The sequence below is a fragment of the Mangifera indica genome, unplaced genomic scaffold (assembly GCF_011075055.1).
Source record: "Mangifera indica cultivar Alphonso unplaced genomic scaffold, CATAS_Mindica_2.1 Un_0073, whole genome shotgun sequence".
Taxonomy (NCBI): Eukaryota; Viridiplantae; Streptophyta; class Magnoliopsida; order Sapindales; family Anacardiaceae; genus Mangifera; species Mangifera indica.
The window spans coordinates 1-137,290 of NW_025401165.1; the positions used below are offsets into that span (position 1 = coordinate 1).

General features: G+C 32.6%; 13 protein-coding genes, 2 long non-coding RNA genes and 1 pseudogene across 27 annotated transcripts; 4 read left to right on the forward strand and 12 right to left on the reverse strand.

Annotated features, from left to right (window-relative positions):
• Window positions 1-7,987: 7,987 nt before the first annotated feature.
• On the forward strand, window positions 7,988-10,625 carry LOC123207353 (tubby-like F-box protein 2). The gene is made up of 5 exons (XM_044624734.1): window positions 7,988-8,174; window positions 8,502-8,892; window positions 8,993-9,080; window positions 9,523-9,652; window positions 9,741-10,625. Exons 2-5 carry the CDS (start codon window positions 8,539-8,541, stop codon window positions 10,411-10,413), a joined length of 1,245 nt encoding a protein of 414 aa, XP_044480669.1. The 5' UTR covers window positions 7,988-8,174; window positions 8,502-8,538; the 3' UTR covers window positions 10,414-10,625.
• Window positions 10,626-15,756: 5,131 nt separating this feature from the next.
• Window positions 15,757-17,486, reverse strand: LOC123207347. Its single transcript, XM_044624729.1, has 6 exons — window positions 17,006-17,486; window positions 16,824-16,922; window positions 16,592-16,729; window positions 16,434-16,496; window positions 16,132-16,347; window positions 15,757-16,034 (listed from the first exon to the last, which is right to left on the reverse strand). Exons 1-6 carry the CDS (start codon window positions 17,393-17,395, stop codon window positions 15,969-15,971), a joined length of 972 nt encoding a protein of 323 aa, XP_044480664.1. The 5' UTR covers window positions 17,396-17,486; the 3' UTR covers window positions 15,757-15,968.
• A 6,505-nt stretch (window positions 17,487-23,991) lies between these two features.
• LOC123207358 (U-box domain-containing protein 5-like) lies at window positions 23,992-29,638 on the reverse strand. 4 transcript variants are annotated; one of them, XM_044624740.1, is made up of 6 exons: window positions 29,608-29,638; window positions 28,520-28,592; window positions 28,120-28,305; window positions 27,482-27,589; window positions 25,605-26,752; window positions 23,992-25,014 (listed from the first exon to the last, which is right to left on the reverse strand). In XM_044624740.1, exons 2-6 carry the CDS (start codon window positions 28,574-28,576, stop codon window positions 24,231-24,233), a joined length of 2,283 nt encoding a protein of 760 aa, XP_044480675.1. In that variant the 5' UTR covers window positions 28,577-28,592; window positions 29,608-29,638; the 3' UTR covers window positions 23,992-24,230. The 4 variants fall into 4 exon arrangements, with proteins under 4 accessions (XP_044480675.1, XP_044480674.1, XP_044480676.1 ...); XM_044624739.1 differs by lacking the exon at window positions 29,608-29,638 and adding an exon at window positions 28,917-29,555; XM_044624741.1 differs by lacking the exon at window positions 29,608-29,638 and adding an exon at window positions 28,917-29,554 and having other exon boundaries at window positions 25,620-26,752.
• Window positions 29,639-41,277: 11,639 nt separating this feature from the next.
• Window positions 41,278-43,397, reverse strand: LOC123207350 (zinc-finger homeodomain protein 6-like). Its single transcript, XM_044624731.1, has one exon. It carries the CDS (start codon window positions 42,523-42,525, stop codon window positions 41,488-41,490), a length of 1,038 nt encoding a protein of 345 aa, XP_044480666.1. The 5' UTR covers window positions 42,526-43,397; the 3' UTR covers window positions 41,278-41,487.
• A 10,116-nt stretch (window positions 43,398-53,513) lies between these two features.
• Window positions 53,514-56,636, reverse strand: LOC123207346 (DNA-3-methyladenine glycosylase 1-like). 4 transcript variants are annotated; one of them, XM_044624726.1, is made up of 3 exons: window positions 55,685-56,636; window positions 54,225-54,265; window positions 53,514-53,817 (listed from the first exon to the last, which is right to left on the reverse strand). In XM_044624726.1, the coding sequence occupies exons 1-3, from the start codon at window positions 56,490-56,492 to the stop codon at window positions 53,782-53,784; spliced, it is 885 nt and encodes a 294-aa protein (XP_044480661.1). In that variant the 5' UTR covers window positions 56,493-56,636; the 3' UTR covers window positions 53,514-53,781. The 4 variants fall into 4 exon arrangements, with proteins under 4 accessions (XP_044480661.1, XP_044480660.1, XP_044480663.1 ...); XM_044624725.1 differs by having other exon boundaries at window positions 53,514-53,820; XM_044624728.1 differs by lacking the exon at window positions 54,225-54,265 and having other exon boundaries at window positions 53,515-53,817; window positions 55,685-56,635.
• Window positions 56,637-57,758: 1,122 nt separating this feature from the next.
• LOC123207356 lies at window positions 57,759-58,757 on the forward strand. The gene is made up of 3 exons (XR_006500315.1): window positions 57,759-58,202; window positions 58,305-58,419; window positions 58,649-58,757. It is a non-coding gene; the product is annotated as an uncharacterized LOC123207356 (long non-coding RNA).
• LOC123207355 (monoacylglycerol lipase ABHD6-like) lies at window positions 58,558-61,026 on the reverse strand. 2 transcript variants are annotated; one of them, XM_044624737.1, is made up of 5 exons: window positions 60,176-61,026; window positions 59,553-59,606; window positions 59,372-59,461; window positions 59,214-59,281; window positions 58,558-58,890 (listed from the first exon to the last, which is right to left on the reverse strand). In XM_044624737.1, exons 1-5 carry the CDS (start codon window positions 60,827-60,829, stop codon window positions 58,755-58,757), a joined length of 1,002 nt encoding a protein of 333 aa, XP_044480672.1. In that variant the 5' UTR covers window positions 60,830-61,026; the 3' UTR covers window positions 58,558-58,754. The 2 variants fall into 2 exon arrangements, with proteins under 2 accessions (XP_044480672.1, XP_044480673.1); XM_044624738.1 differs by lacking the exon at window positions 59,553-59,606 and having other exon boundaries at window positions 60,176-61,019.
• Window positions 61,027-67,229: 6,203 nt separating this feature from the next.
• On the reverse strand, window positions 67,230-68,690 carry LOC123207360 (GATA transcription factor 18-like). The gene is made up of 2 exons (XM_044624743.1): window positions 67,973-68,690; window positions 67,230-67,886 (listed from the first exon to the last, which is right to left on the reverse strand). The coding sequence occupies exons 1-2, from the start codon at window positions 68,420-68,422 to the stop codon at window positions 67,581-67,583; spliced, it is 756 nt and encodes a 251-aa protein (XP_044480678.1). The 5' UTR covers window positions 68,423-68,690; the 3' UTR covers window positions 67,230-67,580.
• A 6,337-nt stretch (window positions 68,691-75,027) lies between these two features.
• Window positions 75,028-77,163, reverse strand: LOC123207354 (60S ribosomal protein L6, mitochondrial-like). Of its 2 annotated transcripts, none has more exons than XR_006500314.1 (2): window positions 76,933-77,163; window positions 75,028-75,659 (listed from the first exon to the last, which is right to left on the reverse strand). XR_006500314.1 is itself a non-coding variant. In XM_044624736.1 (2 exons), the coding sequence occupies exon 2, from the start codon at window positions 75,638-75,640 to the stop codon at window positions 75,332-75,334; it is 309 nt and encodes a 102-aa protein (XP_044480671.1). In that variant the 5' UTR covers window positions 75,641-75,680; window positions 76,933-77,086; the 3' UTR covers window positions 75,028-75,331. The 2 variants fall into 2 exon arrangements, 1 of the variants encoding a protein (XP_044480671.1); XM_044624736.1 differs by having other exon boundaries at window positions 75,028-75,680; window positions 76,933-77,086.
• Window positions 77,164-81,331: 4,168 nt separating this feature from the next.
• LOC123207361 (protein RADIALIS-like 3) lies at window positions 81,332-82,260 on the reverse strand. The gene is made up of 2 exons (XM_044624744.1): window positions 81,808-82,260; window positions 81,332-81,662 (listed from the first exon to the last, which is right to left on the reverse strand). The coding sequence occupies exons 1-2, from the start codon at window positions 82,092-82,094 to the stop codon at window positions 81,641-81,643; spliced, it is 309 nt and encodes a 102-aa protein (XP_044480679.1). The 5' UTR covers window positions 82,095-82,260; the 3' UTR covers window positions 81,332-81,640.
• A 6,161-nt stretch (window positions 82,261-88,421) lies between these two features.
• Window positions 88,422-96,875, forward strand: LOC123207345 (vacuolar sorting protein 39-like). Its single transcript, XM_044624723.1, has 12 exons — window positions 88,422-88,950; window positions 89,205-89,416; window positions 89,833-89,964; window positions 90,066-90,209; window positions 90,750-90,862; window positions 91,583-92,018; window positions 92,704-93,033; window positions 94,020-94,241; window positions 94,390-94,632; window positions 94,960-95,421; window positions 95,723-95,821; window positions 96,422-96,875. The coding sequence occupies exons 1-12, from the start codon at window positions 88,521-88,523 to the stop codon at window positions 96,614-96,616; spliced, it is 3,018 nt and encodes a 1,005-aa protein (XP_044480658.1). The 5' UTR covers window positions 88,422-88,520; the 3' UTR covers window positions 96,617-96,875.
• Window positions 96,876-97,496: 621 nt separating this feature from the next.
• On the forward strand, window positions 97,497-99,976 carry LOC123207352 (AP-3 complex subunit sigma-like). Of its 2 annotated transcripts, XM_044624733.1 has the most exons (8): window positions 97,497-97,656; window positions 97,739-97,781; window positions 97,866-97,927; window positions 98,031-98,127; window positions 98,509-98,579; window positions 99,274-99,365; window positions 99,452-99,524; window positions 99,607-99,976. In XM_044624733.1, exons 1-7 carry the CDS (start codon window positions 97,588-97,590, stop codon window positions 99,516-99,518), a joined length of 501 nt encoding a protein of 166 aa, XP_044480668.1. In that variant the 5' UTR covers window positions 97,497-97,587; the 3' UTR covers window positions 99,519-99,524; window positions 99,607-99,976. The 2 variants fall into 2 exon arrangements, with proteins under 2 accessions (XP_044480668.1, XP_044480667.1); XM_044624732.1 differs by having other exon boundaries at window positions 99,452-99,976.
• Window positions 99,977-101,417: 1,441 nt separating this feature from the next.
• On the reverse strand, window positions 101,418-108,744 carry LOC123207357. Of its 4 annotated transcripts, none has more exons than XR_006500317.1 (4): window positions 108,567-108,744; window positions 108,408-108,465; window positions 106,986-108,243; window positions 101,418-101,642 (listed from the first exon to the last, which is right to left on the reverse strand). It is a non-coding gene; the product is annotated as an uncharacterized LOC123207357 (long non-coding RNA). The 4 variants fall into 4 exon arrangements; XR_006500319.1 differs by lacking the exon at window positions 101,418-101,642 and having other exon boundaries at window positions 106,879-107,316; window positions 107,659-108,243; window positions 108,567-108,741; XR_006500318.1 differs by lacking the exon at window positions 101,418-101,642 and having other exon boundaries at window positions 106,879-107,718; window positions 107,872-108,243; window positions 108,567-108,739.
• A 3,586-nt stretch (window positions 108,745-112,330) lies between these two features.
• On the reverse strand, window positions 112,331-113,213 carry LOC123207344. Its single transcript, XM_044624722.1, has 3 exons — window positions 112,978-113,213; window positions 112,756-112,889; window positions 112,331-112,667 (listed from the first exon to the last, which is right to left on the reverse strand). Exons 1-3 carry the CDS (start codon window positions 113,169-113,171, stop codon window positions 112,594-112,596), a joined length of 402 nt encoding a protein of 133 aa, XP_044480657.1. The 5' UTR covers window positions 113,172-113,213; the 3' UTR covers window positions 112,331-112,593.
• Window positions 113,214-118,888: 5,675 nt separating this feature from the next.
• LOC123207348 (SCARECROW-LIKE protein 7-like) lies at window positions 118,889-121,484 on the reverse strand. The gene is made up of 2 exons (XM_044624730.1): window positions 121,334-121,484; window positions 118,889-121,209 (listed from the first exon to the last, which is right to left on the reverse strand). Exon 2 carries the CDS (start codon window positions 121,169-121,171, stop codon window positions 119,348-119,350), a length of 1,824 nt encoding a protein of 607 aa, XP_044480665.1. The 5' UTR covers window positions 121,172-121,209; window positions 121,334-121,484; the 3' UTR covers window positions 118,889-119,347.
• A 9,694-nt stretch (window positions 121,485-131,178) lies between these two features.
• Window positions 131,179-136,676, reverse strand: LOC123207349 (annotated as a pseudogene).
• Window positions 136,677-137,290: the final 614 nt, after the last annotated feature.

Sequence of the window (137,290 nt, forward strand, 5' to 3'; positions counted from 1 at the left end):
TATTTATACACATAATTTTATTGATTATGTTATTTGAACCCCTACTCAAGGCCTCTTGGATCCGCAAAAATGTCCACTTGGGTAAACAAAATCATCAGATGATCAACCTGGGAATCACCAAACTTCCAGCTGCAGTTCAATCAGTCTAAGTGGTAATTCCCAAGAATATTTTACGGGGATAGGTCCCATCCACATATTGGTGAGATTAACCACACCTGGGACCAAATAGCGGAGAGATTGAAACATGAAGGTTATAAGCCATCAACAAGAAGTTTGCTGTTAGATCTTGAGGACAAGGAGAAAGATACAGCAATCCAAATGCATATTAAGAAATTTGTAATTGCATTTGGTCTGATCAAAACTCAACTAGGGGAAACAATTCAAATCGTTAAAAAACTATGGGTTTTTGAGAAATATCACTAGTTTAATAGCTTGACTTATTATTAAGATATTATTTACTTCAGTTTATTGTCAAAATATTGTCTACTTTGGTTTACTGTCAAGATATTGTTTATTTTAAACACATAGTCTATCATAATTTTGGTTTCGCAAGCCAAAGCTTGTCTTGACATTTTGGTTTTGTAAGCTAAAATATGTCTTGACAGTTTAAAGAGTTTACGACATATGTCCGACATCTTTTATGTGCTTTGACAATATGTATAAGGGTGGGGACGCCTCTTAGCTGACCAAGATTGTCCAGATTCTAGCTGGACAATTCCAATCTGGAGTAGCAACAGAACATAAAATAAGCAACTTTTTGAAAAATTAACAGTGAAAAGAATTTCTATAAACAGTTGCTCAGGCCCTTAACATCATGAAAAACCTCAAAAACTGTTCATTTAGCATTTGATGCCTTCACTAAATTTTAAAGCTAAAGAGACCATCTAGAATCATTTTAAACTGAACTGATAAAGGGAAGCCCAGCTTCCTTTAAATTCAGCTAGTCGCCTGAGGAAGAAAATTGACATTTAATACCTTTAGCAATTCCAACAAACAAAATATTTTAGCATGCTTCCATTTGCAGATACAAGGTTAGGGAACAGAAATGTAAAGCAGCTGAATTTGGGGAGTCCTTGCCAGATCAAATACTAGAAAGAGGTTCCAAATCATGTACTTGGTATTGTGGATAGATATTGTGTCACCCAAGCCACTATCAAGCTGTACTTCATTAGGAGCATCAATGTGAATGCCCCCAATACAAACATTATGTTAATGCCAAGAGTTGGATCTTGATGTAAGAATTACAGTAGACCTACGTGAATGTAAGCTTTCACGGGCTTTGTAGATGAAAAAGGTCTAAGCACAATTTAACTTACACTTCAGTATGTATGGAAAGCAATACTAAATGAAAATGGCATATTGCCTGTATTTTTAATAGTCAGCTAATTGGAAATACTCTTGGTATTCAGAAAGGCCTGAAAACAATTACACAGACTATGAGTTTTAACCAATAAGAAAACATAGAGATACAACGGTTGGAAACTGAAATCCCACATGGTACAATTGTAAGGGCCATCCTTTAACTCAGAGTTATAACAGGATTTCCTTCATCATTTTCACAATCAACAATGGCAAATCCATGCTGTCAATTGCACGATTATCCCAGGATTTTAAATCAATTATCAGAAGCTAAAATATATAATAAACCGAGCACATACTAGTGATTATCAAACAATTTGTCTCACACTTCCTCAGGCATTTTACCATGGCCAAAGGATTTATTCTCACCCAAATATCATCTAATCTCAAGTTTCCACCTATAGGGTGATGGAGACCAAGGTGCTGATCAAGTGCAACAAAGCAAGTATTCCCAAGATCCTTTACAAGGAATTGGTGGTCCAATGACTAGAGCAAGGACAAAGAAGATGAAAGAGGTTTTACAAGGCTTAATCATGAAGATGCATGACAAATAGGCTGTTCTAGAAGTTTTCAATGCTACACCGAGGATAATCACCGATCTTTATGTGCAAGACAATGGACAAGGCTTAGAACTTGAAGAATAAAACTTGGAGTCCATGATATAATTCCGGGCCGCATAGCTCAAGCTAAAGAAAGGCTTAAATAAAATGATTAGGTATTTTGGATTATTAGAATTTAAGTTAAGGCTAAATATACATATAAAAGACTTAACTTCTTGGATTTATTTGGGCTTGTAGGTTAGCCCATGTCTTAATATATTAGCTAAGGTTTTTTTTACTTTGACTTTTATGTCTAGGATTATGATGATTACATGCCTATATAAAGGTTACAACTATGAAAAACGAAAACAAACAAATTATTAATAATTTTAAGGTATTTTTAGCAAACTTTGCTTTGTTCCCTTATGTTCTTGGAAGAATACATTATCTTGACTTATCAAAGGAGTGATCAACCTTTGTAGTATCTTAAGATTGGGGTTTTAAGGACTTAGTTTCCTTAAGGTTCTAATCTGATTGATCTAACTTGTTTTCTAGTTTTTTTGAGATGTGCATAATGGATTGATTTAAGGATTCCTAGGGCAGGTCGCCTAGTGGGTTCTTTATCATAGGGGGTTAGATCTATTAGTTTCAAAGACAAAATTATCATTTCATTTATAATATTAAAAATAAATTGAAATTTAATCTCCTTCCCCCCCCCCCCCCCGAAAACCCTAAAAATTAAAAGTTTGCTCCATAGGTCAAGTTTTAAAAAATGATGTTCTCTCCCCCCCCCCCCCCCAAGGGTTTAGTTTTCAATACCTGGCGCCATCACCGATGACGAAGATTCCTTGATGCATCACCACGCTCTAACGGTCTCTCTCTCATCCTCTAGAACATCGACTGACGCAGATCTGGTCTAGAAAGACCAAAAGCGTCATCAAGAGATGAAGTCTTCATCTTCCTATACGAAGATAAAGATCTCGTCTTTGTTTGAGAAGATGATCGTCTTTCCAAACGTCTTCTTCTAGGAATATGACTGTCTTTCCAGATGAAGACGAGATCTTCATCTTCGTTTGGGAAGACAAAGAGTTTTGTCTCCTGACGAAGCTCTTCATCTTTCTAGACTAAATCTGCATTGATTAGTGTTTCAGAAGAGGCAAGAGAGACCATCGGAGCATGGTGATGCATCAGAAAATCTTTGTTGTTGGCAATGGCACCAGATTTGGTATCGAGGATTGAAAACTAAACCCTAGGGGGGGAAATGTCAATTTTTAAAACTTGACCTATAAGAAATTATTAGTTTTTAGGGTTTAGGGGAAAGGATAAGATAAAATTTTAAGGGATTAGAGTTCTGTTAATTTTAACTATCTATAGACAAGTAAATGAGATTTTCAAAATTAAAAGATGAGAACTTGAGATTAAATGATACTTTGGGTGGGAACTAGTCCTTTGGCCTTTTACCATATGCAAGACTAGCTAATAGAAGAGTGTCAGAATGGTAGGACTTACACGTGGCACTAAGTCTCCATTAGCATATTATTCTAAGGTTGTGTTTGGATAATAAGATTAAAATATTACTCTAGTATTTTATTTTTTATTATTTATAGTTTAATTAATGATATAACATGTAATATAAAAAGAAATTTGTTTGCTATTTCTACTTTAAGTATTAAAAAATTATCAAAGTATTAAAAGTATTAATGACGGTAATACTTTAATATTTTTAACTAGAAAATATAACGACAGATGATAATAAAAATTTTTTTGTTATTAAAACTTTTTAACGGCAAAAACAACCATTTTTTCTTATTAAAGTAATAAATTTATTTAATTTTAATGAAAATATATATAATTAATTGTTAAAATTATAAAAATAATACTTATATCAATTTATCTTGTTAATATCAATATTTTTTTAGTGCTATCATCTCTTGTCACAATTAGGTAATTTACAAATGAGAAAATCTGGTGCCTGGTGATGGAGCATTTATTCTAAGATGAATATTAATTGTCAAGAGGCAAAAGCAGAAAATATCAAATTAATGACAATCCAAAACTTTCAGAGAGGAGGGAGAAGAATGAGTCACCTAATTACCAAATCCAAAACAAAAATTAAGGGGACAAGAAAATCTTTGAAGGAAGACATGGATTCCACAATAAGGGAAGGTAGTTGGGAGAATTATGACTTTTGATCCCTTCGCTTGACTTCAACGTGCACACCATCTGATTGATTCCATTATACTCATATTTTCCCATCTAATCATAAATTATTCTTTGCTTTTTTCACACAATTTTTATTGTGAAAGAATATGCCATCATTACTATCAACCCAACATACATCTTATCAACTTTTATTTATATACCAATAAATTTATTTATATTTATTTTAAATATATAAATAAATATATATTATTATATGATAAAATAATATTTATTTATATATTTAAAATAGATATATATAATATCCAAGGTGGGATTTGCAGGTATCTAGATCGGAGAAGCTTGTATGAAGAGAATGTTGCAAAGTGTGCTAGTTTAGTCCACTTAACAAATAGTTTAATTCATGTGGATATGGGCCACGTCCAGCTGTGGCTGTTGGCTCTTGTTTCCCACTCCCACATCGGAATCCTCCACCCGCTACTCTCTATTTCATAACGTGGCTCCCTTTTATCCTAGCGCCTGGATCTTCGCCTGCTCTCTCACCCTCACCTAACTTTCTATTGCTTTGTTATACTAAAACATATTTAATGTGTATACCAATACATTACTTAGTAAATTCTAATGTACTTAATTAATTTGTGCAGTTTAAATACGATATTCTAATTAGAGATGATAATTTTAGACTAAATTTAGGGATTTTAACCTTAATGAAAAAGAGATTATCTGATCTAATGAGAATAGGGATGAAAAAATTTCTGCAATCAAGAGCGAGAATACATATGTTCTCTTTTTATTCTGTCTTTATCTTTGTTCACTTATATTAATATATTTATTTAAAATACTAATGTATATTTATAATTTTAGATTATTTATATTTTTTAAATTTATTTATATTTTTATTGTACATATTAAAATAGTTAATAAATAATACTTATAATATTTGAAATAGTAAGTTGATTTCAATTTTATTTAGTTTTGTTCTTTAATATAGGGAGAAAGACTATTTCCCACCTAACTTTTGATGCGTTTTCAAAATGCCACCCACGGCAGATGAAAATCCACTTTTCTCACCCATGAACAAACTGTCGTCTAATTTTTCAGTTAGGGACAGGGGCAAAATCGTCATTTGCTATTTAAAACCTTAAAACTTTAAAATTTTACTGTTTCCCCCCTCCAGGTTTTAAAAACTAATAACTAACCCATCCTCAAAGTTTGAAAAGTTTAGATTTCACCCATGGGGTTTGCTTCCTTCTCTGGCCACCACCGAGGACCGACGCATTCGATCGAACTCTCATCTCCGACTACAAAGGACGACGAAGGATAACTCTTCGTCGCCCAGATCTGGACGATGAAGCGTCGTCTAGATCTGGAAGAATAGACAAAGGACGATGCTTCGTCGTCCTTCATTGTCACGTCGTCCAGACGCGATGAGCGATGAAGAGAGAAGAAGAGAGACCTTCGTAGAGCGATCTCCCAGATCTGGACGACGAGAGAAGTTTGAAACCGATCTCCCAGATCTAGACGACAAGTGACGAAGAGAGGTCTCTTCGTCCCATCGTGCGACGAAGAGATCTCTGTCTCTTTGTCGCACCGTGCGACGAGGAGATGAAGATCTCTTCGTCGAACCACCGCCGTTGCACCAAGAGAAGGAGGAGGCCGGTGACAACGTCGGAGATGATGTCGGGAGATGAAGTTGAAGAATGGGGGTGAAATGCTAGTTTTGAAAGTTATGGGGGGCGGTTGTATTTTGAAAAATATGGAAACCCTAGGTTTAGGGGTGAAAATGTTAGTTTTTAAAGTTTAAAAACTTTAGGTAAGGTGAAAATGTTAGTTTCTAAAACCTAAAGGGGGTGAAGGTAAAACCCTCACATCAATTTTGAGAGATTAAATTGAGGGGTATTTTTGTCATTTCATCTAACAAGGGTAAAATGGATATTTTATCCTTATGCAAACGGATATCATTCATATTAACAGCTCATGGGTAGGAAAAGTGGATTTTCATCTGTCGTGTGTGACATTTTGAAAACGCATCAAAAGTTAGATGGGAAATAATCCTTCTCCCTTTAATATATTTATGTTATGTTTAAAGGGTATGGGGATGAGATCTTTCCCCATGGGTACAATGAGGGATAGGAAAAGATCTTTCTTTGCAGGGAAGGGACAATAAATCTTTGTCACCTTCATAAGAGGGATAGAGACAGGGATTGAGATACCCTTACTAATCCTCCTTGTTGTTATCCCTAATTTGATCCAAATATTATAACATATTTACTTACTAGTAATTCATTAATTAATGACAGTCATCTTCACACACACACACACATGTTATTTATATGATTTAAATTTTCAGAATTATCCTTCTTATATTTATTCAATATAGGATGAAAAATATTTGGTATTATGTGATCAAACTCACAAATTCAAGATTCAATGAGTGATAAGTTGTCAACCAATGACAAGTTATTCAATCAACTGATAGGTGCATCTCTACCACTAACTGTAAAATAAAAAAGACATATCTTAAGATTGATGCTTAATGACACCAAACAATAATTATGATATCTTGATTGTTGAAAGGCCCCTGCAAATAGGTTAGGGTTTCTTAGAGAGACCAAAAGACATCGAAGGCAAAAGATGATCTACGAATGGGCCATGAGTTTTTTTTTTTTTTTTTTAGATTTTAGGATAGAGTAGGAAACAATCCTTGTTGTTTGAGAAAGTTTAACATATGTGTCTTCAATCCAACAACTTATAAAAAATGTAATTGATGACACATTTAAGATATCTGAATTAACTTGACAAATATACGAATTGCACATGTGGCATGTTAAATGCTCAAATGGAGACATTATATTTGTGACATACCACAAGCAACAATCATGGCTCTCTATATGTTGTGCATTTGTGTAGACTAGTTAAGAGTTTTTGAAGCCTCACTTGCACTCTAAATCCAAGAGGCTGGGGGATAATTATGTTATCAAAACTTTTCATTTGTTGAATTCATGGATTTGACCCACAAGAACCAACTAGTTATCAGATAGTGACAAGTTGTTCAATCAGCAAATTCAAGGTGCAACTAAGAAACATTCCATCCAGAATTAGCAAGGAGAACAAAAGTTGACAATTATCATAAGTTTTGCAAACTCATACATAAAAAATAGCATTTTCTTATTATCATGACATCACTTCAATGAATTCTATAGTTATAATTGAAAAGCAATTATTCTCCTACCATATCGAAGCACACATTCATCTCATAACCATAAAAAATCGTGATATCACGATTTACATATTTTTTGCACATGTACCCCAAACTTCTCTTCGACAAATAAGCTATTATGGTTTTTAGTATTCTCACTATAAATTTGCTTTTATTCTTACTAAGTATATTTAATAATATAACTATGAACATAAATTTAATAACATAACTGTAAACATAAGTTATCGATTCACCCACCAAACTAGGTTAAAAATCTTATCTGGTCTATGCTCTCATCCACTGAATTTAGTCATTGTTTGACATTCTTTGGTTGGCACTAATCTAATCTGACACTTGCTACATAAAAACATTTTTAGGTCTTTAAACGTTGTGAATAAACATAAATGTGAAAAAAAACTATTTTAATACAAACAAGATTTGGTCAAAATCATAAATACAAGTGGGCAACATCACTGTCATTGCAGCAGTAAATTACAAAAAATGTCAGTCTTACATGAACAGAAATCAAGATAAAATTTTTATAAAAAATTGCCACGCGTATATACAGTACGAGCAAAGCAGGCTTAGTGTGAGTTAAAATCCATAGTATTTTGATTACATTACAACTTTTTCGACGGATCAATACTATTAGAATAATGGAATATGTTAGATAATTTTAAGGATAAAAAAGCGTAAAGTGGGTTTGGATCCGTTTTAAGGGAGAGGGAGAGAGCTGATAGGTGGAGGGTGTGTGGGTTAAGGAGGAGGTGGTGGTGGTGGTGGTGGTGACGGTGGCGGTACAGAGAGGAACGAGAAGGGCATGTTGGGAATATGATAACAAACAAGGCATGTTCTTAGTTTCTTCCATTTCCATCTGTTCGCTTGCATCGTCTTCCGTTTCATTGCAGGCGTTTCAGGTCGGTTTCATTTCTTTTATACATTGTGTATTATTTTTTGGCTTTTGTGTTTGATAAATGAATCATTCAATGTTCCTTTTGATGTGTTTTTTTTTCTTGGAAATTTGATGGTATTTTCAAGAATTTCTTTTGAGGTGTTCTTAAATGTTCAAGATATCATTTTAGGTATAGAATGAATTGAAGTTGTACGTTTTTGCGTGGCTTTCTCATTATTAAAATGGTAGATCATAGTTTCTATTTGATATCTTGAATATATCTACAAATGCCCCTTACCCGAAAAAATCATGTTAATTTCTGTGTTCATATGTTCTTTATATGTGTATGCAGCTTGTGTGTTAAAGGGATTTGGTATGTTGGTGTAAAGATGTCGTTTAAAAGCATTGTTCGTGAGCTTAAGGAGATGAAAGATGGGATTGGCAGTATACCAAGGAGAGGAGTGGAAGCCAAGCATCAGCTCAGCCGTAAAAAAAATCATATAGCTCCCGATCAAGCTCTGCTCCCATCTGACTCAGATCAACAGAGTAAGTGGGCAAATCTACCACCTGAATTGCTTTTAAACATTGTCAGGAGGGTAGAGGAGAGTGAGACCTCGTGGCCAGCTCGTGCGGTGGTTGTTTTTTGTGCTTCAGTTTGTAGGTCATGGAGGGAAGTTACCAAGGAAATTGTTAGAACCCCTGAGCAGTGTGGAAGGCTTACATTTCCAATCTCACTTAAGCAGGTACTTCTTATGTTTCTCTCATTATTAATGTGTCTTTACTTATCCATGTTCCCAGTTTATTTGACTAGGTTTTACTGCTTGTCTTTATGCTTATAAACAGCCCGGTTCCCGTGACTTTCCCATACAATGCTTTATTAGAAGGGATAGAGCAACTGCTACATATCTTTTGTTCTTCGGTCTGATGCCTTGTAAGTTCTCTTATCCTCTTAATTTTCATTTGTGTGGAATATAGATTTGTATGCCTGTATATATTACTTTACTGATTAAGATTTTCTGTCTTCGAATTCATATCCTTGCATTTGTACTCTTTTAGATTTTGTTGTCGAGTGTATGAGTGATTATCCACCACTCCTGTTTTAGCCCTGTTCCTGTATTGAATTGATTTCAAGAACCTTTCTATTGAAATATAGTTTTTTTTTCTGTATTTCACTGTCCAGAAACTTAATATGACATTACCTTTACATAAATTTACAACATTATCAAGGATTACATAGAGCTAGGATAAAGTTATCCTTTTTTTCAAACCTCTGAAAGTTTGGCTCATTTAGTAGCTCAAATTTATACATTTTTGAGATGGGATTTACATTAGCTGGTAAGAGGTGTGCATTGGTGATGGTGTTGAATTGACAGCTGAGGATGGCAGCGATAAGTTGTTGTTAGCAGCCAGAAAGCTTAGAAGAGCAACATGCACAGACTTTCTGATATCTTTGGTTGCTGATGATTTTTCTCGGCCCAGTAGTACATATGTTGGTAAACTGAGGCAAGTGTTTGTTCAATACACTTGTTACTAAAGTTTCTGAGCTTTTCTTCACTTTGCATTAAAAAACTTATTGCCACAATTTCTACAGGTCTAACTTTTTGGGTACTAAGTTCACCATACATGACGGCCAACCTCCATGTGGTATGGCCATTCAGCCAACTAATCGTATGAGTCGCAGGTTTCATTCTAAGCAGGTCTCTCCAAGAGTACCGGCATATAACTACAGAATAGGCACCATCTCCTATGAGTTCAATGTTCTGCGCACGAGAGGACCAAGGAGAATGAATTGCATCATGAACTCTATTCCTTTCTCTTCCATTGAGGAAGGAGGAGCTGCACCAACGCCATCATCGTTCCCACAGTCTTTTGAGGAGCACTTGTCTTCCGTCCCAGGTTTCAAGGAAAAGGGACCAGTGACATGTAGTGGGGTCCCAGGTTTGTCAGTTTCACCAGGATTGACAATGGGCTCTCCTGAGCCGCTGGTTTTAAAAAATAAGGCTCCTAGATGGCATGAGCAGCTACAATGCTGGTGCCTAAATTTTAAAGGGCGTGTCACAGTTGCTTCTGTTAAGAATTTCCAGCTTGTGGCAGCTATTGACCCAACCCACAATGAGCCAACTGCAGAGCAGGAAAAGGTAATTCTGCAATTTGGAAAAATTGGAAAAGATATCTTCACCATGGATTATCACTACCCACTCTCTGCCTTCCTAGCCTTTGCAATCTGCCTCAGCAGCTTTGACACGAAACCAGCTTGTGAATGACATCAATGCTGTGCCAGATATGGATGCATTGTCCCTGTAATTGCATCCTTAAAATTTATGTCAAAGCTGATCATGCATGATCATTTGCAACTCAATTTTAGCAATGTGGTCGAGAATTTTCCAGTCATGTAATTTGACTTGTATTTTCTTTCAATCATCCTGTCGCTACTGAAATTAAAATTAAGGAAGTTAAATGTATTATATTTGTATGATATTGCAGTGTGTCCTAGTTATTGATCTAACAAAATTGTAAAAGCTTCTGAGATACCATGCTTGCTTTTATCTTTAAGGTGACATTACTATGCCCTTAGTTTAAGCTAAGCTTTGTAAAGAGGATAGATAAATAAGATGCGGATATTGGTTGTAACTTAATTTCTTGGATTGAACCTTGATTTGCCTGTAAAGTCTCAACCGTTATTGACCTTCCCCAATTGTCCAATATTAAATTTACCACAAAGTTCTCGTCATATTGGTAACCTCTTTGCTACTGCAGATACCAAGTTTCTCTGGGTATCTTGTAAATATTATTCATAACCAAAAATTCCATTTAAAGCTTGAGCCCAACATATTTTTCTCTTCTCAGCTTGACTTTGCATAGTTCCATTTCTTTCTCACAACTTTTTAACAATGGGAGGTTAAAGAATGGTTACTATTGAATGATTGTATTGCAGAAGCTGTTATTTCACCTGTGTAATTACCTGAGCTTTACAAGTGACTTTAAAAGGAGAAAACGTTTTGTGCTGAGAAATGATGTTGGTTCTTGGTCATTGGCATCTGGATCCATTTCTGTGTTGAAGTTTGGTTCTCACTGGATGATCTGGAACGTGGGAAGAATAAAGGGGATGGAAATAGAAATGGCAAAGGAATTAGAAGCAATATATGTCTGTAATTTCTTATTTTAAATTAAAAGTGGAACTGATTTGCTCTCTGGTCAAAATCAATTAAGGTGTAACATCTTTGATTCAATAGTCTAGTTAGGCACACTATTCATCATGATTTTGTTTCTAAATTTTGTAACCCAAAACATGTTTTGATAGTTTGAAGAGCTCACAGACTATTTAACTAGTTAAATTTTCTCATCACTAATTGATGTAAAATACACAGATAAACCCAATGTTTTTCCTGTATTTTACTGATGTGAAATTTATCTAAAGGTGTCACATAGACCCCTTTACGAGATTTAGCATTCTCACTGAGGTTTGCCGAGAACGTTGAGATTTGCTCCATCATCGCTCAATCCTTGGTTCAATAGCCCCCTTCACTATCAAGATATTGTCTACTCTAGACAAATAGTCTATTATGGTTTTATTTCTGAATTTTGTAACAAAAAATACGTTTTGACAGTTTTAGAAGCTAACAGACTATTTACTCAATCAAATCTTCTTATCTTTAACTGATGTAGGATGCACAAACAGGTCCAACATTTTTTCCGTATTTGTCGATATGGGATTTGTCTAAAAGTGTCACATAAAGGTTGTCAGCAAATCCATGACTAGTTCGAGTAGTATAAGCACGTTTGAGTCTCAAATCAACCGCTCTCACTCCACCATCTACTGCCACTTCTATAAATTCATGTATCTATTTGCTGAGCACCATCACATGATTTTGCTGGATCCTTCCTTCCAACAGCAGTTTCTCTCTACTACTACATTGATATGACACAAGAAATGATCAAAGTGATATGACCTACAATTCAAGTTGTTTTCTAGATATTCTAAGCAAAAGAAGCAAAATGTCAGAGGAATGAGTACAGCACACAATTTCAGCCCTTCTTGAACATCTTAATGCTGTAGATTCTACATGAATTGGAGGGAAGCGCATGATATCTATATAACTTCAAGCTTCAACGTTCCACATTTTCTTATAACAAAGTGAGGAATTCCTCCAAAGTAAATTGAGGAGGGTTCCTACACAAAACATTAAATAGATTGAAATTAGGGTATTAATGATTGAAAACTAAGAAGGAAGAATAAAATTTAGGAAAACAAAAGATGTAGAAGAAGACGCACATAAGTATCCCTCCCATTAAGGTGGTCTGACAACGCAGCAATTTGCAAACAAAGTTTTCCCTGCATTGCTGGTGAAAATTAGCGGAAGAAACATACAAGATCAGAGAAGAATGTTGAGCATGAAATCTCATGCCTCAATCACAACACAATCTACTCAGTTCTCATATATCAACTAATCAGCAAGCATTATGGTAAAACTTATTTTAAGGATTTCCATTTCCAAACAACTTTTGGCTCCATGCTATGTACTTGACATTCTCCTGTATGCTTAAAATAATAATGATCAGGCATCACAGATTTCATTTATTTCAGCAACTATAACAAATCATACAACAGACAGGATCTTAGTAGTCAAAATGTGTTGAAATATACGTGGTTGCATGCTTTCTTACCAGATTTTGATATACAAAGTTTAAGAATTCTCACTGTTGCTTGCGCACACTTCCAATACTTGGTAATAGCTACATGCTAAAGGTAACCAACTATCGGTAAATGGAGGTGGAAGTACTCAAAATAAAATCAATTACACTTTCATATGATGCAAGATGGAAACTAAACTTTGATCATGAGATATCTAATGTGAAATGGTTTAAAGTGCATTTGGTTCGGATAACACTTTATTATAAAAAATAAAATACTGGCTATAAATTATTATTATAATTAATAAAAATTGATAAATTTAAATAATTATTATGTTTGGTTGAGTAAAATAAAAGAATACTAACATATATTTTACTTAAATATCTTAAAAATTATTGAATATAATTATTCTAAAATATTTTTCAACATAGTTATATTAAATAAAAAAAATATTTTTGTCTTAAAAAATTAGTAAATAAATGTAATAACCAAAAGTCATATTAAAAATAAAAGAGAGAGACCTAATGCATACTTGCACATTTTTTTTGGTTAACCGGGACCTCATTCATATTTGTTGGATAGGTAAACTTAAGGGACAATGACCAAATCCACTACCACTACATTAGATAAGTTAAGGTTTTACAAGTGTGGCAGAGACTCAAACCCATATTTTTACTTTGAAAGTTTTGATGTTCTTCCGCTTTTGCTAACTCTTGAGGTCGCATACTTGTAACTTTACCTTCTTTTAGAACTAAATGTTAACCAAATGTATATAAAAGAGCAAAGGAGCAAAGGGGATGATTTTTATTATGCTATAAATTTGTGGGAACACCATAGACGTATACATTCCAAGTAAGTCAAAGTTTCATAAACATGATAAAGGTTTAAACCTAGATTTTTATATTGAAAATTTTAATATTCTGCCAGTTTTACTAACTTTTAAGAATACATACTTGCAACTTTACCTTCTTCTAGAACCAAATATTAACCAAATGTAAATAAAAGAAAAAAGGAGAAGAGGGGATGATTTTGATTACGCTATAAGTTTGTGGGAACCCCATAGATGTATGCATTCTGACATACATTAAAATTTTGGTTACTTGACTTTCACACACTTATTTCTCCAAGATCTTCAAATATCCATACCAGACTTATTCGAGCCTTCTTATGGTTCTATTGACATTCTTCTTTCCAAAACCCTCAATTATGTACTAACCAGTTATCACTCACGGCTGACTGGACTTCAAATCACACGAGGATTTTTGGATAAGGAAGACAAAGAGTTATGGAAGAAATAGACGGACCTACAGAATATCTTAAAATAAATTTTTGGAAAAGCAAGGATGATTTTTGAATATAGAACAATATTATAAAATATAAATATAATATTCGTTATCTAAATAAACCAGTGAATACAAAATGAAATAAAAAATTTGTCAGCCAGAGGTGAATTTTAATTTTTGTTTAATTTCATTCCAAACCTCCACAGCAAGAGTATTAATTGAAAAAAATTATATAAACCTTGTAAATGAGACATCATAAACATTTTTTTCGTAATCTATCTTCCATTAAAAATATAATAACATTCAGACATTATTTCTTTTTTTCTCTTTTCTTTTAACGAGTAACTTTATCCAAGTTAAAACTCTATATCTAGTGACAGATCTTACAATCGGGCATAAATAACTGTTATAGCTATGAGTTGTTTTTTCTTTTTGTATGGTTTGAAGAGACTGTAAAAACCCTCAAATCACTGAATTGAGTCATCTTATCTATCCTTTCTTTAAGGCAAATGCACTTATGCTCACATCTATTTCGGTGAGGAGAAAATGCTGAGTTTAACGAGGATAAGTATGTAATGATGTACATACTTGGGCAGACATTTGAGCTTTAGCATTGTTTATTAAGCAGATGATTTTGATGGAAGCTCGTGATAACATATGGCTACGAATAAAAATTATGAGAATTGTAAGGTCATATGTATGGTTATGCAAATTGTTCCGGCGAGAAATTAATCTGCTGAAAAGCTAAAAAATTGAAGATGTTTCCAGGGTTAATGTCCAATTCGGCAGCCTAATTAGTAAATAAAGGAAAAAGAAAAAAATGATACACGAATTATACATGTATAATATGATAAATAATAAAATATACATTTATAAAAAAACACCTCTAAAATTTACATATGAAACATATATATAGGATTTAATACGATAAATAATCAATAATACGTTTATAAAGATACGATAATATCATAATAATTTTAATACTTTTTAAAAATCTTCTATTAAAAATCAATATAATAATTTAAATATAAAATATTTAATTAACTATTAAATTTAATATAACATAATATATAACCAAATTTTTTATTCAATAAATAACATATATCGAAAAAAACAAACAAATAATGAATTTTTATATATGACACAAGGGAAAAAATATTTATGAGGGGAAAATAAGAAATAAATGCTATTAGGTTTTTTTAATGTGGTAATAACATTTTTATAAACAATTAAAAATAAAAAAAACAATCGTATAATTTAAATTTAGCTAAAAATTTAAAAATATAATATATGATTCTCATTTAATATGAAAATATATGTTTTAAATTCAAAAATTATTTTTAATATATTTAATAGACCAATAATACAAATTATACTTACAAACTAGGTTCGGCAGTCAAGAAATTTGCTCCACATGCCTACTAGTTTAATCTTGAGCCTTGATATACCTTTTAAAGATGAGAAATATTACAGTATCAGCAACATGCCTCGGAAACTTGAACAAAAGGATCTTTCATTACTCGATAAACGAATAAAGATTGTACGGAAACTAAGATGAATCTCAGTTCAATTGTATATCAAAATTCGTTTGGTTGTCATCTGTAAAATGAAGGTCTACTTTCTGACGAAACCAAAAAATTTGTAACTCGGGGAATTATTGCCCCCACATTCGATTTTTATGTGTTCTACATTCACTTAGCCCGTCAAAAGAATAACAAAATATTGTTATCACAAACTAAACTAGTTATTGTTAAACATCAAGTCATTACAGGCCAAGAATGGCGGTAATACAAATAAAACATTGGATCTAGTAGATGATCTTGGAGAAGGAAATTCGGACCATTCGGATTCATTCCCTGGACTTCTCTAAAAAGTTGGAGATTGATGTAGCAGCTGATCATCCTCAACGGAAAAACTGATTGACAAGCTTTTGTAATTCATCCTCCCATGAAGAAAGAGGTTGAACTTGCTGCAACAAAAATTTGATTCAAGAATAAGTTGAAGGAACTTAACAACCCATAAAGAGTTATGGCAGAAATGTTTACATATATGATGAGCTAACATACTTGTTCGAAATCAGGTGGAGTTTCGAGATCAGGCAAAGGCATAACATCAGGCAGAGGGGGCAAAGACATTGAAGTCTCCGGAGAAAACCGACACAAACATCCCTGTCTTTCAGGTTGACGGCTCATCAGTATTTGGTGGTGTGGAGCCGGCAATATAAAGGGATAGTTACTTCTGGATTTTGAATTAACTGGTTTAAAGGTGGGAAATTTACCATTCTGCTTCATTTTCATAAGCATTTAAGAACAAGTCAGTTGCATTCAACCGGCGAAACATTGAGAAGATTGAGGGACTGAATTCTTACCCAGTTTAGGCGCAATTCCTCACTCTCCATGAAAGTTTGCGGGTCTACTTGCTGCTTGAGAACCTGCAATATAATTAAACTCCGACGTATTAATTTTTTAATAATATATTTGCTTTTTGAACAAGACTACATGACGAGTCTAGAGATAAATATGTTACCTCGCGTTTCCTTTGAAGACTCCTAACATACTTTGCTGCGTCTTCAAGAATAGTAACTGTATCTGAACCTTTGGAGGAACAAGCAGGGAGTAAATTCTTTAACCATTTCAACTTTTCGCTAAAAGTCAGTTTCTTTTCCTGTAAACAAGAGACAGGACATAACAAAGATCTTAGTGAAAATTACAGTTCTTATGTAACATTAAAATTTATCTCTTAATTCTGGAAATTTTACTTCTTCAGCTGTATCATTATCCTCAGCGGCCTCCTCACTTGCGGAAGAACTTAACCTTCTCCTTTTAACTTTGTCCCGTGGTTGAGTTTCCGGTAGCTCCTGAAATACCGAGAATATAAGTTAGAAATTAGCGAACAGGAAAATGAAAAAATATATATATATAAAATGGAAAAAAAACATACCTCTTCATTTGTAAATGTGGCTGTATAATTTTCACCTAGGACTACACCATCATCACAATCTTTAGCTACAACTCCATCTAAATTGATGGGAGAATTCTCGAAGGTCTTCCGAGAAGCCCTGGTCAAGAATTCGTCGATTTCCGTTCCCAAAAATGAAATATCGCCACCGTCTGTGGATTGGCGTGCACCCAAATAAGTTTCGGACGTTAAATTCGGCAAATTAGATATCTTTGCTCGGCATATTGAACTACTATCCGTCTTACCATACAAGTTAAACCCAGGAACTGAACTTAACTCAGTTGAGTTATAATCAATCCCATTAACCCTGGAAGGTAAGTTTTCCGTGGGGTTCGCAAAGCGTAACAAGTCTGATAAAAAACTGTTTCTCATCTTCCTTTTGAAAAAAAAAAAAAAACTAGAAAAGAAGTTAAGTAAGAGATGAAGTTTGAGGCTGAAGAGACGAAAGGGGAGTTAGAGAGAGTCACAAAGTTAGAGGCAGAGGTGAGTCGTTCCGTTAGAAATGCATGCGTATATAAAGAAAAAGGACGTTAATGCAGAGAGAATAAGACTGAATGTAAGCCATTAACGAAGCTGTGGCAATAAATGGCCCCCACAGTTGCGTTCATCAGTGAGTCAGTGAAATGACCATTCTATGCTCTATGCCGATTGCCTTTAAACGGGTTTTGCTTTTGTTGGGTTCTGGGCCTTCCAGCTTTGGCAGGTGTAGGGGGTTTGGGCTTCCTTTTTTTTTTTTTTTGAGTTCGTTCTTTGAACTGACGTTAAACAGAGAAATTAATTATTTTAACACTTTTTTTTAATGTTTATATTTTATTTTGTTAACTCTAATTTTTTATTATATATTATTAGTAAGGACTCTAACTATACAACTGTTTGTCCTCTTCCCCAACTTTAAAATTTCAGTCGTTTAAATTTATTTTTATTTATATTTTTATCTATAAATCAATTCAAAAAAAAAACCTTATATATCAAAATTATTTTAATTCAAATAAATAACATTTCATTATATAATTTAATATATTATTTTAAAGTTTGAAATTGAAAAATTGAGATTTCTTTATGTAAAGATGAATCTTTGTTAATTTATAAGTTCATGTGATTATTGTTGTTATTTTGTAATTAATTTAGTTATAGCATTTTTTTACTTTTAACATAAATTTGATATAAATAAACTTTTTATATAACTTTATTTGAGTTTTATTTAAATTCATATCCAAAATTTATAACTGTTCATGTCATTTATCGTGTTCTATAAATAGAGAACAATTTTCACAGTTTTAAAACTTTTGCTCAATTTCATTGATGAACACCCATTCCTCTGAGTATCCTCCTTGTTCACAAAGCTCTAGCAGCCTCACACGATCAGTTTTAGCCTCCATTTCATCTATGTTTTGCATGGATACCAAGACATTGTCTCATAGTGGGTTGGATAACGGTTTCACAATCATGTAAAGACCTAAGAAGCCTTCAAATGCAAGTATTGTGTTTCTTAGAACACCTATGGATTGATATGCCATGGTTTATGAAAATCTCATCCTAAATTGTGATCCATGAGAGTTTTTGGGTTTTTGTATGAATTTTTATTATATCTCGTTGTTTTGTCAGACTCCAGTAACCCAAAAATTCCTTTTAGTTCATTGCATGGTAGTATTTTTTTTTTTAAGGTTTACTAGCCTTTAAATGACTAAGTGTGGCCTCCATATGACTCATCCTAGTCTACAAATGGTCCAAGATAAGATTCCCCCATTAAGCTAAGGTAACATCAAAGTAATGCATGCAAGACTCATGTGTATTGATGTAAGGCTTGGTTGAAGTGGGCTTGATGGTAGGGGGCACAACGGGGGCCTTGGTTAAAATGGGCTTGATGGCAAGGGGCTCGATAGGGGCCTTGACATGAGTGAGAGCAATAATTAGAGAAGCAACATCAGGAGAAACAGATGTCACTTCTAGCGAGGAGGATATTGAGAAAGAAAATTAGGTATCTTACATTCTTGTATATGCAACAATGTCTTCAACCTTCTCGATTGAAGATAATATTAACGAGAAATTAATATCATCCTCCTCATTAAATTATAATAATTAAATTTATGTCTAAGTAAACTATGTTATTTATATTTTTAATCAATAACAACTAGTGATTAAGAATTGCTTATCGCATCTCTATTAAAGATAAGCTAATATCATCACATCCCATGAAGTCTCTCGTACATAACCTCAACATATGTAGACATACTAAAAGTGACATGCAATCTGCCTAGCTCTCTAATGTGCCAAATACGACAATATCAACTTCAATTTGTTTTTTTTCACAAATTATAATAAAAAAAACTCTTACACTTGGAAAGCTAGCAGGAACTTTATGATACTATACTATCTCATAGGGGTAACTTTGTTCTTGCTAAGGTCAGACTCTATACATAGTTGATCAATGCAACTGCATATCCAACGATAAGTCATATGCACACCTATACTTCTCATGGGTATGAATTGAATCCATCACACATAATTTGCTAGTTTGAGTACTTTTTCAAAGACCAATTTTTTGTTGTTACTTCCTAATAACTCCAAATGAAGATAATAGAGTAAGGCCAACTTGACTGCATCACAATTGTCCTCCGCCCATGCCCTACACTCAAATATGTAGATCAAATCACCGTATGTCACAGATTGCTTATCATTGAAATATGTATCTCGAAGCCTATGTCCAACAAGAGGTAAAAGATACAAGTCAATATCCATTAGTCAGTTGAAACAAAGCCCGATAATAATGGCAAATTTGTTGGGGTCAAACCTGATGTCAACCCCTATTAATCTTAAACCATAACTCATCTCTCGAGTTTACTCTAATTCTAAACCATAACTCATCTCTCGACTACGCCCTAATCACCTCTCTTCTTATGAAGAGTGTACCAACACTGCATTGAATTTGTTGTCCTTTAGGTGAAGAAATTATCCAAAACATGTCATTCAAAAAATTTTAATATGCTCCTCTGTCAATGAAGAGTTAATTTTGGAAATTGCATCTTTGTGTTTACGCATACTAACTTGAGCCTTAAAATGTTGCTTGACATGGAATCTCATTTCCCCTTTTGACTTCTCCCTCTTTCTTTTTGTGTTGGTTTACATTAGAAAAGATTAAAATTTGGCCAGTTTTTATAATAAATGTTTAATTCGGAAATGCTAACTAAAAATTTAAAATCTACATGTTAAAAACCTTTAAAATTGATAAATTTTAATTTGCTTGCTGAAAATGAAATGATCAAAATAGCCTTCTAAATGAAAATTTCCAAAAATACGTTGGAATGTTTAGTTGGACAAATGAGGCCAAAATTTTGAAAAGTACACATGAAAAAACCATCATATGGATATTATTCAAAAAGTTTAATTTATGTCAAATTTCATAATAAATATTTTATTCGAAAAATAAACCAAAATTTTAAAAATTACGTACAAAAAAATTTAAAATGAAATGGGAAAATGTCCAAAAATATCAAAATTAGGTTAATTTTTATAATAACTAATTTATTCAAAAAAATCAAAAATTTTAAAATTACGTGAAAATGCTAAAAATAAAAAATTTCCAATTTACCACCTAAATGCCCATCATTAAAAATATTAAGAAGCCCCAGAATTGAAAAGTGTTCAATAGCCCTCACCCCCACCATGTGATCCACAAGGTGGGCACTGTTTAAAAACTACAATTTGCCCCCTATCACACTGGAACAAATGGCCCATATTGTTTGAAAACTCACAATTACCTCCTCATCTCTAACCTATCATGTGGTGGCCATACCACTTTCAAACTCAATTTTTCAAATCGAATTTAACAAAAAATTATATCTACATCCATTTCAACATAAAATTTTTGGCAAAACTCATTCAAAACACAAATGATTGTAGCAATTTAATCCTTCATTCAAAACCAAAACCCTAACCCCAAAAACATCAAAAATTTTATCCAACCACTTAAAATTTTACACTAAAATATATAAAACATGACATAGAATAATTGATTAACTTTTTGTACCATTTTTTTTTCCAGAAAACAGATGAAAATCGTTGGTGGAATTTTGAGGATTTTGGCTGCGCGATTTTGAGTATTTGAAGGGGTGAACATGCGATGTTTGCTAGGCTTTTAAATAGGCATTATGATCAACGCAAATTAATTTATTATATTAGTTTAATATTAATAAAATTGTTTAAGTGTATTTAGATTAGGTTAATCATGGGTAATGCAATTAATTTTCCATTAACAAATTTTACTACCAAGATGGATGATTGAAAGTAAGTGTCATTTCGACAATCCTCATTCAACCCAAAGAAGAAAAAACCCTCTATTCTGATGTGATCGATACCTAATATGTAGAATAAATAAAGCCGTTTTCTAAGGTAAAGAGGTATGGTTGTCTTGAAAAAGGTTGAAGTATAGGAGCTGCGAAAAGCCAAAGCTTGATGGATAAAGGAGTGACCCACGGACAATAAGTTAAAAAAATCGTTTAGTAGGGAACAAATCCAACCAAACCCCAATTCAGGGCTGCAACTCCAGATATTCCGGATGGTAATAAAGAAAGCTTAGAAAGAGAAAGAAGCAACGTAGAATAGTAGAAGGAGAGGGGGTCCGTTGCAGGGATCGATCAGAAAGAGCCACGCCTCTTACTTCATTCGCTACGGCCTACAGTGACCAATCAGATCACACCACTGCTCCCATTAGTATTTCTACTGTGTATGTCATCTTTGCTTGTTAGAGTGGTTTGATTTGATATGACCCTTTCTTTTCCAAGTCAATGTGCAAGTACATTAATCCAGAGACAAGACGCTCTTCAGTGTTTAATCTCTTTGCAGCCTCTTGCTTCTCCGCTGTGAATTCACTGTAGCCACTTATGCTGGTTGTTGCAATATGGAAAATTGTGCCCAGAGATAGATTGAATTAAAAAAGATGGAGTATTTTTGAAGTTTAAATTCTTTGATTTATCTAATTTCTCTTTGAAGGGACATCCCAATCCAAATAAGATCCCCAGTTAATGTGTATATGGAAAATTGTATGGCTAGAAGCAATGGTGATAAAGATCCCAAATGAATGATATAATTTAAATAAAATTTTTTATTAAAAATTACATAACCAAAAATAAGTACGATAAAAATATATAATAGAGAATAAAGGATAAATTTTTAATCTTAAATTAAGGGATAATTTAAGAGATAATAGAAAATTTTTATATATAAATTTAAATATCAAAATTAAATTATTAATTTATCTCATATAATAATTATAAAATTGGTGACTAAACTTATCACTAACTTGGAGGAAATTCTGAATCTCCCAACAAAATATTCCCGACCGGACCCATCTCACACTTGTGTTTCCTTGGCCTTAATGTTTAGCTCGTCATGATCAGCTTGCTCCATGCCTTGTGATCATCGGCACTTGGCATTGCAAACCGGTTCTTTTTACTTGTTCTTCAGGGTATGGTATGGTATGGTATGATATATATGTTATCATATATATGCATGTATATCTTCAAGTTCCAAAGTTTATGATGACAAAAGTTCCTCTCAGTTTTGTTATGATTGCTTTGCTTTAATGAATCCTAGATGCTATATGTTGTAACAATGAACAAGACTGCAACTGCCATTTCACACAATAATGGTCACATAAATCTAAGTTGAGCTGAAATAGGATCCATAAGTCAGGAGGCATTGGTCTCAGTATTGCATGCTTATGCACCATTTTCAGCTTCACCGCCAGTTGAGCTGATTTGGGGAATTTCCAGTGATGCTTCTTCTTTGCCACATTTTTATACTCAAATTCTCACTTACATCTAATTACAACACTTCTTTTTTTTTTTTTTAATTTAAGTTTGGTCCAAAAGTTTTCTTTCATCTATTCAATATATAAATCATATTTTTCATTCAAAATTAATTTAATTAGAAAAAAGTTTATAATAAATTGTAAAATCATCATTTTCATCTCCAACAATTAAAAAAATAAAAAAAATTTGATCTTTTTCCTTCCTTGCCGGTGTCATTCAAGCTTACATTCTCCACCTCTTTTCAGTTGCAACAAGTTTCTACCCATTGTAACAGTGACAATTTTCAGGATTCTGTCCACACTTAGTAACACGAGGATTGAAGTGACACGAAAATACGAGACTCAATCCACCATACATTCATGGCTTCAAAGAGATTTTCTGTAAAAAGACTAGATTGTAGATAAAAATAAAATATAAAGAAAGAAAGAAAGATTTATGCATTTCTAAAATCAAGAAGTGTTTTCAGGCTTTGGGTGGACCTCTAAAAGAAATTGTGATAAAACAGGTTCCAAGAAGGCATCATGGCGTTTACACAAAGAAATTCCAAAATCTATGAAAAGATTTGAAAATAATTATGCTAGGATTAGTAAGGATTGAGGGAGAACTGAAGAAGACATCGATGTTATAAACAGAAAAGACATTTAAGAATAGTTCAAGGAACATATGCGGAGGCTGAGGCTGACCAATTAACAAACCACCTGTGATTTGGAATTCAATTCATTTGTAAGAAACAGTCCATCATGACTAGACAATCCACGGCTACAACTGCAACCCCACAATAATCAGGCACATCTTTGCACCAACATTGAGGACAAGCACGAATCTAAGTATTCTGTATTGGGACTTTAACAACTCATTACCAGGACTCTGACAGCTCCTGCACACACACCAGTTTGTTAAGTCTCTTCAAACCTTTATCAGCAAGTTTCATGGATGCAGTCTACTCTTTCTCTTTGTAAAAACAATGCCAAGAATTTCCGATTTGATGTTATAACACATACTGAACCTGAAACCCAAACTAGTCCTTACTCTCAAACAGACAAAAACCTGCAGCTAGTTTGTTTCAATTTCCCCTTGTCTGTATCGATTATGTCAGTTTACACACACAATTTTTTTTTTTTTAAAAAAAGGTCTCATCAACATAAACAAGACATCAAATACAACTGGACATCAATATGTACCCAGTAAACAGCTAGATAGTGATACATATTCAGAATTATAATTACAAGTAAATGAAACAATTCAATACCTACACTACATTTGGTTATGATACGATATGCACAAATCCTAAATCCAGCCTTGGTCGAAGAAGATCATAAATTACAAGCTATGTTATTTGCCTGGTGTAATTGTGTATGTATTTGAGTCTACCCACAAAATCAAAACTGGAAAAAGAGCTAAACTCCTAGTTTCATTTCCCTTTTCTTGCTGCGAGCAAGATGAGTTTTTGAGAACATTGAAAATTTCCCCATAAAAAACCCATATGACTTTGAAGATGCTTTCTTTTCTTTAGTGTAGTTGCTAGAATCTCTGGAAGTGTCATGATCAGATTCAATACATTCTAGCTCATCACATTGTTGAACATCTCTTAAGAGACGAAGCAATTCCAATGCCATCACCTTTCCTTTGTCGTTCCCATTGATTGATATACTGACGAGGGAAGGGATAACACCTTCATTCATAACCAAATGACAATAGCGAACACGTTGCGAACATAAAGAAAGGAGAATGGAAACTGCTTGTTCCTGTTCCTCCAGCCTTCCCATTTCAAGTAGTTCCACCACAGAAGCCAGACATCCACTGGTTTCAGCAATAATAACTCTAGCCCCTTCAATATCACACATGTTTTTCAACACTTTTATACAATGTTCTGCAAGTGTAGTATCCTTTAAAAAGGGCACCAATTTTGGGATGCACTCTGAAGATGGAATCTGAGAACAACTTTCATTGTCCAATGACAAATTATGCAGAATTTTTATAGAATGCTCCTTGAGTTCTCTGTTCTCAGAATCTAGGATCTTAACGATGGAGGCAAGAACTCCAGATGATACAATATAAGATCTACAATATCGATACCTAGATAACTCTTCAAAGATGGCAAAAGCCTCATCACTTACTTCTGAATCAAGAAAAGATGCCAAAAAAAGAAACACATTTTCATCCAAGCATGGTATTCCACTTCTGCACGAAGGAGCAGAATTAATCAAATAAATAAGCTACTCATAAATGTTATAAATATAGATGAACAAAAGATAAGGATGATCAATCCGAAAGTTAAAACTACTGCTACAGTTGCAATTCAAAAGTTAAATATTTGTGTGATTGAAATAAGAGTCTAGTATATAGGCATTTAAGCAATAGATACAACAAGGATTAATGACTTAAACAACAGTTCAATCAAAAAGAAAACTTCTGAAAATTACTTCTAGTTACTCTAAACCACATAATTCTCAAGTCAGATGAACAATTTTTAAGTTAGAATGAATAATTTATATTATATTAAACAACAAAAATTACCATGAATCACAGGATTAATTGCATATTGTGTGGTTGAAACAAGGTTAAAACAAATTGATATAGGTACATGAGCAACGGTCCTAACCAAAGAATAATGCCTTAAACAATTTAATCAACATGAAACATTTGCAAAGTTTTACCTTTAGTCTAGTATTCTAAAGCAAACAACTCTTAAGTCAGAATGAATGAGCGAATTAATAAGACAACAACACAATTACCCTAAATTACAAGATTAGTCACATTTGAAGAAGTACCTGAGAACAACGTACCTGCTTTTGGTCATGCATGCCAATAACAATTGAAATCCAACTCTTTGGGCTCTAACATCATGTATGTCTCGTGCATTTCTAAGAAATCTCACAAGAGGTTCAATAAAATTCATAGATGACAGAGAATAACAAGCTTCACTGCTGTGCTTCAAAAGGCTTGTAATATTTTCGACCACCTTATATTGATCTTCCCAGTTAAGTTCACCAAGCCTAGATAAATCTGCCTCAATTATGTTAGAGGAAGCTTGAAATCTATGAAAATCATTATTGGTCTCCACCGATGTCAAACTTAACCCATCTGCAATCTTATTGTGTGCGGTGTCTGAATTGTAACTAGTATCTAAAGATCCAACTGATACATTGCTCACATCCAATGGAAGCCGTAAATCATTCATAGAACTGCCAAAGCTAGCAATGGACATAGAAGCATCCCAAGAGCACAGGCTTTCCATTCTCATGCTTGGGTCAGCAATGGTGATTCCATACGTAGCACACCACTTTGATATTAGATCCTTCATGACTGTGTTTGGAGTCAACGATTGACGGACCAGTTTTATTTCAGTTTTTGGACATGTATCATTACCATCATCCAACCACTTTTGTATCCATGTTCTCTCAAAGGTTTGCCCAGACTCAATGATAACGGGATCATACATTAATTTCGAAGATAAGGGGCATTTAAACTCCTCTGGGGGTATAGCTCTACTCAAGATTTCTGTTTGAGCTTCATACTTATTACATCCTGTACAAGAATCGACTTCAACAGATTGACTGCTAACTGAAAATGATCCCTTTTCTTGAGCACAGGCATTGTCTATCTGCTCCATAATTAAATTTCCATACTTCTTCAATAAATGCAAAAGGTACTTTAAGATCTTTTTCTTGGGTAGCTCATTGTCACCAACTTGATCCAGCAACTTCTTTACAGATCTTCTCTCAATTAAGAGGTCCTTTGGGGTAGTAATATGAAGTCTTTGAGCAGCAAGTTGTAACGCATTGGTTTCTGAGCACTCCAGTGACTCTGATGTAGAAGCCCCCAGCTGGAGCAGTTCTCGCACAACCTTCCCAGCCTCTTCTTCATTGGAGTCCAGGACAAAAGTTGCAACCTTAAGATCATCAATAATTCGAGAAATCTGCAAATGAAATTTTGGTATCAATTCTATGGAAAAACTAATGTGAAGGAAGATTAACAAAAGAAAATTTAGATGAAAATTCAAAATAACAGTGTGTTGGCCTAAGATAAATAGTGAAAAAATACACAGAATTTGACTGTTGTTATCTGAATCTAATAATTAAAAACTAATTTAAAGAAGGCAAATTGAATAATGTAATCATCCACTACTGGACTAAAGCAGATCAACAGGCAAAGAGGTCATGGTTTCCAGTTCTTTATTCAGGAATCACAATTTAGAGAAATTGCCAAGTTAAAAAAAGATCCCTATTTCAGCAAAATAACTCTCTCAAATATAGTTGATGTACCAACTTGCTAAGAGTTGCTCTAAATGGTCGAGCCAATACAAATGAAAACAAGCTATGAGCCTAATAAGTTTGTTTCAAGGACTGGTCTCATGATCAAGAATATCTTAGAAGTATAGATGAGGCATTGCTCCAGATTAACATATAATAGCAAGAAATTATATTATATTATATATTATGCATTTCTATAGAGACCATTGTCCTGGATATCGGTAATAAACAGTAGCTGCAACAAACAAACAAGCGATATATTTTCTTTGAGTCTCAGAGAGCAGCAATTTATGCAGAAATGGTATGATTAGGACCATTTCATATCAACCTTCCACTACCCATCTTTACAGTCAAAACAAAAAGTGATGTCCAAAAGCCAAAAAGGCAGAACAAACCTCAACAGCCAACATTACTGGAACCATGTTTTGGACTTGGCTCAAACTTTGTTCCAACAAGTTCCTCGACCTCTGGCATCTCAAGGCTATCACATCCCCAGTTAGTGCCTGAAAGTAAATAATAACATCTATCAACCAAAATTGAGAAGTAACCTAACAAGCAAAAGACAACCAGCATGTTGGATATTGAAAGAAGAAATTGAATTAGTTACAAAAGTTTCTTCACAACAAAATTATGTCATGAGGAGCAATCTCCATACCAACAAAAAGTTCTCATTACATATTGCACTGCAGGTAGTATTCCATCTTCAAACATAAAATAGGTTCAATTTTTCTTGGAGATAACTGTGTGAAAGGCTAGAACCAAACCACAGAAACCAGTCCATCTTAAAACATAAAATAGATTCAATTTTTCTTGGAGATAACTGTGTGAACGGCTAGAACCAAACCACAGAAGCCAATACATGCAAAATTCCCGATACTTGAAGAACCATTGGTTGCCTTTCAATGGAATAGACTTGCTAATATCTTTCTTTAAAATTTGCTTAGATGATTTCAATCACATTGATGATTTTCACAGAGACTGTTCTTATTCCATTAAAACATTCTTAGCCCCAAATCATCAACAAGATGCATACCAGATAGAGTTTACTAGACTCCCTGCAATACTGAAGAATTAACTTGGCCTTTTCAATCGCATTATTCAACAAGCATAGTGTTTGAATTCCAGACGAGCATCGAGGCCGAGCTGCTTCTATTTGTGGAAATATATTCATAGTTCTCTCTACCAATTTCATCAGTTCTGTGCACATGACACGATGCACCTGCAATAGTGAACTAAAATACATGAGAATTTCAAGTCTAACATGATGCAGTGCTTAATCACATGGTTAAACAACCACTGAGAAAGAATTAAATCTCTTTTCGCAGAAGCAAACAATCAGTTAAAATAAATTAGTAAAACCGTGCAGACAGGATTAAGGCCAAACATTGCAATTGGATCACAAACAGAGATCTCGCAGATAAAGAAATTTATACCTTGAAGGAATAAGGATATGGCAGAGTCCCTACTGCCTCAGTAACATCAGTCCCCATTCGAAAGGTTTATGTCCTGAATCCATACATACAATTAACATTAAAAGGGATTTTAAAAAAAAAAAGGAAAGAAAATCATCATATAAAAATTAAGAATAGAAAATAACTATGAATAGCTAAGGTAACAACTACTTAAGCAATTTAATAACAGCCAACTAAACTCTTCAAAACAACAAGATTGATCGAATACTATACACATATTCAGGGGTTAAAGAATAGAAAAAATTAACATCAGACAAACATATCAACCAATACTTAGTTATCATAAGGTTTCAGTTCACCATGAAGAACATGCTTAAACTTAATTACTACAACCAAAGTGGAAATAAAAGCAAGATACCTTATAAAACCTGCAATAATAAGAAGCTATCCCTCGAAACCCCAACTCTCAACACAGTGAATTCACGCGTTTTCCAGAAGATCTGTCTTTTGAACTATACGTATATTCAAACTGAAGTGACTGAACAAGGAATAAAGAGTAGCCGCTCACACGAACAACTCCCAGAATTCAAGTTCACAACTTTTTATAAATACATACGTGAAAGGTTGTGGATGAATGAGAAATCAACATCAAAACAAGCAGAACCCAAGAAGAACAATACACAAGAAGCAAAGACAAAAGCCTTAGATAGAAATTTCATGTGAAGAAACAAAGCATCTATGCGATGATAAAGAAGAAAAATGAAGTGACTGAACAAGGATTAAAGAGTAGCCGCTCACGTGAAAGACTCCCAGAATTCAAGTTCATAACTTTTTATAAGTATGAAAGTGAAAAGTTGTGGATGAATGAGAAATCAATATCAAAACAAGCAGAACCCAAGAAGAACAATACACAAGAAGCAAAGACAAAAGCCTAAAACAGAAATTTCATGCGAAGAAACAAAGCATCTATGCGATGATAAAGTAGAAAAATGAAGATGATTCTCTTCCCCCCACGCAGGATAACCCAGTCGCAGTCTTCGCACGAAATATTAAAAAAAAAGAAGATAAAAATGGCAAAAGAAATTAACGTGATTGGTGAGATTTCTAACCGGACAGGGACTCGTCAACCAGCGCATCTGTTTTGATTACTGTAAATTATCACTTTTTCAAGGGCTATGGCTTTATCTATCTATCTATCGCTGGCCGCCCCAACAGCAGCAAACTTCCTTACATTACTGTCAGCCGTTCAATATTAGAACAAGTGATATAGACCGTTGGATTTATATATGTGTATAGTTTGCCATTTCCACGTGAAAGCATGCAATGCAGTCTTTATTGAACCCAGTTTAAGTCGCCCACCACCACTAAATTTTATTGATTGCTTTTACTTTGAGAAATGTTGTCTGGGCAATTAATTGAAAAGTAAAGTCACCCACTTGATATTTTTTTGGGAAGTCCAATTTTTTGTTAATTTTTGGTCTGTTCAGACAAATTTACTAGCACGCTTAACATTTATATCACAAGATCTAAATACTACCTAAAATACATTTGAATTTATTAGAGCATAGAATAGAATCCATGCAAGGCTACTATTTAATCACATAAAAATTCTTATATTTCTATTATATTTTGTGAACAAATTTTTTTCGTCCATACAAATATAACAATAATGAATTCAAATTCTAAATTGTTGATTACCAATGATTATTTTTTAAGTTAGATATATATTTTAAAAAATTTTAGTTGAAAAAATAAAAAATAATTTTATATTTATGAAAGAATAAATTAACGAAATCATCAAAGGGTTGGCCACTTAACCAACCCAATCTTTACTCAAAATTGAAAATAAATGTAAATTTAAAATTATGTTATTTTGGTGATATAAATGTTTAATATTTAAAAAAAATGGTAAATTTGTATCCACAAACTCGTTGGGTGGTAAAAAAAACTTCAATTTTCTTTTTGTTTTGTTTTTTTAACTTATAATAAATATATTTATTTATTTATTCGTGGTTTATGGTTTGGAATGCGCCGGCCAGGCGTTGATGCATTTATTAGAGGGCCAAAGCACCTATTCCGACCCATAGTTTGATGTTTTTGCAAAATTCTACTAATAAGTTTGTAAAACTCAAAATCCCACCCTTTATACATTAAAATGAGCAACAATTGTTAGTAAGAAGGGCAATAAAGTAATTATGTTTCTTGCACAAAGCTTAAAATGAATAAAAAATTCGTTAAGCTTATCCAAAAAACAGAGTAAAAAATTCATTTATTTAAAACTGAAGCCGGCAATGACATAAGTGGGAGCAGTGGTTTTCAAAGAGTCTATTTAGGTAATTTTCTTGCTGCTCGATATGTGGAGTGGAGCGTTTGTTTGAAGAATCCCTTTTTTTGGCACTTTGTGATGAATGGGTCAACAGTGGATGGTAAAATCTTAGCGTGGCTGAACGTGTTTTGAACACGTGTATTGCAAAACTTTCACACGAATGTGTTTAAAAAAACATCGACAATGCCAAATTTCTTACCGAAGCAGTTCGTGTCAAGCGGCTTTAATGCGACATAACGATATGTGATCAACGGCTGGAAAATTTTAACAAAAATCAACGATTGTGGATCACTCATGAATGCTCTAACCAATACACTTGTGACACCTGAAGCGTTCTTTTGTCATTTAACGCTCAAATTTGAAAAATCTGAATAAATTTTTAATTGGTTATTCATTTGATTACGAATAAGAACATGCCACGTGTTCTGAAAATTTAAGCGAAGGACGAATCAATAAGAAAGTAAGTCTTTTTGGGCCTTCATTATCATTTCAATAGCCTTGTGAGAGAGTTTTCTCTGTAATTTTTCCCTCGTAAAGTTATGCAAAAATCGGTGAATCGTCTGTGGCAACAATGATGACTACGAAGACAACAGTATTAACAATATAACAGAGTTTTTTAATATGTTTCGTTCGTTGTTTAAACAGTTTGTATAAACTTCAAAAACACTGACAACGACGATAATAATTTCCAACAACGGCAGCCGTCTTCAACGCTCTCTCGGTGATGTCTCTTGCTTTCCCATATTGTCTCTCCTTCCCTGTCATCTCTCTCGGTGGCATGTCATTCATCTGGAGATCGAATTGTTCGACTTTCATAGGAAACACAATTATTGCAGTAATGAATATATTGTGGGATGGATGATGAAGGTTGGTAGCTGTTGACGAGAATCGTCTATATATGACTTTGTTACTTGTTATAGCCACCTTATCATAAATTCCTCTTATAATTTTAATATTTGGACAACAAGATATCCCAAATAATTATTATAACAGTTGACATCCTCTATAAAAATGAGGGCGAAAGCATCATACCGCACACAAATTAGAGCTCAGAAAAAGAAACAATTGAGGCATCCTATATAAATATTCATAGAGTATGGTTTTGCTGGAAACCAAAGCTTTATCCATGAATAAAGAAATAGGGATTATCAGCCGCAGAAGAAACTTCAAATATAAACATGAACGAGTGGTGTGTTTGACCATTTGTAATGGGGGAATTGCCTGGCCTGCTTCCAGTTATTTATATATTTAGCAAACTTTATATATAGCCTTATTAACTGGTTTGATTATTCATATTATTTATAAGTTTCAAGCATGCTATTTTTTACAGGATTCGAATATATGTTGAATGTTCTTAAGTTTGACTTTGTTAGTTTCAAATGTAATGTTCTTGGCACCAAGTCAATTTGGTTTCAAGTTCAATGATTTTAATTGCAGGTTTTAATTTTAATTTTCAAGTTTTATTTTTTTCAACCACAATTTAGTAGATGTTTCCAATACATAATAAAAATATATCCCAACTTTAAATTTATAATATTAGTATCCAAATCCAAAACCTTTTCGGTGCCAATGTTGAAAAGTTCTTAGGAAAGTCAGAGCCACCTTAAGAAAGTTATTTTTGGAAATAGATGGGCTCAATTAGACAGTTCAATGTATTATCATGATCACTATTGTTAATATTGGACTATATTTAGAAATAGGAACTCATAAGTTAATAAGTAGTGGACACATAACTCAAAGCTAGGAAATGGACAAATAATTTATCTGGTTCAGTGATTATAGAGTCGATCACTAAACCCGTAAATATTCTATTAGGTGTGATTGGTTTTCATACAACAACACAATTAAAATCAATTCATTATTGTCATCAGATTAGGTTTATAATTCTCTGAATCAATAAATGTTAAAGGCTGTTGGAGTTAAGGCAGTATCTGTATGTAGCAAAGAGAGTAGAAGCGAAATTACAGGTCCAGAGTTATCTTTCGAGACTGCACTATCGAGAGCAACAGAGCCAGAGGGGGGGCTAACCCCACAGTTGAAAGTGAAGAAATTTGACAGGCACTTCTGTTTGTATGGGCATCGGCTCCAGCAATACCAATTAATGCGGGATATGATCACACCACTATTTTTCTGCTGGCAACTCTGTGAGGATGAGAATGACCTAAGTAAAAGGACTGCCCACAAGTGTTTTCTTGTTGGCTACATGAGCATTATCGGTATTCAAATAATAAATTACGTTACTTTTTCTATGTACACAAATATTTTAGTTTGGTAATATATTGAAGATATCTGTGTATTATGTAAACAATATTTCAGATTATTAAAATATCATCCCCCATTGACTATTGTCATACTAGCTATATTATGATGTCTCTTTAGATACATTCATAATTTGAAAAGAAATGAAGCAAGATGATAATGACGTGATCATGATGTAGAAAGCCCGATTGTTGGTGTGTTTTGAGTTTATTTGGATATCTTATTATTTTGATAAGAATCGGTGTCGTTTTTCTATTAGCTAGATTAGAATACAAAAGAAGGTTTTTAACTCATGTGGTCCTCTAAGATATTGTGTTTCTGTCTCGAAAAAAATCAAAGAAGAAAGGTGTGCCTAGACATGTCAATTGGGTCGGACCAAATGGAGGTCTAGCCCAAAATACGAATTTTAAGTCTAGTTTGACACTGTTGTGTGTTGAGCCTAGCCTATAACCCTTTTGGACCAGATTATGAGCTTTAATATTAAACTTATATGTCGGGTTGCTCTTGCTTGTCATTATTTAAAAAAATAAAAATTAAAAAAAAATTCCTTATGCTTGCTTGTGGTAGAAGGGCTAAGACTTTTCTATTGCTACGATTTTGTAAAATAAACTAAAGAAACCAAACCCTAGATTATGAGATTGAGTTAGAGATGAGAGAGAGCAAATGAAAAAGGGAGAGAATTCTAGAAGAGTAAAGAAAAAACGGTTTTATTAAAATGAAGAGCTCAACAATAATCTAAATGTTTTCACCGATTTTTATAGTCAAAAGGCAAAATTACACTTTGCCCTTGGCCATTTACAAAAGAGCAACGAAGCACAGAAATATTACAAATTAGCAACAAGGCACATACACATTACAAAAATAGCACTTTCACCTTTACATAGTAAAATCCTCCCCTAAACTCAACCTTCTCAACTTTCCAACCATACTCCAATATCCCCCCATAAACTTGACTTTCTTCATACTTCAACAATTCTTTAGTGGTAGATAGTGTGACAGATGACATCTTTCAAATTGGACAGTGATAGTTCCTTTTTTCTCTTTTTTTTTTTTTTCCTTTTTTTCTCATTTTTTCTTTCTTCTTTTTTTTTTCATCATTTTTTCTTTTCCTTTCTTTTTTTTTTCATTTTTTCTCTTTTTTTTCATCTTTTTTTCTTTTCTTTTCTCCTTTTTTTTTTTTGGCCAAAGGACTATTTCCCACCCAAGGTATGCTGCAATCTCAAGTTTCTACCATTTATCTTTGATAATACCAAATACTCACCCATGAGCAGTTAAAATTAATGGTGGTAAGGGTAAAATCAATATTTTCTCTATAATATTAAAAATAAACTAAAATATAATCTCTTTTTGCCCCCCTAAACTTTAAAACTAAAAGCTTTCAATAGCCTAAGTTTTAAAAAATGGCAATTTCACCATAGGGTTTTGTTTTGAAATCTCCGATGTCATCTCTGACTCCATTGTCGGTGGCCTATTCCTATCGAAGTATCCTCTCCTTCCAACAGTCTCTTTTCTCTCATTTAGACATCCGATCGACGTTAGAGAAGCCATGGAAGATGACGTTGTTATCTTCGTCTGGGAAGATGATCGTCTTTCTATCTTCCCAGACGAAGATGACAGTTTCATCTTCATCTGGGACAAAGTTCATCGTCTTTCACGACTTCTCTGATGTTGATTGAGCGTCCAAATGGGAGGAAAGAGACCGTCAGAAGGAGAAGATGCTTCGGGAGGGAGAGGTCACTAACAATGGAGCCAGAGATGATGTCAGAGATTTCAAAACGAAACCCTAGGGTGAAACTGCCATTTTTTAAAACTTAGACTAGAGAAACTTTTAGTTTTTAAAGTTTAAGGGGGCAAAAAGAGATAAAATTCTAAGAGGTTAAGGTTCCGTTAATTTTAATTGCTCATGAGTGGGTATTTGGTATTATCAAAGTTAATGGGGGGAAACTTGAAAATGTAGCATACCTTGGGTGGGAAATAGTCCTTTGGCTTTTTTTTTCTTAAAGATTGAAGAATTAGAAATATATACCTGAATCATGGCATGAGACTGCACTTCTAATTACCTAGTGCATCCTAGAAATTTAAGAAACAACATAGCAAAAGGTTAGACAAGCAAATCATATAAGGAAAAGGTAAACTCTAGTAGTTCTTTGAATTGTGGCATTTCTATCATAAAGAGTCACCTGTACTTGTAAAGTTGTATTAATAACAGAGCATTTAACAACAAAAAATAAAAAAATTAGCAGCTAAGATCACAGATTAGTATTAGGCTACAACCTGTCAAGTTTCAATTATCAGAGTCTGTGTCATAAAATAGTTCCAATTTGTTAAGTCAGTTTGCTAGTTCTAGTTTAGTTACTAATAAAGTTAATGTTTTTGTTTTACATAAAAGACTAGGTCATCCTTATAATAAAATACTGTAATTTGTCTATAAAGACTTGAAAAATGTTGCTAAACTTGTTAATGAATCTGCTTTTTTGCTTTGATAGTCAATTTGGAAATTTAAGTCAGTCTATATTTCTTACTTCAAATTCTAGAGCAACTACTTCTTTAGAACTTATTCATAATGATGTTTGGGGTCATGTATCTATTCTATCTAGGGAAGGTTTTAGGTATTATGTGCATTTTTTGGAAGATTATTCTAGATTTATTTGGATCTTTCCACCAAGAGACAAATCTGAATGTAAAACTGTTTTCATGCAATTTCAAAAGTTAGTTAAAAGATAGTTTGATAGAAAAATTAAAGTTATTCAATGTGACTTGGGTGGAGAATATAAGGGTCTAGCTTCTTATCTTTAAGAGCATGGTATTAGCTTAAGACACTCATTCCTTACCTTCAAGAGCAAGGAAACATAGGCACATAATGGAACTAGGATTGGTTTTGCTTGCTTAATCTACCATGCTTCTGTCTTTTTTATGGCTAGCATTTCAGACTGTCATTTTCTTGATCAATAGGTTGCCCGCGTCAGTTTTAGATAATAAATCATTATTCCAAGTTCTGTTTAGTTAGAAGCCAAATTATGATTTCTTAAGAACCTTTGGTTATGCTTATTGTCCTTATTTTTTACCTTACAATAAAAATATGTTTGATTTCTATACCAAAAATGCTTCTTTGTAGGTTATAGCCTAGTGCACAAAAGATACAAGTGTCTTAATTCTAGTGGTTGTTTGTACATTTCCATCAGTGTTAAATTTGATTAGTTAGACTTTCCTTTCAAGTCTAACCCAAACTTCATGGAGAGTCCTCTTTTTCAGTCACATAGCTTAGATTCTCAATTAAATTGCCTAGTCAAGAGTTTGTTTATTCCTATTGCCTATAAACTATTTGTTCAAAGAAGTTGTCTACGGTTGTGCCTTTTGTACCTTCTGAAAAAGCTGGTCAATCCCTAACATCACTTATTCCAATTCAAACAAATTCAGACTCCAACTAATTTGCTCACTTAACTCTGGTTAGTATCACAAAAGAAATAGACTTGCTTTCAAAATCAACCACTTAAACCATCAATACATCAATAAATTCATCCTCATAACCTATTACTATAGATTCCAGTGACTCATTCTTAACCATCAAATTGGAAGTTGTTGTTCCTATAGTAGATTCAACCCAAAATAAACAATTAGATTCCTCACCACATTTCATAGCTTAAAACACTTTTGAACCAGTAGTTTTAAGTGATTACACTGATGAATCCACATAAAATGTTTAACTTATGATAACAAGATCTAAGAATAGTTCCCTACTACCTCCTAGAATCTTTTCTACTCAGTCTGTAATCACCCCACTGAACCAAAGTCTGTCAAAAATACTCTTCAAAATCCATCATAGGTTGACAAAAAAGTATAATGCTTTGATAAAGAATAATACACAAACAGTAGTTCCCTTAACTAATAGTATGGATGTAATTGATCACAAATGGGTTTTCAAAATAAAATTCAAAGTTAATAGTAGTCTGTAAAAACTAAAGGTCAGACTGGTTGTCAGAAAGTTTCAACAAAACCTTTTCATGGATTATTTGGACACCTTCAATCCAATGGTGAAACTAGCCACCACAAGAAGCAAAAAACATGGGAAGCTAATAAAGTTGATGTTCCTTTGTAGGTTACTAGCCTGATTGTAAAGCCTATAATCTCTTCTAAAGAGAGTTCACAGGGAGTTTGCTCTTCCAAAGAGCTTTGTAGCACCTTTGTGACTAGTTGCAGTACCTCATTTGTGTGTTGTTTCCCATAACTTGTAGTTTTGCCCTTTTGTATTAATAAAAATGTTTTGATTTTAGTGTGTTCAAGATTTTATTATTGCTATGTTGTCTTATTTTCTTATCTTGATTCCTTTATTATTCCATATATGCTTCCCAAGTTTTTTAGTAAACATCAGAGCAAAAACATATTAAATTTCCTTCTCATTTATTGGTAATATTTTCTTCAATTTTTTTGTGTTTCATGCTTGTGGAATTGTAGTTATGTCTAAGCTTTTGAGATGATGCATTTTGGGGCATAACACTATGGTTGTTTGGTATGGACATTCCTAATTAAGTCCAAGTGGTCTAACATTAGGGACTTTGGTATTTGACAAGATTTTTACAAGGACTAGGACCCCTTCAACATAATTTTTGTGTCTTACCCTAGATTTAAAATATTGGGCTATGCGTCATTGATATGAGGCTACTTAAAGTTGTAACTTTTTGGCATTCCTTGATCATGTCTAGTCAAAGACATGTGAGTGTCTCATTGTCCTTTTCAATGAAGGTCTCTATGTAATGATTCTACATTAACTTCAATAGAGATCGTTGCTTCATAACAATATGCCAATGAGAAAGGAGTTTCATCAGTTATTATTTAAGCAATGGTTTGATAAGGCCATAAGACTTTAAAGAGCTTGTTTGCCCAAGTTCCTTTTAATTTACCAAGCTTTTGTTTTTAAATCATGCTTTATTTTTTTATCACTTTGACTTGTCCATTGGTTTGTGGTTTGAAGATCATAAGAAAGTTTCTTATAGATATCAAGGTTATCAAAAAATCTTAAACTATTTCCCATTATCTAAGAAGATCACATACATTATTCCATAATGACAAATTATATGTTCAAAGACAATATCCTCTAGCGTTTTGTTAGTTATATGGCTAAAACTTAACTTCTACTTATTTGGTGAAATAATCGACTGGTATAACTGCGTGTTTAACTCCACCTTTTCTTATAGGTAGGGCACCTATCATGTTAATTCCCAAGATGGCACATAGCCTTTGGTTATGGTTAGTTCTTAGGTGGAGTCTTCGATATGTTAGAGAACCTTTGACATTTGTTGCATCTTTGAACAAAGTCGACAGTGTTGTTATTGATGGTTGACTAGTAATATCCTTAACTAGTGTCTTTCTAATCTAGAGATTGTTTTTATTTGATTTCTACATATATCCTTATGGATTTCACAAAGGATATAGTTCATTTTGTCGCTATGGGCACATCATAGTAAGCATATTGTCATAGCCCTTCTTAAACAATCAATTGATGATTTGTGTGTAACAAGTAGACTTGGTGCTAAGAGTTCTTACTTTATATTTGTCTTCGGGAAGTGTTCCATCTTTGAGATATGAGATTATAAGGTCCATCCAAGATGACCGGTGCATAACCAGTAAGGCAACCTAGGTGGAAGCTTTAATGCTAAGTGTTTTCATAAGTTCTACTTGAATGGCATTAAGGATCTTTATATATTAGAAATATGCTTGCCTTTTCATATTGAAGTTGGTGCTCTGCAACAAATCTCCTCGATAATATAAATCTATAAAAAATCATATTTGAATATTCAAGTAACATTTTTTATCTGTAAGTATATATACTTACACATATGTTTAGATAAATATTTTTAAATTGGTAGAACTATGACGAAGGAATCAATATATAACTTAATCATGATAATTTATGAGCATATATGATGGTCAGTCTAAAACCATCATTATATTGAATGTTATTTTAAATCTTATTGTTGGTTGTGGATCCAAAAATCAATTCCATTTGTGATGGTTAGTTTGTCCATCATTCCCCCTTGTCCTGCAGTCTTTGGCATAAGATGGAATCACAGTTGATTGGCTTGTAATTAATTAATTTAGGTCTAAGAAACCCTGAACGTTAATTGAGATCTCTAAGGTTTTGGATGGTTCTCTCACAGGAATTTAGCAGTAGACAACGATAAAACAAAAGAGAAAGCTGAGAACCTCATGAAAGATGCTGAAAATGCTAATGCTTCAGGGAGACTTAAAAATTCTACATCTGGTACCTTTACATTTTCATTTGTGTAACTTGTATTAATACTGGAGTATGAAATTTTTTGAAGTTAAACATTGTGTTTGATTTGCTTTGTGTCAGAAGCATTGGCATAGGCTTCCAAGGCAGCCAATGCAACAAGTGATGAAATAAACAGAGCAAAAGACTATGTTCAAGTGAAGTCAGCTGGCTGATAGCCAATGAAATATGGCGCTGATGAAGCTCCTGAAAATAGTGGACCTAATAAAAATTCATTTGAGCGTTATAATGCTTTAGCAGATTACAGGTAACATAATTTTAGTTTAGGGAAATTATATAGAAGACAAAAAGGCAATTGTCCTAGAATGTTAAAGATACAATTGAGAAATCAAAAACTGCATATAATGAAGCTACAGAGAAAGTGAATAATGGCTCATATAAGGCTAAAGAGAGCATGAAGGAGCAACAGAACGTGGAAAAGATATCGTGGAACATGCGTATGATGAAGAAAATATGACGGGAGAAGCATATGTGGGTGCAGAAGAGGACTCTTGATTTGGTGTACCAGTTGTGGGAGGATTCAAGATTTCACCTGCTTAAAATGAATAATTCAATCCTAAAGAAATAGTTCTGCTGAAATAAGGTTTCCTCAAGAAAATATAATTATATATAATTTTGTGTGTGTATTAGAATTAAAATAAATCACTTTATATGTCGTTTGTTCTTCTTTCAATGCAAATGAGGCGAAATCAGCCATCAATCGATGTTTTCAATTTTAACCTTCTTCGTAGTTTGAATGTTGCTCAATTTCTTACAATTCGGCTACATAGGATTTGGTGAAAGCCTGGTGACTAACTTATAGTGCCTATTTTCCACGAGAAGGCTGCTACGATCCTGCAAATTGTTTGAGTGGAAGCATTGATTAACGATTAATTTCTAGCTTTTACCTTTTTAGTAGGCAAGAAAAAATTTTACGTCTTCATATTTATTATTTAATAAATAAAAGGGTGGGCTATTTACATACAATAAAAATATAATTTCATCATTGGAATTTTAAATACTAGGTTTACCACCACAATTTTCATAATTTTAATGCTTAATGAAATAAATAAGTTAAAAAAAAAAAGGAAACTGTTGAAAAGTTGATTAAAAGAGCATTTAAAAAGCCTTATTAATGTGTTTAGACAATAGAAAAATATAAATGAGAAAAGTATGATTTTGGAGATCTTTTGACCTTAAATTATAAGCCTCTTCAGTACTTAAAAAAAAAAAACTACTGGATTTAAGTTGGATATTGGATTCTAGAAAAAATGTTTTCCAAGTTATTAACATGAAGAGTGATCAATCAAGTAGTGAATATCATTTCTACATGCATACATACATACGTGTCTCTGTGTGTGTGTGTGTATCATCTTTCTTCTTCTCAAAGACATGATGAGGCAGCTGGTTCCGGTCTTATTCTTGGATGCCCTCAAAACTTTTTGCTTTAATAAAGGCTTCTCTGATTCTCATCTCTTCTCTTATATGGAGGTATGTCTCCTTCAATCTATGTCTATTGGGTTGCTGGGCCACGCAACAAAACAAATAAATGAGGAATATATATATCACCCTAAGGTTTTCAAACAGAGGAAGACTTTCAGGAATGAATGACACATGTTATGTATTTACTGTTAATATTAATTGCATCTTAAGAATATATATTAAAGTAGATTAAAAGTCTTAAACCATGTCAAATGAAAAAAAAAAAAAATACAGAAATTGAATTTAAATCATGTCACTGTCAAAACCACGACGAGATCCGCTTGCTATGGCTTTAATAATGTTGAGAAAATGAAGATGGATTATTGGTAGGGTTTCATAGAATTGAAGGAATCAAGCCCTTCATAATTAAGAGTCTAGGAGGGTCAAATGGAACAGTGAAGAACATAAAATGTCCACCCAAAAAAAAAAAAAGGCTGATGACGATAGAAGGAACAAAAAGATACAATGCTTATAATTAAGTTTTCCCCTACTGAAAGAAGTTTGGCCAAAGGACTTGTAGTAACTAATAAGAGTTAAAAATAAATGTATCTGATCAACAGGCTAATACAAGTGATGGACAGATATTAATCAACATCTAATTTAATAATCCACCAACTCTATCTGCTACCAGAGAGGCTAGAAGAAGAATGTAATTTATTCTTCATTTTGCTTCTTCTTAGAGCCTTGTTTATTATTATGCATCCAGACCTTGAAAACCTGTCTCTTTACTCCCACTTGACTACAAAACTGCTGCACTTCCTCATCTTGTTTCACCATCTTCCATCCCAACTTCTCTGCAAACTCCATCATCTTATCCTTCTGTTCCTGGGTGAATTTAGTTCTAAATCTCTTCCTCGATGACTGTGGAACAACTGATGTTTGCCTAACATTGTTAGACTGATACAGATTAAGATCTTCACTTGAAGATTCTGCTGGGCCCCCACCACTGCTTCCTCCGCAACCACCACCACCGAAGTTCATCATCATCGGTGCATACATCGTTGCAGGATTATTGTAGGGGAATCTGGGATGATGCTGAAAAGGCTGATTTTGAAGTGGTTGTTGATGATGAAGCATGGTATTTCTTGGAGTAGTTTTGTTTCTAGTGGGGTTGTTGTAGGTGTAAAAAGAATTGGGTGGATATAATTGTGGTTCCCCATCAACTTCTCTTCGATGAAAACTTCGGTGACATTCACAAGCTGCACATTTTAAAGCTTCTGCGGTTCCTTCTTCACCACCTGGCATGAATTCTCCACAACCATCCATCACTTGACCTCCCATATTTGCAGCGTGATTCTTCTGGCATTCTCGGTATCTAACGGAAGGCACGACAGCCGTAGCTGCTGCTGGCGGCGGTGCTTGCAGTGGCTGTGGTTGTCTCACGTTTGATCTGCTAGATACTTGTACATCTGTGGTGGGAACTGGATCTGAGTCGATGTCGAGATCTCTTCTGGTCTGCTTATGAATGTTTTGGTGTGGATTCAATTGAGTGAAAAGAAGCGGATGTTGATCTAGGGCTTGAGGTGAATTGAAGATAACATCGCCATGAACATGATTTGATGTTTGATGATCCCTTCTTGTTTCTCCCACTGCTGAATTTATTGGTGTTGATGAAACTTTTGACGAAGAAGCCCTGTTATGAACCAAAGAACTTGGCATCCCTATCTCGGCATCTTGGTCTCTCAGCTCCATTAAATTTGGCCTGATGATCTACTTCTTGATTTCAGCTAAGCCACCTCGCTTGGTTAAACAATAAAAGGATCTTCTTAAACCATCATCCTCACCAACCGAATCATCATTTTGAAACCACTGAAGAAGTCTTCCTAAATTTTTCAACCCTAATTCACACCAGCTAACCTGAGAAACCACTTAATCAAAGAGATTATCACTCTAACCAAACATCAAAACTTTTTTCTTCAGCTCTCTTATTTTTGATTTTGACATTCTTAGTGCTAAACCCACCAACCCATTTTCACTGATTACAACCGCATTAGCGATGCGTCAACAAAAGTTGAGCAGTACATTAGATGGATTATAAGTTTCTTATTCGGACAAACTCAACAAACAAAAGAAAAGAAACATCTTTGAAACTGAAACAGGAGATGAACTTAGACCCCAAATGCCTTGAGCTAGCTAGCTAAATAAATGAAAGACGCACCTTCATGAAGTAGACGCGGTAGATTCGAAGAAAGAAGAAAGTAATTGCAGCATTAAGAAAATAATATCCTCAAGTTAAGAGCAAATATAAAAAAAGCTGATTCAAGCATTGAGTAAGCAAAATCTAGAACTCAATTAGACTAACGGGAAAACAAGAAAGAGAACAAATGACGATCGAAGTGGACAAAGATGGGGGAGAGATTAAAGTCGCTGAATAGAGAGTAATTTTGCAGAACAACCGACAGGTTCATGTTAGTTCTCTTCCATAGCCTGCATACGGGTCCAGGTCCCTAATTATTGCCTCTCCCCACTCTCTGAGTGCTATGGTACAATCTTTTATCTGCACTCTTGCTAGCTCTCTGCAAACCTAAACAAACCTAATTGTATTTAATACATATGACTTCAACTGTAAGGCAATATTGGTACTGCAAAAAGGGGTAAATTTATAGTGAGAAAGTGAATATTAAAGTTGACGAGAAATGCCTGTTCATCTGACGCGGGGGGGTTGAAATATTTGAAGGAAGTACGTTAATAAGAAATTAATTAATTATAAGAAGGGTTAATCAATATAATGATTGCTAGACTGGTTATTGAATTTGAAGATTTGGTGTAATTGTTTTAGTCTTAAAGGAAGAATTTGACTCAAATAAAATAATTTTCACTATAAAATAATTATAATATGTATAAGTTAGTATATGGATTAATTCACCTTTTTGTACTAAATCAAGTCGGAATTGGATCCTTGGACTCAATTCAACAAAACCAATCCAACTGTTTACCTGAATCTCATCTAAATTACCAAGACAGTATTCAATTTGGGCAAAGTTGGTGAATGCAAAATCCTTGCAATTTTCAAATTAACCCTAAAATCAACTTTTCAAATCAATTGACAAACGAGAATTGAGGAATCTTCAATCGACGATGCAAGAAACCCACCAACGCTGCCCTGTTAACTACCTTTGTATTTTCAAGCCTTCCCTAATTGCAATTTGAATAACGTGCTCTATAATATGTTCAAGTAAAGATGTTTATTTAATCACTTTCACAATATAAACGAGTTTGGAATCTAAGGCACACAAGCCAGTGGCATTGAATTTGAGAGAAACAAGCCATAATGTTAACCTGAATAATTACTTTGTGGAGGAGGTGCTCGCTGGAATGGATGAGATTCATTTTCAATGGACTTGGCTAAAGGTTTGTCACACGCAACACGCTTGAGTGGAATTCCAAACTCGGCTTAAGAACATATGTTGGCACATTCAGCATCTCACTTTGACAAAGAAGCAGGTACTTTTTTCCTTTTTTCTTTTTTCCTGTTATACTATCTAGAAATGTATGTATGCATGTAAACATGGACATGTGGATGTGTTTGATTCAATTTTTCAAGGTTGATATAGTTCTTGGATGTTTGGTGTGGTTTGTGTCACATTATTGGATGATTCATTCAAATGATGTCCTGGTCTGGTAAGAATTAATGGTCATGAATCTGTTATATCATCCTAGAATTTAATTTAGGACATAGTTTTTGCAATATTGTGTTTGTACATTAGACAATTTTGTGTTTATGTTTAATTAAAATAAGAAGGAAAACATAGATGATATTACAAGGGAGCAGTTAGATATATGCATAAAATAATTCAAACTGTAAAAACAGACCGATCATTCAATATTTGTGTTTTGATTTGGTTTAAGTTTGAAAATAGTTTTGTTTTGGCTGAAAACATTTTACGATTTGGGCTATAGTTTGGACAATTTTCAAATTGAGTCAAACCATAAACCCTTATACTCACACATATACATATACATGTACATGTCTTTTAAGGAATTGATATGTGTTTGTAAGTCATATTAGAATGGTTGATAACTATAATTTTGTCTGACTTGTTTTTGTTGTCAAAACTGAGCTCTATATGTGTAAGGAATGCTAAATTTTTTAAGAAACTTTAATCAATGACATGCAACATTTATTGATTAGGCTTAATTTGATTATTATCATTATATGTGATTGTTGTTATATCTCAACCTCTTAGTTTTGGTTCAAAGCACGATTGAGATTGAGATTGTTATTATAAAAGGGGCCAATTTGTTTGAGTGTATCTAAAGATTAGATATATAGAGCTACTAATTAAGATTCAAAGTTTTCACATCACATCCTTTTGCTTATTCACAATCAACAAGATATTTAATTATGTAGAAAATAATGTATATTTGTAATTCTTGGTATGTTAAGTTTAAGATAGTATTGACACTAAAGATATTTTATAGATAGATAAAGGAATGAAATGTTGAAAATGTGATTGGTAACACATTTTCATTGATACTACTATATATTATTTTATATAGGCCCAAACCATAAGTTAAAGTGGACCAAATTATAATTTTTAGTTTGGTTTGATTTAGTTTGAAGCATAAAATAATTTGTTTTGATTTGAGATTTTACCAAACTGTTTTTTAATTTGATCTAAAAATATTTTAAGTTAGATTGAACCAAACCATGTGCACCCTTGGTAGTGCTGTAAGAAAGTGAATAAGACAAATAGATTACTGTCTTTCATGAAACTAATGTGGTACAAAGTATTGGACTAATGTGATAAGAATGAAAAATCATCTTGTTGAAACTCATGATCAAGTTAAGTCATGTAATAAGTTCTCAAATATGTTAGCGATGAAATTTCAAAAGATATTGGTAACAATGAAAAAAGTTAATAATGATAATAGTGATTTAAAAAAAAAAAACAAGATGTTAATCCGTAAGAGTGAAATTGATAATTTTCTTACTAAAAAAAAAAGGGGAAGTGGTTTTAAGGGAAAAAAAAAAAAACTTAAAATGAAGGTGTAAAGGACATGGATAATAAATTTTAAGACATATATAGATGTCTTAATGGTAATCCATTACTATTTAATTTGGTGAAAAGTCCTTTTTTTTTGTTGTTGTCATGTTAAAGCTAATGAGTGTCATTATGAAAGGGGATTGAAACTTCCTACTTATCGTAAAACAAGAGTTTTTTGTTTAAAGAAAGAGGTTGAACTTGTGGGAGAAATGGTAGATTCCTCCTTAGCGAAAAAAAAAGGTATATTACTTATTAACTAGCTTGTTACCAATCGTAACTCTGAATTTATCAAAAAAAAAGTTCAAACAATATTTGAGTTATTTGATAGTGTTGTGAAAAAGACAGAGGAAAAGTATGTTGTACAGATAATAATTGAAGGGACATCCAATTAGATAACCGCTAGTAAAAATTTGAAAGAGAAAAGGAGAAAGCTATTTTGGTCTTCTTGTATGGCTCATTGTTTTCACTTGATTGTTGAGGTTATTTGAAAGACCTCGATATTTTATGATACTATTACAAAAACTAAACAAGTCACAAATTTCATTTATATGCATACATGTGTACTTAATTTATATAGAAAATTTGCAAATGATAAAAAGTTAACAAAACCAATAATAACATGATTCGTAACTACTTTTATTACGTTGAGTTGCATTATGAATAGAAAAATAGCTTTTAGATCCATGTTTACATCATAAACATGGGCAAATAGTATACATGCTACTGCAATTAAGGGAAAAAGTGGAGGGTATTATCTTGAGTGATTAAGGATTTAGGAAATCCATACACTTTGGCTTGAAATGTGTGAATCCTCTAATGAATGTGTTTTGAGTTTAAAGATGATGATGTGAAATCGAAAATAGGATACATGTATGAAATCATGAGTAGAGCAAAGAATCAAATTGCATAGAATTTCAACTATGTGAAACATCAATATAGGCAAATATAGAAGGTCATTAACATTAGTTGGAATTTTCAACTCTATAGGCAACTTCATGCCACGACATACTACTTAAATCTTAATTAAGTATAAATATTTTTTTCTTTAATTCATAAAAAGAATTGTTTGAAATTTTGAATTTAAAAATCTAATTATATTTCATTATATGTTAGGTATTATTATGATCCAAACTTCAATCTAAACAAAAAAGTTAAAACTGGATATAAGGTAATTGAGAAGATGTGTTCAAACACGGAAATAAGAATTAAACTTGATACTCAATTTGAAAAGTTTAAATGAGCAATAGGATTATTTGGTATGGATATGACTAGAGTAACAAGAGATAAAAAAACAATGAGTATATTTTATGCGTATTACTTTCTTCTTTGTTTTTTAATATAACTTACTAACATACTTTAGTTATATGTTTGTTACTTTTTACAGTTTGAACAACTTTTTGGTTGGACAAGTACGGAAAATAGTATAAATAGTTACAAACATCTGTCATAAAGATCTTAAGTCTTACATGTAGTGTCATAGGACATGAAAGAAATTGAAACATCTTTAAACATGTACATCCTAAGAGAAAGAACTGTCTCCCCCAAGACCATACTCATGGACATGATACTCAAGAGGTAATTATCCAAGAACAAGCTATTGGTTTTCTATTCACCTATTCGCAAATCAGTTTAGAATGATGATAAATTTACTTACTTGGGAAAAGAATGGCAATAAACCAAGAAGATGATATGTTCTGTTAACATTTTCTTCTCTGTTGAGGCATGTATAAGCTAAATATAATCTTTAAATAATAAGATTGTTAAATTTATGATTAAATTTGATTACACAACACCATTCCATTTTATTATTTTTCAAAGAGCCAGAGAAGGAGCGTTTTCTTTTGGTGGGTTAATAGATGTAGTGTTAAAATGCTGGTCCACAGCGCAGCACTTGTCCTTTCAGACTGTCAGATTCTACTCCCTTCTCTCTCTACTAGACATTGTCTCCACCACCCACTACTCTCTGCAAAACTGGAACTCCACTCTTGTCCAACCCAATCACTTCCCTTTAACCCTTCCACTTTTCTTTTCTGAAAATTAAAACTTTTGCATCTTGAAGAAGATGGTGTGTCTGCGATCTAGTAATTTTTTTTTTTGACAGCTTTTTGACGCAGGAGTTTTTACCTCAGCCAACCCCAACGCCTGCTTTTTAATTAGTCGTTTTCACAATTTATTACTAGATTTTGTGAATCATGGCTCATCATTCAATGATTTACCTTGCGCATGCGGCATGCATAACGTTGGCACGTGCTTTCGATCAAATGGGTCAAACTTGGATGTTTAGTCTAGTCTTAGTCTAGTCTTGTCTTGTCGTGATGATATGAGAAAAGAAATGGTTATCAACAAATCCCACTTCCTTTGGCTTTAATAATATATTTTTGATATTCGGTTCCTTCAACAAAACAAGACAAAATATCAAATCACTTCTTTATTCTAGGTTTAGCTTCTATATCGTACCAAGTCCCCAGCTCTAATCATATGACCCTTTCCAAAACACAATATTTTAATATACTGTGAGCAAGTTACATGCACCTTTTAATTCTCTCTCTCCTGACACAAATTAACAGAAGGGTCGTCTATTAATTTATTATTCTAATCTAACTGGTTCGGCGGTAATCATCAAATTCATATTTCATAATTAATGCATGCACCACTAATTCTAACTACGTAGGAAAACCACCGCTGGGATTTTCTGTTGTGGTAGAATAATATACATTTATGGGACGTTTAGTTTGGATAATATTTTATTATCAAAATAGAAAAATCTTGAAGATAGATTATTTAAAAGATTATTGAGTATAAATAATTACTATATTTAATAAAATTTGATAAATATAAATAATTATTATGTTTGATTAAAGGTAATAAAAGATTACTAATAAATTATTTTACTTAAATATCCTTAAATATAATTATTTTTAAATATTTTTTATATTATTTATCATATTAATTAAAAATAAATTTATTTTTATCTCAAAAAATTAATAAATAATAATATAATTATAATAAAATCAAGATTACCTTGGTAACCTTTAAATACTTACGGTGAAAGTGGTAATCAGATTATCACTTATATTACCTGCTACGTCAGCATTAATAATAGAAGATTATTGTAATCTTTTATTACTGACAAACTAAACAAAGGAATAAAAGATAGATTACCAAGGTAATTTAAAAAACCTGGAAGCAAACACCCCTTAGATTTCACAAATTTGTCCGAATAAAATAAGAGTGCGTCCAGCAATGGGGCTTTTTTTTAAGGGGCACGTGACATTTCCCATCCAAAATTTGATGCAAACTTAATATTTCATTAACTAAGATTTGAAATTTTAAATATTTATCTGTTTATTGAATTTTATTATTCTTATTACAAGTAAAATTATTATTTAAAAATTTTATTTAAACTTATATTTTATGATTATCTTAAGTTTTAAAATTTTATTTTTGCCCTCTAACCTTATTTTTTTGAAGTTTAAAAAATTACTCCCCTCCCCTGAGATCTAAGGTTCAACTCTCATATTTTTTCCATCTACTTGCCACCTTGCTTTTTGAAAAATCTCAAATTCATCCTTCTTCAGTTTCAGTTTCTGATCATCATTGGCATGCTTCTCCATCATGGCATGCTTTTTCTCCGAGATCAAGCTGTTAGCATCCTTCTCCCTCCTATGGTGACTCCCGTCGACGCAAAATGGGGTTGAAATCAAACGAGAGATCTCGCTCAATTTCAACCCCATTTTGCATTGATGGGAATCACTAGAGAGGAAGGCTAATAGTAGCAAAGTGGAGTACGTTAGACCTACTTTATCTCGATGGACGACAGCGACAAGAAACCTAGAAGGAGGCGCTCGACGACAACATTAAGATGAAGAAAAATCACGTTTGGAGGTTGTCGAGAAGAAGCGAACTCACTAGAGACTAGTACTAAATTTGACAACGACTCAACGTTTAACAGATTGGTGGCCAGAGAATGAGGGGACGATGTCAAAAACATAGCAACAACTGGAATAAGAGATTGAGGTATGCACCGACAATTTTTATAACCTTGGGGTGCTAGCAGACAGAGAGAAAAATATATGTGGGGTTTTGAAAATTTGCCAAGAAAAACCTATAACTTGGGGGAAATAGTACGTTTTGAAACCTAAAGAAAAAAGGTAATACGGCAGGGAGGGGGTTTTGGGGGGGGGGGGGGGGGGGGGGAGATAGTTTTTCAAAACCTAAGGGATAATTTAAAATATGAGTTTAAATAAAATTTTTAAATAATGATTTTATCCCTGAAAATAATAATAAAATTCAATAGATAAGTGAGTGTTTGGATTTTCAAAACATAGTGGGTGACAAGACGATTACATTAAACCTTGGGTGGGAAATTGTCATTCGGCTTTTTTTAAGTGCATGGACCTTCAGATTTTTGGCGGGGACACTAAAATGTATTTTATTAAATTTAAATGTTTTAAATATTATAATTTAATTTTAAAAAATATTTAAAAACTTATAAATCAATCTCTAAAATATTTTCAACTTCTATATATTTTGAAACTATTATATGACTCAAATAGTTATAATATAATATTTATTCTTATAATTTATTACATTCTGTTTAATTCTTTAAAGGTGTAACAATCATTTTTTAAATTATTAAGGTGATAGAAATGGTATTTCACAAAAATAACCAAACTTTTTTAAATTGCTAATAATCCTTAAAAATTTTTAAAAAGATCCTAATATTTTTAAAAGTTAAATTATTATCCCTCTTGGTAATCAGAGATGATGTATATAGCAACGTATATTGTGGTACATGTGAGAGATGATCCTTCACAGAAAAGTCCAATAATAGAAGATTTTCTCTGCCTGTCTCATTCCCTTGTTGCTCTTCATTATTTAAGTTTTTCTGTTTGTAGATTAGAAGATTTTAACACTTGGCTTCAGAGCACTAATCATGTCTCGTTGATATCTGATCAGACTGAACATGGCATTATTAAGTAACATGAGATTTCACTTGAAAAACAAGGGCAATTACGGACTGCCGTCATGTCAATCTTCAGTAGTTCTTTTTTTTTTTCCCCCCTTTTGTCCGTTCCCTTCTTTGGACTGGTATGGCCTTCCAGTTGGCACTATTGTTTTTGCGGCTAATAAAAGGTCAAGTTTTTATTTGAAAAAAATGAAGAAGAAGAAGAAGCTGTTAAATTCATAACTTGGATATTCATATCGGAAATGATAAGACTAGCGTGAGTTTTCATTAAGATAGTGCTTGCTTAATTATGATTTAAGCATGGGAAGGAATATTGGATCACCAGGCGCTCTCATAATCCGCCTAATAAAATGGGATTGTGGTTCATGACTTCGATCATTTTCACATAATTGTAATTCCAGATTTTTATTTTTAAATTAAAAATTTTAAGTGAGTTGAATTATTTTGTTTAGGCTAAATTAGTTATATTAAATAGATAAAATATCAATTTAATGATCGACTTATAATTATTATGTAAATATAAATTAAGAATTTAATCTTGATATATTGACAATAAATTTTAAACAATTACTTTCATTATCAGACATATTTCATCTTTATCACTCGAGTTACTCTTTCAACAAGAGGAGATCTAGTCTTTTTGAAAATAGGTCTGGATCCACTCTTAAACTAAAAAATATTAAAATAAATTATATTAAATTATATGATAATATTTTATTATTTATATATAAAATTAGATTTATTATTTATACATATAATAGTGTATAAAGTGAAGTAATTTAATGAATTGAAACGGAGATTCTTTGGTGTGTGTGAACATGAGATCAAGTTTGTTCGAACTCTATTCAAATGAGTTTGAAACGAGTTATACTCAAATGAGTTTGAGTTTTACGGTGTTTAATTTATTAAACTCACGAACTTAAAAATTTTAAAACAAAATAATATTATTTTAATTAATATATACTATTTTAATAATAAATTAATTAAAAATTCAATTTGAATCCGATACTTTTAAAATAAATTAAATTGAAACTTATTTGAAATAAGTTTGAAGAGACTCAATCAAGATGAGTTTAAATTCAATAAATGGGACCATAAGAAAAGTGAGCATATTAACGTTCATTTACTTCGTTATTAATTTGTAAGTCCAAAGAGTTGGTTGTATAATTGCACTGAAAAGTTAAAAGTTGGGGGTGGGCCCATTTCTGATCCTGGATGAGATATTTTTCTTTGATACTGGAGACAGCTTCTTTGACAAATTTTCAAATTTTCACGTCATGGTTTCCTTGACTAAGTCTAAAAAATGTTGGGTTTGGGCATTATTTCTGGAGTGGGGAGTGAGAGTCTTTTGTCCAATATTGTTGATGTCTGCCGAATCTGACTAACATACCACCAATTATTGGGCCCTCTCATTCAACTATATTTGTCCTTGTCTTCAACAACTTAATATTATTAGAGGCTTGGAATATGTTGCATCTTTGTAGGACGCAATTTGATTTAGTCGCATCACTTCATGCAATTTATTTTTTGTTTTCGATACAGACATGACATCTTCTTGTCCGTTTTTAAGAAAAATAAAATCCTAGTTTTATTGGGAGAAGGCACATAAAAAAGGGTGGACTTATAAGATGGAAAGTTTAGATTTAAATTCTTTTAACGACATATTAAAATAAAATTTTTAATTTATCTGATTTAGTGATTATAAATTCGATTATTAAACTTGTGATTTTAACTACTCAATATGAGTAGTTTTACCTCGAAGAGATAGTTCGACTTTAGGTGAGAATTGAGATCCTCGTACAAAATAAATGAGGCAGAGGTGTGGGCCTAGGCCCGAGGCCAACTTGATTTGGGTTTTCCTTGCGTGGGAACAAGGATAATCCAAAAAAAAAACCTTCCCTACACACGTCTTTCTTCACAGCTTCTACTCTTCCAATTCGTTATACCTAAACAAGCTACTCCGAAGAGGAATAAATAATTAACAAAGAATTCAGGCCATTTCAAAGAAGGTTTTTGAGTAGTTCATTAACAATTTTTTTTTTTCCTTTTTAACAGAGTATACTCAATTGCCCAATTATCTGCCATCAAGAAGCATAAGTTAGAAAGCATAAAATGTGCCCCAGCAAGGACGTAGCCAAGATCTAAACATAGGAGGATCACAAAGACTATATATCAAACATATTATAGCATTGATATACTATACTGAGTATACCATGCATTGAAATATCGATATTCATTTTTATTTTTATTTGTGAAATGGAATATTTCACTTTATAAAGTTAATTTTAAAATAATTCCAGAAGCCATAGTATAAATCATATAAACATATACTTCAAAATTTCTTCTACTTTTTATTTTGAAATTCAGAGTCATATTGTAACCTCCCTACTATATTTGGGTTGGTTCATGCATGCTATCTATTTTATTCTACATTCTTGTCATAAACATAGATGACAAATAATGCAATCTAATTTGTTTGTATTGAAAATAATAAGATGCATTGAAGTATGCAACATGGACATATTTGGTGAGAAATGCTATGTGGCCCAATTTTGGTATACAATTTAGATATTCAGATAATATATCATCATGTAATTAGGTGTCACTTTATCTTTAATTCAAAATCGTTTAATTACATAAATGACAACAATATGTAAAATATTATCACATACATAATAACAAAATAATAATTTTTTATGTTTGGTGACAAAATAAATGCAAGTTCTTATGTCACTGCAATCCTCTTTTATCTTTGAAGATGCAGTTTGTTAATGTCTCCATGTTTTCTAAAAGACTGAACAAATAAATCACAAATTGTCGCGGCAGTTTATCCAAATCCAGCAGTTAGAGATTTGGATGGATCTCTAACATGAGAAGTTGAGCCCTTTTGCAATGACATTGGGGAACTAGGTTCTTCTTCATGAGCCTCCTCTTGATTGTCTGCTCAATTGTTGTTTATAGTTCCACATGTTCAGTTTTACCATATGCACCTCACCCATGTTCTCTAATGGATTGACAGTCATCTCTCTTCTGACAAGATTATGTATGAGATAACATGTAGTAATAATAATGATGCATTTTATGCAAGTCAAAACATCTCTCAACAACATTTCTTGCAGATACGTGTTTCATGTTAAAATATTCTTCTTTGTTTTAAACAGTGAGGCCTATATAATGCATCTCTAAATACCCCTTAAGTTAGAGGCTGAACCCTCCTATCTAGGTAACACAAAAATGAACTTCATATCTTGTGATCACACACCTTTCCTATTGCTATATATCTTAGTCTGTTGACTTCAGGAGCACATGTTAATACATGTACCTTCTAAAGCTCCCAAAAAATTGTATATTAAAAAGAAAAGAAAAAATAGATATACCTTAGGATTTCAGATGGTATTCTATAGTATAAGAACTTATTCTAACATATAACATACCTTAATCCATTTACATTTCGGATCAGTGCAACCGTCCAGCCCTGGAAACAATAAACTATCATGCAACCGTAGCACTCCATTTAACATTGAGTTAAAGTATCTACTAATGGTCTCATCCGATCTATAAAATCTACTACTGGTAGTACAAGTCTTTACTTGATGAGAAAGTACATGTAAGAAATACAAACCTGTTCTTCAACTGTCACCAAACAATCCTTCTTCATATTTCCATTAGTATGAAGTAATTCACAAACTAAATAATGTAATCAAGTTTCATTTTTAACAAATGTTCAACTTTTCAACATTTTCCTATGATAATGTGTTTGGACAAGGTCACATGTCAATGATAGCATCATCAGAGCCAAACTCATCAATTCCAAATGCCACATTCGCAACTAAGAAAAATAGAATCTGTTTTAAAGTAGTTGTTATTTTAGAAATTGCATACCAATGGGATTGAATTGATGGCACCAACAACAATTAATTCCAAACAACAAAAATCGCCCTCCATTCATATTACACTCTTCTCTCTATTATCAGTCTAATAAATTTGTGTTGGTTGAGGAAAAAGGATGATATATCCCTGCAAATGACCCAAATTACCACCACCAATAGCAACTCTAAGATTGATAAAATTGTGTTTGCTGAGCAAAAGGAACGATATATCATTGCAAAATACCCAAATCTGAAGATACTCCCACATGATCAGCACCACCAATACCAACACTAAGAGCTGGATTCAGACTCTAGTCAAAAGATTATGGTTGGTTCAAAGGTTGAATTGCAGCTAAAGACAAAAAACCACCACAAAGTTCTAGTTGTTGGAGAATCTAGAAGAGATATAGACCTCTATGTTTGGTCGATCCAGGTCAAGTTCAAAGTTGGAGGATTTGAGATTGCCTGGAATTGTCATTATTTTGTTCTAGTTGTTGGTTTTGGTTTTGGGTGAAAGAATTGGTGGTTGAACTGATGCTGTGTGGCGATGATGATGTGATGAGATGGGGTGAGTGATGGCGGAGAGCGACGGATGTAGAGTGTTAAAGGAGGAAGCGCAACATGATGGTGAACTGCTGTGGCATGAAGCAATGGTGGTGAAAGGTATCGAAAATCTGATGAAAATGGCAAGCAATGGCGCTGGGTTCGACCACAAGTGAGCTACTTGCAGAATTCCTGTTCAAACATGGTGGGTGTTGTATTGTATTTTACATTGGACTTCACTTGGGCACCAATATGTATGTATGATTTGGGTAATAAGTATTGCCATGTTTTTGTAAAGGCACAATCAATATTGTGTAAGTGTGACAATAAGCTTTAGAGTTAATAATTGCAAAATGAAGTATTACTTGGTTGATTCAGAGGAAATCAGAAACTAGGTCTTATTTAAAGCACAATTACATACACCCAGAATTCTAAAATTGAAAATCAATATATAATCTATGGTGCTTCGAGAATTGTTTCACCTGTACTTCCATTTGGTGAAGTTCCTTTGGCTTCCATTAATCTCCACATGTACCAAGCCCCAACAGACCTGTAGGGCCTCCACTTCTCACAAACCTCTTCCATTTTCAAAGCCCCTGGCAACTCTTTGAATCCATACAGAGCTTGCACTCCTTTTCTCACTCCCAAATCACTGACCGGTAAAACATCAGGCTTGTGCAGTGAGAACATCATAAACATGTGAACAGACCACGGGCCAATACCCTTCACACTCGTCAACATTTTGAAAAGCATCTCATCGTCCATTTGAAGAATCAAATCATCCGATAAAATCCCCTTCATATACTTGTCTGCTAGGTCATGAATGTAGCTCGCTTTTCGAAACGAAACTCCCAATTCACGTAGCCGTTGAGCTGAGATGGATATAACTGCATCAGCAAGGACCTTATCTTCGCCCCCAAGCAGGGAGAGGAAACGATCGTAGATTGATTTCGCAGCCTTGTAGGCCAGTTGCTGATAGAGTATACTCTTAACGAGAGACAAAAATGGCGTTCGACCAGACTCAAATGAGGGTGGACGATGTGTGTCTATGAGGGTTGCTAAAAGAGGATCTGTGCCGCGTAGATATTGCAGAGCGAGGTCTATTTCGCCATCGAATGTAAGCGGCTTAACAATTTTGGGCGAATTAACAGGATTGTCGACAGGATTAGGAGGGGCGTGGGTAATAAGTTTTCGGATTTTTCGGGGACGAAATGGAATCCTGGAGGAGGATGTTGGGTTTTGAGAGATTTTGTCTGCAGTGTTGCTGGTCCGAGATGGCCTCTTCATCATCCGTGGAAGAGTTTTTGCTAGGGTTTTCTAGCGACGATGGCAGCAAGGATTCGGATGAACAATACCCCCGCCCGTCGTTTTGTACAATTGGAAGGATTGTGGCGGCGTCAGATCCGGTTAACAAACGGTGAGGTTACAACGTTTCTGGCTTAGTATAATATTATCATTATTATTTTTGGTCAAAAAACTTATTTCCACCAAGTCAAATACTCACTTTTTAATTTTAAAAAATCTAAACATAATCTTAAACAAATTTTTATTAAAATTTTTAGTTATAATTAATAGTAAAATTGTTATTTAACAATAATATTTAAAAAATAAAAGTTTATATTATTTTATTTTTTTATTTAAAAAATTAATAATTTCTTCTAAAATTAAGTTTTAAAATATGATATTTTCCCATACTTAAGGTTTAAATTTTCATCAACTATTTTCCAACAAACAATGGCTAATCTCTCTCCTTCCAACACTTCTCTCTAATTGATGATATTTAGATTCTATCAAATCTAAATGTTTTTGATCGGAGGGATAGAATCTAAACATTGTTAGTCGAAACAAAAGTGTCAAAGGAAAAGATATCGTCAAGAGAGAGAGAGATCAATCATTATTCATGGAAAAATCGCCAACAAAAATTGAAAACCTAAGTGGGGGCAAAAATGTCACATTTTAAACTTAATTTTATGAAAAATTATTAGTTTTACAAATCAATGGAGTAAAATGATATAAAATTTTATTTTTTAAAATATTATTATTAAATAACGATTTTATCCTTAATCTTAACTAAAAATTTTAATAAAAATTTACATATAAATAGGTATTTAAAATTTTTAAAATTGGAGGATGCAACTATAAACTTTCACTATACCTTAAATAGAAACAAGTTTTTTGACCTTTTTTTAATCAATCAAATAATATTTTTCCCCTTAAAACTAAAGTTTATTTTTTAAAATTAAATTAAAAAATATTAATGTTACCATTAATGATTTTAAAAAATTAAGAAATAATAATATCACTATAACAAGTTTTAAAGACTTATACATTAGTATCTAAAATTATTTAAAAACTTAAAATTTTCACATTCCTAGTTATCTCACTTATAATCTTAAAGATTTAAAATATTATAATATTAATTTTTTTATATTAAATTGTAAACTGTATTTTAATATTAATTTTCCATGGGTAGAACAAAATTCTCCACTTCTTATATATATATATATATACACAATCTCAAATGGATAATTTGGACAAATTGAGGAGTTGGGACCTTCCTTTCAGCCAAGGCTGCCCAAAACCAGAAAACAATATTCTTCCCTTTCTTTTTATTTTTCCTAGATTCTAGTTTTGCTTTTTATTCTCTTTTGTCCTCCAACTACCCAAGCCTTCTTCAGCCCTGTGGCCTTCCTTTTCCAAGTGGTTCTTACTTCTTGTTGTGCCACTGGCCTCAAAATTTGTTTCTCCAAGTATATGCAATAGCTTGATGATTGTGCTGGGGAGAATTGCACTTGTACTGCAAGAAATGCCATGTTTCTATGGCTTGTAATATGGTTTTCTTGCTATTTACAATTGGGGTTAGGGCTTTGCTTTTATGACTTTTGTGTTATTCTCCCCCAGTATCTCCAATTTTTTTTTCATAATTTAGTACTTCAAATTCTAAGTTTTCAACCGATAAGCTTAACCTGATTGGATCTAGGAATTGCTTTATTAAATCATGTACGGAGGTCTTCTGTAATTTTTTATTCCCCTTTTTAACTGAAAGAATTTATGAATGTTCATTCTTTCGAGTTACTCAGTTTTCATATTTGCATATTGCAGATACTTCCAGTAAATATCAAGAGCCTTGCAGGCAGCATTGCAACGTTGGCAAATTGGCTGGCATCCTGGATAGTTACAATGATTGCTAATTTACATTTGACTTGGAGCAGAGCAGGTAGCTCCCTCTATTTGTCTGTGTTACATGTGTGTTGCAATGGAGGTGCGTATAATTTTTTATATATTTATATATTCATCCTTTGCAAGCATATGTCAGTCTGGCTTCTCATCATCTTTGCTGTATAATTCATGTGTGTTATGGAAAAGCAGGACAAATACTTTATTGTAATTATTATTTTCAAACAATTTTCTAATATTAATTTTTTTATCAATTATATGGGATAAAGGGTTCTTCATTCTACTCGAGAACGCCAAGGATGTTACAAAACACACAACAGTAATGCTGAATTAAAGAAACAGGGAGAGGATCGTTCAGAAAGATGGTGTGAGTTGTCACTTTTGGGATCCCCCTGTATGTTGAGAAGCAAGAAATTGCTTGAGACACCGATTGTAGACACAAGGTCGCTCTAGGTGAACCAAATGACCTGCCTTCTTTATGCCCTGAAATGTAGCATTCTCTCCTATTTGCCTGTAAGTAAACAACCACACTCATCTTAGATTTTTATGGGATTATAAAGTTTTAAAAAATCCATTAACAATTTTCTTTTGCAACTATTTTGGTTGCTTGTTGCAGAAATATTATTGATCATTAATGTAGTTTATCTATCTGTAAACTGACATTAAAATATCTGGATCAACATCAAATTGCTTTCTTTGTTTTGTCGGGTATTGGAGGACCTTGTTAAATGTTCATTTCACATCGAAGCTGGAGCCCGGAGGCTGTTGGCCGGTGGCTTAAATTTAGGAGTTTTCCACAAGAGTAATAAATGCAATTAAGGGTCGTTGACTTACTCTTTCATTTTGTGTGCTAGCTCCAGATTGAATATTTGATCTTTCTCACCCCATAGGAGATGTATTTTCTGCAGGCAACATCAAGTAGTTGGCTAGACTTGAAACATTTTATGGGAAAAATGAGACAACAGAGAAAGGTACTTGTTTAATTTGGTTACCTGTGGAAATTTTGGGATGCTATTGTCTTTGTTACTTATCACCAAAGCCTCCAGGAGTTCAGACCTCTCCTTCCTATTGCTGAACATCACCTGCAATTGCTCTTACACCATATTAATAACAGTCACCAAAACTAAAATAACAAATTGATCCTGGGGTTGCAATTTAGTATGCCTGTTCCACCTGAACCACTATTCTCCTTGATGCGTCTACGGCCTTGTAGCTGGATGGTGAAACCTGGGACCATCCAGTTGCGGATATAATTGAAAAAGGGTCAAGATTGGAATGATAGATGGGTGCAGTTAGTTGAATAAAGGGGACCGTCAATTTCAACATTTAATTCTGTGATATGATTGTTTACTTTTTCTCTCGTCTTATAATCATCTAATCACATGCTATTACATCAAGTTATATGAATAAGTTAGTAAATTTTGTTTGTATATATAATATTATTCAATTACAATTATATGATAGACTTTTTCTAACCATTGATCCCTCCTTATGGTCATAGGTTTCAATCACGTTTTGATACATTAAATAGGCGATGCAAGTTTTAAATAAGACACCAAAAAAGAGTATATCAAGATTTGGCCATTTGGGAGGTCTTAAGTCTTAACAAAAGTGCAAGAACATTATAGCCCTCTCACATCCAACTGACATATATTTGTGTAAGTTGTACCTAACTGCTTTAACTCATGAAAATGGCTAACCAGACATTGTTTAATTTTGAACATTAAACTGTGCTAAGAGATGTCAAAAGAAAAGAGTGAGGACAGAAATTTACAAAATAAGTGCAAATTAATTACCTCAAGGTAATCTTTATGAAGCCGATCAGGGAACCAGAGCTTCTTGTGAGCAGCAACAGAGAGAAGAGCTTTTAAACCCTTAACCGAATCAGGCAACAGTAACTCTGAAGAGGAAGAGAACCCAAGTCTGCTTATTGTTTCATCACTTATAGAATCAGTCATGGCGATGATCGAACCAGACACCACTATTCTTTCAACCAAATTGGGATACAACTCAGCTATCTTAAACACAACCATGCCACCATAACTAAACCCCACTAGGGCACACTTATCCACACCAAGTTTTGCTAAACCCTTAGCCACATTGTGAGCCTGAAAAGCCGGTGATCGATCGGTTTTATTGGTGATGGAGCCACCGAAGAAGAGAAGGTCAGGGACATAAACGGAGTACTTTTTAGTTAAGGCACCAACTTGGAATTGCCAGGTGACAATTCCTTCAGCAGCAAAGCCATGTACAAGAACAACTACCGGTTTGGTTGGTTTGTTCACCTCTTGAACGTTCTTTTGGCCCTTTTTTGGTTTCTTGATGGTTTCACATGGCACCCAAAAGTTCATGACGGTGCCTGGCTCAATCTCTACTATGTAGGGCCGAACGCCAGCCATCTTCATAAGCCCATGCAACAATGGCTTTTGTGCTGCCACAAGGTTAACCATCTCTCTTTCACTAGCTAATTTCCCTTTCCCTCTGTGTATGAATGTATTGTAGGATTCTTGGTTTCTTCTCTTCAAGTGTATCAGAGTTTATAAAGAGAGTCAAAGGTTTGATATTAAACAAGGGCAGGCAGGTTTGGTGGGGGGTTGTTTTCTGTTGCCGCTAAACGAAATGCAAAGTTGGAGTTGGACGAATTTCAAGAAGTAAGTTGAATCGGTGATAGGATGTAGTTGTGGCCCAATGAATCAATAAAATTGGAAATAAATAAATAAACAAATAAATTCATTTTGTATAAATGTTTTATAATTTTTGAGGTTGTTTGAATTTGATCACCTGCACTGCCAACTAAAACATTGACATTCAGATAGATGACGCACATAGAACATAAAAGATTTAGAGAATCATATCTAACTATTGTTTATTTGATTAGGTTGGATAGTTTTATTATTATAAGAAGATATTTGGTTTAGATAATGTTTTATTATCAAAATTGAAAGATATTTATCTAAAACACTAATAGACGTAAATTATTACTATATTTAATAAAATCTGATAAAAATGATCGATATAAATAATTATTATATTTGATTAAAGGTAATAAAAGAATTCTAGTTTTTTTTTTTTAATTTTCTTAAGTATAATTATTTTAAAATATTTTTTATATTACTTAATATATTAATTGAAAATGAAGTTATTTTTATCCTAAAAAATTAATAAATAAATATATAATTATAATTCTTATAAACTTAATAAAGTAATATAAATAATAAAAGATAATGTAACAGAGTAATTTTTAGCTATCCATATTGACATATGAGGGCATGAATGGAAAAAAATGAATGGCTTTCCCATTTTATAAAGGGTTTTTAGACTTTATCAATGAGAAAACAAAAATTATAAATTATTTGATTAAGAGACATCAGTCATAATGTCATATATTCTTAACTAAAGATGTAAATGAATCGGGTTAGGCCTAAGGCCCAAATAGTAATAGGCCTTCGGGTCGAGTTGACCCATTGAAATATAAAAGCCCAAGGCCCAACTCATATAATAACGGGTCTTAATTGGGTCGGATCGGGCTTTAATCGGGCTGGTCCAACTTATTTAATTAATATTTAAAAAAAATTTCATTAAAATTTTTAAACACAAATTAATTTTCAATTATTAAAACCGAGGACTGTACCACTTTCACCTGTTGATGCTCCACCTATTTCACCTTGTGTATCATCAATAATATCATCAGCACCAATATGATAATATTTAAATTGATTGAATTCATTTGACATTAGATCCATTTGTAATATTTTGTAATAATAAAATTAAAATAAAATGAGATTAAAAATATAATAAAATAATTGAGATTGAGAGTTTGAGAAGTTTGTAATTGTAATTGAAAGTGAAAATAAAAAATTGAATAGGTTTTTATAGAGAAAAAATAAATTAATTAAAATTTTTTTAAAAAAAATTAGGTTGGCTTCTGCCATTTGGCAGAATCTGCTTCTGCTGCCTTGTTGCAGAAGTAGGAAAAAAAATAAAAATAAAAATTTTTATTTTTATTTTATAAACAGTGTCGAACCGGATCGAATCAGTTTATGGGTCTAATATTAAAACTCTAAGTCTAACCCAATAGACCCATGGGTCTGGCCCGACACTCTACAGTGTTGGGCTGAGTTTTATCGTACTCGAATTTTTTTTGTACTTCAGATCAGACCTCTATTTAGTCTGACTCAATTGACGTGTCTATTCTTAACTTTAAAAGAAACAACAGAATAGTTTAGAACCCCTTGATTTTGTCTTTTTTTAGTTAATTTAAATCTTAAATTTAATAATTTTACAATGTTAAAAAACATAAAAGAATACCAAAAGCAAATTTTTAAAGGAAATAAAAGAATTAAGAATTAAAAAAATAATGGAAATTTTTATAAATTAAAAAAATTAGATGAAAAGTATAGCTTTTTTTAAATTTTAAATTTTGATAATTTGGATATAATATATTTCATAACAAAGAATAACTTAAATCTTTTTCAGTTTATGAATTTGTATTGTTTTAATTTTTTTTAATTGTTTAAATTTCCAATGGTTTTTTAATTATTGCTCTTCTATTACAAAAGTTCATAATATCCCTCTTAATAAGTAAGGAGAAAAGATCAATTTCAACTTTGATGACATGACGATTTCCACTTTTTATGTTTGAAAAACCCATTTTCCACCCATCAATCAAAGTCTATATGTCATGGTTTTATAGTCAAAGATTAAGTTGTCATTTTATATTTAATATTACTTACACATTTTAGTATTACAAAAAAAATATATTTTCACTTTTAACTACTACTTTTTCTACTGTCTCTAGTTTATGCTCATCATTTTTTTTAATTGTTTTTACATCTTTTAATCAAAGTTCATCATATCAAAATGAGCAACACCAGCCAAGAATCATAGTCTTAATATCCTTTTGTTTCTTCCCTATTTCAACTATCAAAACAAACCCACTTGCATCTAGTTCAAGCGATGCTCAAGAAATACAATCTCATCATCATCAATCGCTTGCAAGTCCATCATCGTTATCTTCTATGTACGATTTATAGTCTTACATATTAAGAAATGAGGAACTCATGCTCATGCTATCGACTATAGGTTGAACTATGTCATTGATACTTACCTTAAAAAAATATTTTTAACCCTAAATTTTGTTTTTATCTTTTTTGTTTAGCCTTTGTGATTCATTAGTGCTAGTTCTTTATGTTCAATCGATTGTTCTTCTACCCCAATGACGAAAATTCTTGGCATTGGTTTCCTTGATAGTCTGTTTATTCCTATCCACAGGGCTCTTCACAGTCAAAGGAGGACTGTTTTCTAATGAGAATGCTTCCTTTATTCTCTTTTACTTGCTAATTTTACATGCATTAAGTACACTGTACCATATACCATTGACCGAAAGAGGACAATCAATTTTGGGACCACAACAGCAATGGTTGCTTGGGTGTTGTCACCAACAACAGATTCAAGTGACGAACAGAAATTTTTATAAATTTCCCAATATTTATTATTATTTAGTTTCCATAAATACAAAATGTTTTTTGACCTTTTCACTAATTTTATAAACAAATTTAACCAATTTTATTAATAAGTTTAACTCACAATATAAAAAACAATAAAATTATATATATATTTTGAATATATAAAAATATATATACTTATATATATTATCTGATGATTGAATAACTTTAAATTAAAAATAAAATATCAATTAATAATATAATTATATATATATTTATTTATAAAATGGAGTGCAAATTTTTATATCCAAGATTGTTTATAACCTTAACAAAGGTTCCTTAGAATTTGATGGTAATCAGGAAGCTTTAGGGATGGCAATGGGGAGGGGCGGGGAGGGGATTTCAATCCCCGTCGCCATCCTCGTAGGGGATATCAATCCTCGTCCCCGCCTCGTCCCCGTTGCGGGGATAAAAAATAATCTTCGTCTCCTCCCCGCGAAGGAAAATCCCCTCCGCATCCCCTCCCCGTCCCCGCGGGGAAAAATCTCCTCCCCATACCCATAAATATAAATTTTAATTCTTTTATATATTTCAATAAATAAAATAAATCATATTTTCTCAAAATATCACTTGCTACAAGAGCTACAAAATATTCTTTGTTATTTTAGTTCAAATATAAAGTTTTCATAAAATCTAATAATATGCAATAATTAATCTCTTCATTAGTAGCTCTTCATGTATGTGATTTAGGGTAATTTTATAATAACATTAAATTTAACACTTTTCATTCACTTCAATTGATTTTATCATGTTTATAATTTTTTTTTTTGTGTAAAACCTGGTGGATTGACTAACTAAGTTTTGAAGTTGAAATAAAATTAATTTGGTGCATTTGCATTTTATGATAATGAGATTCTGGGGTTTTTTTAATATATTAGATTAATAGTTTAGAAATTAGTAAAAGCTAATAATTGATTATTCAAAAATTAGTAAAATTAAAGTTATAGTTTTAATAAATCATAATGTAAAAATTTCTAAAACTTAATAGTTTAAAAATTATTATATTAATATATTAGGTTTAGGGGGTGGGTGGGGCGGGGCGGGGAGGGGCGGGGAGGGGCGGGCATACATGTATCCCCGTCCCCGACCCGTCCTTGATTACGGAAATTTTTTTCGTCCTCATCCCCGCCCCTTTCCCCGTTTTTATCGGAGAATCCCCTCCCCGTTAAGATCGGGGAGGGTCGGGGCCCCTAAAATCGGGTCCAAATTACCATCCCTAGGAAGCTTCCACCCCCAACCAGGGTTGAGGTTGGGCCTTCTTCATATACTTTCTTGTGTTTACCTTTGATCTATAGGGATTGTCTTACTGTAATCAGTATAACATCTAAAATCATCAAAAGAATTTCAATAAAATCCAATGTACTGTTTGATAATAATGACAGAATTTGATTCAATTGATAGTCAAATTAATTGATCGGTGATTAAATTAATTAAGTATTTAAAAATAATATTAAAATTTTGTAAAATTTATAATTAGATATATAATTTCACTAATTTACATTAAAATACGCTTAGTTTGATAATATATATATTCAAACATGATAAATAAGATATTAGTTCAAGTTTTTTAAATAAATTTTTAAAAGAAAATCAATTTTTTTATATTGACCAAGTCAAATCCGATTTAATGCATGGTATAATCGGTTTAGTTAGTGATTGATGATTCAATTAGTTAAATCAACTGATTTGATCCGATTTTAAAAACCATAATAGAAAAAACAAAATTTCCTTAGCTCTTGGTAATTATTTACATTTGTTTAATTCGGAAAAGTTACTGCCCATTCAATCCAATATTTCCTCATTAACTTTTGTGGAAAGAAGAGCCCAAAATAGTCAGAAATATATTGAGAGGTAAACCCATGTTTGTAAGAGTGATATGTAAAATTCTGATAACAACATCTTGCAAAATTAAAAGAAATCGATAAAGGCTAGTAAAATTAATGGAGTACTAAAAATTTTAAAGAGTAGATTTGGATTTTAGTCTCTATCAAATTTGTAAAATCTTAATTTATCAAATATAATAGTTGTTAATTTAATTACTATGTTTATATATTATACGTTTTTAATTATATTCATGGACTTGTAGTTGGTCCAGCCCAAATAAGAAATGGAAGGCCCAGAAAGCCCATTCTGAAGAAACAAATTCTAAATTCAATCATGACGAGGGGAAATTTCTCTTAGGTAAAAACAAAACTAATTTATACCAAAAAGGACGCTGTAATTAGTACCATATCCTTTGACTGTCAGTCATGTATATGCCCCAACAGTTAGCCTCCTCGTTAGCAACTCAAGAAGTGAAAAAACGAAAACACGACAAATTAAATGACTGGTCAAAGTACTTAACCACCCTCAAATTGAACTTACTAAGTTGATTTTTCACATAATTGCAGAAGATTGTCGTAAGGATGCCAGTTGCTTGATGCATTTATGATTGTGTCAGGGAGGAAAACTAAAGATGGCATCCAGATTAAATGTTTTCTTGGGGGAGTTATTATGCTTGTGCCCACATAAATATTAATCTCTGCAATGAATAAGTTGAAACCTCAAAATTTTCCTATTCTTATGATCCTGAGTTCAGAGACTTTTAACTTTGTCAGCATATTGAAAGAGAAAGTAGATCCATTTTAAGCAAAGTTTGCCAAATTCTGAGCTCCTCCCTTTCGCACCCATACTTTCTGGCAAACGCTGCAATTTAACTACAGTGTTGCTTTTACTCAGTACTTGAACTTGCCATTAAATGTTTCTCTGCAACCATCAACTATTCTCTCTTCTCTGTTTAAGACATGAACAGTCCACTTTTACAGAAAATCATATGAAGCTATATCGCATCAGTTAAATCATTTTTTTTCATGCTTACAGAGATTTATCAAAATATTTATAGTGATTAAATTTAGAAATAAAATTGTGGGTGGAATGAGTCAACGGAATTTTGACAGTAGATGATTTTACAACTGTGCAAGAGGCAATTTGGCGCCCTCAAGAGGTGGCTAAAAGAGGAGGCTACATACGAGAACATGGGTTTAACTATTCTCTTATAATAAACCCTGAATTTGATATAAGAGATCCTGTTCGGGTTAAAAATAAAATATTTTCGGTTCTTTTTTTTTTTTTTTCTCTGTTGACAAAGCTAAACAGACAGGACAAAAGGCTCTACTGTTCTCTGAACCCAACAGTGTACTCCGGCTCAGATCAGAAAGACGTTGATGGATGTGGTGATTGGCTGATCAGATTTATCATCAGAATCATATGCTTTGAACCAGCTTCTCAGTGTATGAAATTCAGCAAAACAGTAAACAATGTCCATGACAATATGTTTTTTTTATATATATATATATATATAAAACCTAAACGAATTAAAGGGCACTTTTATAATCAACATCCCTTATCACGACATGGACAACACCATGATCATCATCTACCTCAAAGAAAGGTTTTGATTATACAACTAGTCAAAGGAAAAAGAAAGTTAAAAACCTTAAAAGAAGAAAAGCAAAATAAGGACATATAGTCATCCTATTTTCAATCCATCTATGTATGCCGACGAAGAAAAAAGGAAAACAACTTAAAAGAAAAAGGATTTGACTTGACGAGACATCTTCAACATCATCATCATCGTGATACACAAGAAGTTAATATATGTATTGTCACACTTCCATCGCTTCGTCCATGATCTTGACCGTCGACCTTACTTTTTTTTTCATCTGGTAAAGTCATGGACAAGACTAGGCCTGTCAGTGACATTGAACCTCCAGGAAAGAAAAGGAATGCCTGTTTCAGAATTTTGATCGCTGTCTTCAATGAACCTGAATTCATTCGCCGGTGAAAAACAAGACATTTTTTGAGTGTGTGCGTGATGAACCCACGAATTATTATGATAAGCGTGGTGTGCCTCCACTATTCCAGAGGCGCTTGCGCTTGCACTTGCACCTGTGTTGCTTGCATTTGCTGCCGTGGCTCTTCTCTCTTCCTTCTTGTACCGAATTCCGCAGGCATTGCAAAGAGACTGCATTTAATATCAAATCAGTTAAAAAATGTATCGAAGAAGCAAATCAAATTCAATTGAAAATATGCATGTATACATATATCTACCTTTGGGCCTCTTGGTCCGTTCCTCCAAAGTGGGGTGGAAGTTGTGTCACAGTTAGCACAACGACGAGCGAGGAGAGGGTCATTAGCAGGGTTATTATTGGAGACAGTATTTGCTCCACGGCTGGGCTTATGCGTTTGTGGTGCATAAGGTGCATTTTTGGTCGGCAACAAGTCCGAATAATAGTTTGACATGCAAGAATCAGAGCGTCTTTCATGGCGGATCCGCTTCTCATCGTCTTCGCACAATCGAGTAGAAGGAGTACCCAAAGATAGAGTACAATCAACAGAAGAAGGGGACATAGAAGAATACATGTCTGTTTCATCGAAAGATTTGTAGGTTGGCATCGAAAATGCCATGGAAAATGAATTGCCTTGGCTGTGATTATGAAACAGCCCGCATGAACATTGCCCCGCCATGTTTCCTTGAGAGCTTCTGCACCTATGCATCATTCCTTGATTTCTTCTATCTTCTTTTCCTTGTTAAAAGAATAGTTGAAGAAGAAGAAGAAGGAGAAAGGGTTTGTGTTTATGAAAGTGAGAGAAATTAAAACAGAGAGAAGAAGTAATATAACAATAATATAAACAAGTGGGTGATGGTAAGTTAATTTATAGTTTAAGAAGCAGGCAGAGAGTAGGAGGCAAATAGTAAAAGTGTCGAGGGGAGAGATAAATGTAATAATACAGTGTTTGAAAAATAGATAACATAAAAGAGAGAGCTAAAATGGTAGTAGCGGGGTGAGAGTGAGAAGAGTTGATTGTCTGGTAGCTTTATAAGCTAATAAAATGGCGAAATAACAGTCAGCACCTGCAGTCCACGTTGTCGTGAAATGCAAATAGGGGGATCAGATGCATACGGCATAAGTATATAGTGACAGTGATATAAAGACACAGTGACAGAGAGGGACCCAGAGGGCAGTTTATTATAATATGGCAAGAGTCTATGCAACTGTGATTGATTTATAATAAAGAAATATACGAGAATCGGTGAAAGGGTTGCTGTAGCGATGTTGCGGCCGCTGCTATAACTATTTGGTTCGATCTATAAGCTGAAAGAGCAAAGTAAGTTGATAGATTTCGTTAAAAATAAAGAGAAAAGGGGTGGAGGCGCTGTTAACAAGGCTAAGGGGAGGAGATGGTTGGTCATTGGTCAGTCAAAAGAGCCCACGTGACTAGGGGGAACAGTCTTCCATGGATCTGCCTTCTCCGATCACGAGGACACCCCCTCCCTCCACTTCTCTTAACATCTGTCCGCATCCGTATCTCTGCTCTGTCACTGCCACCCTCCCAAGGAAAATGGAATACTTTCTCTTTCTCATTCTCACGCGCCTTACAAATGGCATTCGTCACAGGGTCAAATTTCTAACTTGCCTACACAGTATCTCCGAAATTGTCTTCTTAAAAATCAGACTCGTACATGTTTACATTATACCTTAGAATTATTGGTTTCGCCGTGTTTTAAACTTAGCAGGGACTGATTTCAGTTCTCAATCAATTTGTGTCAAAATAACTTCGTTCTCATTTAATGCATCCTTTACTTAGATGGCGCATGTCCTTTGGTTAGGGTGTCCCCAATAAATAACAATATACCTATAAAAACGAATAATCACGTATACTTATTCTTAAATATGTCTATCAATCGTTTTTGTCAAAACTTTTATCACACTTAGGCTTGGATATGATCTGAGTCGATTCATTTTTAAAAACTAATTTAATTCAATTTAATTTGATTTAAATTTATTTGATTAAAATTTAAACTGAATTTGAGTTAAAAAATTTGACCGATTTTTTAATTCAAATTAAATTTGAGCCAAAAGATATATGGTTCAATTTAGTTTAAATTCACAATTTGAATCAATAGTTTAAATTCATAATTCAATTCTGTTCGAATTCAGTAGTTTGAATTGACAGTTCGAATTTATGATTTGAATCAGAAATTTTGAATATTATTTAAATAAAATTATGTCATTTTGTTAATAAACTACAAATCCGAATCATATATTTGAACTATCAATTCTAACAATTAATTAAAGTTAAACTAAATTATGAATTTGAATTATTGATTTAAGTTACAAAACTAAATTAAATTGAGTTATTTTTATTCTAATAAAACTTAATTTTATCTTGAAAAACTTAAATCGAATTTAAATCAAATTACTTTATATTTAAATTAAACCCAAATCAATTGATATTTGAATCTGATCAAAATCCACCCCTCCTCATCGTCACTAGCCTCGGGACGTGCCATAATTCAATCACTTTTTTCATCCCACATCATTCTTCACTAAAATTTAAAAAAAAAAAAGTTGAAATTTCACCAATAAAAGCAGGAATTTAGATTATTTTATTAATATTTTAAAATTAAATTATTGATTTATCGATTTAATAACTATAAGAGGCATCTCTAAATCTAAGATTCCTCCTACACGTGGATCCTCAACTATTTTGGTGGTTGGAAGATGGTCAAATTTGCAATCTAAGAATAATAAGACCTTACGAGAAACCAACAAGCAGTTTGAAATTATTACAAGGCGCAGTAACAGTGAGATACAGTGTTCTTCGTACCCTGAAAAATCAATCACGTGAAGCATAGAAAGCCAAGTTGGTCATAATGATAATCACCTCAATTTCCGAATCCAAAACTCTCCACAATCCAAAAAGTAATAGTCACAGTAACAGTAACAGTAACAGTAATAATAATAATGGCCGTAGACCACTGCTCGTAGAAGATCCGTAGATTTTATCAGAGAGACCAAAAAGAAAGCTAAGTTAAAGGTATCCAAATGGGATACTCTGCAATCATCAAAGCAACATTTGTTCGTTCCTTCTTGTTCAGATTTCTTGAGTCAAAGATGGAAACTCAATAAAGAAAAGCTCCAAAATAATAAAAATAAAAAAAAACAAAACAAATCACTAAGTATAATAATTAAAAAATTGTAAATATTAGTCCTTAAAAGTTAAAACCCCACATTCATTCCCTGGAAAACACCACCCAATAAATCTGCTATTATAGAATAATTTGAAAGACCAAAAAAAAGAAATTTATATATAAAAAATATGAATTTAAATTTTTTCATATTTTAAAGTTAAAATCTTGATTTCTTTGATTTAATAATTATAAAACTAGTCATTTGATTTAAAACTTAACCTATTTAATCTCATTGATTTGATTCTTATAAAAATAATCTGAGATGATATTTCTGTAATAAAAAAAAAAAAGCCCAACAAACTCCTCTGGAATATCGACCCCATTTGATCAAAAGATTCAAAAAAACATGAAGAGAGAGAGAGAGAGAATCAGATCGTCTAGAGATTGGTGAGCTCATAGTTGGACAAACAGGAAGACCCCCCCACTTTCCAAAAGATGCTCTCCCTCTATTTATTCACTTTGTAATTAAACCATCAACAAAACAAATGACTAATTAAGGTTAATTCACCTACATGCATGCTCATTAATGATGGGATTGTTCCACTTTCCCAAGGAAACAAAGGAGAATCGTATCTGATTTGCCTTGTAAATAATAATGATTAGTCATAATCCACTTCACTAATCAAGAAAATGCCCACTAGGCATCGTCGAAACTTGCATGCATGCATGCAAATGTGTTAGTAAACAAGCCCTAGAGACGCTAAATTAATAATGAGCTTTGAACACTGTATATATTGAGCACATAAATATTCATTCCTCAAAAGCAACAAGATACAACTGGAATGTCTCTTCTCTATATCTGTGTTTTCAAGGATTTTAAATGTTTTGGTTTCTTTGGTTGGAGTTTGAAAGCGTTTGGAATTGGAATTGGAATTGTTCTAGTGATTTTGTTGTTGACAGGATGTTTTTTCTTTCCAGTGCCAGGTAAGATTAAAGTAATAATATTGAAATAAGATAGAGAAAAGTTAAAGGGTTAGAGATATGACCCAATGGACCAATGTTTATAAAGGAACTGGTACCTTGCTGGAGAAAAGAAACTCCTCTTAGGCCGTCATGAAAAAGATACTTACTGTCAGTATCATTACATGAAATTTAAGACTCTCTGTAACCTCTAATTGTCCCCTCTTAAGGAAGGCATTCAGACTACAGCTTCAAATATGGCTCTAAAGAAAATTTTCGCTTTAGTCTTCTAAACTTCTAATTATTTTCTTATCTAAAGATTAACCCTTCTTTCTCCTCTTTCCTTCCCACCCTATAAAAAGATTAAGGTGCGGTTCCACTGTACAAATCTCACAAGTAATGAAGTTAAGTACTGTGAAAATATCTTAAAAATTGAAACATTAATGGAAGTGGATTATTTCAAAATTTGATTATTACCCTTCTAAAGCCTAATTCATAATTTTTTATATAGCATTATAAATGAATAAATTAATATTTTTGAGATAAAATTTTGGAAAGTATAATATTACTATCACATAAGCAAGATTAAGAATTTTGCTAAGGTGAGACATGAAGTACACACACAGCCAAAAAAAAAAAAACTATATATATCCAGTTTAAGTACACAAATAAACACACACTCCATGTGTGATTGGATGATTTTAAATTAAAGATAAAATAACACTCAATCATATAATAACACACATAAGTGTGTACTCATTTATGTATTCAAAATAGATACACATAATATTACTCCGCACATGTACATGGTTTAATATTAATTAATAGTAAAACATTGCTATAATATGATGGTTAAAAAGAGCTAAGATCTCTTTAATATTCAACTCATAAAAGCAAGTATCACGCTTTACTAAACATGGGATAATCTAGTATAAGCTGGTTGCTGTAATTATTTTCATCAAACGGTTTGTTTTAATGTAAATAAGATTCAAAAGTATAGAATGCTCCAATCTAGGGAGAGGTATCATCCACTTGGATTTAGTCTTCCCACATCAGTACATGTTCTTTACGAAACTATTGATTTTGTCCCTCTTATAATAATAACTTCTTTCTCTTTAACACTTTGAATCTAGTTCAAACCTTTTGCAGATGACTAAAGAATGTTAACATAACGTTTTTTTTTATAATGTCTTTGATCTAATAGGCCGGTTTATTGTTAAAATATTATTCACTTTGAACATACAATCTATCATAGTTTTAATTTTGAGTTTTACAATTTAAAATACGTCTTAACAGTTTAAGAAATTCACATGATATTTAACTAATTCAATCTTCTTATCCCCATAAGATATGAGATATATAGATAAACTCAACATTTCTCCCGTATTTTATCAATATGAGATTGTTCACTATCAAGATATTATCTATTTTAAATACGTACCCTATCATAGTTATATTTTTAAATTTTATAATTCAAAATTTATTTTAAAAAATTTATAAATTATTTAATTAATTCAATATTCTTATTTTCAAACAACATAAAATATAAAGACAAATTTACTATTCTTTTTCATATTTTATCAATTAAAATTTACTTCAGAGTGTCGTATTTTTACCCCAGTCTGGCAACCGAATGGAAATTTCATGGTAAAAAAATAGTTATAGATATCCACATTTTTTAAGTTGTACATATATAACTGGATTGATTTAGGTGACTGTTAGGTAAAAAGTACGTACACAGAGAGGTGCAGTTGAGGGATGATGGATTACCTACCGGTCAAAGATTGCCGTATTTATGCAAGACTCCAACGATTAATTATGGGGAGAAGGCATTAAAAGGAGCCAAGTGGATTTTGGGGTCAAACGGTTATGATATGATGTGTTGGAGTGGGACATACATCTCTTTATCGTCTAGCCTCCTATTCACGAAATCTTGATTCGTGCCTTTCCATTGTCTCTATCAATTAACGAATCTTCATAATGTTTGGGAGGACCGGATAAAATGATCCTAGAAAATAAGTGAAAGAGGTGTTGGCAGTCGGTGAATAAAGGTTAATATACTTTTTTATTATTCATTATTTTATTTAATTAATAAATAATAATAATTTTTTATTATTAATGATGATATATTAAATAATATAAAAATTAATTCGATTATTATTTTCATATTAAGTATTAGAAGATTTCAAGATAATCTTTATTTTATTATAATTATATTTTTATTCATTAACTTTTTCAAGAAAAAATAATTTTTAATTAATATAATAAGAAACATAAAAAAACATTTTAAAATAATTACATCAGGCCATGAGACTCGTCATCCAGATGATTTTCATCTGAATTTGATAAATCCGAATGAAAATCATTTAGACGACAATTTAGGGTGAGAAAAAGGTCATAACTAACTTCAATGATAGTTTAAAGTGAAAAGAGAAGATTATCAATACTAGAGATAGTCATCAGAGATGAAAGGAAAAAACCTTAGATTTTTTTCTAATAAATAAAAAAATCTTAAATTTTGAGAGAGAGAATATGACTTTTTAAAATAAATAACTTAAAAATAATAAATTTATTAACTTTTAAAATCTAACAAGATAATATAATAAATTATATATTTTTAAATATTATTATTAAAATAATAGTTTCACTCTAACTCTTAATTTAGATTTTTAGCCGAATTTGACTTTCCCGCCAGAGAAAAATGATCCGCCACTTTATCCTGAAAGAAATAGTAGTTTGGGAAGAGCAAATATGAACCATGTTATCACATCAGAGGTAACCAAAAGGAGCTATGAAACATTTCGGAAAAGCCCACTGTAATAATAAAATGTGACCTCTTGAAAATAAATTTTCCATTCCTTGTACGTACAGAGCAACATATCAGCCTACTATCAGATATAGAAGTTAATTTCTGAGACTCCAAGCAGCAAGGATCACTGACAAACCTTAAGCGTATGCCAACGGGCTGAGACATAACAGTTATCCACATACCAGTGTTCGCCTGTTTGAGTGTTTCGGCTATGGAATGGGACAACTCCATCTACTCCCCTTGGCACAAGTATAAAACTCTGTCTGTACAAGAAAGACCACCTAATTCTCTGAACCAAGCCAATATTGGATAAATAGCTTCTCAGATAATAAATAGAAACATTAAACTTCAAATTTGTCCAAAGAAATTTCGATCGAGAAGTTTTACTAAATTGATTCCAATAGCAAAACCTTGGAAAGATGATACACAGCTCCTGGTGATTTATTGATTATGCGTTCAAATATTGCAAAGCTCCTCATCAAAATCCTTAGAAGTTCCAAAAAGATGCTCTAATTTAAGCAATGAATCAACTTAGTTTTACATAATATGGCATTGCTAACAAAGCCACATAGAGGTGCAAGAACATTATCAAAATCCCTAGAAGTTCCAAACGGATGCTCTATTTTAAGCTAAGAATCAATTTAGTATTACGGATCATGAGATTGCTGATAAAGCCGGATAAAGATGCAAAAACATGGCAAATCAGAACCTCGCATATCCACCATCATTTTGACTTTTTTCCTTGTTTCTTTTTGATAACTTCATCAATATACATTATACCCTTGCCCTTGTAAACTTCTGGAGGCTTGCAACTACGGACAGAAGCGGCAAACTGGTGCACCCTTTGCTTGTCAATTCCAGTGCAGCAAATTACATTGTTTTTGAAGCAGAAAACACGTACAGCTGGAGGAACAGTAAGTTCAACCTCATGACTGTACCCCAGTTTGAGAAATAAGAGACGGCCTTCTGATTCAGCTCTGGCTTTGTACCCAACACCTACAATCTTTAGAAAGCGAAAAAATCTGGCTTCCATTACAAATCACCGCAATGTCCTGAAATCAAATGTGTAGGCACTACAAAAGTTACTAATCAGTAAATTAAACCCAATGTCCTGAAACCCAATGTATACATATTACAAAAGTTGCCAACCAGTAAATTAAAATCCAATGTCCTGAAATCAAACGTGTAGGCATTACAAATGTTACTAATCAGTAAATGAACCCAATGTCCTGATATCAAACGTGTTCACATTACAAAAGTTACTAATCAGTAAATTAAAACCCAATGTCCAGAAATCAAACGTGAACACATTACAAAAGTTACTAATCAGTAAATTAAAACCCAACTAGTGGTCCTATTCCAGTTCCCATTCATAAATTTTTGTTGTGAAAAAAATTAGGAAGTAGGAATTTTGGAAAACAAAAGATTTTGAAACTTAAATATAAAGTGATATAGTACATTATTTCAAAACGTTAAAGGTTTATGTTTCAAGCAATAAAATCTAGTACCAAAACCGTTTATGTTTCTAGCAATAGAATCTAGTACCTAAAAAGTTTACATTTTGAGCAATAGAATCTAGTACCAAAACAGTTTAGGTTTTGATTATGTTTCATGCAATAGATTCTAGTACTTAAAACAGTCTATGTTTCAAGCAATATAATCTGGCACTAAACAGTTTATGTTTCAGACAATAGAATGGAGTACTAAAACAGTTTATGTTCCAAGCATTAGAACCTAGTACTAAACAGTTTATGTTTCAGACAATAGAATCTAGTACTAAAACAGTTAATGTTAAAAGCAACAGAAACTACCAATATTGTTAAGAACACTTATATATCAACACTGTCAAGTTTACATTCATCAAAGTTGAAAGAAAACCTACTATTAAACTCGAGGACATGAATGACCTGTGATTTAGACATAAACATTTTATATATTTGGAGGAGTAACTACTGTAAATTTCAATTGAAGCTATAATAGACACAAGGAAAAAAAGCTCTGCCAATAATGAACTAAAGACTGGGTTATAAGACAACTAGAACAACTTCGGCATCGAGGCTCAACCAATACATGTAATTTAATTAAAAACGGTGCACAACAGCGAAAAGTGTTGTTATAGTAGCAGCCACACACACGCACAATGTCCAGCATACGCCAAGAGAAATTTCATCCAAAAATTAGAATTTGAAGAAGAAGGTTTCAAACGAAAAAATAGCCAAACATGTGGGCACTGTCGAGTGACCCAGCCCTAGATGTTACAGATGATTACGACGAGAATGATGCAATTTTAAATGAAGCAAAATTTGGAAAGGGTTAGGGCGTTACCGAAATCCTCGTTGTTTCAGGTGACCGGTTGATTCGCCGTCGTTTGATAGAAATATTGGGAGATTGAAGCAGGGCAGAGAGGCTAATAAGACACTTAAGGGCGGGCGTGCCTTTTCTCTAGATTTTCCGCTTCTAACTAGCTGTTTGGATGCTAGAGTTATATCGTTCTAGAGAGAAATAAGATTTGATACGGTCAATTCTACCCCTTATTTTTTTTTTTTTTAGGTTTACATTTCGGTGTCATCGTGGCTGATTACATGAATGAGTATATTTTCACTTTTTAACTTTATCTTGAGAATTTTGTGTTTACGAAGAGATATTGATTAATTCTTATGTATTGATTGTACAAGTCTAAATAGACATTAGCTTTTTTGGTGCTATCTTTCCCATCAGTAATGGTGAGCGTGAGTTGTTAATGGACCTTTTTTGGGAGGGTTCATTGTTTCTGTTGTGTTAATATTACTATTTTGAAAACCAAATTGAATTGATCAGTTCAACAGATAGAATTAAAAGTTGACTCTAAATCTAATCAAATTAACATTAAAACCAGTTTACTTATTGACTTAATCAAACCGGTTAAAATTGGTGAATTAGATAAACTAATTAAAATCGATATAATCGAGTTTGATCAAAATATGAGTATTTTTAAAAAATTTAATTATTTTTGAATAATTTATTTATTTTATATTAGAGTAGATAAATTTCTAAAAGTTTGTAAAGAAAACATAAATTTGAAAATAAAATGAAAAAGAAGAAAAAAATGTATCTCATATTTATTTAAATGTCTTCTATAGGGAATAATTTACAAAATTATATTTTTTTTTCTATATCATGAAATAAAAACTTTTTTTCATCTAATTATTTCATTAAAATCAAGTAAATAGTTATTTTTTAGAAATTATATGTTCTAATCATTATAAGTTTGAGTATCATGATTGATTTTTTTTTTAACAAATGTTTAAGCAAAATTTGTTTATTAGTTTGATATTATTTATAAAAAAAAAAGATTTATTTTGAACCCGTATAATTTAGAGCATAATATTATTGATGCTGAGGCACTTCCCTACGGCCAAGTATTCAGATACCAAAATCTAAATATATAATAGCATTCTAAGATGGGTTGAATCCCACAACTCTGCAACACTATAATTGGAATGGCCGATGGTTCAAAAGCACTACTATAGAGCTTCCCGGATGAACTTTTTGGTTAGAGCTTTGGAAAGTCTCATCACAGTATCAGTTCTCCCTACCTGCCGAAAACAAAATGACATATGCTAAGTAATATCAGAAGATACAAAGCAAGTGTCTCTCTGAAATAGACTAAAGTCAACATGTTAAAACTACTACTTGATTGGATAGTAAATAAGCCAAAAAAATGACACTAAATGAATCATTGTACGCACACACACAGAGGGAGGTAGAAAGGCAGACCGCTGCTTCAACGAAGGGCAATGTTAATGGTTGTTCCAGCAGAAGACTTCCAGCAACATTGAGGTTAATTCCTTCATCTATCTGACCACAGCTCAATACTTCCGAAAATGGAGTAGGTAAACATTCAGTAAAAGACTGGCAGATTGAATAGAATCTTAAAAGGATTATGCAACAAAACTTCACCAGGTTATCCATGACTTCATCAGCTATGTCATGGAAATAAACATGTATAACACCAGCAAATCTAGACTTCCACATTATGAAACAAAATTGAGATTTCTATATATAGTAGATGAAATGCATAAGCTGACAAACTGTGCACTAAATATTGATAAAGCATCATAAACTGTAACAACCTTAAATTTAACCGTTCCAGTCAAGCATGTGTACAAGATCGTAAGATATGTGAAAGGGAGATATCTAGTAAAGAAATGATTCTTTTGCCACCCCTAGGGCCATTACCAATTCTTCTGGCTTTTCTTTCCTAATGCTTCTTTGACAATTAAGCTCGAGCTCGAAAACATTAGCTCGAGCTAGCTTAAGGTTGGCTTGTTTCAAACTCGTTCGAGTCGAGCTCGAGCTCGAATGGGCTTGACTCGAATCCAGCCCTAAATGAACCCTATCTAGTCAACTTTTCACTTGCCATTCTTAGTATATTAAACAGTAGATGAGGACCAAAAGACTTATTCCCACCCAAGGTTCGGTGAAATCTTAAATTTCTACTTGTTAGCTTTTAAAAATCTAAATATTTACTATTCTGTTAAAATTCATTGTTAGGGTTAAAGCTAAAAATGTTATTTAGTTAAAACTATTAAAAAATAAAAATTTATCAAATTACCCCTTTATTTTAAAAATTCTAACAATTTCCCCCATCCAAAGTTTAAAAAGTGTCTCTAAGGTTTTTTCTGACGAACTTTGCCATCTCCGACCACATTCTCTCTCCCTCCCTCATTGGTCGTCTTTGTTGGAGACGAAAATGATAAATCTTCGTCAATGACAAGGCTAGTCAGAGAGGGAGGGAGAAAGATTGGAAGGGAGAGAGAAGCCAGGAGAGAGAGAGAATATGGTCGAAGACGGCAAGGTTTGCTGGAAAGTGGTGACGTAAAAGAACCTTAGAGGGAAATTACTACTTTTCAATTTTTGGGTGAGGAAAGAAATTATTAGATTTTAAACTAAAGAAGGAAATTTGATAATTTTTAGTTTTTTTTTTAAATATTTGTAGCTAAATAATATTTTTATCATAACATTAACAAGAATGGTAGATATTTGGATTTTCGAAAGTTAATATATGAGAGTTAGGATTTTACCAAACCGTGGGTGGTATTTAGTCTTTTGGCCATAGATGAGGTGTGCGAAAGAGGTCTGTCTCATCCATAATTAGCACCCTACAATTCCCCCACTTTATTTACAAAATCACATGAATACTCCAACTTTTGCAAATTAGTACACTAGACAAGCTACCACTTGTGCCCCATTTGTTTTAAGAGTTGTGAATTAGTAAACTAGACAAGAGGTGGCAATATATTAGGTTGGGTCTAGTCAACTGATCATGGTACGGCCCATTGGGCTCATGTGTTGGGTTTTGCCAACATCCACCACTCGACAAACTTTTGTGTTAGGTTGATTCAACAAAAACTCAAAGCTTGAGACATGGCCCAAAGCCTCCAAACCGTGCCCCCATGGGTCTTTAACAAGTCGGCCCAAAAAATAAATATTTTATTTTTTTAATTATGTAAAATTAATTTTTTTGCTCACTACAATAGTGAGTTGTACCAAATTGGACTATCCATCCAAACAAATTTTAAAAATTGGTTCAATAATATTGAACTATATCAGATTGACCTATAAGTTTTATCTCATGACCCAAGACATAGTTTGTTAAAGTTACAGGTTTGACATAATTTTTTTTTTTGGTATTAAGTCGGGATATGTTGTGTCAAATTACTTAGACATTTGACCTGACACATTTAATATATCTACACTAGATACACATTAAAAAAAACATTTCTACCTTTCCATTTAATGATTTTCACTAGTAAAAATAGATGTTGGATGAGAAATTAGACTTTTTACACTTGAAGGTATGAAATTTTTACTTCATCAAAGTTTTGGGTCGACAAGAGTTGTTTGGCCAAATTTGAAAACGCTTGGAGTTTTAACACCGTTGGCATCCAATGGTAAATCAATTTCTTTTTTGCAGTTAAAAAAAGTTGCTTGACTTCTACTCTAGTTGGGGCATTTCAGACATTTTGCCTTCTTCTATATAATTCTTCCATTAGAGGACGTAGAAGGGAGGTACATGATGATAATTGACACCTCAGGAGAGGGTTTAGGGGATTCTTTTTCTATACCTCCGGGAGGTTTTCTCTTTTTTTTTTTTTTTTTAGAAAACCTAACACCGGTGTGGAGGTTTATGATAATCACTCTTGAGTTTTTCTATTTTAGTTTGTATATTCCCAATGATGATGTATTCGATTCAAATTAAATTCGAATAATAGTATAGTCGTGCTTAACTTTTTATGAATGGTGAGACAATTTAAACTCGATTTGAATTTATTAAATTTGAAACTTGCGTAAATTAAACTTGACACAATGTCTTAGATCATAACTTGAAAGTTCCTCTTATGTAAATTCAACCCAACCTCAATTTAAAATCGATTGAACTTGGATAAAAACACAATGTGCTCGATTGGATGAATTTGGGCTTCATTTATGCATAAAAAAACAAGACAAATTAATTCAATTCAACCTTTATATTTAGAAGGTGAGTTTCTAGCCAATATCTCCATTGAATCTACCCACCTAACGAGTATCTTTTGCATCACACAAATATATTTAAGGACTTACTCTGCCAAAAAATCATAATTGTTGCAGGCAATACACACCATCGACTGTTCAATGATTTTGGATCAAAGAACCCTTTTCAATAACGCCAACATCAGAGATTTCCAGAATGCATTGAAATCTTACTGGTTTCAAATTACATATTGTGTTATTATGGCAATCAATCATGAATATATAGAAAGGGAAAATTCATCTGTAAATTGAACAACCACGTTTACTGGGAGAAATTTGAAGATTCTTCCTTGAAGCTTACGAATTACAGAAACATACTGTCTATATATAGAGAAGAACAAAATAAGAGCAGAATAATGGAGGTCTTGAAGTAAATTTGTCTCAATCTAAAGGTAATGATCAAGAAAATGACCATTGGTTTCTCATCACTGATCCATATATAGTAAATGCCAAATATTCGATCTTCTTGTTAAAATCTCAATTACGGCCTTGGATGCTTCAGCCTGCAGAGGAAATCAAAGTAGAAGCAATTATTGACAGACTTTCAGGCGTACTTGCGAGCAGTTTCACTTGGAGGATACTGGTGTGTCAGAGTGCAAATGATGAAGGGATGAGATAGTACAGAAAAGAGAGAAAAAAAATTGTCACCTTTGCTCGGTTTGGTCTTCGTTACTAACAATGTTGAGTCCCTCACTGGTGCTTTCATTTGCTTTATAATCAGGAAGGGGAACTCTGTCAGACTCTATGTTCTTGATGTCATCTACAAGAATTTCATACCGCTTTTTGACTTCCTCAGGGCTGGTACCACCAACAATCTTGGCAATAATTTGCCACCGGTCAGGTGAATCCTTATCGTGTATTGCCAAAGCATCTTCGAACAATTTATTCTGCATGGCTGTCCAAGAGGTGGAAGAAGAACGCTGATCCGATTCCATCTATTAATTTTCTGGCAGAAATCCAATATAATTTTATGATCAAAGAAAAAAACGTAATTGAAAATCCTTAGTAAATATGAAACACAACACAAATGGAATAATTAAAGAAAGTTTCTCAAACAAGAAAAGCACGTAAACGGCTGACTCAAGAGTCAAGTAAAAGGAAAGAAAAGGAGATGGGAAGTTGCTCAGCAATTGCCATGGTAGCAGCGACCAGGCCAGAAACGTGGTTTATGGGGTGGTGCAAGTTGGCTGAAACTTCACAGTCATTACATATTAAATTGACTACATTCATTAGCAAGATTAAGGATCACTATGTCGATGTTTTTCTTTCTTTTTGAAGTCTAAATAATCTATCAATTGCAAGTACAATGTCTTTCTTGTAAAGTTACGCATGTCGGGTTTCTCTGTCTGTAGAAAATTAAACTTTATAAAAAGAAATGAACCCACTAGCATGCTCTGAATAAAAAATCCGTAAAAATTTTCAGTTTGAACTGGTCTGTCTTTCTCATACAATATTATAGGTTGCCTACAGTAGACATGTAAAGAAAAAATGTGAACAAAATATGGATTTCGGGTTCCCGATAATGTCTCCTGGAACAATTAAAAGTTGAAAAGCACGTGAGAATAATCCGTGTACAACATCGGAAATGCCGAAGAAACAATGGGGAAGTTTTTGGACAGTTGATAATTGCGTGCAAATTTATATGTATTATTGTATAATTAAATATTATTTTTTAATTAAAAATTATTAAATTATATAATAATACATATAAATATGTACGTATTTATATACTTAAAATAAATATTCATAATTTTTTGATTGAATTCAGAATAGCAATACTGTCTTCATAATTGATCTAAAATCTTTTATCTGAAATTTTGTTTGGTATTCCTTAAACAACGGCAAGTGGGCTTCAACTAGTGGTTTTACAAGGTAATTGAAAATTCAAAGGTTTTTAGGTTGTATCCTCCTCTAATCACGGGAAAACCAAGAAACGACACTAAATTTCAACGTGACAGAATATAACAGTGGATCATCAACTTGTTATTAATCAAGATTTTAATCCAAAACGACAAACTATGGTGATGGGAATCAAATGCAAAAACTCAAAGGTTATTGGCCGGAATTACGGGACGAGATGAATTTATAATGTTACAGGGTATGGTTGGTGAGAATCTAAATAAACCATTAAGATTTCCCACCAAAGGTTTAGTGAATTCTCGAATTTTCACCTCCTAAATTTAAAAATTTAAAAATTTAAAATTTGTTAAATTTAAAGGTATAGTTATATTCAATCTTTAATATTAAAAATAATAAAATTTTATTTCATTTATATTCTTTAGTTTTAAAAATTAATAATTTTTCCTCAAACATAAATTTTAAAAAGTCACATTTTCCCCCAAAGGTTTGCATTTCTTTCCTCCAATAATTTCTCCCCAAATGCAAAAACCCTAAGGGGAAAAATGTTTATTTCAAAACTTAAGTTTGAAAAAAAATTGTTAGTTTTTAAAATTAAAGGATGAAAATAGAATAATTTTATTTTTTTAATATTAAATATTAATTGATAATTTTACTATTAGATTTAACAGATTTTATTAACTCTAACCGATGATAAATAGGGGATATTTAAAAGTTTAAAACTTTACAAGTAAAACCTTAAGATTTGACTAAACCTTAGTGGGAATAAGTTTTTTGGTCTTTCTTTATCTTGTCACGGGGAACCACATGTAAGTAAATCAACCGGTTAACTTACAATATTTCAAGTGAATCGTGACTTTCTTGCCTCAACTTCATCAACTTTGGTTGTTCACAAACCAATAGTGTCTTGAATTTGACTTGTAAGACCTTCCTTTAAAATTTTGCCCAAAAAAAGGTCATAATCTGTGCATGGCTCTACTTGATTATGTTAATTGACCTTGGGATAACATCTAAATTCATCATTCTATCATATAATTAATATCACTATATAATTATTAAATATACTTCTTTATTATCTCGAATTTCTTTCTCTATGAAATTCTCCATTCTCCCTCTACTATATCTCTCTAAAATACGATAATCTCTCTTCTAGTCTCATTTGGGATTTCGTTTTTAAGATTTATTTGATTGATACATCTTGATTGGTTAAATAATAAAAAATTATGACAACATTTTACTGTAAAGATGACATGACAAATAATATCATGATATTATGTATTAAAAGATTTCTTATTTTTGTTATTTTTTTATTCTTATTAAATTTGTAAAATTGATGTATATGCGACTCCATTGTCATTTTTGGGTTCCAAGTCATCCTTAAGTCTCCATGCAACCTTTGAAGTCAAGAAGAATGAAGTTCCAGTAAATCCCAAGCCAAAGAAAGCATTGCACTTTCAATTTTGGCCCAAAACCACTTTTGGATATAGTCTTATTACATCCACCCAAGGTCCAAATGAATAGTTTGCTCCAATTGATCCAAAAGTGTAACTTTTGAAGTCCATCAATGATCCAAACGTCCAAGCATCATTTTGAGAAGCCCAAGTGAAGTTACAACCATCCATCACTCCATTTTGAAGCCCAAAAAGGTGTTCAAAGCCCAATTGGGAGAGTTGAACGAAATTGGATGAAAAGAGAGCTTTGGTGAAGACAAGAGCCCACTTTTTATGGAATAATAGTAACATTTTGTCCTATTACATTTATTTAAAGTATGACATGACTTATTTTGTGTGGTTTAGAGTGAATTAAGGGCTAGGGTGAACTAATTTATTAAAAGGCTATGTACACATATATCTTGCCACCACTTATTCCCATATAAAGTGGTTATGCTTTGTAAAATGCAATTTTTTTACTTTGGAATGAAAATTTGAAGGAGTTTTGTTGGCTCTCTTTCTTATTTCCTTTATCCAATCATTCTTGGTGGAAGATTGGTGGTGGAAGGCCCCAAGGTTGGTGGAACTTTCCTTTATGCGTTGGTTACACTTTATGTTTCCTTAGAAATCCAAATTAGAGTGTGTATGTGTGTTAATTTTGATTATGACAGATAGTTGTAACATAATTACCATTTCTGCCACTGTATTTTACTTGTAATTTGATTGTCTTAATCTACTCCAATTGTGTACGTCCATAGCTTGAAAGAAAGTTCATTGTGTTGTGATTATGATGAAATGAATTCGGTTGGATTTAGAGTTGATTTGGTTGGTTAAACTGCAAGAACAAAAAAACTGTTCATACCACATGAACAGTAAAAATAGTTTTTGATTTTTGGTTTCTTGTTGCATGTTTGGTTGAATATACACCAAAAATAACAATATATCGTTTTTAATTATAATAACAGTAACAGTAAAAATAATTTTAAAAAAATGTATTGCTAATAAAATCAAAAATTTTAAAAATAATTTAATTAATTGATTTTATCAATAAATTACATAAAAACTTTTAATATATTATTAATATATATTTTAAAACAAATATTTTATATGAAATATTAATTTGGCCAAAAGACTATTTTTCAACCAAGGTTTGATACTTTTTCAAAATTCTATCCATGCCACCTGAAAAATTTAAAATCTCACCTATACACTGATAGTATTAAGAGATTTTGTTAGTGCACAGGGACATTTAAGTAATCTGCGTGCGTTTTATTGTCAACGTTGTTAAGATAATAAAAAATTATTTATTAAAACAAAATCTGATAAATAATAAATAAATAAATGCATCCCGTCCTGATGTGTGGCATGGCAAGTGTTTTGAACGAATGTCATGTTTTTAGCACGTTCTAGTGATTCGTGCGACGAATTGTTTTGTAATGGATAGCGTGGCAGAATGAAATAAGGACACGTGTGGGGTAAATGAAAAGGGTGTCGATTTATTATCAACGAAGTTAAGGAATTAAAAATTTCGTTTATTAAAACGAAATCTGATAAATTATAAATGCGGCAGATTTTTTTCCCACACGACAATTCCTCCCATGTTAACGCATGGCAAGACTTTTGAAGGAAGACCATGTTTTTGGCGATTCGTTGGACGACTTATTTGTGATGGTGGGAGTGGCATAATGAAGAAATGACACGTGGGTGCCAAAGGAAAATGGCGTCGATTTGCAGACGTATTAAATACGCAATAATTTTTTAAATCGACGATTCAAATTTTTTAGGCAAAAATCAACGCTATGGAGAATTTTAAAAGCAATTGGTCAACGAAATTTGGACAAAAGTGGGGGCGTTTTTGCCATTTAACAAGATTTTGAAAAAAAAAACACCGGACAAATTAATTTTTATTTGCTTGAGAAAGAATGAAAATTTAAACGCTTTTTAAATAAAGGAAAACGTTTATTTCATTCTCTCTCATTTCGTTTTCTTTTTGAGTTTTCCCCAAAATATAAGTGCATTGTGAGTTCCAAAATCAGTTAATGGTAAACAACGATTGCAAACACGACAACAATAACACTTATAACAATATTATTAAATAAGGATAGATTTAAATCGAATTTATTTGAATTTATATTTAAATTTGATTTGAATAAGTTTAAAACAAGTTAACTCTAAGTAAGTTTGAGCGAACTCGAATTTGAGTTTGAGCCAATAATTTTGAGTTCGAGTTTGCTCATCAAAGTTTATAAATAAAAAATTTTGATATAAAACGATATTGTTTTAATTAATATGTATTAAAACGACGTTATTTTAATAACAAATTAATTAAAAACTCGAACTAAAAACTAGCCGAATTAAACTCGAATCGAGTTCAAGCTCAAACATAATAAGCTCGAGCTCTATTATATGTAAGTTAAGCTCAAGCGAACTTGAATTTGATTCAGTTTGAATCTAATTTTATCATTAAAGGTGAATGAACTAATATTTCCACCGAGGACTATGACCAACGACAACCTAAATCGTTTTTTGTTGCTGTTTTTTGAACCCTGAGATTTCATATTACAATTTGTTGGATTAACCGCTTTTAAACATTTCCATGCACTCCTAGGTTAAACCTTTCATGCATTCTGTTCTGTATATTGGTTTTGCATTGACTCCAAATTGAAACCGTATAACATATATGCTTCAGTGTGCATGTAATCCATCAAACTGTATGAAATTCTTAAACAAAAAAATTAGCATAGTCATCATATAAAGCAGATCGATCTAAACTGACATCCATGATAATTAACAGATTAATAAAGCTTATGAATCAATTCAATTCACATGAACAAAACAAATTAAAGAAGCGCCAAATTCAGAAGCAGTTGTTTGGTTATTGCATTCTAAGGGGCAAGTTGGTAATTTCTCTTAACTTAAATGTATATTTTTTACACAATTTATGCATATATATTAAAGGGTATTTTTGTCATTTTATTTTTTAAGGATAAAACTATTATTTTAACCTTACTCTAATATAAATAATCTACATTAACAACTTATAGTTAAGACTTTGAGTTTTTCAAACGACGCAAATGAGGTTTTGGGAAAACATAAAACCTTTGGTGGGAAATAGTCTCGCGCCGTGTTAATTTAATCAAACATCCAACTAATTTATGTCTCCTATCTGTTAATTGTATTATAAATAAAAGGCCAAAGGACTATTTTCCACCCAAAGTATATTCTTTTCTCAAGTTTCTCTTCATTAACTTTGAAAATCTTATTTACCTATCTATGTGTAATTAAAATTAGCTGAGTCCATTAATTATATCATTACATCCTTCAACCCTAAAAATTAATAATTTTCTCCCTGTTAAAGTTTCCAAAAATAGTATTTTCCTCTCTAGGGTTTCTAATTTTTCAAATTCAATTTGTTGATGATGTTTCTTCTTCTTTGACGATCTCCAGGTGACATCTCTTTCTCTCCGACATGACCTCCTTTTGACGATTCTCCTTGGCATCGTCTTCGTCTAGACAAAGGCAAATCATCTTCATTTTTTACGAAGACGAATCGTTTTCATCAACAATGATGTCGAAAAGGACCATCGGAAGGAGACCACGTCGAAGAGAAAGAGATGTCGCTTGAAGGTCGTTGGAGAGGAAAAAACGTCATCAAAAAATTGAATCTGAAAAATTGAAAACCTTAGGAGAGAAAATGCTATTTTTGAAAACTTGGGTTAGAAGAAATTGTTAGTTTTTAGGATTTAGGGGGAAAAATGAAATCAAATTTAAGTTTATTTTTAATATTACAGATAAAATAACGATTTTATCTTTGAAATCATTAATTTTAATCTCTTATGGGTGAATAAATAAGATTTTTAAAATTAACATGATGAAACTTGATTTTAGGTGGGAAATAGTCCTTTAGCGTAAATAAAATAATATATGCGAATTTATACGTATCCATTATAATTAAACAATTTTTCAGGTATTCTTTTGTTACCCGCCCAAATTAAATTTTTGTGCAAACCCAAAACATTTGCTATGACTATGAGAAAGCCAGATATGTAAGATTGATAAACGATAGAGATAATAATGGTACATGGTGCATACGATTCTTTCCAGCTCCTTACCAATTTCTCGCCGAAAATCAATGCCATCGCATCGTACGACTCGAAACTTCTTCTCGGCTGTTCCGATGGATCACTCAAAATTTACGGTCCGGAATCCTCCGACTCCGACCGATCTTCATTGTCTGATCACCATGCCCTGCGCAAGGAACAATATGATTTGGAGAGAACTGTTGGTGGTTTCTCGAAGAAGCCTATTTTGTCGATGGAGGTATTAGCTTCTAGAGAGCTTCTCTTATCGCTCTCGGAATCTATCGCGTTTCATAGACTCCCTAATTTGGAGACTATTGCTGTGTTAACGAAAGCTAAAGGTGCTAATGTATTTTCCTGGGATGATCGGAGAGGCTTTTTGTGTTTCGCCAGACAAATGAAGGTTTATATTTTCAGACACGATGGTAATTACTTCTATTCATTGTTTGATTTAGTTACTGATTTATTTTGTTACATGAAGTTTAAAATCTGTTGCATATCTATAGTTATTTGGAGCATAATGTGATATTATTCTCGTCTGCTTCGAATACAAGCTTATTAATTTGTGTGTGAGAGGAAGAGCTCGAGATGTTAGTTAAGTGGTCGGGCATATGCTATGCTCCTACAGGTCTAGGATTCTAAAATAAATTCACTAATTACTTTGAATGTGCTGGCTTAGGGGGACGTGGATTTGTGGAGGTAAAAGATTTTGGGGTGCCGGATACGGTAAAGTCAATGTCTTGGTGTGGTGAAAATATATGTATAGCAATCAGAAAAGAATACAAGATACTGAATTCGACAAATGGTGTATTGTCTGAGGTCTTTCCTTCTGGCAGACTTGCACAGCCCTTAGTTATCTCACTTCCTTCTGGTGAACTTCTTCTTGGGAAGGTACTTTTCTGACCATTTTGTTTTGTTGCTGCCTTATGAATACATTTCCTTGGCTGTTATATTCAGATGATTATATTTGGTATGTAAATAACTTTTTAAGATCATCACTACTGTGTCCATGACATTTAGTCTAATTTGGAGCTGAACCTAGCAACTCTTGCTTTCTGATTTTATGTTTTTGTGTGTTAAAATGCATTTCAATGACATGTCAAGAACTACCCATGTTTGAAATTTGCAGAATGAACTTGTTATTGTAGACACTGTGTAAGTATGTGTTCTTGAATAGAGTTCTGTCTTGGGGATTTCAAACACCAGTAATTTAATAGTCAATTTTCAAAAGTTTTGAAACTTCGTGAATAGAATTCTTTTCTTTGCTTGCTAGATATAAAACGTATGTGCTTTCTTTGTGCTTTTAGGAGAATATTGGGGTCTTTGTGGACGAAAATGGTAAGCTTCTTCAAGCTGACAGGATTTGTTGGTCTGAGGCACCCACTACTGTTATCATTCAGAAGCCATATGCAATAGCTCTGTTGCCTAGTCGTGTTGAGGTAACTTAAGTATATAGAAAACTTGAATCTTTCTGTGGTTACTTTTGCATTCATGCAGAAAGTTTGGGCATTTATGCCTTTTTTTTACGCTTTTTTCTCAGATTCGATCTCTTCGAGCTCCATATCCAATGATACAGACAGTTGTTCTCCAAAATGTTTGCCATCTTGTCCCAAACAGTAATGCCATTATTGTTGCATCAGAAAATTCTGTTTTTGGGCTTTTTCCTGTTCCTCTTGGTGTACAGGTATTTAAGTTCTCTTTTCTTTCTTAATAATGCTAATTGTATGAGGTATCTGAATGACCTCAGTGTGCGTGTATTACATTCTGGCTTAGTGGATGAATAATAAGATAACTATTTGACTGATCATAAGATTTCAGATTGTTAAAGCTTGAATATTGCTGTTGGGGCCCTTATTTTTTAGGCCAAGTGGTAACTTAACTTGCCATAATAATCAAGTTGACTTTTTGATCTTGATTTCAAATCCATATATTATTAATTACATTATAATACTTTGTATTTATGTTTATGATTGTATTGTGTTCAGTCAACATGCAAGAGCACATGAGGGTTTTCTTAAATATTATTGTTGGGCTTCTAGCTATCATCATAAGTTTTCTGATTTACTACTTATTTAAAACAGAAGAATCATGATACAATGTTGTTCATATTTTGTATTTACCATTTATGATGTATTAAGCCATGACACAGTAGCCTAACATAGAAAGAATATGACACAATGATTCAGGAATTCCATTAAGAGTTTTGCTTGTAACTGCATCACAGATTGTACAGTTAACAGCATCTGGAAATTTCGAGGAAGCATTGGCCTTGTGCAAACTGCTTCCCCCAGAAGATTCGAGCCTCCGAGCTGCGAAGGAGGTGTCAATTCACACAAGGTTGATATTTTCCATAAAAAAGTTCAATTTCATGTGTTATCATACTTTATTATGAATTCATCATATAACCTCCGCCTTTCTTGTCTAGCTTGAATCAAAAGAATAAATCCTTGCACGTGACTAGAATTTTTGGCTTTGGAGTTCTATAAAACTATGGGTGTCTACCATGTTCAGGGATATCATGGGCCAAGGATCCTGATCCTCCCATTGGATATTATGGTTGCATAATATTGGCCCTACTGGGCTGTGTTGTTTAAAGCCTAATCAATTTCAGTTGAGTTCATGAATTGGAGCTAGCCACATGATTGGTTTATTCATATACTTTCTTTTTAACATTATACTTTTCTTCTAATCTTTAATATTGTTTAAGGTTACCAGCTCTAGATAATAAGCAATGACATTATAACTGCTTGATAAAAGTGATATAATTTATCTGGATAAAAAATAAGGTGACACATTATAACCTTGTGCCTTGCTGTATTAGGCTTACATAAATATTGTGACATGAGATCCATTGCACATTGTCAATGTGTGGGGCATAATTTGATGATTAGGGCATCACTAGTATGTAATTTGATATTATTGTTCCTTTTGTGGATGGTTTTCAATTAATTGACTCTTAAGCGGATTCTTAATAGTTAATCAGTGAGCAATAAATCAATTATGCTTCTTAGATTTTTTTTATCATTCAAGTTAAACTAGTTGTTTAGCCTATTACAGATATGCTCACTATCTTTTTGACAACGGGAGCTATGAGGAGGCCATGGAGCATTTTTTGGCATCTCAAGTGGATGTTACCTATGTTCTCTCTTTGTATCCATCAATAGTTCTTCCAAAAACAACCACTGTTCCTGAAACACAGAAGATTTTGGACAGTTCTTGGGATGCTTCATCTCTCTCAAGGGCTTCATCTGGAGTGTCAGATGGTATGGAATCCTCGTCTCCACAACAGCAATTAGAACCTGACCAGAGTGCAGTACGTGAATCCAAAACAATGAGCCATAACTCTCTCATGGCTCTCATTAAGTTCCTGCAAAAGAAGAGAGGCGGCGTAATTGAAAAGGCCACTGCTGAGGGAACTGAAAAGGTTATATTAGATGCTGTTGGTGATACCTTTGCATCTTATGATTCAACCAGGTTTAAGAAATCAAACAAGGTGAGTTTTCAAATTTATCTTTGTATTTGGGGTATATTTCATGGAGCAATACTATGTGTACCCACTTTGAATACACAAATAAGTATACACTTATGTATATAATCATGTGATTGGATATTACTTTATTTTTAATTCAAAATCACCTAATTATATGATGACACACATCATATGTGTATTTATTTGTATACTCTGTGGATGTATAGTTTTTTTTATATTTCTTGTGATTGTGTTATAATACTGCAGTTTCCATTTACTCTGCAAAACCTAATGTATAACTTCTGATGTTCATGATGATAAAGGCTGTGTTACACATTGAGCATGAACCCTTTTTGCTCTCCTTCTCATGATAAATTATTATCATGCCAGTTATCTTGCCTTAGTTAAATTGGTTTATAGGACTTAGTTGTAAGTGAGAAGTCAAATCTGAGCTTGTTGCTCTAACATGATACATAACTAGATACGTTTTCTGAAGCATGCATTGATTGGGGTAAAAACTAAGAACTTCAACCTTATGAACACATAAATTAAAAGTATTTGTGCATAATATTTACTTTTTGCATGGTGGTAAATCTCAGAAACAATATTGTGATAAGTTACTCTTTGCATATCTTTTTACATTAAACATGCCAATACCTTGAATCAAAATTTTGAATTATAATGTAATATTATCTTTTTTGACCTTTAGGGGTGTGGTACTATTCCTATTAACTCTGGTGCCAGGGAGATGGCGGCAACACTGGATACTGCCCTACTCCAGGCTCTGCTTCTTACTGGACAGTTTTCAGCAGCTTTAGAATTACTAAAAGGTCTTAACTATTGTGATGTAAAAATATGTGAGGAGATTCTTCTGAAAAAAAATCACTATGCTGCTCTGCTAGAACTTTACAAGTCTAATTCAATGCACCGTGAAGCTCTTACACTTCTGCATCAGTTAATTGAAGAGTCAAAATCCAACCAATCTCAACTTGAGCTAACTCAAAAGTTCAACCCTGAGTCAATGATTGAATATCTGAAGGTAATTATAATTTTGTAGAGCAAGCAGATTAGATTGATTCTATTGTTCAGCATTCCAGAACATCAAATAGAATTTGCTCCAGAGTTACTAGGTTGTTGTAACACCCCAGGTCCAATAACCCGGCCCACTGTTAAGATATTGTCCACTTTGGACACATAGTCCATCATGGGTTTGCTTCTGGGCTTTGCAACTCAAAACGCGCCTTAACAGTTAAGGAGCTCACAGACTATTTAACCAATTCAATTCTCCCACCACTAACCAATGTGGGATCCAAAGACAGAGCACACACAGACCTAAGCATCCACACAGACCCAGCATCTCTTCCGTGCTTTGTCGATGTGGGATTCGCCTAAGGGTATCACAGTTGTGACAATAATTTCTTCCATGTATCATAAATTTGATTTAAAGGTTTTGTTTCTATCTGTATTTCAGATGTCTCTTGACTAGAACTTATTGGTGTGTGAATTGTTGGAAGCCAATGTAATGGGATTTGGTAAATTACTAGACTAGAGTGGGTATATGTTAAATAGCTAATCAGGTTTGATGAAGCTTCTTCTGCAGCCACTTTATGATGTTCACATGCATTGAAATAAGTAATTTTTTTTTTCCTTTGGCAACATAGTTTTGTAGATCATATGGTTTTTAATTGCTTCCATGCATCATCTAGAATTTGCTTAAGAGCATTTAGATTGTCACAATTTTTCTTCCATGTATGATAATAATTTAAAGCTACTGTTCTCATCTGCATTCACTACTGCTTTTGTGTTCTTTAAATTTAACCAGTGAAATAAATGGTGAAGTTATCGGCAGTTTTGTACTCGTGTTGAAAGAGAATGCCATGCATATTTTCTAGGACATATGGTTTTTAATTTGTTTGCAACTAAATTGATGAACTTTTACTTTGAAACTCAACATTTGGAATATGATTGGACTGGAGCCTGTAGATGTTGAATAATTAATTAGGTTTGATGAATTTTCTTCTGCAGCCACTCTGTGGAGCTGAACCCATGCTTGTCCTGGAGTTCTCAAAGCTTGTTCTTGAAAGTTGTCCGACCCAAACCATTGATCTATTTTTATGTGGGAATATTCCTGCGGACTTGGTGAACTCTTATTTGAAGCAGCACGCTCCTAGCATGCAGGGTAGATACCTGGAACTTATGCTTGCAATGAATGAAAATGAAATCTCTGGGAACCTACAAAATGAAATGGTGAGATTGATTTTGAACCTTTTCAAGAACATTAGTTTTTGTAAGAGAGCTCCTGCATTCGGCAGTGAATATAGCCGTTGGCTTTTGCTGATTATACGATTTATTTTGTAATATTACCCAATTTTCACTTTTAATTTTTGTACTGTAGATACAAATCTATCTCTCTGAAGTACTTGATTGGTATTCAGTCCTTATTGCTCAACGGAGGTGGGATGAAAAGGTTTATTCACCGACAAGGACAAAATTGTTGGCTGCTCTTGAGAGTATCTCAGGATATAGTCCTGATACTTTGCTGAAACGTCTTCCTCCAGATGCTTTTTATGAAGAACGTGCACTTCTGCTGGGCAAAATGAACCAACATGAGCTTGCCTTGACTCTTTATGTTCATAAGGTATTTCCTTATGAACATTTAACCTATTGAAGAATTAAAATCACTGCCAAAGGAACTCTGAATGAAACTAAAGTCTTTTGCATATAAATCAAAGGGTATACTTTGCCACCATAATGCAACTTTTTTCTCCATTTTAGAGTAAAAAATGATATTAAACTATGCATGTGAAAAACATTTGTTTCCATTGAAAACAAGGTATTAAATTTTATTCAACTTAATGTGTTGAATTGTTCTTAAATTTGCTTATCAGCGTTTTCTAGCTTTTCTTAAACCTATTCTCTGTGTTATGAACACTATTTCTAATTGATGTTCTCTTAAGTTTTTCAGCTTCATGTACCTGAATTAGCACTAGCATATTGTGACCGGATATATGAGTCGTTAACTCATCAGCGATCTGCAAAATCTTCTGGCAATATATATCTTACTCTTATACAGATATATCTACATCCAAGTAGGACAACCAAGAACTTTGAAAAGAGAATTGCAAATATGTTGTCATCTCAGAAAACAAGCATACGAAAGGTTGGGTCTGGCACTTCAATTAAGACTAAAGGAGGACGTGCAACCAAGAAAATTGCTGCAATAGAGGGTGCAGAAGATATACGATTCAGTCCTAGCAGCACTGACAGTGGTAGGAGTGATGGTGATGGTGATGGTGAAGGTGAAGATTTTAGCGAGGGAAGTTCTACTATGATGCTTGATGAGGTCCTTGATCTTTTGAGCCAAAGGTGGGATAGAATGAATGGTGCACAGGCTCTCAAGCTCTTACCTAAACAAACTAAACTACAGGTATTGATTAATTGATAGAGAACTTACAAAACCTATAATTAACATTTGTATGTGTCTGCTGTTTGTATTGAATCTTTACTGAAACTATATGTTGCTTACATGGTTTTGTTATGTTAACAATGTACGTTTTTGTAACACAGAATGTTGAAGTTGCACATGCTGAGAAAGTAATCTTATGTTATTTGCAATTGACTAAAATGATTCACTAACACCCATGTTCATTCATCATTATATAACTATAGGCAAAGTGTCTCATTCCTAATCTACTTTCTGAAGGAAGTCTTTCCATGTTCATATGCAGAATTTGCTTCCATTTCTTGGACCTCTTATGAGGAAATCCAGCGAATCCTACAGAAATTTTTCAGTGATCAAGAGTCTTAGGCAAAGTGAGAACCTGCAGGTAAGTATATATTATGGACAAGTTTAACTGGGAAATGAGTTAATAGAAATTCATCTTTAACTTTATGAAGCACATGACCAATGGTGAGAATAAAATTTGCTGTTGGTAATGGGATGCACACATGCATGAAGGTGCAGGACTTACATTTGTAGTTGGCACCTTCTACCATAAAGGCACTCTGATTTTGGAGTATAGCTTCTGCTATATATTCTTCACCCTTATGAACACTTGAAGTTAGGTTAAACTTCCTGAGAAGACTTATTGCAGCAGCTTCACATGTATACGGAAATGTGTGCATTGTAATGTTGCATGCCTGGTCTATCATTATGGCATTTATAAGCTATCTACCAAATATCTCTTGTTGCAAGACCTTGAGTAGGGTTTTAGATCATCTTTTCTTCAAGATTATTATCCAAGTTCTTGTGGTTGTATCTTGAATAAATCGGCTATGTTTTTGGCTATATAAACTTGTTATTATAATGTCCATGCATTTAGTTTAATTTCTCCCCATTCTCAGCAGTGGAATATGTAGTTTGCATGATCTCCTGCTTTTATGTTTGATTTCCTTTAGTTCTCTGAAAGAATGATTGCATGAAACAGGTGAAAGATGAGCTCTACAACCAGAGAAAAACAGTGCTGAAGATCACCAGTGACAGTATGTGCTCCCTTTGCCACAAGAAACTAGGAACAAGTGTTTTTGCAGTCTATCCCAATGGGAAAACACTAGTGCATTTTGTTTGCTTTAGAGAATCACAAAATATGAAAGCCAAAGTCTCAGCACTAAGGAGACGATGATTATTACGTCAATGTTGTTAATCAGAATTTTTCTAACTTTAGGATCATAAATAGCCATCATCGTGTAAACTTTTGAGGCTTGAGCAATTAATCAATTTTGAAAGAGCTTTTCTAAGCCTGCAATACATGTCTTGGTGGTTCCATGAAATGGACTGAACCAAGCACATGTGGCAGAATGGTGGTTTGGCAAAGGCTTGAGAATCTTATTGTATTGGTTTGTAGATTCTGTTTGAATGTCAAGTCTTTCATAGTTTTCAGCTGTTGAGGCTTTTTTTTATTTCAAAAAAAAAATTTGGCTGAAGTTGCTTCCTGTAAAAAAAAAAATAATAATAATAAGCAATGCAGAATATTTTTGGCTGCCCTTTTTTACAGTTTTAATAATCAGATCAGAGTGGCTTAGTTATAATCGAAATGAAATGAATTCTGTTTTGACCACAGTTCATCCTCTACCTTTCTGTTTATTTTATTAGCAGAAATTTGTCCCCTGGGATGGACAATCGAAGGACGTCATAAATGGTTAAGCAAACAAATATTTATGGCTACAGGATCACAGTTGTTGAAATATAAGATTCTTATATTAATATAAGTTGTTGAATCAAACACAAATTTTACAAGAACTTCAAGGGAAAAGATTTGGGTTTGAGTTTTTATTATATTTGTGAAATTTTAATTTATCTGATTAGTCATGAGTGTGATTACTGTATCTCAAAATTTACTTCAAAGAACTTATACGAAGATAAGTTGCTAATATTTGCCAATTACTAATTAGCACTAACATTGCAGTCATTTTTATGCTATCGTTTTCTATTTTCTAAGTGGCTATGACAATTCCACATCATAAGGGGTCAAAGAAAGAGTTTTGTAAGCTTAGGGATGAACTCGGGATTTTAAAGAAGTCGAAACTCTATATTTAAGGAAACTGAAAAGAGTGAAAAAAACAAAGCGAGGGAGAGAAGGCGAAGAAAACAGGTATGATAAGATCGGTGATGGTGATGAACACTCAAGGCAAGCCTCGTCTTGCCAAATTTTACGATTTTCAGGTCCCTCTCTCCATCCCTTCAACTATCAACTTTTGCCGAATTTATTCATATTGATTAATTATCAATTTTCTTTTTATCTCAGCCGGTGGAGAGGCAGCAGGAGCTGATACGCAGCGTTTTTGGAGGTTTTCAATCTCTTATGCGCTCAACAACACAATTATCTCATTGATCTTTGATTCCTTTATCAATTTTTATTTTTATTTTTACAGCCTTGTCCAGTAGAGCTGAAAATGCCAGCAATTTCATAGAGGCCGATTTAATTTTCGGCCCGGTATTTTCACCGCCTGTTCTTCCTTATTATTATTATTATTTTTGTAGTTACTGTAATTAAATTGCTCATGGTTACTGTTTTTTCCTTTTGTTTTGGCTGGCAGGGTACTCGCCTTGTGTATAAGCACTATGCAACTCTTTACTTTGTTTTGATATTTGATAGTTCTGAAAATGAGCTAGCTATGCTTGATCTCATCCAAGGTAATTTCTCTAGACAGCAAGCTTTTTGTTGTCTCTGTTTTGCCATAGATAAAAATTTTACATAGTTTAAGTATAAATATATTTACATTTGGTTGTTAGTAAAAGGGGAATTTTGTTGTTAAACATTTTGATGTTGGAGTTAATTGCACTGCACTTTTGGCAACTTTATGTCAATCTAGTGATCATCCTTTCATGATGATTATCTTAGTGGCAGTTCGATGTGGCAAATGGATTTTTTATTTGATGCAATAGTATAGGTTCATTGCGGATCTCCTTTCTGTACAGAATAAGCTGAATGTTGTAGCAAATGGTTTATTGATTATGTAACAATTAATTCTTTCTTCCTCTTGGTTTACTTTACCTAAACTTTGATGCCTGCAGTTTTTGTGGAGACATTAGACAAATGCTTCAAAAATGTATGTGAGCTCGACATTTTCTACAATTATAGCAAGGTTGGATATTCCTCTCACAATCTTGTGGTTTAATTGTATTATTTTTGCCTGTGAATTGTAAATTGTTGTCATGTATGCAATCTTTTTTTTTTTTTTTAATGGATTTAACAGACATAATATATTCTGCTTCATAATGTGTCTTGTGCTGTCAAAGGGTGAAAATTAGCTTTATCATTTTATATCTGGAAGATTTAGTTTATGGATATGCTCATACTACATGTTTACTTTCATCTTCATTAACTGGTGAGACCTAGTGTATGGTTTCACCTGCTGCATGATTCTGCTACTAGATGACTTTTTTAGATCTATCATCATGAAACATATACACAAATGCTGAATCACATCATGAGCCTAATGTCTTCCTGATTAAATTTTCTCAATGATTCTGGGGAACATTTGTTTAATCACATTTCAATATCTTGTGTAAAATACTGTTGTTGCTATAGATAGGGTCTCTCTCTCTTAGCTACACTTGCATTTTCCATGTAGTAAATCGCCTGTTTCTACTAGTCACTATTATGTACGGGCTTTTTGAGCAATGGCACCAATGAACTGAGTTCTTCTGATTGACATTTTCATTTATAGGACTAACAATAGCAAAACTTGTTCACAAAAAGAAAAATGCCCTCTTTCCCCTAGGCTGTTTGTTAATTCAAAATTCCTCCTACGTAAAACTAAACTTATTTCTTTGCAGATGCATACTATTCTGGATGAGATCATCTTTGGTGGTCAAGTGCTGGAAACAAGTTCTACAGAAGTCATCAAGGCTGTTGAAGAAATATCAAAGTGCTCTCTCTCTCTATCAAATTTTCCTCTCTGTATATTTGTGCGTATTGTGTGTAATTAACAGATCAAATTTATGCATGATGCAGGTTGGAAACAGCTTCAAATGCCATCACACTTGTTTCCAAGTCAGTTTCTAGTTGGCGAAGTCGTTAGCATTAGGTCCAAAAATAGCTGCTAATATGGTTGATGTTACAAGTTTAAACACTATTAGTTGGCTGCCAAATTTATTTCTGTTCTACAGGGTTTCATGTGATTTTGGTTGAGCTGTGCCAATGACCAGTGTTGTACAATGGTGAAGAGTTTCTCCACAGAAAATTGATTATATTGCTGGCATCCATCAACAGAGAATTGAACTTAATAAAGACCGGGCAACTTAATTGATTATATGGCTGTTTGTTTTTTGGGCAACTGAGGTTGACTGCTGAGGGATCAGCCCAAGATGGATGTTTGCGGGGGTAAATGTTCAATATCTTTTCCTAAATCAAACTAATGACGATTAATATTCATTATGGGGAATGTTGTTGGATTTGATTAATAGCATGCGGATTTCTTTTATGGTTCTGTTGAATGTACAGCATTCACTTTGGCAATGGAAACATGAGTTTTTAGGATTTTCGATTTTGGTTATCAATTCACCATTGGGGTAGGCTTCAATGTTGGAAACATGAGTTTCTGATGGGCCACTCTTTTTCACCAGTAAAGTCCGCCGAGGAAGATAACAAGATTTTGTTGAATGGACGAGGAGGATTCTTTCTGTTAAGCAGAATCGAAGATTTTCTGATTCTTCTCATCTCTGTAAAACGCTACACAATTTCAGATGAAGAGTAGTAGCTTTTAAGTTAACTCTGCGGTAATTACAATGGCATTCTTTCACTAATAAACCCTCCACATGCATTTCTAGATTAAAATAGTAAGTTAATTATTTTTGTGGTTTATACCTTTTTAATACCACTTTTTATCATTATATTCTCTTCAGCTAAGATCCTAAGTTTATACCAATTTTACCTTTTATCACTAAGCTTTTCTATACTTTTTTTTTTTCATCCACAATTAAGACCGAAAAAATTACATTAAAATTGGAGAGTTTCTGCATCAAGATAATCACAATTCAAGTAAGTCTATTTTCTTTTTGTTTATATCAAAGTTGTAGAACTTATATTCCAAGTGTTCATTATCATACTACAATGATAGAATCATTGAAATAATATCTTTTTTACTGCTCCTTTTTTCGTTGTTTTTGAACTTAAATTAATTATATGATTGTTAAATTTATACCAAACAAATATTAGATAAGTTGTAGAGATAAGATCCAATAAAAACAAAAACTTTGTATATCCTAAAAAAATGATAACCGAGTAGGCGGCTAATATAGGAGACTAGAGTGTAGGATAATAGGGGGGTAGGCGTGCTTTGGTAAAAATTCAAAATTTTAAATTATTTGGGCGGTTTAGAATATACAATAATAGGAGGAAAATATAGATATTTTAGAGAAACATGAATTTCATATGAAAAATTATTTATTTATTTTAGCCTTTTGGTAGATGCTAAAGCATATAGGAGTTGTTTTATCATTTGGAAGTGTGTTTTTGTAATATTAATAATTTCAATTCATTCTAAAAATAGCTAAGATAATGTTTATAATCAAATACAGAGAAGAGTGAATTATTAGACTTGATAACATTTGAAAATACGAATGTCGAGATTAGAGATTGACAATAACTAACTCAAAAACCAATTACGACAAATTAATTGATGTCATGAGTTCTTATTTGAGAATCCACCAAAACAGTAATGATCTTTATACACACACATATATGAATAATGTATTGATAATATTGTTACACGTCGCAAGTATAGTTTAAAGTAAATGATATCCTTAACAATAAAAAAATATTAATAGATACATTTCAAAAACATGCATTGGAAAACAATTATTAGTACAAAGTGTTGTATTCAACCAAGTTGCAACACTCCACATCGAAGTTCCTGTCCCTCAAGGCAAAATGTTACTTATTCTCATCAAAGCACATATAGATATCACAATAAAATACATGCTCAAAAGAATTTTCTAAATAATCTCAATGTATTACTAACAATAACGAAGTTCAACAATAAAATCCCAAGCATCTATAACAAGATTCAACAATTAATATATAAAATGTGTAATAATAATAATAATAATAACAATGGACTCTTAAAATGAGTTTGTCTGTCACATGTCATTTCATTATTAACCAATTGTCTCGTCATTGTCATTGTCAACTTTATTTCTTTCACCTGTAAAATCAAAATAAATGAGTGAGCGTCAACACCCAATAAGCAAGAGTTATCCATCCACAAGTGTTAGTAAGTTTTAAGTAAATCGATACACTTACGATTCTAACAATTCTATCTATGGACATCAATTAACAAACTATCTCTTACCCAATCCACAAGTGTTGCCAATATCACGAGTAAACTATCATGTCAACCCTATTGCACGTTCAACCACAAACAATCTTATATTTCAAGAATTTGATGTACGATCGTGCATGTGATAGTGCATAGGCATACACCTATTCAAAATTTAATGATTCTATGTTTATACACTGAGTGTGTATAACCCTTACACAATCGTACATGACATTATGGACATGATTTCTAGACCTCTTGATTGTGTTTTCCATACGTCACATCACACAAATCATAACACCACATTATACTCCACAATTCCTTTAACACAAGGCTCTTGTATCCGTCATAACTAACCAAATTAACAGTCAAGAATCAACACTACTCAAATCAATTATTTTGTCCTATCTAACATACACAAGACATGTACAAGTAATTTTCAGTCACCCAAACATTAATGTTTACACTAGAAGTCAAGATTCTTATAGTAGTACACATCCAAGATACCTTATTGATGTGTTTTCAAAAAATCCAAGTTCTAAGGCAAAGGCCACCAGCTTGGTTGTCTACCACCAAACCTAGGCAAAATTTGAATAAAGGAAATTGATTCTTCAAGAAAACTCTCTTAAATGATTTTCAAACCTAAAGATTACAAGTGAAGATTAGATTTTATATATAGACCAAATGTAAAGTAGTGCAATAAACAAATAGAAACACCTCAAAATCTACAATACAATTTTTAACCATTGTGACAAATCTATAGTGCTTGGAGAACTAGTACAAAGGATAGATTTTAATTCAAATTCAAATATTTGACCACAAATAAAGTAAACTAGTAGTCTGCTAGGAAAGTCAGTCTTATTTTTGTGCAAAAGAGAGGTTAAACCAAATTTAAATTCTTTACCACTAAAAGAGTGAACAAATAGTAGATTATGAAAGTTAACATTTTCTTTATCTAAGATGGAGCTCCTATTTAATATTTTGCCACTCATATGTTTTTGGCTCCAAGTGAACATAGTTTTGTTCCATTTGAGCTTGACATAATCCAAAGTTAGAGTTGAATGTTTGGCTACCAAACCCCTAGTTAGTAAATACAAGAACGAAAAAAAAAAAGGTACGTGAATTATATAAATATAACACGGCGAATAATGAAAAATATGTTTGTAAAAAAAACCCTTAAAATTTTCATACAGAAAAAGTACGAAACGTATATATACAAGTTTAATACTACACATTGTCAATAATACATCTTAAAAAATATAACAATATCATAATAATTTTAGTACTTTTCACAAATCTCTTACTGAAAATCAATATCACAATAGAAATGTAAAGTATTTAATTAACTATTAAACCTAATATAATATAATACATAATCAAATTTCTTTGTATAATAAATAATGTGTCAATCAATTGAGAAAAATAAACAGATTAATTAGCTTGAATTTTACACTTAATTAGAATAAATCTTTTTATAGGTCATAGGGGAAGAAAATGCAAAATTAGAGTTGGAAATTAAGAAAGAAATATCATTAGGTATTTTTTAAAAGGCAATAACATTTCTGTAAATAATAAAAAATAGAAGAGATAATTTTGTATTTTAAGTTTAGCAAAAAATTAAAAAATACGATAAAAATACGACTTATAATTCGTGTTTAATATATTTTAAATTCAAAAATTCTTTTGAACGTGTTTAATATGCAAATAATACGCGAATAATTCGCAAATTTAGTAATTAGGCCCAAGACAAAGATTTCATAGGCATGACCCAATTGGAGTGTGTTGTGTTTGTCTTGCATGCGTTAAAGCATATGGATTAAATAAGTGTTTGCTCTATTATTTTAACATTAGTTTGGGTCTAATAAAAAATTGTTGTTGACTTTGGACTTGAATTCGCATCATCCACCCTCGGTTTAAGAGGATTTTCCCTCAAATCCACATGCATGCCATCTACTTAAGATAAAGATCCCCCAAATTGAACGTAGCCAAAACTTCATCCATGCTACTTGAAAATGCCAATTTATATGAATTATCTCCAATTCTAGCCATCTCAAAGGTTCTTTCTTCTCTAGGTTTATCTGGTACAAGGTAAGGATTGTGATCAAAATTAACACAATCACGTCCTGAAATAGGACTCAATCAATAACACCATGTACAACCATTCACTCCAAAGATGTATAGACGTATATTTGTTAAGTTTGCCAATGTGGCATTCCTAATGTGGGTTGTCCATGTGACAGATTGATGTACAAGTGCGCAATCTCCATGTACAGTCTTACCTTAGACCAAAATTATAATTAAATTCTATGTTTAATCAATTCTAATATGATTTTGAATATAACTCAAAGGAAACGAATAAAATACTCTTAGATCGTACTTAAGGGTGCTACATTTCTCCCTTCTATGCCATAAATTTCGTCTTTGAAATTCAACTCAAATAACTCCAGGTGGCAATTGCTCATTTCTTACTCAACCTCCTAAGTAGCCTTCTCAATTTTTTTATTTCTTTGAAGAACTTTAACAAGGACTATTTGCTTGTTTAAGAACATTTTCTCCTATCCAAAATTTGCACGGGTCACTTTTCACACACAAGGCTTTCAATCAACTTTAACTCGTTTATCCTCTATTCCACATACTTCAAAGCAACGAGACATAGAAGAATACAATTTATGCTTGTTGGCAATGCAAGTCTATCAACTACTTTATCATTTCCAAAATCTCAAATGAACTAATAAATCTAGAAACCAACTTTTCTTTCCTATGACAAACTCGAGGTCTTTTCTCCTCTTATCTGTGTAACACCCTATCTTGAAAGCCTTATCTCTAAGGGTAAAATGTTGCCAAATCTTGTGAGAAATAGACGCCTTGTTCATACCCAATTTCTACATTGTCTAGTCCTAACCCTCTCCCAAACAAACTTTGAGACCAGTTTGACCCTGATGGACTTCTTCGTGCCCCTCATGGTATTAAAGCCATGATCATAAAACCATTAACATAGAGAGTGCCTTAGATGCAGTATTGACTAGGGATATTCTGCCAAAATATCTTATTAATCATGTCTTCTTCCAAGAATGAAAGTGAAGCAAATTCTCTTGCTCCAACTTATACCCTTCAACAACGTTTTTCATTCTTGGAAGAAGACATGATTAACTAGGATAATTATGAAACGACTTAAATTAAAATATTACAAATTCACAAAAAAACATTATAACAAATTTTTTTTTAATCATATTAGAATTTCCAATGTTCTAACAAAATAAGAATAGAAACATTTAAGTCTATACTTATTTGGAACAAAATGAGTTTGATTTAAGATTTCTATAAATTTGAACTAATTTTTTAAAGAGTAAGCAAATGAAGAATATTTTGCAAGGTATTTTTAGTTCTTAAACTTTAAGATAAGAATAAAACTAGTAAATTAAAATTTTGACTAAAACTGTATAATAAAACAAATTAAATGGAAGACGAATTAAAAAAAAGACTAAAATAGTTAAATTTTCCAAATAATATCTTGGTCATAAAATGTTCACATTATCAAATTATAAATTAAAAAAAAAGTAGAAAAATTTAGCTAGCGCATACATGGACATAAATAACCGATTTTCAAGTGCAGACTTTCTTTAGCTACATAAAAGGTAGTATATCGAACTATATATAGCAACAATTTCACGGTAGATCATACACCATACAAGTTATCTTCAATTTCAATAATGATTCAAAACTTTAGAAATCCAACTACTACATCATCTAAATATTCAAATATAATATTAACCATCATATTAAGAATGAAATATAGGTTCGACCATATAAACAATGAAATAAAGATCAGACTATAAGTTGGGGAATCTGATTCCATTAGTTTCACATCAATGTTCACCCATTAACTACCATAAAACTAAGTTTACACACTTTTTGTTACAGAATTTAAATATATGGGTGATATGACATCATATAATTGGATGAATTTAAATTAAAAATAAAAAGGCCAAAGAACTATTTTCCACCCAAGTTTCACCTTAATTTGAAAAGCACACCCGCAACTGTTTAAAAATTTAAATATTTATCCATAAACTAACTTCTGTTAGAATTTTATGTTAAAAACAAAGGTAAAACCACTATTTTAACAATAATATTAAAAAATATATAATTTAATCTTATTTTTCTCCCAAGTTTTGAAAATTGACATTTTACACCCATATATTAACTTTGAAAAGTCCCCATTTCCCCCTTAGAGTTTGGAATTTTTTCTCCGACAACCGGAGTCGGCTTTCCCCACCCATCTTTTGTCGACAGCTAAAGAAGAAGGAAGGAGGACCACCCATCTTTGGTTTGATGCTCAGATGACCACCCATTTATCACATTCGAACGACACTCAAACAACATCGTGCGATTCATCGATCTTAGCCATAGCACTCGATTTGACCACCATGACGATAGGATGATGCTGAAAGACTACGAGAGATGTTAAGACGACAATGATAGACACTTAGATGACGTTAGGGAGACGAATCACTCAAAAGAAGGGGAGATGATTCGCGCGAAAGATGGGGAGATGTTGGCTAAGATTCCTGCCTCCGAGCATTGGACGAAAGATGGGTGGTTTGGAAGAAGGGAGAGCGATGGCTAGACAGTGCTAGCTGTCGAAAAGGGAGAGGTTTTTCCGAAAAATCAAAACCTTAAAGGGAAAAGTGAATTTTTCAAAACTTAATTCTAAAGAGAAATTGTTAATTTTCAAACAAAGGAAGGAAATTTTATAAATTTTTAAGGTTTTACGGTTTAGGGGTAAAATAATAATTTTACCCTCCTTATAACCCAAAATTCTATGAGAAGTTAGTTCGTGAGTAGGTGTTTAGGTTTTTCATTTGTTGTGGGTATATTTTTAAGATTGGGTTAAAACTTAGGTGCAAAATAGTCTTTTGCCCAAAAATAAAATAATATCTAATCAAATGATAACATATCATTCATGTATCTAAATTGTATATTAAAAGTTTGTACACAAAGCATTGCTCATTCATCTATAATCAAATTCTGCGAAATGCCAATTCCTTTCAAACACAATAATTTAAAATAGAAATAAAAAAATAACTAGCTGCAAACAACTATAAGAAAGAAACTGAAGAAATGATAAGAAACAAAAGCAATTTTAAAAATATATAAATTCATCTCAAGACATTAAAAAATTGGGAACACAAGTTAACAAACACTAGAAAATAAATTAGATTGCATCACCTCGAAGTCATAGTTTTAGAATGAGATTGAACTGGCATCACCGCAATAACTTCACTAATCAACCTCTCAAAGCTTTAATCGTAAGAGTGGTTGCAAAAGAATAATAACATTCAAAGCCGTAGCCATATCATCATCAAAATCAATTCTACACCTTGGTACTGCAGTGTAAGCATCTGGAAACTTCATTGCTCCTAAGCCAATCAAACTTTTTTATAATGTTGAAATGCTCTCACATAGGGACTTCAACAACTCCAAGTTCAAAAACTATGTGGAATCAATATCACCAAACCCTTCTCCATCACTCTCCTACCTAATATCACAGGACCAGGCCCTAAAGGGCCAAAAAAGTTGCAAACTCTCCACACAAAACTACATGCAACGATAACTTAGAATACAAAGGAAACAACAGACTAAGCAAAGAAGTGAAAACTGTAAACTAGGAAGCTTGGAAAATGAAGGTAGTTATAATATCACTTGTGTGTAGTAAGACAAATTAATTATGATATTTTCTTGTATGAATATGTATTCGTGAAATTTCTACATCTGTAATAGATTACAAAATAGATATAATTACGCTTTAAACTCCATCAATGGAGATAACTCTATATGGTCTTTTTTTCAATCAAAATAGCCTTTAGGTGCCCTTAACAAGTAAAACTAAATTCCATTGTACCTTTGAAAATCATTAAGTGTGAGATGATTCTGATGAATTCCTTGCAATTCTCAAGATTAACTGTCAATGGCAAATATTAACATATGCTCTGTCAGAAATATTATTCACATAATTTTAAGGCTTAATAGCGATACCCAGCAGATGCGAATGAATGGCTTAAATGTGATAGCAGACTCTGAAACAGAACAACGAATGTAAATTGTAAAATTTTACCTTTGAGTCTCGCATCTTGTGAGTCAGAGAAAAGCAATTGCTGAAGGAGAAGGGAAGAAGGACACAATACAGGGAGGAGAGAACCCGGGCAATTCCCGTGCGATCTCTCCTCAAAAACCAAAAACTTATAATTTTTATTGAGAACTTCGGTGACCTGCCATGCAAGCGCACCTGTCATGGCAAAGGTCGGATGACAAAGATTTATCAGAACTCAATCCGCTTCTTCATTTAGAAGCCTTTTCGCCCTGACATCTTACACATCCAATATTATAGTATATATTACATCTGAAATTATATCATCTTCTTTTTTACATCGCTCTTCAACAGCTTCTCATCCTCAACAAACGTAACTTCCAATTTAAGATCAACAATCTGCCACAATCAACCAATCATACAAACACATAATCCACAACAGATTAATCAAGTATTACACGTAAAAATGCAATCGAACAGTCATCAAAACACTAATACACAAAAAATTAAACAAGTATTAAACTGCAAAAAATGATATAAATAGGGAAAATTTTTTAAGTTACCTGAATTGAGAGATCCCGAGAAGCATAATCGTCCATAAAACTGAAGGTGATTATAAACCTATGGAAAGAACAATATCATAAAAAAATAAACCAATAGAACAAAAATATTAATTAGATTATAGAGATCACGAACAAGAATAAACTTCTAGAGATAACAACCTTCAGAAAACACCGACGCTATGTCTGGTATCAATAAATAGATCGTGTAGCTATCTAACATATTCTGAGGAAGAGGACATAGATGAGAAACCAAATAGAACGAGATACGGATCGATGAGAATAAAAGGAGAGGAAAACGCTGTACGCAATAAGATGAATGGTGACAAGGAGGAGAGCTGAACAGATTAATATAGAGGATATTGAAGGGAACGGACGGACCCGATTAAAAAGAAGTAGAAGATGGATGGCTGATATGGAGCTATAGTGATTGTATTAGTCTTGAAATGAAGGTCTAATTTTAGATGGATACACGTCAGCTTTTGCGTGAAACACGGGTTTCTGGCCGTACCAGAAGTAGATAAACATTAATATTTAATAGGCCTTTCGTGACGTCGTCTAATCTTTTCAGTCAATCTATTTTGATTTTTAATACAGCGTTCATATTATTAATATATTTTTATTAATTTAAATTTAAAAAATTACAATTTTAATTAATTTCAAAATATTAATATTTCGTCTCTCATTTATAGGGTAAAATAATCCTTTGGTCTTATTTATTGAATTCGAAGAAAGAACAATTTGTAACTAAATCTTTTTGGGCTATGACTCGCTAATTCTGTGAAGGCCGAAGGACTATTTCCTATTTCAGTTTTATTCAATTTCAAAACTATATTTGAGGGTTGTTTGGTATCAAAAATTTATAGATTATTTTAATAATATATCTTTTATTATTTATATAATTCTGTTTTATTTATCAATAATAAAAAATTATGATAATTTTTTATTATCAATACTGATATAACAGATAATATAAACGGTAATCTGACCTTAGATATTAAAAGATTATTACTGTAATATTAATTTTACTATAATTATATTATTATTGATTAATTTTTTGAAACAAAAATAAATTTATTTTAATTAATATAACAAATAATATAAAAATATTCAAAAATAATTCTATGGAAGGATATTTAAGTAAAATAATTTATTATTATTATTTTATTATCTTAACCAAACATAATAATTATTTATACATACCAAATTTTATCAAATATACACATTATTTATATCTAATAATCTTCTAAGTAATCTATTTTCAAGATAATCTCTCTATTTTGATAATAAAATATTATCTAAACCAAACATTCCTTTGTAGTAGTTTAAAAATTCAAATATCTATTGATAAACTAACTTCCATTAGAAATTTTTATTAAAGGTAAGGATAAAATCTTTATTTTATTAATAAACCTTAAAAATTTATATTATTTTTTTTCTTTAGTTTAAAAAATTAACTATTTTTTCTCATGATTATATTGTGAAAAGCTACATTTCTCCCCTAGGGTTTCAATTTTTCAAGTGATCCACAGGAATCCAATCGCAGTGGAGAAAAATCATCAACAAAGGAGCACCTTTTCAAATGAAAGCGTCTAAGACTGTAGATCAAAGCTCAAGAAGAAGCATTGATGCTTCTGGATGCTCGAGAAGGATTGGAGAAGAACGATCTGGGACTAGAGATCGACACTCTAGAAGGACCAAAGAAGCATTGACGCTATTGGACGACGTTTTGTCATCTAGAAGTATCAACGAATGACACTTCTTCTTCTCCGTGGTGGTCGAAATTTGATGGATCACATGAAAAATTAAAACCCTAGAGAGAGAAATGCAGTTTTTCAAAGTTTAATCATAATAGAAAATCGTTAGATTTCTAAACTAATAGAGAGGAATGATAGCAATTCTTAAGGTTGTAAAGTTTAATGATAAAATAATAATTTTATTCTTGTCTCTAACAAAAACTTCTAAAAGAAGTTAATCTATAGGTGAATGTTTGAGTTTTTGAATTGTCGTATATGTGCTTTTGAGATTGGACTAAAACTTAGATGGGAAATAATCCTTTGGCCTTCCATGGATCTTAGTTGTTGTTCATGGCAGGATGCAACTGAAAAATGATTGATTTATATTTTTTAATCCCAAAATTGACTTAAGAAGATTCCTTCACTCACCAAATATATAAATCATACGTAATCTAAATCCATTAACATTAAGTATACAATAAAATGGCAAAACCATCAATTTTATTTCCCAGAATTTGAAAATAAAAATAAATGAAAATTTCGTTTGAGGAAAAGAAATTGAGGTTCCTACTCGTTTGTCGGCCATTTTTTCATAGTTCTAACATTTTCAGCTCCTTTCATGTAATTGCACCTTGCACTCCTAGCTTTATCCTGTCAGACACCATGAGTGCCACTATCCTTTCTGTCGCGAACCTTCAATGCCACTCATCACCTCGCTTCATAACATCACCTGTAGTCTGTTTTGTGCACCATTGCGATGAGCACTATCAACATCACATTGCCTCACTACACTACATCACCTGCATCCGCCAACATTGGTGACGTCTCACCACCGCACCTTCATCATGTCAATGAAGAATCAAGAAAGGAGATAGATCGTAACTTGGGTTTTTCTTCAAATATAAGAGATCATTCAATGTTGTGATATTCTTGTGGTGGAGAATACTGTCAGTTGCATTTGTTGTCTCCTTGTAGATGTTAATTTTTGGAAGGCCAAAGGACTTATTCCCATCCAAAGTATTCTCAAATCTCAAGTTTTCACCTCTTAACTATAAAAATTTCAAATGTTCACTTATATGTGAGATTAAATCTGTTAGTTTCAAGAAAAAAATCGTCATTCATCTGTAATATTAAAAATAAATTAAAATTGAATTTTTTTTCTTCCTAAAACTCTAAAAACTAAAAATTTACCCTATAGACCAAGTTTTAAAAAAAATTACATTCCCTCCCCCCTCCCAGGGTTTAGTTTTCAAACTCCAACGCCATTGTCGGTGACCTCTACCTCATGAAGTCTCCTCTCTCACCGACGATCTCTATCCACTCAGCTAAACATTCGATTAGCGTTGAATAAAGTTTGAAAGATGAAGAGTTTCGTTGTCTTCCTAAACAAAGATGAGATTTTTATCTTTATTTTCATCTCCCAAGCTTCATTCGATGTTAATCAGGAGTCTAGCTGAGTGAAGAGAGATCATCAAAAGGAAAAATCGTTGGCAATGGAGTCGAAGTTTAAAAACTAAATCCTAACTAGAAAATATCATTTCTTAAAACTTAATTTATAAGGGAATGGTTAGTTTTTAGGGTTTAAAAAGAAAAAAAAATTTTAAGTGATTAAGGTTTTGTTAAATTTAACAATTCATGAGTGGATATATGATATTTTTAAAATTAATAAATGAAACTTGAAATTTGAGGTACTTTTTGGTAGGATATAGCCCTTTCGCTTTTTGTAATCCACGAACTTTGGGACGAAGCTTGGGCCATGTTCTCGTTAGTCAAAGGGACTTCTCGATCTCCTAGATTGCCAACTCTATGAGTCGATCAAAGGTATTTTCAGGTAAGAAAATGTTAATTATTCTTATTAAAACAAATTCCTAGAGATAAATATTTACGTGAATCCTCAAATTTTCCTATTACGAACAATCGGTGTTCCCTTAAAAAAAGTACAAACAAAAACGAAACACAACACCCACCATTCAATTTAATTTCCCATAGGCTCACAAAAGTCGATAAATCAAGGCTTCGGCTTTGCCGACAGTTTAATTTTTAACATTATGAAGCAGTGATTCAAGATAACGAACAAATTTGGGAGGTCATTCAATACAAATCCAAAGTACAGCATAGACCGCACATAAAAAGGAACTATACTTGGTAATCACAACTTCTTTAGACAGAGAGCGCTTGTTCTTCAAATCATATCTGAAAATTTATGGATCATCCTGACTCGTCTTTGTTTTATTAAGAATGAAAGATCGAGGAGCTGGCTCTGTACAACTACTTATATAGAACTGGTAAGTTGTCTATAAATATTCAAAGAAAAACATAAAACGTGTTCCATTATTGAGATGGTAAAAAAAAGAGTTGCAGTTATGCAACAAAGTGCATTGGATTGAGGAATGCTAATGTACGAAAACTTAGCCAAGAATACATGAAAGTTAACACTGAGCCAATTTCCCCATCTAGTTTGATGCTTGGGTCTGATGCCGACCCTTTTCCTTCTCCTTCACTTCGCTTCCTTGGGTCTTGTCATAAGCTTCAAAACCCAAAAACATCACCATCAGGAAATTTTAAGACGACTCATTGTTCATCTTACTGCAGAAGAGAAGGCACTACTTAATTACCTGGGTGATTTTCATGAATTCCTTTCTCTGATTCATCTTTAGGAAGGAACTGATTGCTTCCACAGGTCCCACCAAACCCTTCTTCATCAGACCTCGTAGAATATCCCTCTCCAAATGAATGAGACATCACGTCCCTTAATCACACATCAACACACCCCAGAAATTAAAGTTGATAAAGTAATGAAATAAATAAAATCATATATAGAGACGTAATCAACTAACCCTGATTTCTCTTGCGTGTTATTGGGGTCCTTTTTCTCTTTACTTTCCATGCTTGATGAATTCTCAGGTCGCCTATACTGAGTAGTTAGCTGCCTAAATTTAACTACTGAAGCTTTTTGGCCAAATCTATATGGAAGAGGAGACGAGAGAACTGTTAGTGGATTGGCTGTAAATGATCTGATAGCTTGATTCATTTTTGAATTGATGATATTTAGATAATGCTATTTAAATACGGGAATTGAGAGACTGACCGATAGACAGATGAAAAATGTGCTATATTTAGTCGGTTCAACAGAGTGATCCTGGTCTTTCTACATGGCTAACAGAAATCCCCATTCACATCGCCATAATACGTAGGATTATGACGTTACGTGTCGAGCTGAGAGGACTTTGAAGGCAAAGCCTTGCATTGCATGGTGTTTTGTCAGGTTGGCACCTGGACTCCTACTAAACATTACGCAGGAGCTACACTTTTTCGCTTTTTTGTGAAGATTAAAAAAAAAAAAGCTTAGAAAATCACAAGGCCTGAACAGATCAACTGACCCATCATCAAGTTAGACCCAGCCCAATAAGCGTCGTCTCAGGCCTAATCTTGACCCACATAAAACTTTATGTTAGGAAGCCACCAAACCAAATAATTTAACCACAGGCAAGTTGTGGAGTTTAAAGCCTGACTGTTCATATAATTCCATCGTATTAGTTCAGATTTTATAATAGAAACTTTTAATTATAATTTGACCTAAATTACGATCATATTAAAATTTTTAATTTTAACCAAATCTTTAAATATTTGGGTTGACAAAAAATTATCTATTATTTTTATTTTTTAAAGCATTTTTACTGTTTTAATTTTTTTACTATACTACCCAACTTATTATTAATAAAATATACAATATAATATTTTGTTTTGTTTATAAATGAACTAGAAATTACATACTAATACCTTTAAAACACATCAATCATTTGACTAACCAAATCACATTTTTACTATTTAATAATAAAATAAAAATTTAAATAAAAAATAATAATATGAATAATTACAATTATATATAATCGGTAAAGATCTCAACTACTATTAATACTGTCTTTCAAAATTTCTAAAATTTATTTTTAATTAAGGTAATATTTCTTCAAAACATTCGAATTAAATTGGATCATATCAAATTACTTTCGTGTGAACTTTAACAATATCTGATTTAATTTCAATTGTATTGAGTTGACCCGGAATAAATTTTGTATTAGAAAAGTTAACCCTAACCTGATTTTTTTTGTGTCGTATCGTAACAGGGTTATCGGATTATATTGAAAATTGTCATCTATGAATCTTGCACTTCATACCTTAATGTTTTCATATACTGACAGTGTAACCCAAAATGCTGATTGACTTCAAAGCTAAATCCTGTCTATTGACTTAAATACCCTTTTTTCCTTGTAATTTACAGTAAATATATAGATCATAAAAACAATTATGAAAACTTGTGCTATTAGGTTTTTTGGTCTTAGGTGACACTGTCACAATTTGGAAATATTGAGGTTTGTAGAACCTAAGTGGGATAAAGTTGTTTTTAATCACAGGGGAAGTGGGACCATGAGACCGTCTCGTGTTTCCATCACTCTTGGTTTTACTTTTTATTTCTTTTATTTCAACAAAATTTTTATTATTCAATTACATATACACATATTTAACATATAATTTAAATATATATAATATATTATTATATAATTAAATAATTTTAAATTAAAAATAAAATAATATTTAATCATATAAATATTTATTATTTATTATTTAAATTATATAATATATATATTTATTTAAAATTTTAATAGGCACCTATAAATAAGTGTTTTGTGATGCCACCTTAGCAAGATAATATATTAAATTGATGATCTGTGAGACAGTGATGGTATATTTATATCATGGATAATGACATGAATAATTCAAGAGATGACATTCGCATTGGCATCCCATTTCCACGAAAAAGAACAAAATGAAATAATTGTTTGATTTGTCATGTGACATGTAAGATAATTATTTATTTTTAAGTCATATAGACAATAAAATAACATTTTGATAGTCCTAAGACATATTAAAATATTCAATTATCTTGTCCAAAATATGTTTATTGATATTTCTATAAAAGATGCTCACTATTTAACATATTATTTTTTGGGCAAAATTGGATCAAGCATCGTGTTAGGTTGGAATGTTAGTTAAAGTTTTGTTGCACATCACATGTACAAAAAAAAGTTACAATACAAAATTGGGACCAAATTTGAGTACAACCCATTGGTCCAATAACTATCATAGGTGGTTCGTGCCGTACTAAAACATATAAATGGTAGGAAAATACATGTAGTACTACTGTTTCAATATTTCTCTCTACAACAATCCATTTTAGCATTTTTCTTTCTACATCGTCTAGTAACCCCCATTTCTGCACAATTTTTTAAAATACTAGATGAAAAGAAGCATGACCCAATTTTAGTAACACCAATGCCCCAGAAGAACTAAGAGTAATATCAAAGTTGCAAAATAAATCTAAGTGACATATGTAGAAGAGCAAGAACAATCTAAAACATCAATCCTCCTTAAGACATTCAACAGGACATATGTAGAAGAGCAAGAACAACATGCCTTAGGAAGGGATGCTTGACTATGCACTTCAATAGGTTGTTGCTAAATTAACTCCAACTTGGAAAAGAAATGTGGAGCAGCTAATAGAAGCTTTTGAAACAATCACACTCCAATTAAGTTAGGAAGCTAAAGATCACTCACAACACATTGTGACAACCTCTCAAGAAACCCATACTTGCCTAAATTATAACCAAATTACTACCTTGTCTCAAATTGATGAATTATTGGGCACTTAGATACATCATACCAGCTATCCTATACTTAGACCTCAAATAGCATCTTGAAATCTACTCAGGTGAGGTTGGCTATGATGTAAGCTCCTCCACCAAACTTTGAAATCTTCTTTGAATAAGAAACTAACATAATCAATCTTTTCTTGATTAATCATAAGGAAAAAGACAGTATATTCGATTGTTTTAAGCCACTATTCGATTGAAAATATGTAATTAGTGTTTCTAAACTTGAAGGGCTGATGCTTATTAGGTAATGTATATACCAAATGCAATTGTGTTCTACCAACTATTAATGTCATTTCTCTCTCCTTTATTGTCTTTTCTAGACCAACATATGTTGGTAGTACACTAACTTATAGGTTGACACTCTCTGTTGTATTACTCTAATTATTTGTTAAAATCTTATGAATAGCATTTTCTAATCTTTACAACATTCATCCTTAGGAATGTAAGGTTGAGGTCTATGAATAATTTTCCTCAAAGTGGCTTAGAAATCTTTAGGGCATTTCCAAGAAGACCTTTTTATCGTCTCATCCTATAAAACCTACAAACATTAATCTACACAATTTTAACTTACAAATATTAAATACTTATAATGGTTGACGTGCAGAAGTGATCAACATTGTGTAAAAAATTTACATAACTTAACTTAAGCGATACAATTACTTCCACTTAAAACCTTAATACACTTTTTGGGTTTCAAAATCATGTTCTTATACTTGTATGGCTTGTATCATGCTTTTCACATCATACTTAACAAGCTTATGCCATCATCACTCTATTCAAAACTAAATTTATCCTAGTTAATTTAGAACCATCCTTGTCCTTAGAACCTACATATTGATTGGAATGACTATTCTTGTCCATGAAACAGACTTTCCTTTGCATAGGATTATATAGATATAATGTTTTATTAGTTTTCTCCTAAATTCAATCTATTGATTTGTAATCTTTATGGCCTATGAGTCAATTTAACATCCTTAATGACACATAAACCCCATATATCACCATATTATAACCAGTAATCACAATTCTTATAACATACAACCATCATATGATTTATTATTACCACCAACACTATTAACTTAATTAACCAAAACTCATTATCACTTGTATTATCAAAAGGATTCAAAATCACACCAATATTGAACATACTAATTCAAATTCCAAATTAACCATATCAACACAATGTTAATTCTATCAATTTACAATAAAAGAGAATGAAGATTTCCTACTTACCTCACTTTCGAATAACTAGCGATATCTCCTTGATTGAAGCCTTGATCCATCGATATGGAGTGGATGAGATAGAATTTTGGTGAGTTAGGGTTTTTGGATAACTTAGAAGGCAATTGAAAATTGTATAAAATAGAAAATCAACCTTCTTTTTTATCGAATTTTGACTTGAAAATTGTTTGGTAACTATCAAAACAAACATTCTTCTCTATCAGAACGGGTGTTCTATTGAGACAATTATTCCAAATTTGGAGCCTATGTTTCTTATTTTGGAATGACAATTCTGACTATGTAATAAGTGTTTCTCCTACTGGAAGTCTGGAATAACCGTTCAAGCTTTCTTTCAACACTTAAACAATTTTGGACTCATATCACTGACATACATTACATAATTTAAACACAATTCATAATGATCATCAAATGACCGATATAGCTTTAGTACATACCTATAGTATTACAGTTATCAAGTGAAAGAGTAAGGAAGAAGGATTAATGATTAGTTAAAACGGCGAGTTCTTATTGGGTTTGGGTACTTTCAATGAAAGAACAACAAAAGATGCTAAATAAGGCAATGAGGGAGAAGCCATGGCGAAGACAAGGAGAAAGGAAGTGGAAAGAAGAAGAAATAAATTAAAAACAACAGAAACAAAAATATTATTATGATAAAATTATAATAAAGATTTAAAACTAGATAAGAAAATTTATTTTAATGTCAGTTCGTGAAATTATATGTATATATTTTTTGATATACAATTAGATACACAAATAATTTTGTTATATTACAAAAAAAAAAATCTATTCTAAGTAATAGTTGACGTGTAAATTTAAAAAAAAAAAGGACACTATCTATGGGAGTGGGATTGACTATTTTTTAATTAATAAAAAATAATAACATTATATGTAGACTAATTTAAGTTATTTTTATGTAATTGAGTGATTTTAAATTATAAATAAAATATTATTTAATCTTATAATAACATTTCATTATTACACATATTGATACTCGATATTGTAAGTGCACTTAGTATTTCAAAATAAAAATTAAACAAAAAACACGGCACGATTAAATCTCCCTTTCATAGACCAAGTCCACACAAGTTTGACATTTGATGTTTTCCAACTAAAACGATAGATATTTCAAGTGAACATCGCGACAATTTAACAACTATGGCTGCAGCTATAAGGAGAAACATAACTAATCAAATGGACTGTGAGGGACTAAGGTAGAAAGGACGTTTCCAAACTGCACAAAGTTGCATCCCAATTGCTTCGGGACCCCTAGCTAAAAAAGAACCCACAGTGGTCCAAATCAAAATAAGAAACAACAACGCAGGTCACTGCCCACCTTGTTGATCTTGCTCTGGGCCATGGATTTCTCGTAGAGCTGGAAAGAAGGAGCTTTCTCTATCCTTGTTTCTTCTCAATTATGCTAAAAGATAAGGCATCGCTTTCACATTTAAGTTCGCCTCCTAAGTCATATCTTCGATTGTATAATGAAAGGGACAAACATTATCCTTTTATTCTTTAAAAGCTATAATCGAAGAGATGAATGCCCATGTTTTAAGAAATAACCTATTCAAGGCAGGAAAGCCAGCAAAGGCCACTTAATGAAATTCAGGTCGTTTCTTGTTCATAAAATTGAATGTTTAAGGCAAAGAAATAGTCTGGCAGACCATATTACCCAATGAACACAGAGGTTTTAGTAGGACCTAATAACAAATCAAATCAACTGCATGGAAAAGTAAGTTTCGTGGTTAGTCTTCATCAACTGCCATTTACAGTAATCACAGAACAGTTTACAGCTTGCACCAAAAAAAAAAAAAACATCAATCACAAGTCAGAGAGACATGACATATTTCGAGTTCAGATCTTATAATACAATTCAAAAAACAAAAAAATCAGCGGCCTGTCCGGAGACTAGCTTTGAGCTGCAGAAGGGACAGTAAATTTAAAAAAATTCAGAGGTCAGCCAATGAATCTGTTGTCATCAAGAACAGTTCTTATATCAATTCACTTGCAAAAGCACCCACCATGAGCGGCAAAAATTAGACTAGGTCATAGCAACGTTCAAATTTAGAAACAATAAAGAGAAATTCAACACCTTTAAGCACAAGCCACATGAATTTTAAATTCCCCTTTTTAAGCACTTGTGAGACCAACAAAATGCAGCTAGAAGAGAAAGGTAATGTTTCTAATACTTCTAATGTGGTGGTTTTAAAATCTTGGTTGATATTATTATTGAGTCAGAAAACCCACCAACCACCAATCAACGCCAGGATGAAACAGTGAGAAGAGGCACCTTGTTCCATGCCAGAGATAGGAACGTATGTGGAGACTGAATTAAAGAGTACAAAGTGCTGTTGTTATAGTGCCATAACAGTATCTCAGCCTGACTGATTGCATAATGGCTCAAGGGAACCGACTCGAAACCGGCACTCTCCATCATAACTTTCCATTGTTCTTTATTCTCCAAACGTTCTCCATCATCTCCAATCAAAGAAGCAACTTTCCGGCCCAGTATTATTCTTTCTAGTTGTAGTCTTTCTGCTGAATCACGAGTCATGTTTGGCTCTAGTGACTCAAACACAGCTGAGTAGTATTTCAAAGCATTCTTCACACGGGTTACAAACCCTACTCGGTTCAAATTCGATTCATACTCACTAAGAGTCACCACTTTCGGATTTAAAGATTTCGCCATTCTCAGAGCAGTTTCTACAGCAACTGGGTTATCATCTAATAGATTGTACAACTGAAGCATGAAGTTTACAGCCAACTCCTCACCCGGTTCAATTTTGAAACATGAAGCATTGACTTCCTGAATGGGAGTCAGAATGGGCTCGAACTCGAATTTAAGCTTCAAAACTTTAGCGAACTCACGGAGGCGATTCCCCGTAGCGATGAGAGAAGCGGCAGGTGATTTACCAAGAGCCGGAGCAGGTATACCTGAGATACGAATTTTGAGTTCGTTGGCTTCTGGGCGAGACGCGAGAGCTTGTAACAGAGATGCCCATTGAACACCGTGAACAATTCCAAAATCAACTATGTGAATCTTGTTTGCTGTAGCAGTAGCTTCAAGTATAGCTTGATTAGCCGTTAGATGCGCAAACTTTGAATAGGGGCAGGCATCGTTTAAGGCCTTGTAAGAGAGGATTAAATCCCCACAGTTTGTCTCCAAGGTGGATACTGTTTTCTGTGCTTGGAGAGACACTTTGTTGTAGAGAGCTTCAGTGAAGTAAAACGCCATTCTTTCAGTTGGATCGCCGCGTTCAGAAACTGATTCTCTGAGCTTAATCAGCAATTTAATAGCTCGGTCCGGCTCAGACTCTGCGAGTCGAGCGCAGTCCAATAAAGCCTTGATAATTGGCTGTGCTGTGTCATTTTCCGATGAGCTAATGGAGGCTGATGCACCTTCAACTTGGTTTTTTAGTACACTTGGCTGTGCAAGAGGACTTGGTGCCTGGGTTTCTTTGGCCGCCGACACAGAATGCGGGGGAGATGAAGGTGGCGGTGTTAGTGTTGTTGTTGGTGGTGTTGGTGCCCATACTGCAGGGATAACATTCTTTTGAGGTTCCCTAAAGATAACTTGGTTGAGATCGGACGGCGAAGAGCAAGCGCCGCTGAGTCGACTCGGGCAACTGGCGAAGGGATCGGTTGAGTAAAGACCAAAATCAGCATTGTTTTGCCAGGCGTCACAGCCAGATGGAAGATTAGAGCTATCCGTAGAGTGCCCACCGCCCACTAAAGTCTCCACCCATTCATCGGAGTCGAACTCAGCACTTGGCCCACCGCCGAAATCAGATAATCTAAACCCACTGGAGTGGTGGTCTATCTGAGGAAACTGAAACGCAGCTTCTCCAGTATCCAAAGGATCAGAGAAGGCCGAGCCGGCGAGACCATAACCCAAATTTGGAGAATTAGACATAGGGCTAGTGGTCCAAGCGTTCAAAGAGAAAGGATTGAGACCTAAAAGCTGCTGTTGTTGCTGGTTATGTTGTTGCTGCTGCTGCTGTTGTTCTTGTTGTTGCTTTTGCTTGATCACTTGTTGGGCAACCGCCATTAGATTGCCACTATCTGCACACATATATGCCATTCTCCGGCCAAATCTCACCGGAAAATGATAAAACAAATCTGCAATCACATTATCACAAAAGCATTAGAACGGTAAACAAAGTTTGATGAAAGTGCTGTAACATACTAGATTTTTATGGTTAAACAACTGAGAGTTAGAGACAGAGACAAAGAGAGTACATACAGAAGAGAAGTAAAGAAAGGCCCAGAAATAACGGGATCACAAGCGCAAGTTGGATTTGCTTCAGCTATAGAAGATAGCTTTAAAGAACGAAAGCTCTAGCTCTAGCACAGAAAATGGACACAGGCGTTTTCTGTGGGTCCACCTTTTTCTGTTTAGATCAAATAGACAAAATTTTCAAATAAAATAATTAAAGCGAAATGATGAAAACCCTATGCTATCTACACTGCTCTCAGTCTCAGAGAACCTGCTTCTCTTTATTCATCTCAAGTCGCAGTACTAGTGCGGCACGTATGACGTGGCTTCATATAAAGGTAGGACCATAATTCTCAATATGAAAACATCACCTCAGTGCTGTAAATGAACGTGTCTTTCATTGCTCCTCCCGCTCTGTACGGGTCTTGACATTGGAGTGGGTCCTACATACCCCAACACAGACGTCGATATTATACGGCGCGTCGATTTCGCCGTCTATATGACGTAATCCTCTCTGATCTTCTTGGTAACTGAAACACAATCCTCACCGTCCGTTTACAGATCTACCTTGCTTCATCATCACAATAACACTACGCCTTTCCTCAGTTACTGAAAATGACTATGCACAAACACGTCATACTTCATAGTTAGATTCAAGCACACTCGCTTCTTAATATTAACACGTGTAAATAATCAAAGTGTTGTCGTTTTATAGGTAAACAAATGTACTTGTATAGGACAATTAGCAAGTATATTTTGACATATTTGGCTCAGGAGGACGATTAAGAGTAAAAGTAAGGATAAAAGGATAATAGAAAGGTGAAAATTTGCTGTAAACAGAGATAAAGTGTACGACGGTGTCAAATAGAGGTGAGGGGCCCTTCTTTTTGGGCGGTTAATGGGTCCAAAAATTCCCAGAGAGCAATGGAGTGAAAGCGGTACAGTGGGGTCCGAACAGAGGCCATCAATCTTAGACCAACCAAAATGCAGCCACCGAGGAAAAGCAACGGTGTATGATATTTTGACGGGAGCTGGGGGAGGCAAGGCCAAGCAAGGCAACATTAGGTTATTGAAAGAAAGCAACTACACCTGTGCACGCCTCCGCAGTAGTGTCTCCGCGGTAAACATGCATTTACATCTAACAAAACGACACCGCCCCCATGACCATTTCTTCTTCCACTTCAAACCTCTCCCTTCTTGTGTTTAGTTTCCATCTTCATCAAAGTGTATGAAGGTGCAATCCGATGTGGAAAAGTGTATGAAAACTCTGTTGAATCAAAGGTCTAATAATGGTTATAAGATGACTTTTTGAACAAGTATTATATTTTGTAACAAAACTTGTAGACAAAATTAGACGTCTTAATCGCAGGCATTGATTGGATGATTGGATACGAAATTGTAGTGGTCCATCTTTGCGTCCCCACCCATCAACACTTATCTCAACTTTTCATTTTACGCCTCTTTACACACCACTCTAAGTGCTTCTATTACCATCAATTCACATTTTATATCGATTTTCTCTTTTCTTTTCGTTCTAATAAAATATAATTTTGATGTTCGCGTACAATTGAGGCAAATTAGTTGAATAGATCGTATCCAATGTTATATGTTATTATGTGATTTAATAATTAAAAATTAAAAATAAAATAATATTTAATTATATAATAATATATTATTATTTATTTATAAAATTATATATATAGTATGATAAGTAACAAATTTACCATTTAAAATCTTTTAAAAAATTATTTTTTTTAATTTATTATCCATATATAATTATTTATTTTTTAATTAAAATTTATTAGGAAAATTAGAAATATAAGTTTTTTTTTTTTAATAAGAACTATTTTCCAATAATCTTCAAATTTTGGAAACAATAAAATTATATCTTCAGACTAATAAAATTATGTCGATATATGAAACCATCATAGACACCTCGACTTGCTCATCTCTTTCAAATTCAAACCAAGGGAAGTAATCAATTATAGGTATTTTTGTTTGTCTTATCTTTCAGTATGACACAAAACACCATCCAATCTATCTTGGGCAAGGGTGATTAGAGGGACATCGATGCCAAATTCTTGACCTTCAACATCTTCTCATCTTCCATATAATCTAAGATAATCATTATGATTAATTATCTAGCGTTGACAAACAAGTTTTGAAAAATCGATAATGTCTCTAATTCATCAAAGTTTGGGTTGAAAATAGTGATTTGGCCGAAAAAATAAGCCAAGGTAGAAATTAAATTAAAGTATGTACCTAATTTTATTGAATTATGAAAATGGCTAATGTAATACACTGAGTAGGTAACTAAACAATTATATAATTTGACTACAAATTGAGCACCATGTAATATTCCGGTCCAATTATAAGATTATATACACAATTCAAGTTTGCAGTGGGCGAATTCTGTATGGACCAAAAACTACATGATTCTAACTTATTTTATTTTTACAATACTCAGTTGATAAGTCAATGATCCCATACAAGTTGGCTCGGGTCGGTGGCTAGTTATTATAAATTATCCTTGAAATTTCATGGGACAAAAACTAATGAAGGTGACACAATCATGACCCTTGGAAGTTCCAAGTCATCACATCAACCTGCTCATAACAATGTGACCTCATGCCTGCAACCTGTATCTCTGCTATATGATTTTAAATACCAATAGTACCCAAGGTGTGACGTATTCTCAATCTGTCTTTCTACAAATTTCGAAACCGAAATATTCAAATTTTATTAAAAATTTTAATTATAGTCTAAAAAGTGTAAATATCATTTAATAATAATTATTTAAAAAATAAAAAATTATTTCATTCATCATTTAAATTTAAAAAATTAGTAATTTTTTTTATTCAAATACTCAAAAAGTTTACTTTAGAATTTTTTTTCTTTTTTTTTTGGGTCTTCCCACCCTTTTGGTGGTTTGCGTTCTCTCTCTCTATCTTTGATTTTATTATGTCAAAACCGAATTATGTTAGTGCCCCATTTGTTTTCAACAAAAAGAGTTACGAGAAGAGATAAAATAGACATAAGGGTTTAGGAGGAAAATACATATCTAGATGCTTACAAGAGTTTGCACTCTAAATTGGGAGCAACCAAAGTTGATGTCTAAATTGGGAGCAACCAAAGTTGATGTCTAAATTGGGAGCAACTGAATGTCGTTTGGTTTGGCCAGTTTGATGAAATGAAATCGAAGACGAAGAGAAAGAGAGTTAACCAATGCATAGGTGGGAAAATGAAGCCGTTGATAGGATTACAAACACGAAAAAAGAGAAGAAAAAACTCTAAAAAGAAAAAAAATTTTTTAAATTTTAAATAAAAAATTATTATTTTTTTAAACTAAAAAAAGAATGATATAAAATTTTAATTTTTAATATTTTTTTATTAAATAATAATTTTATCTTAGAGTTTCAAAATTTGGCGGACGAGAATGTGTGAATATACCAAAATCTTGAGTGGCAATAAATCCTTTGGACGATTACAAATATATTGCGGGGAGAAGGAACGCAAGATTTACTGTATTTATATATTATTTCACTTATATATAATAATAAAATGGTATAATTGGTCGTTATTATCATTGTATATCTGTTCAAGTTTTAAATTAAAAATCTTCAACTTTACCTTGATTAAATTAGAATTATATTTAAAATTTTGAACTCTAATCTTAACTTTTTTGTTTGGATTAACTCAACATAACTCAAATAGATCTAAAATGACTAATTATTTTCACTTTTTAAGATTTTTTTAATATTTTAATTTTTTCACTAACTTATCCCAAATAATACATAATATTATTTTTTATCTTATTTACAAATAGTGTTAAAATTATATATCAAAACCTTTAAAACAAGCTAAAACTCTTATTAACCAAATCTTATTTTTATTATTGAATAATATAAAAAATATTTAAATAAAAATTAAGAGTAATATCAATAATTATATCTATATAAAGATAAACTTATATGTAATAAAGATTTCAATTATTGATATTATCCTTCAAAGTTTTTGTAATTTATTTTTAAAAAATTATACTTCCCTAAATATTTAAGTTAGTGCATAGTAATTTGCGTTTTCATCTGTCAACCTTAATATTATTTAATTTAGTTTTATATCGTATTAAATAAATTTCATATATAAAAATTTAACTCTAATATAATTTTTTTATATTATTTTATTTTAAATTAACAAATAATATTGAAAGATATCAACTGTAATAAAAAAATATAAAATAATTTTATCTATTTAGTGAATATATATTGTAAAATTATAATATAAATATAACAACTTCTTTTCCATCTTCTCCTTCTTTTCCCTCCACTCACGCTTCCTTTCCACTGGGTCTCTTCACCTCCAAACTATCCAGTAATTCTCCATTTTGATAATGACCTTAACTCTCCTTCCGTCCAACAAAAACTGAAGAAGCCTGGATTAAATTAATACACCCAACCCCGCTTGCACTACCCTCTCTGTCTCTCTACTCTCCTACCAGAAGTCATGCTTGAGCCCCTTACGCCCGGTCCATTGTCACGCCTCTCCGCCATGAGCGCCACTTCCACCGCTTTCATCCCAACTACCTCGACCGCCCTCGCCGTTGCCGCTGACAAATCTAAACACACCCTTTATGCCTATTTCATTATAAAGTACATGCCCTGCTCCAGCTACCTTCTTCCCATTTCAAGGTGTGAGGCTGCTGACGATGGCCCCACCAAGGCATTAAAGCTGTTCGACTCAGTGGTTTGTCGGGTCTGCAAATTTTCGGAGCTAGCAATTATGTCTGAATTGTAACCCGGCACGGTGACCTACCATGTTGTGTTAGATGCTCGAAAAAAATTAGTTTACTTGTGCAGGATTCTTGGGACTTGAACTTTGATGACTCAAGTGAAAAATTTGCGTGCAAATGACAGAGATGATGTTGATTAACATTAACTTTATTAAGTCCAAGTTCTATTTTGGCTAAGTTGTACCATCCAGGAGCCATCTGGTCGGGTTAGTTTGCCTGTTGGAGAATGCTGCCATAAATATTGAAACTCTAAGAGGGGAAATAAAATTACTTTAAAAATTTAATAAATTTTAATTATTTATAGATAAGTATTTAAAATTTAAAAATATTTAAAAAAATTAATAAAATAAAAAAAAGGTAAACTTTGGACTGGAATAAATCCTTCGCCCATATATTTAATTGAATAGTATGGAGCGTGGAGAGTCGAAGAAGCAGAAGCAGTAGACAGAATGGATGGAAAAGTGCATAAAATTAATAAATAAAAGGAAAATCCAGTGGAATTGGGAGTATTTATAAGGTAGTACCATCACTGCGACACCAACGATTTATGATTGGAAGAAATTCAAATCAAGTCGGTAGTGGAAGACAATTTGCTTACTAAATAAATCAATTAAATAGTTGAGGAGGAAGAAGGAGTCATGAAGATAATGATGAAAAGAGTTTAAAAAATTGTACTATAATTAATTAAAAATAAAATACTCAGACAGACACCCACTTGGTATGCATCATTCATCTACATGTCCCCTAATTAAACTTTATGCTATATTTTAGATAATATCATATATTGATCTGGTCCACACGACCGAATATCCACGATAATTACTATTTTTGTTTTTTAATTTAGTTTTTAAATTTTCTATAAGTAGTGTGGAATTGAGGCTGAGCTATCATTCAACGATGGAGAAAAAATCTTCTGCAATTTCTCAAGTAAAACATGGAAGAATGTAAGTTTTTAAAATCTTATTTAAGTTAGTTTGTAGATAAGGAGATTTGAATCAAATCGAGTTTAAATTTATTTGAATTTAAATTTTTCTTGACTTTTATAAAATAAAATTTGAATTCACTTTGAAAGTGTTTAAGCTCTGCTTATTCAAAAGAAATTAAATTTAAAGTCGGTACAAGTTTAAACTTTAATTAAATTTTGAATTTAATTCAATATTAAAACAATATTATTTCGATATATATTAATCGAAATACATCATTTTAATCAATTTATCTCAAAATTTTTGAACTCGTAAGCGTTATAAACCAAAGTCAAGCTTTTAATTGGTTGACCCGTTTTTTAATAAAGAAATAATTTTTTAAATTATGTTTTCTAATTAAAAAATGTGTTAGGAAATTAAATTGTGATTAAAAAGAAAATAAACTTATTTATAATAAATGAGTTGAGTTCTTATGATTACTCTGACCAATGTGAGATCCAAAACTTGAGTTTAGTTTAACATTTCATTTTGTTTAATCTTTATTTATAGTGAGTGAAAGAAGTAAATGATTGTATTCTTTTAAATGTGAGATATTTTTGTACTTACATCTAACAGAACAGAATCATTCACTTCTTTCATTTATTATAAATAAATGTTTAATATCATATTTCAACTAAACTAAAATTTTGGTTATCTCATATATATGAGATTAATCTAAAGAATTCAACTCATTTTTTTAAATCTAAAATTTTCATATTTTATAAATATTTATAATATAAGAATAAATATTAATTAATTAATTTTTATTATTATGTAAATAGTGTGCAAGTCTGATTGGATCGGCTCATGGCTTATTGGCTAGACCCATGACACAACCTGTTACACAAAAGGTCATGTTCTTCCGAACTGTGTCATTTTTTCGTGGGAAAAATGACCTTTTTCTACCCAAGTTTTAGTCAAATTTCAAAAGTATACCCACCACAGATTTAAAAAAAACATAAACACTCACACATGAACTAACTGTTATTAAAATTTTCAGTTAGAGACAAGAATAAAATCATCATTTTACCCTAAAACCTTAAAACTTTTAAAATTTATATTATTTTCTCTCTAAGTTTAGAAAACTAACAATTTCCTTCTATGATTAAACTTTGAAAAATTCACTTTTCTCCCTTTTTTAGGTTTCAACTCCGATTACTTAAGGAATATGACCGGTGATCGAGAAAAAGTGACAGTCTTATCCAATGAAGGATGATCCTTCATTGTCCAGATTAAGGTTGTCCTTTGTTGTTTTTTGTGGTCAAATCTGGAAGATAAGTGAAGAGTAACCGACCTTTCATTAGAATGTGGTGGTTGGAGATGAGAGACAAATCCTAGAGGTAAAATCTAAACTTTTAAATTTTGAGAATGAGATAAAGTGTTAGTTTTTAAAACTTGAAAGAGAGGATGATATAAATTTTAAAATTTCAGGGTTTAAAGGTAAAATAACAACTTTATCTCTGTTTCTAACTAAAAATTTTGATAATAATTACCCTATAAATAGATTTATAAATTTTTTATCTATTATAATTATGATTTTAAGACTAAATTAAAATTTGGATGAAAAATAGCGTTTTCCCCTTTTTCGTGCCTTAGATTGAACCACCGGCCGGCCAGCACAACTGAAATGTCTAAAATAAATACAACAAATTATTATACTCACTCATTTGTAAAATCAAAGTTTTCAATAATTTTTTATTAAAATTAAAATTTTAATTTATTTGATTAATCAATTATAAGAGTGATTATTGAACTCAAAATTTGACTTAATCCGCTCTTAAAAACATAATTTAACTCAAGTGAGATTTTTTATTACGGATTGTCATTTTTAACTGTAACTTTGTTATAATTTTGTTTTTACATATCAATTTTGACTACTTTCCACGTTTGTATTTCGTTTCAGACAAAATTACCCTTGGTCAAGACAAAACTGAAATTGGTAACCAAACTGTATCTGCTCGTGTCCTGCAAAGATAACCACCCACACTATCAATTGCTATTATTACGGTTGGATTTAAACCGAGCTAAGCTCGAATTTGTTTGAGTTAAAACTCGATTCGATTTATATATAGTTGAGTTTAAATTCAAGTTTATGAAAGCTAAGTTCAAACTCAGTTTAAATTCGATTCTATTTATTTTTTATTATTAAAACGACATCGTTTTAATATATTTGATCAAAACGATGTCGTTTTGTATCAAAAATTTTAATTAAAAAATTTGGTGCATAGCTCGAGCTCGACCGAGCTCATATAAGACTGGTTCGTTTCAAATTTATTCAAATCGAACTGAAACTCTAGCGTAAACGGGTTTAGTTCGAATCCAACCCTAATCATTTATAATTAGATATTGATTTCGTCCTATATGAATGTTGGGTCTCATCGCCATACAATCGAGATACAAATACTGGATAGATTAGATGCTATCAGGATTGCTAATTTGAAAGATCAAGATGTGAGCAAACTCTAGCTATTGATGTTGGACTCTTCAATTCAGCCCCATTAGTTTTCTTTTGACTTCTCACATTTGATTTAGTTCTAACATATTTTAGGGTGTATGTGGATATAAGGAATAAAAACTTACTCCAATCATTTATTTTTTATTATTAATATTATCTTATTTAATTTATTAAATAATAAAATATTATAATAATAATTTATTATTAAGTTGACGTGATAAATAATTAAAAGTAATTTTTAAAAATTATAATTTTGTTTAATTTATTAAGTACATATAAGTAAAATAATATTTCATTATTTTTTTATTATTATCAATTAAACACAATAATTATTTATACATACCAGTTCATCTAAACATATTATCAATTTATACCTATTGATTTTTAAGGGAATATATATTTGTACTAACATTTCAATTTTGATAATAAACAATTATTCGAAATAAATGCACTCAAAAATTTTTTTAATAAAAAAATATTTTATTATTACAACCTATTAAATACAATAATTATCTATATATGTTAATTTAATCCAATATAATATTGATTTATAATTAATAATATATTTTTATGATAATCTTTATTTTTTAAAAATAAAAGATTACTCAAACTATAGGCATTCTAAAGACTCAAAAAGCTTAAAAAAGGATTAGATTTGTGTAAGAAGCATAACATTGTACACATAATATAAGGGACCCAATTGTATATGTATAAAAACTTATGGTTTTTAAAAAAAAAATCAAGAAAGGTCAATCGACTCTCCTCAACCCAACCTCCCTCCGCCATTGCTAGTGTAGAAAAATCATTTTCAATAAAAAATTTTGCGAAGAATTATTTTCGAAATAGAATCAGTTATCAATAGTTTAATAAAATAATAATTAATTGTATATATATAAAAGATGTATTTAATAGAATTAATAATCAATTGCTGAGTTATTGCTTTGGCTTGTAAAAGACAACCGTAACAGAGTTCATGTTAGCCGTTACATTATAATCGTATTACATTATAATTCTGGCAGCAAAGCTAGAATTCTGGCGGAATCCAATTTCAGCAACTATTACATTATAATCGTATTTCCTGAGTTCACGTTAGCCGTTTCTCAACATTTCATTTTGTATTTTTCTCAATTGATCATCGCCGATGAATATTATCATTTAATTATGTAATAAAATCATATGTATTATTTTGAATACACAAATAGATTGCCATCCTGTAATTAAATAATTTTGAATTAAAGATAAAGTAACACTCACTCACATTATGACGTATAAGTGTGTATCATTTGCATACAGAAAATGAATATGTATAATATTGCTTTTAATTATATATTATATATATTTTCAGAATAAAAGTGCCTCCAAACAACAAATGAATTCTCTAATATAATAAATAATCAAGTAAAACTACCCTAACTACTTATAACCAACATTGTTACATCGTCTTACCAGCAATTTCCAATCAATTAGTTTGAATTGCCCAACAATTTTTTTAAAACTAATTTCTCCCCAAAAATTTACTTTATTTAAAAAAAAAACTAATAATTAAGATAATCTTACTAGATTAGTTAGAAATGTATTTAACTAAACCAGCTTAGGCTATTGAGAATGCAGGAATCACTATGTAATCTGCTTTTAAAATGTTTCAGTATGCAGAATAAATAACAAATAAGGCATAATTTATTATGAAATTAACATTATCTGAAATCAATAACACCTGTTCAGTTGTTCAGGCAATCATAAAGCTTATTCCTCACTAGAAAAACTCACCTGTAAAAGCTCATCTGTTTTTCTTATTTTGGGTTGAGGGTGGGGAATGGATCAATATACACGAGCTTTGGGTGGGAAGGACTCAATCTCATCATCTAATGTATTCATGTGAACTGTCTGTAATCCAGTCGGACCTTCTCATTCTCCCAATATCTGCCAATCATATTTTGCATAACAATGAATGTTACTATAATTAAATTCATAAAAAGTCAAAAAAGGTAGGAGAAAAATGACTGGTTAAAATTTATCTGATTTAGCCAGCACAAGGCAGTACGGAATTTTATTGTTATATAAAAATTTTCCATAGCCTAAACCTAAACCCAACACAATAATAATACCCAAATCCGACTGAATTTCTCAAGATTACTATCAAAAGCTCTAGTACATTAATTTTAGCTTTCCTGTTGCAGGTGAATTCTCTAAACTTTCTTCCCAAACCCACCTAGTTTCAGAATGAGTATGCTTGTACTTAACAACTTAATAAGCAGGAAAAATGAACTTCAAACTCCAACTGAAACAAATGGGTCCTTAACCACCCCAATCAATGCTTGAAATTTCAACAAATTAATCAACTTTTCCCTCTTAAAAGCAAGTAGAGGATAGTATCTTACCCCAAGGTGTGTTTCATCCAGTTTGCATCATCTCTTGTCTGCACAGCCACAGCAACAGCAACTAATTTTATTATACAGAATAACAATTGACACTCTACATTGTTAGACAACAAGAAACTAACTGACCGTAAAATCTTCACGTGCATGAGCTCCTCTGCTTTCTTTTCTGGCTTCAGCAGAATGCATGGTGATACATGCATTTATCAGAAGGTTCTCCAATTCTAAAGTCTCTATCAAGTCAGAGTTCCTAGCAATCAAAAGATCAATACCACAATGCAAATAAGTTACACTAAACCATCAACATTCTTATGCATAAAAAATGTTACCATATCAAACTACAATCCGTCAACTTAACGTCATGAAAACTCTCCCATGCTTTGTCAATCAATTGACAACCTGCAGAAGCAACACAGACATAAAGGGAATTAAAGAGTGTTTGTAAGGGATGATTGAAGGATTATGACACAAGTGGTAGGTTCAACCCATAAGCAATTAGGCAATAATTAGACTCAACTAAGCAAAAGAGGTCTAGTCTTCAAATTCATCTAACTTGGATGTTTATTCTCTCAATAAGCTGGATAAAAGAGTTATTAAGAGAGAGGTGTGGAGTGCACAAAAATCTCAAGGGAGAATGACAATTATTCCTCAAAGATACCTTCTTCTAGTGTATCCTGCGTACGGAACACAGCAGCATTATTCTGCATTACTCGTTGCATATTCAACCGAATTTTTGAAGTTGGGATTGAGCCTTTTGAATTTCTAATTTTGTCCAGCCAGGCAATGGTCTTCTCACCTGCATCTTTCTCCAATGGCTTTTGTTTGTCCCCTGCACAACAATGGTTAAAACATCCTTAATTGGTCATACAAATATCATCAATAATTATCTGCCACTTCTGGACATTAAACTTGCCTGGTCTCTGGATCTCTGCAACTCTATTAGCACAAGCTCGACCAAAAACAACAATGTCGAGAAGAGAATTTGCACCGAGTCGATTGGAACCATGAACTGATGCACAGGCAGCCTCACCAGCAGCCATTAGTCCCGGAACTACAGCATCTGGGTTGTTTCCTTTGATAGTAACCACCTGCAATACAAACAGCAGAATTATTATAAAATAAAAATCAAAACCACTGCTGATTTCTCAAATACATTAACAATGTAAATCCTTGAATTACTAAAGATTAGCAATTGAATCTTTATATTTAAAGTTAACTACTATATTAGCTCTACCATGAAAATTTAATAGAATAATAATCATACAAATTTGAAGTTTTAGCTTTTAGAAATAAACCAATATATGCTATTTTTCCTTTTCGATTATACCTCTCCATGGTGATTAGTGGGAATGCCACCCATATTATAATGCACAGTTGGTAAAACTGGAATGGGCTCCTTTGTAACATCAACTCCAGCAAAGATAGCTGCAGTTTCAGAGATACCAGGAAGCCTCTCCTTGAGTACTTCTGGGGGTAAGTGATTCAAGTGGAGATAGATATGATCCTTCAAAGGTCCTGTTGGATATTATCACCAAAATTATTCAAAAATACACAACGAAGATGTGGAAATTAGATATTGTTGAAAGTAGTTACTCCACCAAAATCAACAAAGTCAATTTAAATATAATTCTGCATGACATATAATTGTCTTGTCTGCATGAGGCATATCTGTTAACAGCAAAAATCAAACTATTTGTTGCATCACAGATACACAATTAATGACAGAATTGATTCAAGGAAACCAGACTAGGAATAGCTTGAACTTTCACAGTTCAGGAAAATGTAAAACGATATGACCAAAATTCATAGACTAAATCTATGTATAATCAATGATTGATGCTCATTTTATCACAAATCCATTATTCAACTTCTCAAAGCATGCATTTTCCTGTAAACAGATGAGCACAGAAGATTGTCACTTTTGCCTTGAAGATTAAAATTTCATTTGATTCTAGAAGGGCCTCATACCTACACCACGACCTTCTCGGATTTCCATGGTCATGGATCTAGAAACAACATCTCTTGATGCAAGATCCTTGGCAGTAGGGCATACCGTTCCATAAACCGTTCACCTTCACTGTTTCTTAGAATGCCACCTTCACCTCGGGATCCTACAGAAGATAAATCAGAAATAACATCTGTCAATCTCAACTGAAAAAGAGCATTCGAATAAAAAAAAACTCAGAAACATGAATATATTAACCTAAAACAAGATAGTATCTTGATATGAACTAGAAGCACCAACCTTCAGTAATGAGGCACCCAGCCCCATAAATGCCAGTAGGGTGAAACTGTACAAATTCCAAATCCTGAAGCAAAAATATACTCTAGATAAATATAATGGCAAGAAAACGAGTCTAAAGAGCCAACTTAAAGATCAGGAAGCGGCAAAACAAACCTGGAGGGGAGCCCAGCACGTGCAACCATGGCATTGCCATCTCCTGTGCAAGTATGGGCAGAGGTTGCAGAAAAATAGGCTCTACCATATCCCTGAAAACAAAAACAAATGAATGATATAAAGATATTGCTTATCTGTAGTCAAATAAGCTTTGTTCACAAGTATAGTACCCCAGTGGCCAAAATTGTTGAAGCAGAACGGAACAGATGTAGTGTTCCATCCTCCATGTTTAATGCAATTACTCCTTGGCATGTACCTGTACAACACATATCAATGATAATCAATAATTCTTTAGTTATTCTTCACAATAATTGTTTAGTTATGCTTCTGCATTTTGGCTTAAGTGGCCAAACATTAATCCCTACAAACCAACAAGAAGAAGAAAAGATTTAATGATGAAAGTTTTAAGTTGCTATGGTACTAACTTACCATCACTGCTCATCAATAGATCCAAAGCAAAATATTCCACAAAGAATTGTGTATTATGTTTCATAGCCTGACCATAGAGAGTATGCAATAAAGCATGACCAGTTCTGTCAGCAGCACATGCACAACGGTATGCCTGCCCACCTGTCATTATAACAACAACGAGAAATCCAAAGTTAAAAAGTTACCCATGCATATAATCTGAATTGATGATAGACATTCCAACTTCAAATTTTCCCATCTAACCTTTTCCAAAGTCAAGACTTTGACCACCAAAGGCACGCTGATATATTTTTCCATCTTCTGTTCGAGAAAATGGTAAACCATAATTTTCAAGCTCAATCACAGCTTTTGGTGCCTCCCTACACATATACTGAATGGCATCCTGATCACCTGTTCAAATATAATTCCCTTGCATGTTAATACCTGGCCAAAGTAATTAAAGTAGTATTTGAACTGTAAAGCACCAGATGCACCCAATGACTAGAAGAGGAGCATGTATCTGTACGTACAACAAGTCCTTAGCTTTTCACAGTATCTATATTGCTTCCTCCACTTAACAATTTTTATATTTATAATTCAACAGCAAACCATCATGAAGGAACAGTACAACAAAAATATCATCTTACTCTCTTTACCAAGAAGGAGCTAATAAAATGGGTAGAGTACAGATGAAGACATAAAAAACCCAGCAAAAACTATCTTCATTGTTTGAATGCTAAAACTTCCCGTGTCACCTAGCACATGCACAAGACATGAATTTTGACAATACACAGTTGACATACCTAACCAATCACTTCCCTTGACTGTGTCATACATGTGCCACCTCCAGTCATCTTCAGTCATGTTTCCCAATGCAGCATTTATACCACCCTGTATAAAGTTACCCGTCTCAATTAGGAAAAACCCAGCTAGTGACATGAAGATGATATCATCATGCTACATTTATGAAACTCTTTACACAAATATTACCAAAGTTGAAAGTTATGCAGCACATCTGAATCCCTAAACCAAATATCCAAGAACACAAACCAGATAAACAAATTATGTGATATTTGGGAAGAACAATGAGAACAAAGGCTTAAAGAAATTCAAAACAAGAATAAGTTTGTCAGCAGGTTTAATTACTGTAGATATCACCCTACCAAAATGCATAATTAAACAAAGATCAATTGCAATAACAAATACTTGAAGATGCAAGTCAATGTCCACATAGAATGCCATCATTTGTAAATAGTTTAATGAGATAAAGGTATAAATCTTTCATATATGATGACGTACTTTTGAAAACCAAATAAGTTAATAAAAATCAACAAGCGAGTCTGAAGCGACATCAGTTGCATTGCAAAATCTTAAATGAATCTGGTATACCTGAGCTGCAACAGTGTGAGAACGAGTTGGGAACAGCTTGGTAATACAAGCAGTGTTGAAACCATGCTCTGAGAGACCTATGGCTGCTCTCAGGCCAGCACCACCAGCTCCTACAACAACAGCATCATATGCATGTTCCACTATGGTGTATCCCCCGCTCTGTCCCCAAAAACAAATGTAACCAATCATAAGACGTTAATGAAACTAACAATTTTTTTTTAAAATTTTTTGAAAATAAAATAAACCGAGATAATGATTGGAAAGAAAAATGAAATAATATGATCATCCAACAGAATCCATAACACATCATCCAGTAATCATGAATAAAATAAGGAGGGAATACATCAACTGAAACAAAACCCTAATATTGAGGTGAAAACTAAAGAGGGAGAGAAAAGCATACAGAATAAGAGGAGAAGAATCTGGAAATGTGAGACCTAACAGAATCATTGGAGATCGAACGTTTCAATTGAGAGGTAAGCGAAGGCCACGAGAAACGCAGCGCCACATCTCTTCTGTCTTTTATTTTCTCGGTGGCAAGCTCGGAATAATTGATAGATCGCAGAGACAGAGCCTAGTAGTACGGGAGGCGAAGTTGAAGCTCGTTAAGAGAGAGGGATAATTTCAGCTTATTACCCATCATATTGGTAGGTTGAAATAGATTTAAATTGATTAAGTTTCACCTCTGTTCGGTTATATATAATAAAGTTTAAGTTTGAATTTAAATTTAATTTAATTAATTTTAAATTCGAAATTTTAATTTATTTTATATTAAAAAATTTTAATTTATAAATTTGATAAATAATTTAAAATTATGGTTAAACTTAATTTTGAACAGCCAGATAACAACCGAAATGCCAGCGTTATTGAGTTACTGAGTTATGATGGAATTGAACACGAGAGTGTAGAGCAAAATCGCGGGTCGGGATGCTGAAAATACTAATTAGTCATGTCGCGCGCGGCCAATAGCTTTATGGTTTAAAGCCAGGATAATATGTAATTTCACTGATTCGTTTACACATGAACTGACCTTTCGCATAATTGTTGAGTTTGGTTGGTGCTAAAGATTACAATGATGCCACGTGGCAGAGTGCTCTGTAGGCCACGATATTTGCGGTGACTAGGAGTACGTGGCTTGAAACCCGTCACAGACAAGTAAAATAAGTTAATCCCGTAAATGTTTTTTAATAATGATATTCGGGAATTCG

What these genes read in the sequence shown, in the direction of transcription:
- LOC123207353 (XM_044624734.1), top strand. Translation starts at nt 8,539, where the DNA reads ATGTCGTTTAAAAGCATTGTTCGTGAGCTTAAGGAGATGAAAGATGGG. An exon ending in GTTCTTCGGTCTGATGCCTT is followed by an intron (nt 9,081 to 9,522) that starts GTAAGTTCTCTT and finishes TTGAATTGACAG; the next exon opens with CTGAGGATGGCAGCGATAAG. An exon ending in ACATATGTTGGTAAACTGAG is followed by an intron (nt 9,653 to 9,740) that starts GCAAGTGTTTGT and finishes CAATTTCTACAG; the next exon opens with GTCTAACTTTTTGGGTACTA.
- LOC123207347 (XM_044624729.1), bottom strand. Translation starts at nt 17,395, where the DNA reads ATGAGAAACAGTTTTTTATCAGACTTGTTACGCTTTGCGAACCCCACG. An exon ending in GTCTTCAAAGGAAACGCGAG is followed by an intron (nt 16,497 to 16,591) that starts GTAACATATTTA and finishes ATTATATTGCAG; the next exon opens with GTTCTCAAGCAGCAAGTAGA. An exon ending in AGGAATTGCGCCTAAACTGG is followed by an intron (nt 16,348 to 16,433) that starts GTAAGAATTCAG and finishes AAAATGAAGCAG; the next exon opens with AATGGTAAATTTCCCACCTT.
- LOC123207358 (XM_044624740.1), bottom strand. Translation starts at nt 28,576, where the DNA reads ATGGGGACTGATGTTACTGAGGCAGTAGGGACTCTGCCATATCCTTAT. An exon ending in CATATCCTTATTCCTTCAAG is followed by an intron (nt 28,306 to 28,519) that starts GTATAAATTTCT and finishes TCACTATTGCAG; the next exon opens with GTGCATCGTGTCATGTGCAC. An exon ending in AGTCTAGTAAACTCTATCTG is followed by an intron (nt 27,590 to 28,119) that starts GTATGCATCTTG and finishes ATTTACTTTCAG; the next exon opens with GCACTAACTGGGGATGTGAT.
- LOC123207350 (XM_044624731.1), bottom strand. Translation starts at nt 42,525, where the DNA reads ATGGAGCTGAGAGACCAAGATGCCGAGATAGGGATGCCAAGTTCTTTG.
- LOC123207346 (XM_044624725.1), bottom strand. Translation starts at nt 56,492, where the DNA reads ATGATGAAGAGGCCATCTCGGACCAGCAACACTGCAGACAAAATCTCT. An exon ending in TTCACCAAATGGAAGTACAG is followed by an intron (nt 54,266 to 55,684) that starts GTGAAACAATTC and finishes TATTGTTTCCAG; the next exon opens with GGCTGGACGGTTGCACTGAT. An exon ending in CGAAATGTAAATGGATTAAG is followed by an intron (nt 53,821 to 54,224) that starts GTATGTTATATG and finishes TAATCTTGTCAG; the next exon opens with AAGAGAGATGACTGTCAATC.
- LOC123207355 (XM_044624737.1), bottom strand. Translation starts at nt 60,829, where the DNA reads ATGGTTAACCTTGTGGCAGCACAAAAGCCATTGTTGCATGGGCTTATG. An exon ending in GCATCCCAAAATTTCCACAG is followed by an intron (nt 59,282 to 59,371) that starts GTAACCAAATTA and finishes TGTTGCCTGCAG; the next exon opens with AAAATACATCTCCTATGGGG. An exon ending in CTAGCACACAAAATGAAAGA is followed by an intron (nt 58,891 to 59,213) that starts GTAAGTCAACGA and finishes GTTTACTTACAG; the next exon opens with GCAAATAGGAGAGAATGCTA.
- LOC123207360 (XM_044624743.1), bottom strand. Translation starts at nt 68,422, where the DNA reads ATGATGCATAGGTGCAGAAGCTCTCAAGGAAACATGGCGGGGCAATGT. An exon ending in ACGGACCAAGAGGCCCAAAG is followed by an intron (nt 67,887 to 67,972) that starts GTAGATATATGT and finishes TATTAAATGCAG; the next exon opens with TCTCTTTGCAATGCCTGCGG.
- LOC123207354 (XM_044624736.1), bottom strand. Translation starts at nt 75,640, where the DNA reads ATGGAAGCCAGATTTTTTCGCTTTCTAAAGATTGTAGGTGTTGGGTAC.
- LOC123207361 (XM_044624744.1), bottom strand. Translation starts at nt 82,094, where the DNA reads ATGGAATCGGATCAGCGTTCTTCTTCCACCTCTTGGACAGCCATGCAG. An exon ending in GAAGACCAAACCGAGCAAAG is followed by an intron (nt 81,663 to 81,807) that starts GTGACAATTTTT and finishes TTTCCTCTGCAG; the next exon opens with GCTGAAGCATCCAAGGCCGT.
- LOC123207345 (XM_044624723.1), top strand. Translation starts at nt 88,521, where the DNA reads ATGGTACATGGTGCATACGATTCTTTCCAGCTCCTTACCAATTTCTCG. An exon ending in CTGTTCCTCTTGGTGTACAG is followed by an intron (nt 90,210 to 90,749) that starts GTATTTAAGTTC and finishes ACTGCATCACAG; the next exon opens with ATTGTACAGTTAACAGCATC. An exon ending in GGTTTAAGAAATCAAACAAG is followed by an intron (nt 92,019 to 92,703) that starts GTGAGTTTTCAA and finishes TTTGACCTTTAG; the next exon opens with GGGTGTGGTACTATTCCTAT.
- LOC123207352 (XM_044624732.1), top strand. Translation starts at nt 97,588, where the DNA reads ATGATAAGATCGGTGATGGTGATGAACACTCAAGGCAAGCCTCGTCTT. An exon ending in TATGCTTGATCTCATCCAAG is followed by an intron (nt 98,128 to 98,508) that starts GTAATTTCTCTA and finishes TGATGCCTGCAG; the next exon opens with TTTTTGTGGAGACATTAGAC. An exon ending in GCTGTTGAAGAAATATCAAA is followed by an intron (nt 99,366 to 99,451) that starts GTGCTCTCTCTC and finishes TGCATGATGCAG; the next exon opens with GTTGGAAACAGCTTCAAATG.
- LOC123207344 (XM_044624722.1), bottom strand. Translation starts at nt 113,171, where the DNA reads ATGAATCAAGCTATCAGATCATTTACAGCCAATCCACTAACAGTTCTC. An exon ending in AACACGCAAGAGAAATCAGG is followed by an intron (nt 112,890 to 112,977) that starts GTTAGTTGATTA and finishes TGTGTGATTAAG; the next exon opens with GGACGTGATGTCTCATTCAT. An exon ending in AATTCATGAAAATCACCCAG is followed by an intron (nt 112,668 to 112,755) that starts GTAATTAAGTAG and finishes TGGGTTTTGAAG; the next exon opens with CTTATGACAAGACCCAAGGA.
- LOC123207348 (XM_044624730.1), bottom strand. Translation starts at nt 121,171, where the DNA reads ATGGCATATATGTGTGCAGATAGTGGCAATCTAATGGCGGTTGCCCAA.